Raw genomic sequence first — 143,875 nt, forward strand, 5'->3', positions numbered from 1 at the left:
ATATGCAAAAGTACAGAAGCATACTGTTTGCGACGAGTGCTCATAAATACAAGCACGATCCTCGCGAGCGAGTAAAGGGTAACAGGGATACAAGTATCTATGGGTAATCTCACCGTTGATATCGATCGATCCAAGAAGAAAAAATCCGGAAAGGGATTATCCATGCCTCGCGCGATGACGCTAACCGACAATAAGATCGACTACGTGCACTGGGACGATCCCACGAGCTGGTGGATCGTCTACGATTGCTCGACGCTTCGCGTCAAGCTGGCAACAATGCCCACGACACGAGATCATGTCGATCATCGAGGAACTTCGCGAAGCCGGGCTTATTATAAATTAAACGGCGCGACAGCGATCCGTTCAATCAGCGTCGAAATTCCGATCAACAAATTTTGATTGTTCGAGCACAGCGGAGACGCGACAAACTCCATTTCGTACCATCGGGGAGCGGATTAATGAGAAATTTCGTGCGCAATAACGCTCTGTGTCGCAGTGCCACGGACTTTGACGCAAGGTCGCGCAAGATTCGTCGCGTAGCGCAACCTGAGACTGACGGTGACGCGGTTAACAAACTATACGTGATCGGTGCGTTAAAAGTTTGACAGATCAACGAAAAGAGTCAGACGAGAAGCTTACCTCGTTCGAGAAGGACGTGCGAGCGTTACAGACTGCGGTAAACGCGCTTCGGCGTACGAACATCGTTATTGGAAACGACTAATGAACGATGAAGAAACGGTTCAGCAGAAACGACTATCGAAAGGCGACGAGTGAAGAGAAGCAACGGTTAATTGACGACGGCGACAAACAGCAACGAACGATTCGAGAACGGTTGTCGGACGGCTGTCTAACGGTTCAAGAACGGTTTCGGACGGTTATGGAACATTCAAAAACAACTCAGAAACGATTACGAGCGATTCAAAAACAGCTGCGAACTACTCGGTGACAGGAAAGGCTACAAACGGCTAAAGAACGTCGACGACGACGACGACGACGACGATGATTGACAAACCGGTGTTAACTGACGACAACGACGAACAACAACGACGATTCACGAATGGCTCAGAAGCGGTTACGAACTGTTGAGAAGCGTTACGAACTGTTCAGAAACTGCTACGAACGATGCACTAGAAGCAGAAACGGCGACAACGAAACATGAGACAGTTAAAATCGATCGATGTGCGTAAAGTATCGAGAAGCAACGACTCGTCGAAGAACTGCACGCTCCGGCGAGAAGAAATTTTCCCCCGCAGACGCGTCATAGTACGAGGGTACGATGACCTGTGGCAGGCTGACATCGTTGAGATGCGTCCGTACTCACGTTTCAACGGAGGCTACCACTACATACTCACCGTCATCGAGTGTTGAGCAAGTACGCGTGGGCCGTGCCGCTCAAGGGAAAGGCGGCAGCGAAAACAGCCGACGCTATCGCCGATATAATTCGACACAGCGGGAGGTGCCCCAGTAACCTACAAAACCGATATGGGAAGGAATTTTACAACACCGACGTGCAACGTCTCGTGAGAAAACACGACATCAATCATTATTCCACGTATTCGGTGTTGAAGGCGTCGGTCGTCGAGCGATTCAATCGTACGTTAAAGAACGACATGTGGAAGATGTTTACGCTCAACGGAAATTACAAGTGGGTCGACGCCTTGCCGCGACTCGTGTCGGATTACAACGCGCGCAAGCATCGAACCATCGGCATGCGGCCCGTCGACGTTACCCCCCCTGCGATCGCCAAAAGACTCTTGGCTACCGTATACAGCGCGATAAAGATCGCGGGGTCCGGCAAAATTCAAAGCGGGTGACTCGGTGCGCGTTAGCAAATACAAAACAATTTTCGAAAAGGGTTACACGCCGAATTGGACCACCGAGGTGTTTTAAGATCGTTAAAGTGCAGCGTACCAATCCCGTAACCTATCTACTCGAGGACTATCGTGGAAAATCCGTCGCTGGAGCGTTCTACGAGCACGAGTTGCATCGCGCGACTTAGTCCGGACGTGTATCTCGTGGAGAAAGTACTGCGCAAGAGGGGCGACGAGGTTTACGTTAAATGGCTGGGATTCGATGGATCGCACAATTCATGGATACACAAGGACAATGTTATTTAATTCGTGCAAACTGTATTTTATTCTTAACATAAAAAATATGTATATGTAATACATGTAAAGTGTTTGAAATATGAAATATAAAATACGTAAAATATGAAATATACACATGTGCAATATCTTTATTAATATTCTTTCCAATACTGTAATATAATACTCACAATACGTTATACTACATTCATACATTCATACGTTATATGACATACTACTACTACTACTACATTATATATTACGTTACATACATATACTACTGCATACGTTATACTACTGCATACGTTATACTATTACATACATATACTACTGCATACGTTATACTATTACATTACGTTATACTATTACATACATGGATACATACGTTACAAAGGTATTTTATAATGTCCCCACGGTAACGTATCGGTCGAATCGGGTATAATGTATCGCTTATCGTCGTATGGACTCAGAGCGATTTTTGTTTCGGACACGGTGTACACTTCGTGCTTTTTCGATCGTATACAGGACTGCGATCGGGTCATTTCAATTTCGTCTCGCAGACACCTCGTGTAATCGTCGAACGTTATAGTACGCGCTACGACGTTGTTCTTGACACCTTTCGCTTTTTTACAATCTTTTTTACCATCCACCCTCAACGCGTACATCTTCGCCCTGAGTCCGACGAATTCGGTCATGATCGCGCCGTTATTCTCGTCCTTCATCAAGCCCGGAACTTTTTTATTGGCGAGTGGGATACCGTACGCGTTATCTACCGCGTAATCGCTAGTGTCGAACCTGACTATATCATCTTTCATGTTCTCATACACATCGTCGCATTCGATGTGATAAATCAGACTGTCAGTATCGGTGTACGTGACTTTACACTTGTCGCCATACAGGGGAGACATGTACTCGTGATGAAATTCGTACAAGCAGATTTTCGATACGTCGAGAATGCACATGCCGACGTAAATAGGTTTATCGAATTTAACTTCAAGTTTTCGCAGTTCAACGGCTATCAGATTTTCCGAAAAGATGCTTCGACTATGAAAATTTGGTCGCGCGATCATTGCCTCCGCGCCGTATCTACCCTCCCACTTTGTTAATAATTTTACATCGACGTGATTGCGAACGTTCTCCATCGTTTTCCCGAAAACCGCGTTATTCATCAATTTATATAAATTTTTCTCGAACTCATTTTTGGCCAGTGTTCTAAATTTTGTATTGAGTTCGATGTAAGTGCGGAGCCACGCAGATTGAGCGAATTGCAATACGCGATGTATTTTTGTGACGCGAAGGCCGTGGTGCGTGCACTGCTGTAGGTTGCGGTAGTGTATGACGTAACGCTTCTTATCGTACAGCGTGGCGAGAAGTTTTTCCTGCTGTTTGCCGGGCGGTTTATCGCGCGTCGGACAGAACGGTAGGTCGGCGTGCGCGTCGTGTTTATTCTCCGGATACTCGAGATCGACTTCGAGAATATAACCCGTGGGCGAATCCAAAGCGATCGCGCTAAAGTTGAAATTCGAAACGTCTTCGACCCATTGAAAATCTGCGTAGGGCAGTGGCTGACACATCGCCCAACCGTACAAGTTGTTTACATCGAAGTACATCAAGTACGAAGACGGTTTCGATGAATCGTAATATTGCATGTACTTGTTGTTGGCCCGCGCGTATCTGTTTGAACATTGACTCAGACCACCGCGTATACCGCGTTCGATGAACAAGACCATGTCAATGTCGGTGAGCAGTTCGAAATTGATACACGTATGTTTCAACATGGCGTCCCACGTGAAACCTGGCAAAGTGTAGTAGTACGCTGGATCGAGTCCATAACTCGCGATACAGCTGTCGCGTAAATTTTCAAACACGTCGGCCAACAGCAAGACATCGGTTTTGAGGTATAGATCGCTGTATTCGCCCAGAGTTCGAACGGAGAATCGCTGCCATACGTTCGCGGCGTGCGCGTAATCGCTCTCGGATACGGTGTCACCGGTCAAGGAACTGTAAAATGAATCGCGCGGCGGTAAACACGTGTCCTCCAACTTTTCGATGCTGTCCACGTATTCGTATGGAAAGACACCTTTTCGCGTCAAAAGATCAAAGTCCTCGGTCGATAATTGTGAAAATTGAGAACGTACAGTTTTTAACTTATCTTTGCATAGAAAAGATGCTAATTTATCGAGGCTGCTACTCAAAATTTATACGAATCGATGAATCTTAATTTTATGTCGCTTCGCGAATCTGATCTGTCGGCTGTATCTTTCACGTGCTTCGTGAATGAGATGTACTTTTCTTTTGTTATCGGTAGTACATCGACCGAGCCTTCGAACGCGGCAGCTATCTCCGTGATAATGAAATGCGCGTCGTAGCCCGATAAATTGTGGAAAATTACGGGGATGTAATGCGAATCTTTATAATTCAGATTGCAGTTCGAATGTGCGGGACCTCTATATCGACCGGTCAAGTGGCAATGATCGCGTACTCGCACGTCGTCTGGCGCGAACGGTTTTTCGCAAATGTGACATTGCGCCGCGCTGCGAAATATCTCCCACTCGTCTCGCGTTAGATCTACCATGCGAACATTCTCGGACAAGATAGCCTTTACGCGATGCGCCAATCCTTTCAGTTCCTCGGCGAACCACGCGACGCAATCCTTATCGCGGCGAAATCGATACGCAGATAACGAGTCGTCGTACGAGCACCGCACGTAGTATCTTATACTACATACCCGATGATGTTGAAACCTGAACGTGGGCGTTGTCGGATCCGCTTCCGTCTTCTCAAGGGTACATTCCAGGTCGGCGTACACGACATATGGAAGCCGCTCTTTCCTGCTGTGATTCTTGAAACTCAGCCACTTGTCGTCCTCGCTCGGTAGTCGGATTGCGCAGTTGTTTATCTTCTGACAGTCGACGGTGTGCGCTTCCAATTTCTCGCTCGTGTAGAAATAGTGCAAACATCTGCAAAAAACAAATATTGTAAATTATTAAATAAAATATTTATAATTTTATTAAAAAGGAGTATAAGTACTCACCGATCGCAAAAGTATTTCCGACCACGGTGCGTGCTCAATTGCGAGCTCACGAGGCGGGATAGATTCTTGATCCACGCGAAATGTCCAACGTTGTCGTCTCGCGGGTCCTGCACGTACAGCAAATTTACATGCTTTTCTCTCTTCAGGTCGGTAAGTCGTATCGGGAGAACGTTCGGCGTCTTCTCCCCCTCGACAGTATATACGTTGATCGACACGTCGTTGAATCGTTCGAAGTTTTTAATTTGACTCAACGTCACTGGAAACTAATTTCTCGCTCGTGTAGAAATAGTGCAAACATCTGCAAAAAACAAATATTGTAAATTATTAAATAAAATATTTTATAATTTTATTAAAAAGGAGTATAAGTACTCACCGATCGCAAAAGTATTTCCGACCACGGTGCGTGCTCAATTGCGAGCTCACGAGGCGGGATAGATTCTTGATCCACGCGAAATGTCCAACGTTGTCGTCTCGCGGGTCCTGCACGTACAGCAAATTTACATGCTTTTCTCTCTTCAGGTCGGTAAGTCGTATCGGGAGAACGTTCGGCGTCTTCTCCCCCTCGACAGTATATACGTGATCGACACGTCGTTGAATCGTTCGAAGTTTTTAATTTGACTCAACGTCACTGGAAACTCAATGTCTCGTAAATTCAGCACTGTTGTATAATGAGGATACGAAGATTCCCGTTCCGAATGTCTTTCGGCTGGATGTAGAGCAGCCACCACCGACCACGCGAAGCATGCATTGTCCATAGATTGCACGTTGATCACCGCTCCCTTCAATTTAATTTGTTGCGGTAATTTGATGTAACATCCCGCGCGCAAAGGATTGTACTTGTTCACGTTCACTGTCAAATTGAGTATACGCGATAACGCCCACCCGCTGTCGCGTTCCTGAAACTCTTCGAGTTTCGCTAATGTGGGCTCGATAACGTGTAGCTTGTACCACTCGCGCAGATCGGACCGATCGGACGAACGAAAGAGTTCGCAGTTTCTCGTGCTGATACTTTTGTTCGCACGTTTGTCACCCGTCACAAACTCACCGTTGAACACAGTGTTTATCTTTACACTTGCGTGTCTTTGCATGACGTTCCGCACATGATCGAGCACGATGACTTCAGCATCTTCGAGAAATTTTTGCGGTTCGATGTAATTTGTATTTATCACTGCACCGGTCAATACACGGCTTTCGAACGCGGCATCGATCTCTCGCCAGACGAGTCTTTCCACGTTTTCGTTACCGCTACTACTGCCCGCCGCGTACTCACCACCGATATGTACGAACCGTCTCTGTAATAGAGTCTTCGCACCTTCGAGTCGCGCGATTCTTGCCACTAAAGATTGTCTGTGTCCCGGATTGTTTGTTTCGCGGATTGAGAGCCGCGGACGTTTGGAACGACAGTCTTCTTCGAGCTGCTCGATAAACTCCTCGCATCGCTGTGCCCATGCAAAATATTCGCCCAAGGTAGCGATTTGGTCGGATCGTTCCAACAGGTCGCGTTCCGTTTCATCGGGATGTTCCATGTTTTTTTTTAGATCACGTCACATTCTTCGATGGAGCACTTGCACGTGACTCGATCACACGCTGGACAACGTCGACAGAAATATAGAATGGAATAATGTTTAAGCATAAGATTATAAAGACTGAAGAAGGGGACATCAAAGTGCCAATCATTAAAATCATTAAGTTCACGGTCAAGAGCTCTTTGAATCGATGTATGATTAGGACCTATTATCTTATTAAAGATACGTAAAATTGATCTCTGTATGTTCATGTTTTTCATCACCGCCAATTCGACGCACTTCCCAATGTCTGTGCGAATTTGAATGAGCATAGTATCAGTGAGCATGAGCATATCAGTAATAACTTTATTCGCCCAATAGCGATACTCCTGATACTCCGAATCAAAGTCAGGTTTAGAGTAAAAATCATAAAAATAAGAATTATCACGAGCTTCACGAGCTTCACGTTCTTTTGCCTCGTCCCGCAGCCGCCGATACAATTTCCGTCTCACGTTATCCGAATCCCATTCATAAGGATAATTAATATAGTCGATAGCGACTCTTTGTTTAACGCTGCGTCGATCAGTTCCGCGTATACCTAGTTCGCGATCGCGAAGAAACTGCACCGGTGATGTCACATCCGTCAATTTCACTCCTCGATCTTCTTCACGCAGAACATTGGCGACATCGTTTATTAAATCATCGTCAGATTTCTCTTCTTCACTTGACCATTCCATGTTGCGCACGTTATATATAATGTTTCACACGCGATAATGTTTTTTTTATCACTTCGTGCAAGTTGGGCACATGTCGCATGGATATATTTGGAACAATAGAGTATTACGACAATCTGTGCATAATTGAACGTTCATTATCTCGTACGGTTCGGTTACATGCTCTCGACGTTTACTTATGTGCTCACCTGTGTCTGGTGAAGCAAGCATACACGTATAACACAGTTTATCCGAACCGTATATATAATAAAAATAAATTGCGCAACACTTCGTACGTCCATCTAACGCTAGAAATTCGGGACGTGGCACTAATTTATTGACGACTTCTCTCCGGTTATCGTCTTCATCGCTGTTGTAAGTGCTGTCCGGTGACAATGGACGATCCTCTTCGGATGAATCCGCATCCATTATTGCCTCGAAATTATTGTCCATCTCCATTTTTGTTCACAGTTTTTGAAAAAATGTTTTTTTTATAACGCCCACTTGACACAAAAAAAACTTCAGCCCCCGAGTATGAACTTTTAAGAGCCGCGATAATGTTTTCTTTTCTTATCGTGTGCAAATCGGGCACATATTACATGGGAATAATATATACAATGCTGCACGACATCTTGAACAATACCGGCCATGCATCGTTCCGCGTAACGCAACGAAGTGTCTTAGGCGAGCGTACATACCCTCCCTAAGGTCCCATAGAGCAATCATGCACGAAAAACATAGTGCAAGTGCACCACCCGTTGAAAAATAAAAATATATTACACAATGTCTTGTACGTAAATTTAGCGCAGCGATTTCCCAATGCAGCACTATTCTATCGATTACTTCATTATGATCGTTGTCTTCATCACTGAAATAATCACTGTCGTCCGCGCGATCTTCGTCTGCATTCATATCGAAATTATTGTCCATCTACATTTTTTTTGTTCATTGTTACAAAAAAATGTTTTCTTTATACCGCCCACTTGACACAAAAAAACCTTCACCCTCGAACATGAACGTTCGCGTTGCGAAAGATAGCTGAAGACTGATCCGCAAGATGTGGATCCATAATCATCCTGGCGACAATGGATGCTATGCGTTTGTATAATTGTCGTTAGACATATTTTGTTTATACATTCCAGCAGCCGGACATCGGCGCTCGCTTTTTGTAATATGCCGCGCCATAACCGAATACCGCCCGCGACGGTTAAATCGTAATCGGCAGCGGCTCTTCCTAGAAAAACATGAAAAGGACTCCGCAACGGTTAAATCGTCGCCGGTGGCAAATTTTATCAATTGTTTACCTCGGCTATTTTATCTTTAAACCGTCGTCGGACCATCGACGCTCGCTTTTGTAGTGTGAGACACCGTAACCGAATGGCGACTCGCATGTTCTACAAGGGTGAGATCATTGCAGAGACAAGTGTCTAACTCGCTATTTTGTTTATATTCGCCGATAAAATTCCAGCAGCCGAACGGCGCCCGTTAGTAATACCCCGCGCCGAAAACGCGAATCCCCTCCCCCGCGGACCCCCTCGCCCTAGAACGCGGACACCTACCCCCCCCCCCTCGGCGGTACCCCTCGCCCTAGAACGCTGACACCTCCCCCCCCCCGGCCTAGAACGCAGACACCCCCCCCCCCCACCCCGCAGACCCCCTCGGTCAAGAACGTGGACACCTAACCCCCCCCCCCCGGCGGTACCCCTTGTCAACGATATGTTTATAAATATTTGATAAACAACATGTCCCGACGCGCTCACCACGCGCTCACCGCCCTCGAGTCCCTCCCCCGCCCCGCTCCCCCCTCGGAGCTCTCGGGGCCGTAGGCACATAGTACTCCTACTGAAGGACTATAAATACGGCTATAATTTTAATGAGATTTGTTAATTATTTTGGCTAAAATTTGGGAAAAACGAATTCGTAATTCCGACCGGTCAACATGTCGAATTACGGATTCGTTTATCCTAAATTTTAGCCAAATTAATTAACGAATCTCATTAAAATTATGCTCGTTTTAATCAGTAAGATCAGCCGCAACCCGGTACAGAGCCGGATTTTTCATTTTGGCTCTTAAAAATTTATAATAAAAAAAATACAGACTCGCAGCTAACCCAACCTGACACAGGTCTCCACCGTGACTCCTGCCGATTCTTAAGGATCGACAGGAGTACGGGTGCACTTTATGCACTAAGTGCATTTTAAACTGCACTTTAACTGCAATATTCGTAATATTTATTTTTGGAAAATTTATTTTGATCTTTCTTCCAAAATCCGTCTATGTACAAGAATGCAGCTGATCTTACTGATTAAAACGAGCATGATTTTAATGAGATTCATTAATTAATTTGGATAAAATTTGGGAAAAACGATTCGTAGCCGCTATATAAATATTACAATATGTACAATATAAATATTACAAATATTGCAGTTAAAGTGCAGTTTAAAATGTACTAGTGCATAAAGTTCCGTACTCCTGTTGACCCTTAAGCAAACATCTTTTTATTAGGAAATACTACGCAAGAATTCTCAACATTTCTCGCTTATTCTCTATTGGAGAGAGTTCTTATTTCTACCGCGACGGTACGTCGCCACCTTCAACGCGAAGTTCTCGGCTCAGGGACTAGCCTTAAAATTGTTCAAAAACAAATATTAGATCAAACAACTATCCAAGTGTTGGTAATTCTTCAGTTTAGCTACCTCAGCACAGAAATCGATGAAATTAGGCTTATTCGACGCGTTTTTGCGTAAAACGAAAGAATCTGGCAGAAAAAAGTGTCGCTCTGCCCCGCGAAGCAAGATATTAACAGTTAAAGTTGACGACTATCAGGTTTTGAGACCTGTCATACCGACGAGATGTAGCGACTACAAACATGCCCTGTGGCCATATGCGCATGCTCAGTGGCCGCACGCGCATGCAAGAGGTCACGTGACAACTGTTTGGTTGGTAAGTCAGAAGTGTAACATAATTCGAAATAATATTCTTTCGGCGTATAGATTAGTGACGCGCTTTAAAAGTATTTAAGTGTTTAAAGCGCGTCACTAACCTAAGCAGGGCACACACGTGTGTGTGTGCCCTGCTTTAACAAAAATCTCAACTTCTATAAAGCAGGGTATGTATACACGTGTGTGTGTGTGTGTGTGTGTGTGTGTGTGTGTGTGTGTGTGTGTGTGTGTGTGTGTGTGTGTATGTGTGTGTGCGTGACCTGCTTTAACGAAAATCGCAACTTCTATAAAGCAGGACATACACACGTGTGTGTGTGTGTGCCCTGCTTTAACGAAAATCATTAAACAGTTAAATACTTTTAAAGCGCGTCACTAATCTATACGCCGAAAAAATATCATTTCGAATTATGTTACACTTCTGACTTACCAACCAAACAGTTGTCACGTGATCTGCTGCATGCGCGTGCGGCCACTGAGCATGCGCATATGGCTGCAGGGCATGTTCATGGTCGCTACATCTCGTCGGTATCCCTGGCAAAAATTTTTAGTGAGAGATTGTGTTTGTATTTGTTTATGAAGAGTTTTTTCAATGGTTACACTATTTATGAAGAGTTTTATTGATGTTTACACTGTTTGAAGCACGTTGCAAACACTTGGTTAACACCCTGCTGACAAAACATTTTATAAATACTTAGAAAACTATAATGGAAACGTTTGAGACTATGTTATTAAACGCCAGTTAAACATTTAATAAGAAAAACGTAGCTGTGAACATCTCATAAACAATTCCGTGTTCAAATTTACATCTCATAAACAATTTAATAAATGTTTTAAAACTCAAATGAAACATCTACTCAACATTTAAGCAAACATTTTATAAACATATTATTTTCGCCAGGGATGACAGGAATCATAACCTGAAAATCGTAAACTTTAACGCTAAATATCTCGCTTCGCATCGAAGACCGCCGCGTTTTTCTGTTAACGCGCTCAACTTCAGATTGTTATTTACAACCTCCAAATGTACTAATTTATAAAGTTGTATTCAGTCGAGCAAATAAATAATAATCCGTGGCTCGCGGTACAAGATGTTGTTGGCGATGCGGGAACGGCCCAAATTTAAGCGGGGAGCACACACTTCTGCACAACGCATAATGCGTTGAAAATATAAGAAATACTTTGAAAACTTTCAAATAAAGCGGGGAGCACACACTTCTGCACAACGCATAATGCGTAAGCATAAGAAAATTGATTGGTCCATACACATGTGCATAAGAAAATAGACTAATCAATTTTCTTATGCTTACGCATTATGCGTTGTGCAGAAGTGTGTGCTCCCCGCTTTATTTGAAAGTTTTCATAACCTGTCAAGTCGTCAAATATGTACTTTTTATATACCAACTATTCTCTGCTTTAACAAATTATTTCTGTTTTGTTAACTTCGACGCTTAATATCTGTAGCAGAAATAATTTGTTAAAGCAGAGAATAGTTGGTATATGAAAAGTACATATTTATATTTATGCATTATAAGTATAATGCATAGCGCGTGCGGCCACGGAGCATGCGCATGTGGCCACAGAGCTGACAGAGCATGCGCATGTGGCCGCGGGGCATGTTCATGGTCGCTACATCACGTTGGTATGACAGGATTTCTAGGCCGGTATTCATAATCAGATCTTGTTTCAAGACCGTCTTAAGTAATATCTTAAGCTGCTGATACGGCTCTGTGATTGGTTAATGACATCTTAAGATTATACTTAAGATGGTCTTATAGCGTTTTTCATTGGCAGAGCTGGTGCGCATTCAGTGTTTAATTTGGACGGAAATTTTTTCAAAGATTGCGACTGTCTGCATTCATCGCATTTTTGTTACGATGCCTTTACGGCTATTTACGACTGTGGTGGTTCAACAGAATTGTATAATGGCCGTAGCTGAAAGAAAACAGCTGCGCCAATAACCAGAACAAGCGGAAGAAGAAGAAGAAGAAGAAGACGCGAGATGATACGCGGCTGCGGACGTGATCTTTCCTCGATCGAGAATACGTGAAACTTGCAGCTAGAATAGAACCTCACCATGATCACGTGGAGTGTGTGGCTCGCTATCGCCTGCCTCCTCTGCTGTGGCGTTTTTTCCTGCAATGGCTCGCCTCTTCTTTTTGCTACTCACAAGGATATCAGGGTGTCTAATATGTCTCGCAACAATAAGGTCAACGTTATCATGAAGGATTTGTCAGAAGGCGCGTCATTGGATTTTTTATATAAACGCAGACTGATTTGCTGGTCTGATAGTGGTCTGGAGATGATACAATGTATACGCTATAACGTTACACACAGCGACGAGAGGATAACGGTAGTGAGCTCCAGTTTGATATCGCCAGATGGTCTTGCGATCAGTCTACGGACAAACTGTATTGGACAGATGGTGAGAAGAATCGGATCAAGATGACCAGCATCGATGGCCGTAATAATAAGGTACTCTTCTGGACAGATATCTATCAGCCGCGCGCAATTGCCCTGGCGCCGATGGAAGGATATCTCTTTTGGACCGATTGGGGCGATATACCTAAAATTGAATGCGCTTCAACGGACGGTGATCAGAGTACGCGCGAGATTATCGTGTCTGACGATATATTCTGGCCAAATGGCTTCACAGTTGACTATGAAAATAAGCTCATGTATTGGGCGGACGGTAGACTGTGGTTCATCGCCGTGATGGATTATAACGGCTGTAATAGACGGAAATTAGTTACTCGCTATCTGGACTACTCGTTTGCTATAACGTTTTTCGATAATCGGCTCTACTGGACCGACTGGAAGACCTGGTGCATTCACTCGTACGATATGAACCAGTCGCAATCACACCTACGCGAATTGTTTTACGGCAAATACATACCTGGTGACGCTTTGCGAATGCACCCATCGCAGTTTTTCAGCGTATTCACACGTAACCTTAATAAGTATTGTATACAAATAAGTATACATTTTAAGTTAAAATGTTTGATGAGAGGAAAATATCGTTTCGAGAAAATATCGGACCGTTTATTCAGAATAGCAGCTTGTGCGTCAAACAAATCCACACAAGAAGAACGAAACTTTTCATCCGTGGTAGCAATTACTAGAAGAATACTGACAGGGACGTTGAAGTTAATACTGTAAAAAACGGCGGCATAAAAGAAAAAGAGAAGAAAAAAGGGAGAAGCAAAAGAAGTTAGCTCAGAAAAAAGCGGTAAGAAAGATAACAATGATATAATTTATTCATTATTCACTATGTAAATGCTTTTTATGTAAAATTTTTTTCTTTAAATATGAATTTATTATTAATGTATTTCTTACATTAGTAATGATGTATTATTTAATTTTCATTACAATAGGAAACTGCGAAGGAAGGTTGCAACAAGAAAGAGGATGACGAAACTGCAGCTTCTGAAGAAAAGAAAAATGATGAAGTTACATCAGCAAAGAAGCATCAGGATAGCGTAGAAGTCGATGGTGACGTTGCTGAGACTAAAGATGGTACAAAGAAGAAAAAGAAGAAAGGTGGTGAGGAAGAAACTAAAGAAAAAGGTAATTTTAGTTACTAACATATATCGCATGGATGATTGTTTTTCGAATGTATACGAATGTATTTCTAATAACAGACTTTTGCGATAGGTAAAGGGCCTAGAAAGAAAACTATTGCCGCTATGCAGGAAGCTTTGAAAAAATTGAAAAAAGAAGACGAAAGATTGAAGCGTGAAGAAGAAGAAAGGATACGGCAGGACGAATTGTGAGAGCAGACAAGATTGGAACAATTGCGACTTAAACAGGAGCGTAAAGAAAAAAAGAAATTGAAAGAAAAACAACGAAAAGAGAGATTGAAGGCAGAAGGAAAATTCTTAACAACGAAACAAAAACGAGACAGAGCTAGGGCATAAGCGATGATTGAGGCACTTAAAGCTCAAGGTTTTGATTTGCCAGATCTAGGAGAGATAAAATCTAGACCAGGTGTTGTACATTTTTTTTATAATATTTACAGAGAATATTTACAGAGAAATTAAAGTCATAGTATTCATTATTGGAATTATTTTAGGAACACGAATTAGGTCAAATAAAATGAAGTAATAAGTTGGTGTAGAGAAGAAAGAGGAAGAAAAGATTGAGGATAATGAAACATCCGCGGCTCAAGTACAAGTAGAAATAGTAGATGAATTAGTACAGGAAGTAAGGGAAAAGAAGGAAGATGATGTTAAGGATTCGTGGGATGCTGACACTACTCATGATGAACAGGAAGAGGAAGGTATTGCTTTAGATTATAGAATTATATTCCGTCCAGACATTACATTGTATAATGATACATTGAAGTACTCGAATCTTAATTAATTTCAGATAAATCAGACTATATTCTCAAGACACCTGAAAAAGTGAAGAAATTTGGTTAAAAAGTTCCAGCCTTGGCTGAATCAGAAAATAAAGAATCATTCAAAAGTGATACAGAGAGCAAAAGCGGAAGTCAATTTGAATCCGAAGATGAGAGCGACGAAGATAGTGAAGTAAGGATAAAATGCCAGATGCCGCATGTAAAAAGGAATGTGCAGGGGAACGAATTCAGAATCGCCTTATAGAGGCAAAGAAGAAAAAATCTTTGGATAATTTGTGGGCTACCGTTGTCTATGTTTTGGGACACGTCGATACTGGCAAAACGAAAATTCTTGACAAATTGAGAAGAACGAATGTACAAGACGGAGAAGCTGGTGGTATAATTCAACAAATTGGTGCTACTAATGTGCCGATTGAAGCTATCCAAGAATCAACGAAGCATGTAAAGGGCGGGCGTAAGTGTTCACCTGAGATCTGAATCTTCTAATATTGGATTTCTGATTATATTGCACTGTACTTAATGTACTTAATGTACTGTTGCGCCCGTGTTGCACCCGTGCCGAGACACCCGTATTGCGGGATGACTTGACTCCGTTCCGCAGAAGCTTCAAGCCGCAGCGCGTCCCTTGACAACGGGACGCATATGATATATTGATTAATTATCGCCTGTCAGATTTCCTTCTGACTGAAACTCGAGCGGACGTTTCGGTTCGCGTTCCTTAATTGTTGACGTTCACAATAAACCATCCTTTCGTTGCTAAACCTGTGTACGCTTATTTCGTGGGACGCAAGTGAACCTGCGGGAGTGCGGGAGAGTGTGTGCGAAAGCCGACGGAGCGCAACATTTTGGGGGCTCGTCCGGGATCGGACGAACGTTCCTTGAGACGAGCAGAGAGACGAGCGTGATGGCTTCGTCAGCGGCCCCCTCGAGAAAGAGAACGCGGGACGAGACCCTGCCACAGGCCACGACGCAAGCAGAGACCTTACAGGAGGTTCTGCAGGAGATGCGGGCGATGCGTGAGGAGCAGGCGCAGAGAGAGGCAGTATTTACGGCGGAGCTACAACGTCGGGACGAGGAGCTACTACTCCTCCGCCAACAGCTAAGTCCCTCTAATAATAGAGCGTCCGGAGATTCGGGGACGCGTTTCGCGCTTCCGGGGGCAAGCGACGTGCGCGCGGAGCTCGGGTTTAAACTTAAGCCCGACGTTTTTGACGGATCGGTCCCGTTGCGGGAGTATTTCTCCCAATTCGAGATCATCACTCGCGCAAATCAATGGAGCGACGCATCGAGGACCATCGCGTTGGCCTCTTGTTTAAGGGGAAAGGCGCGCTCGATTTTGGACTCGGTCGAAGACATTGAAAACCTAGTATACGCAGAGCTAAAATCGAAGCTTGAATTGCGTTTCGGAGAAGGGCACCTCTCTCAAAATTATTACTCCCTCTTCACGAACCGTAGACAGAAATTTGGGGAGGACTTTGCGTCTCTCGGTTCCGAATTGGAGAGGCTTGCCCGGTTGGCGTACTCCGAGTGTCCCTTCGCTGTTCGCGATAAGATTGCGTGATCGCAATTTATTTCTGCCTTAACGGACGGCTTTGTGAAGAGAACTCTCCAGTTGGAGGGAGTTACTTCCCTGAAATTAGCGGTAGAGAGGGCGAAGGCCGTTAAGGCCATACAGGGGAAAAATTTCGGAGGATTCGGGAAAAGGAGGGAGAATTTTAATAAATCTTTTGAGAAAGCGGAAAAGGAAGCCTCTCTTCAAAACGAAGGCGGCGAAAAGTCCGAGGGAAAGAAAGAGGGTAACGTCCGTAAAGATTTTTCACGCTATAATCGGAACCGCGTCTCCGCAAAGGAATGCTGGCTTTGTGGCAAGGTTGGGCATTTTCGGGCCGAATGTCCCGCGAATTTGGAGAAGGGAAACGCGGAATAGTTACTCTCGGCGGGGGGAGAGTGACCCGCGTAGATAGAACCCCGAGAGTTATAATTCGTTCGATTAGTAATAAGTGTGATTTTGGTAATTTTTGTTATAAGGGGAAATTAAACGGGAAGGATTGTTCTTTTAAAATCGATACGGGTTCCGATGTTTCCATTTTGAGTAAAAAATTTCTTGGAGAAATTAAAGGGAAAATTCGGGTCGAGAATTGTTCTCTTCGTTATCCCACGGGAGAGAAGGTCCCTGTGGAGTTTAAAATTGAGGTAGAAGTTCGAATAGGAAAATTTTCTGAGAAAGTTTCAATGTACGTAGCGGATATTAACAATCAGTGTTTGTTGGGAAAAGATTTCTTAAAAATCATAAATCTAGGAGGTTTTTTTGATTCGGTTTTTGGGAAAACGGAGTCTGAAATCGAAAAAGTTTTGAACTGTTCTCGGGTAGAAAATTCTTCTGAAAAAGTTCCTCCTTTCTTAGAGAAATTGTTTAAAGAAAATTCTGAAAATTTGGACGCAGGGCAGAGGGAGACTTTTGCTGGACTTCTGAATGAATTTCAGGATGTCTTTTCTGAAGATGTCGTTGCGGGGAATTGTAAAGTCGTTAGTCATGAGATTAATTTGAAGAATTCCACCCCAATTAAACAAACTCCTCGACGTGTTCCTTTCCGAATGCGAGAGGAAGTCGACCAAATCATTGAAGAAATGAGGAAACAGGGCGTGATTGAGGAGTCGCATAGCCCTTGGGTTTTTCCGGTCGTTCTTGTCAAAAAGAAAGATGGATCAATCCGTTTCTGTATCGATTTTCGGAAAGTTAACGAGGTTACTGAAAAGGATTCTTTCCCCTTGTCCAGGATTGACGACATCCTGGACCAATTATCGGGTAATAGTTGGTTCTCTACTTTGGATTTAAAAAGCGGTTACTGGCAAATTAAGATTCGCCCGGAGGATCGCGAGAAAACGGCTTTTTCTATCGGGAATGGATTATGGCAGTTTGTCGTAATGCTTTTTGGCCTCTGTAATGCCCCTGCCACATTTGAACGATTGAGAAAAAAAGTTCTACGAGAATTACTAACAAAGATTTGTTTGTCCTATCTGGACGATCATTTTTGGAAAAAGTTTCAAAGAAATGTTGGAAAATTTGAAAGAAGTATTTTCTTGATTGCGTTTAGCTAATTTAAAAATTAACCCTAAGAAATGTGTACTTTTCGAAAGGAAGGTTAAATACTTGGACCATGTAGTTTCGGCAGGGGGCATTAGTACAGATCCCGATAAGATTTCCGCTGTAAAGGAATGGCCGATTCCTCATTCCAAAAGACAATTACGCAGTTTTCTCGGTTTTTGTTCTTATTACCGGAAATTCATTAAGGGTTTCTCTTCTTTAGCAAAGCCCCTCTTTGTGCTTACCGGAAATCAAGTGAAATTTATTTGGGGAGAGGAGTGTCAGAACTCTTTTGAAAACTTAAGGTGATTAGGCCATCAGAGCATGTCAAAGAAAAAAATCTGATTAAAAAATATGTTATAAAGAAAACCTAAATACACTTAAATTTGCAATTTTGAGAAGATCTGACGTCTAGTTTTTGAGATATTAAATCTCAAAGTTGGCATTTTTAACATAGGTTTTACGGGAAATTGTACCGGAAACACACATTTTTCGAGGATTTCACTCACTATCTGTAAAGAAACAAGTTCAAAAAACTGAAAATAACATTATTTGATTCTTCTAGCACTTGTTAAGTATAAGGCAAAACGACGTTGACGTGTAATAAGGCCAAAAATTCAATCAAAAGTTGATGAATCGTCGCGTTTCTTGTCGGCCTTTCGATCAGCTGTACGCGACGTGAACATGTGGCAACGCCGCGCCGTGTAGTGTTTTCTTTCCACAGCACTATTCTTTTGCAAACAAATCTCCCGTTATCGCAATTGTTTGTTATCTTCCATTATTTTTCAACATAAACACAATACATAACCTCACTCAAACACATGGCACTGGCATGATAGCTGCCTACAGCGAAGAGATGCAATGTCGCGACATTGCCGACATTTCTCTTGTATGAATGTCAACTGAAGTCAAATCTTGAACTGTTTACATTTATCAGTAGATGAATTGATACATGATCGAATGAAAAGTTACATTATAAAACTAGTAATTATACAAGTGTTTAGAATATATGCATAAAAAGGGTTTTTCTTTAAAAAAAAATTTAGACCTTATATCGACTCATACGGTACTTAGCCCAATCACCTTAAGGACGTTCTCCGGTCCTTATACTAGATAAAATCGATTTTCTTTAGATTTTCTTGAAACTGTGAATATACGTTAATTTAGGTGTGCTTTATGCGTGGTATAAATTTCAGTACCTCTTCCGGTATAAAAAATAAAGATACTGAGCCTCAAAGTTTCAACTTTTACTAATGAAAAGGTTTTCCAGGCCAAACGGTAAGAGATACGAGGTTGGTCAAAAGGACCAAAGTTGCTCCTCTCGTCGAGTTCTATAAGGAAAAAATGCCAAAATTAAAAAAAAATTAAATTAAAAAATTTTTTTTGGTAAAAATTGAAACTTTGAGGCTCAGTATCTTGATTTTTTATACCAGAAGAGGTACTGAAATTTATACCACGCATAAAGCACACCTAAATTAACGTATATTCACAGTTTCAAGAAAATCTAAAGAAAATCGATTTTCTCTAGTATAAGGACCGGAGAACGTCCTTAAAGCGGGTATTAACATCCTCTCCCGTACTTTCTTTCCCGAGTGGGGAGGGAGAGTTTGTATTGGACACAGACGCTTCTAACATTGGGATTGGTGCGGTGTTATCCCAGAGGCAAAAAGGGTTAGAAAAGGTTATTGCATACTTCAGCCGTGTGCTGAATAAAACGGAAAAAAATTATTGTGTTACTCGTCGTGAATTATTAGCGATAGTCGACTCGGTGAAATCTTTTCGACATTACCTTTTGGGGCGCAAGTTTATCATCCGCTCAGATCACGCTTCCCTCAGATGGCTCATGTCCTTCAAGGATTTGGAGGGACAATTAGCTTGCTGGTTGGAGAGACTCCAACAATATGACTTCGAGATTGTCTATCGTAGAGGTCTTTCGCATGGAAACGCCGATGGATTATCCAGGCGTCAGTGCGAAATTGACGGCTGTACGTTTTGTACTAGAGTAGAAGACAAAAATTCAGTCAAATCGGAGAAGATAGTCGCGCGAATAATTTTATTGGGGGAAACCTTAGATAAATGGAAAAAAGGCCAGCTAGAGGATCAAAGCATCACGACAATTTACCAAGGCAAAGAGACGGGAGTACGGCCGTCACGATCTGAGATTTCGGCGGGAGACGTTTCCACTCAAATTTACCTTTCCTATTGGGACGCAATTGTCTTAAAGAATGGAATTCTTTATAAGATATGGGAAGCTCCTAGTCTAAAATCCAGGATTTATCAACTTATTGTTCCACGGAAACGAATTAAACAAATTTTAGAGGAGGCACATGATTCTTCATCGGGGGGACATTTTGGAGTTAACAAAACTCTTGAAAAAATTCGTAAGCGATTTTATTGGGCCACTTGCAAGAGAGACGTTGAAGAATGGTGTAGATCTTGTGAGATCTGTATTTCGAAAAAAGGACCATCGGGGAAAGGAAAGTCCCCATTACAGGTCTATAATGTCGGGATCCCTTTTGAAAGGGTCCAGATGGACATACTCGGTCCTCTTCCATTAACTAAATCTGGAAGTAAATACCTGTTAGTCATTGTAGATTGCTTTACCAAGTGGGTGGAAGCTTTTCCTTTGAGAAATATGAGAGCTAGGATAGTGGCTGAAACTTTCGTTAATCAGTTTGTTTCTAGATATGGAGTTCCCTCAGAAGTTCATACGGACCAAGGAAGGAATTTTGAATCGAAACTTTTTACAGAAGTAATGGGACTTCTTGGAATTAAAAAGACCAGGACTACCGCGTTGCATCCGCAGTCTGATGGACAGGTTGAAAGACAACATCAGACGATTACAAATTACTTAGCCATATTTATCTCCAAAAATCAGAGAGATTGGGATAGGTGGATCCCCTTATTCCTTTTGGCTTACAGATCTTCTAAACATGAAGCCACAGGCGTAACTCCTGCGGAGATGTATTGTGCCCAGAATCTCAGGTTGCCCTTGGATTTATTACGATGTAGTCTTCCGAGACTTCAGGAGGAGGGCCTTAAGTCGGAGGGCGATTTTGTTAAAAGATTGAGGGAAAGGTTGGAGGGGATTCATTCCGTAGTAAGAGATAGGTAAAAAATCAAATCTTCTAGAGTGAAAGCCTGGTATGATCGTAGAGCCAGGAAAGACCTTTTTCGAGAAAATCAGAAAGTGTGGTTTTATAATCCTCGAAAAGAAAAGTGGAAGGCCCCGAAGTTGCAAAGTAGTTGGGAGGGCCCTTTTCTTATTGTAAAAAAGATGAGTGATGTCGTATTCTGCATTCAAAAATCCCCCAGACATAGGAAAAAGATAGTACATGCAGATAGGTTAGCCCCTTTTTATGAGAGAACAGTGGGAAGTAGTTAGGGAAATCGGAACCCGATTTATCGTTGGGAAAGTTTTTCTTTAAAATTGTTAAATGTTACTGCGTGTATTGTTCTTTTTATGTTTAAGGGAGATGCTTCGTTTCTTCGTCTGAAGAGCTTTTTGAAGGACACGAAGTGGAGTCTTCATACCGTAAGACCATCGGTTAAAAGAAGACTGTCTCTCCCTCGATTTTTTTGACTGAGGTTTTTCCGAGGGACTAGGGCGAATGCCGAGACAGGGGAGTCCTAATACGAACAGTATTTCGGTTAGAGACGATGGGTCCTCAGGAAGTATTCCCCCCCTTGTCCGAAGACTTCCGTTAGGCGGCGTTTGCGATAAGAAGAAAGGGCGGCAGCGAAGAAGACCGCAAAGGGAAGAAATTATAATGGAGTTCCTGTTCAAAAGCCGGAGAAGGAGAGTAACGGCGAGGAACGAGGAGAGGACGGGAAGTCCTTGAAAGCGGATTGGGTCCAAGGAGGCAAAGCCCGATATTCCGTAGCAACAGCTCGGAATAGGGCGAGGTACGCTTCAGAGCCCTGGAATCTGCAGAAGTGATGGAACCTCCTAGAAGACTGCTCTTCCGGATTGTCGGGACGACAATCAAGAACGGGGGGAGCAGTGTTGCGCCCGTGTTGCACCCGTGCCGAGACACCCGTATTGCGGGATGAACTTGACTCCGTTCCGCAGAAGCTTCCCTTGACAACGGGACGCATATGATATATTGATTAATTATCGCCTGTCAGATTTCCTTCTGACTGAAACTCGAGCGGACGTTTCGGTTCGCATTCCTTAATTGTTGACGTTCACAATAGACCATCCTTTCGTTGCTAAACCTGTGTACGCTTATTTCGTGGGACGCAAGTGAATCTGCGGGAGTGCGGGAGAGTGTGTGCGAAAGCCGACGGAGCGCAACAATACTTTAACAATTATCTTTTTGTTTTTAGTTTGCTGACAAGAAATTTAAAAATCTTGGTCTTTTGATCATAGACACACCTGGTCACGAATCATTTAATAATCTCAGGAGCAGAGGGTCTTCTCTTTGTGATATAGCAATTTTAGTTGTAGACATTATACATGGGTTGGAACCGCAAACCATAGAGAGTATGAATTTATTGAAAACAAAAAAATGTTTTTTTGTTGTCGCTCTCCATAAAGTCGACAGGTAATTTCGCATTATGTATAATAATTAATAACTCGGAGATATTTGCGATTGATTAATTTGCATTCTACGTCATGAGATTAGCTGCATTATAAAGTTGCATTATAAAAGTCATGACAATCTAATTTTCTCAGATTGTACGATTCACAGACCATGAATTGTAAGGATGATGTTCAAGATATAGTGAAGAATCAAGAATCTAATACTCAGCGAGAATTTGAAAGGCGATCGAAGGATATTAATGTATAGTTTGCTGAGCAAAGTCTAAATGCAGCAGTTTATTATGAAAATCCAGATCCAAGAGAATACGTGTCGTTAGTTCTTACCAATGCTATAACAGGTAATAACAACATACAAATGTGCAGATCTAATAGATAGAAACATAGCATTTGGGAATATCAGAATTTTTTTTACACCTCACTGTATCATACAGGCGAAAGTTGGCACTAATAGTTTATGCCTGTCAAAGTCTTCTGACTAAAAGATTGATGTATAGCGAAGAGCTACAGGCTACCGTCTTAGAAGTCAAAGCGTTGCCTGGACTTGGTACCATGATAAACTGTATTCTAGTCAATAGCATGTTAAGAGAAGGTGATACAGTCATCATCGCTGGTACGGACGGATCTATTGTAACACAAATTCGCTCGCTTCTTATACCGCAGCCGTTAATGGAATTGCGAGTTAAGGTAATCTTTCAGTATTTTGCACTCTAGATGATGAAATATCATCACAATTATTATATTATTCCTTGCATAGCATCAATTAATAAATCAATCAACATTGTGTTTACAATTCTGGGTGGGTCTTGGCCAGTTCTAAAAATTCGATCTTCCTCTTTACAAACATTTACAACAATGTTTTATATGATGTGGTTGTCAGCTATGCGCACAATCTTTAACTGGAGAAAAGCAAGGAAAGATTTCCGTCAGGTTTTCCTAAATGTCGTTGAAGCTAGCAGCGGGAACTAGCAGCGGAACGTCTCGCGGACAAGGCCGAATATCATGTGGGTTCCTCAGGGGGTCCGAACGTATTGTAGGTTAATTATTATCGGCCGCTGGGCTTTTCTTCGATGATATTCGGCCCTGTCCGCGAGACGTTCCGCTGCTAGCTTCCGCTGCTTGCTTCAGCGACATTTTTCTTAAACCCTATAAGCTTACGAAGACTACGAATCAAAAATCGATGTAGGATAAAGGATCTCGAGACTCGGCAATTATGAGTCCGCCATTCCTACACAAAGCCACGCGATATCCCACTTCATGCATACTTGATTTTAGAATATAATATTTATGGCATCATATATTTTTTATTCCAGAATGTATATATCGAATATCGTGAAGTTAAGGCAGCTGAAGGAGTGAAAGTTGCTGCTAAAGATTTGGAAAAGGCCATTGCTGGTATGTAATCTACTTGTAAATAATTAATAAGAATAATTCTTTTGCTTTGTAATGCATAGTATACATATATATATATATAATTTTTTTATATTTGTTCTTAAGAATAAAACGAATAACACAAGTTGATATTTGCATGTAGGATTAAAGCAAGTTGCACAAAAACCAGATGAAATAGACGTTATGAAAGAAGAAATAGCAAAAGAATTATCGAGCTCTAAGAAACATTTGACTAGCTGAACAAGTTTACGTTAAGCGCGTCAACCTCTTGGAGCTCTTGAAGCGTTGTTGGACTTCCTGAAAAGCAGCAAGATACCGGTAAGTACTTGTCTATAGAGCAGTTTTTTATTTTGCGTACATGCGGCATTATACATATACCTATGTCACATTCGTGTATATCGCAATATTAGTACAGTGATATAATATATTTTCTTTATTCTTGACTACTGCCAGTATGCGTTTCATGGACACCGAATATATTGCATGATTATTATCATATATTAGATAGTTGAGTCGTTTAATTGACGTTATAATTTTAATATTTCTATGGAGATCCAAGCTAAAGAAATGAATAGTAATAATCGTTGTCACATTATACATGAAGTGTCCTGAAGTGATCTCAAGTGTTATTTTGTTCAAATATCTTTTTATTTAGAAGTACCACGCAAGAATTTTCAACGTGTCGTTTTCTCGCTTCTGACGTCACGATTCAACATGGCCGCGACAGGTACCCAGGAGCCTTAAGAATGTGCGGCTTTAAGTTGGGAAGAGTAGAAAAATCGAACAAAATTGCCTATTTCGGAGACATTCAAAATGGGACTGATTTAGAAAATCAATTATTACAAAGCAAAATTATTGTATTGCCTTTAAACGACTTTCCAGATGATTTGCTTATTATTGAAGATCTGGATCTTTGTTTCTCAAACATTAAGAAATAGTTCTACATAGCCTTTAATTCATCAAAGAGATAGTGATTCTGATAGTATTGATTACAAGTTTCGTCAAATGTACTTGAAATTAAACAGATTAAATGAACTAGACAAGTTTGTAATAATTGATTGTATTTTGCGGCATATGTTGATTTTTAACAAATCAAATTCCTGTAAAGTTATCAAGAATTACATTAATGTTAATTGCAAATTGTGAAGAACATATGGAGTCCGACATCTTACTGCAAAAACTATTGCGCAACGTAAATCCATACTTGCAAAAAATTTTGAAAAAAGCTCAGAAAAATTTTTTGTCTCTAACGGAAACAGATAATGAGGTCTTACATAATTTTTTTCAAGCTCATCGGTTTTTGGCAAAACCAAATTTCGATATGTTGTCAGACCAATTAAATATAATTGCTACAGAAATTTTAGTGGAAAAACACAAAAGACTGATTGCAAAAATTCGGCATGGTGTATAGTGGAAAAACATGCTGATTTCTGGAATAATTGTGATTCAAATGTTCTTCTAGATATGCAAAAACCTACTGCTACAAAAGTCGTCAATTGTTTAGTGACTGATCCGTACTTAGTAAATGAAGGAAATGATGTATTGGGTTTAAGCCAAAGACCAATATTTACTACATGTACTGTTACACTATTACTTTACCGAAAACGTATGTACATTATAATGACTTGAAAAATGATTGATGCGTGTATAAATACAGAGGAAAATAACATTTGAGTATCTCAAAAGAGTACACTAACTTTTGAGATACTCAAATATTATTTACTTACTTAGATTTAAATCAGAATAGCATGTTATCTAACTTGTATCGTATTCGCGTAAATTTGCCAAAAAATATCGTCTCCCCCGCTCGGACGACCGTGTCCCTGACTCAGATTGGCTAAAATTTATTTCAAACTGGATCATGAATTGAAATAAGTTTTACCTCATATCCTCTATGATTAAAGTGCGAGTAAGGTAATGTTGTGCCGTAACCGGGAGTTGTTCTCAGGGCCGGCACAGGATTCGGGAATTCCGGGTCGGAGAGTAAAGCACGTCGCAATGTGTACAATAATTGAGCCAAATATATTTTCCTTTTGCACTTTACATTAGTTCCCTTTATTCTAGTTCCGATACTCGCGAAGTTGAAACGCTTTTATATTCTAGACGCACGTTACCGTTTCGTTGTTAACTGACGACTGCCCGCCGATCGTCGGATTCGGCGGTATTTGTCCGCGTCTGTCGCTAACTCGGGGGCTCCAGCGTTAGCGCTAACCCTACGCGGTCAGCGTTTCTGGTCGTGTCGAGTTGCATCGGATGATCGGTCGCCCGATGCAATCGTCAGTCTTTTCGGCGGATGTGGATTTTATGTCCGTCGCTAGGGTCGGATTTCGTATCGGAGGCACTTGGTGTTGCCAAGTGCATTAATTAGTATTAACTACGTTGTGCGCTTACAACAGTAATCTGACAAATTTCGCGTACACGCGAAATATCTGCGAAACGCTCGAGACAACGATAAATAATATAATCGGCGATTTGACGCGTCTAACTGGTCTCCCGGATCAACAAATAATTTCTAACGTTAGAGAATCGATAAATGGAGACGAGCTCTATCTTACAAAGATTTTATCCAGCATCCACGAATCATAATAATATGAGGAAGTGACGACCATTTGTTCCCAAGTTTCGGTGTATTTAAAAAGAATCTAAAGTAAAGATCTGACGGTTTTACTTGTTGAATCGCGGTGGTCTCCTCAACCATGTTATCAGCTCCGTCCTGACAGTCCTACCATATATGATACATAATTTTGTTAGTTGCAATTTTTGTGATTGTATCCAATAAGTTTCACGTGATAAATTAACATAAATTGTTAAAATACTATTGATTTTAATTTGATATTACGATTTGAGCATACAAGTAATTAATAAGATTTTCGGTTCTTTATTGTAATTTTTGTGCAACTAATTTTTTGTTTGTGTTATGGCATAATATCAATATAACCGATATAGCATTAATTTTACACTAAAGAATTTAAGAAACTGCAGTTTATTCTTTATGTATAATTAATCTTTTTTATCGGAGCGTTTAAATCACATAGTTTTAATAATTATAGTAACTTTATGTACATGAAAATTGAACATGTATTTCATGTAAAACAAAGATATATATTGTACTTGAGGTTAAGTATATTACTAAATATTAACTTTATATGTGGACAATAATAAGAAAGTATAATCGGCTGATTATATTAAACTCAATAAAGAGGATAAAATGTCATTTTTCGGCCAAGTAAGATCTAGGTAGCTTAAGATTAATTTCACATTGGAAAAAATTCACATGCCTCGGTGATCAAAATGGCGAGACGCCTTCACGAAATGAAGGGAGGTCCAGTGGTCGAGGTAATATTTTTCGCATTAAAATCTTTAAATTAATTACAATTTAAATATTAGAATAATTAAATCTCACTGTGTTTTAAGACCGACAAATTTGTCGGCGTACAGTATGAATTATTTTAAATGTGAAATTAATCTTAAGCTACCTAGATCTTGCTTAGCCGAAAAATGGTATTTTATCATGTTTATTGTTTATATAAGGAATTGGATTAGGTATTTAATTGAAAAGTGCGCTTGTGAAACTGCCCAATTAAAAGCTTGGTTCACTTTGAAAACACCGGACAGACCTTATACGTTTTTAATGTTATTCAAAATTATAATTTTGACATTATACATGGTGAGCTAAAACTCATACCTCTCGCTTCTCTTATGCTGCAAAAAAAGAAAAATTATAACAATTATACGTACTAATTGAGACTCAAAGATTGGTGTATAATGTTCTATTTTTTATAATAATAATAATTTTTCATAATAAATTTTACAAATAATGAGTAACAGTTACAACTTTTTAAACATATTTCGTGGTTACATCGATCTTTTTAAGGGTCGCTTGAAACATGTCCGCTGTTACGTCCTAGAGTTTGCGTAAAATCACATTATTCAAATATATATATTAATCTTTTATGGACGCGTGTCAGGGTCATATTCTTTACACATTTGCAATTTGTTTCGAATATTATTTATAATTTTATAAATAATAATAGTAAAATAAATTGTTTATTTATATTAATATTTGTTTATTTATTTATGTCAAATTACATATAGTACTTATTGTTAGTTATTTAAGGCTTCCGGAGAATGCAGAAGACATGATAATTCATGTAAACAGGCATAAATTCATGATCTGATGAATTTTCACATGGATGAGAATGTAATTGATAAAAAAATGTGCGTTAGTTTTCTCGGAGAGATAGGTATTGATGGAGGCGGTGTTACAAAAGAAATGTTTCATCTCATGGTGTCAGTGGACCGCTCGACGTTTTCGCGGTGCGCGCCGTGGAAAGTACAAATGAGTACACGAATTAAAGTGGGTTACACTGGACTTCGCACTCGCGATTTCGCACTCGCTACATTCCTCCGTTTTCTCGACGTCGATCAATGTATCGCGTGCGAGTTATGATGGCTCACTGCCGTCCCGGACGGAGCAGGCGAGGGATCGCGGCCGGAGCTTCGCGTCGAGGAATTCGGTGACGTGAGAAACGCTCGTTGGCTCCAAATCGTCTATTGGTCGCGGTGCTTGCGATCACGCGAGAAGCACCTGTGCCGTTTGCTCGAAAACACACAAAAAAAGGGGGGGAGGAAACCGTCGCGATTTGGAGCCTTTCAAGCGTTCTCGAATAATGCTTGCTGTCTCGTCGAAGTTCGAGAATTTTCAGCTCGCATTTATCCAATTCTCAACATGCCGCCCGCCTCGCATTCGACGGAATGCGAAACAAACGGGGGTTGACAAGGTCGCATAGAGGAGCGTGGGAACGTCTTGGTTCAAAGCGTTATATACAATATATACATTTGAGAACTTAACCTATTTTTACAATGTCCTTAAATCTAATGAAAAACGAACGAGCTTAATTCTAACGGGACTCCGCGGTTCCCGGCGGACTGATAGACGCGGGCAACCGACAGATCTGGGTTATTGGTCGTTTTAGCTCGGAATTGGCGGTGCGTAATGTGACGACGCGAACGCGACCGTCAAGTCCGGGATGGACCTGCTGAATCCTTGCGAGTTCCCACTTTGAAGGAGGGAGTAGGTTACTCTTAAGTAAAACTAACTCGTCAACCTTCGGATTATCGTGAGATTCGGTCCATTTCACGCGCTGTTGCAATGAATGTAAATAGTCCGACGACCAAGAACGCCAGATCTGTTCGAGCATTAATTGTACGTGTTGCCATCGCGACAACCGATTCGCATTGATTTCGAGGACGGATTCCTCCGGTATGCTCGTGAGCGGTCGGCCGATAAGAAAATGACCAGGTGTCAAAGCGGTATAATCGGACGGATCGTCACTAAGTGGAGAGATCGGTCGCGAGTTCAAGCAAGCCTCTATCTTACATAAAAGCGTAACGAATTCGGAGCGAGACAGAGTGCGAGCACCAGTCACTCGCCTGAGATGGTGCTTAAAGCTCTTCACTCCAGCCTCCCAAAGCCCGCCGAAATGTGGTGCCGCAGGGGGCACGAAATGCCACCGTACGCCGTCGTTAGCGAGAATTTCCTTAAGGGAGGGGTTGTTCACAAGCGCGCGGAAGCTGCGTTGGAGCTCGCGGTCAGCACCCACAAAATTCGTGCCATTATCGCTGTACATGTCCGATGGCAGTCCGCGGCGACTGACAAACCGTTGAAATGCCGCGAGGAATCCATCGGTGGAGTAATCCTCCACTTTTCGAGGTGGATCGCCTTAGTGGCGAGACAAACGAACACCGCGACGTAGTGTTTGCTCCCCTTTTGGCCGCGACCGACAACGGGGGTAATGTTCATAGGTCCGGCGTAATCTATGCCCGTGTGAGAGAACGGAGGAGCAGGATTTACTCGGGGACTCGGGAGATCACCCATTAATTGCGTAGGAGTTTTCGCGGAATGTCGAACGCATGTAACACATTTATGAATGTGAGATTTGATCATGCTTCGCGCGGAAATTAACCAATAATTTTGACGGAGACATCTAAGCGTGAGTTTAGTCCCTCCATGGAGAGAGCGTCGGTGTGCTTGATCGATCAAAAGTTCGGCAATATGATGTCTAGCAAGTATGACGGGGTGTCGCTCATTGTAACTCAGCGCGGAGTTTTCGAGCCGCCCGCCAAGCCGGATTAATTTATCTTTCCCGATAAAGGGGTGGAGAGAGCGTAAGGAACTTGATCGCGATACAGCGGCGTGAGCGTTCAAAGCCTTCAAGACGGAGGCTTCGTGAATCTCCTCTGCGGTCAAGGGAGACTTGACGATCACCGAAGAGGCGACTTTATTTTTTAAGTTCCGAACGAAACGCCGAATGTACGCGGTAATACGAAGAAGTCGGATCCAGCTCGAGCAGGAGGTGGGCAGATCCCACTCAGGAGCTGAATCGACGAGATGAACGGTAGCTTTACGCGCTTCGGAAGATACCGTTTGAAAAATGTCCTTTTCAGTCGGAGTCGGGGGGATCGGCCACGAGGCCGTGGTCGAGCTAAGCCACCGGGGCCCCGACCACCATAATTCATGATTGACGAGATCGGCGGCAGTAAAGCCGCGCGACGCGCAGTCGGCAGGATTTTCCTGGGAGCGAACGTGTTGCCAACGTACGGTCGGAAGGCGCGTCTGCACCTCGGAGACGCGGTTCGCGACATAGGAATTCCAGCGGGATGGATGTTGTAGAAGCCAAGCTAATACGATTTGGGAATCAGTCCATCCAAATAAGAGAGCTCGCATCAAGCCCGTGGTGTTTCTTACCCATTCTATCAATCGAATTAATAGAACGACGGCGTTAAGTTCCAAGCGTGGAACGCTAACGGTTTTCAATGGCGCGACTTTCGTTTTGGCCGCGAGGAGGATGACTTGAATGTTAGAGGGAGAATGCACGATTCGGAGGAAAACTACCGCGGCGTAAGCGCGAGTGGAGGCGTCCGCGAAGCCGTGCAATTCAACATCGATTTTATCTTGACGCATCCCTGTCCATCGAGGAATGCGTATTTTGCTAATATTAGGCAAGTCTGAAACGTAATTGATCCACTGATGCAGAAGATCATCGGGGATGGGAGCATCCCAATCAATTTTACGGAGCCAGAGCTCCTGCATCAACATCTTGGCCGCGATGACTATCGGTGACGCCCAGCCGAGGGGGTCATACAGCTTTGCAATAAACGATAAAACGGAGCGCTTAGTATGAACTGTCACGGCGTATGGCGAAATTACGAAACGAAACGAGTCATCGCGCGGAGACCAAGACAGGCCGAGGACCTTGAGCGTGTCATCGTGGTTGATCGGATAGTCCGAGGATTCCCGTTGGTCCTCTGGAATATCCGTCAAAAGTTCGGCTGAATTCGCGGCCCATTTTCGCAGGGGGAAACATCCGCGATTCACTATGCCCACGAGTTGCTTGCGCTTCTCGAGCAGAGACAGAAGGTCGTCTGCTCCGAAAAGAACATCATCGACGTAGGTCGACTCTTCGATTATATTGACCGCGTCGGGGAAGTCTTTACCTTCGTCGCGAGCTAATTGGATAAGGGAGCGCTGTGCGAGAAAAGGCGAAGGTTTTTGCCCGTAGGTCACGGTGAGTAAGCGGTAAAGCCGAATCAACAGACTGTCGGGGGGGCGCCAAAGAATTCGTTGATAGTCCGCGTCATCCCGATGCACGAGTATTTGTCGGAACATTTTAGCAATGTCAGCCATGTACACGTACCGAAAGAGTCGCCAGCGCAGGATTATCGCGGCGATGTCTTGTTGAAGTTTAGGTCCCGCCATTAGAAAATCATTGAGCGAGGTTTTGTCGGTCGATTCGCTAGAGGCATTAAACACGACGCGTAACTTGGTCGTTGTACTCGATTCGCGTAAAACAAAATGATGCGGGATGTATATCGGGGGGTAAGGGGGGCGCTCGTCCGCCCGCACCGACTCCATGTGCCCCATCGATTCGTATTCTCTTAAAAAATCGTGATACTGCGCGGCGATTTCTGGTTTCCGCGCGAGTCGGCGCTCCATATTGGAGTACAGGAAGGAAGCCTTTCGGAATGTGTCGCCGACGCGAGGGGGGCCGTTTTTGAACGGCAAACGCACAATGTAGCGTCCTTGTGAATCGCGAGAATGAGTCGTCGCAAAATGCTTCTCGCAACGTTCGTCCTCTTCGGTGAGAGGAGTTCGAGAGGGGATACGTTCGTCCTCCCAAAACTTTGAATTAAGGAATTCGTATCCTCGCAGGATACGCAACTCAGGACAGAAGCGGACTCTCCGGCCGGGCGCGCAGGGCCGGCGGGACCGGAGAGGATCCATCCGAAAATTGTAAGCTGGCCCGTCGGAGTGCCGACCGGGCCCTGACGTAGACCGTCGAGTAGCAGAGACCCGTATAAATCCGCGCCGATTAATACATGAATCGGGTGATTACATGAGGGATCAGGATCTGCTAAAGGTAAATCGCGTAGATGTGGCCACATTGCGGCCGGCTTCTGTTGAGAGGCTGTATAAGAAGTGATTCTTTGATATACGTAACCCGAGAAGGGAAATATCGGTCCCTGTTTGTCGCAGGGCGCGAGAGCAAGATTAACTTGTGACCGCGCGACTCCATTAAATTTTTCTCCAAAACAATGTATCTTCAACGCGGCACGATGACGCCTGGTTCGCATCGTCTGACAAAGAGATTCTGATATGAAACTGTATGTCGAGCCTTGATCTAGTAGTGCACGTACTTTAAATGTGCGGCCCTCGATTGTACTTAAACTAACATACGCAGTGGCGAGAAGTACATGAGGCGGTTGTTTCACAAAATCTCGAGTAGCATGCACGTTTTGAACGAACGCTGAGGGCGCGGCCGGTGACTCGGAGGCAGCGGCGACTGACACAGCTGACGGAGCTGAGGACGGCGAATTAATCGCGGAAAGCGTACTTTTAGTACCAGTTTCCGTACCCTCGCGGTGAAGCAGCGAATGGTGAGCTTGGTGGCATTGATTGCACCGTCCTTTACTCGGACAATTGTTTGAAAAATGCTTGGTTCTCAAACAATTAAAGCAACATTTATGCTGTCGCGCGGCGAGTCGACGCTGCTCGACCGACAGACTTAGAAATTTATTACACTTTGCAAGACCGTGGTTTCCGGAACAACGGACGCATTTGACGGGCGAAACCGTATTCACCGAAGCACGAGCTCTATTACCGCGCGCACTATTTGACGCAGATTCGGATTGCGAAGGGTAATCCGCGAGACCGCGAATGCGAAGAGTCATGAAGTCATGAATCTCTTTATACGTAGGGTACGCATCCGTGTTGCCTCGTTTAAGATTCCATTCATTGCGCGTTCGCGGACTGAACTTTTGCGAGATAATATAAACTAGGAGGTCGTCCCACATATCGACCGGACGATCGAGATTCGTTAACGCGGCGAGAGATGCGGACACACTATCGCGAAGTTTTTTCAACTCGGTCACGTTCTCGTTTTTCATTTTCGGTAAGTCGGCGAACGAATGGATATGCGCGTGAATAATCGCGTTGCGGTTGTCGTATTCGTCGGTAAGAAGTAGCCACGCTGCCTCGTAGTTCGCGTCAGAAATTTGAATGTTATTAATCAACGACGCGGCCTCGCCGGAGAGGCTCGCTTTCAGATAATGTAACTTTTGCGTTCTTGTCAACGATTCACTGTTTGCTACGAGAGACTCGAAGATTCCGCGAAAATTCTCCCATTCAGCGAAAGCACCAGAAAAGTTCGGAAGCGAGATACGAGGCAGATGCAATGACACTCCGGAGTGCGCGTCGCGATAAGAAAACTCGTTACCTCGATACGGCGCGCTCGGGGCGTCGCTACTTAATTTACCGATGACCTCGTGGAGGTGGTCCGTCGCGTCGAGGTAGGCGTCCTCGGCGGCAAGAAATTCCTCGTCCTTGAAGTAGTGGGTCGACTTCTTCTCCTCCGCCGTAGCCGTCTGCAGCAGCTGGACATGGAGGGCTTGCACCTTTTCCCAGAGACCCTCCAAATTCGTCAGTCTCCCCTTCGTCTTAGGGAGAGTGACCTGAGCCTTGGGAAGCTTTTTGAAGTTAATCAGCGACCGTCGTAGCTGGTCAATCGCATTGCCTTGAGCAATGAGTAGATTTTCGAGATCCGAAGACATGTTGAGCAGATGTCTGGATCGTGTAGAAATCTTTCAGACACTTGCGTGTCAATCTTCTTGTCGAGCGAAGACGCTCGTGTGCGACTCCGCGGCGAGTAGCAGGGCGATCCTCGCGGGAGGCAGGGACGTCTGGCACGTCTCGGTGCGACTCCGCGGCGAGTAGCAGGGCGATACTCGCGGGAGGCAAGGACGTCTGGCACGTCTCGGTGTGCGACTCCGCGGCGAGTAGCAGGGCGATACTCGCGGGAGGCAGGGACGTCTGGCACGTCTCGGTGCGACTCCGCGGCGAGTAGCAGGGCGATACTCGCGGGAGGCAAGGACGTCTGGCACGTCTCGGTGTGCGACTCCGCGGCGAGTAGCAGGTACTCGCGGGAGGCAGGGACGTCTGGCACGTCTCGGTGTGCGACTCCGCGGCGAGTAGCAGGTACTCGCGGGAGGCAGGGACGTATAGCACGTCGCAAAGCAGGGCGCCGTCGGGCGGCGTATGCGTATCGCAAGGAGCACGATACGTTTGCTGGAGGTCCCGCAGGAGCCTCCGAAGCACTTCACAAAATCACAAGGCACCTATCTTTAGGAGAGCGGGTGTGGTGCGCTCAATGTTCGGAGTGAGCCACGGAGTCGAGAACGCGTAGGCGGCGAACTCCGTTTTCGAGCGAGTCGAGCGGGCGCGCCGATTCGTCAATCTCGGCGTAGCACAACGCGAGCACTTTTGAGGCGGTCGAACTGTCTATGCCGGTCTTTTATGTCGATCCGGCTCGAAGGACCATTAAATGTCAGTGGACCGCTCGACGTTTTCGCGGTGCGCGCCGTGGAAAGTACAAATGAGTACACGAATTAAAGTGGGTTACACTGGACTTCGCACTCGCGATTTCGCACTCGCTACATTCCTCCGTTTTCTCGACGTCGATCAATGTATCGCGTGCGAGTTATGATGGCTCACTGCCGTCCCGGACGGAGCAGGCGAGGGATCGCGGCCGGAGCTTCGCGTCGAGGAATTCGGTGACGTGAGAAACGCTCGTTGGCTCCAAATCGTCTATTGGTCGCGGTGCTTGCGATCACGCGAGAAGCACCTGTGCCGTTTGCTCGAAAACACACAAAAAAAGGGGGGGAGGAAACCGTCGCGATTTGGAGCCTTTCAAGCGTTCTCGAATAATGCTTGCTGTCTCGTCGAAGTTCGAGAATTTTCAGCTCGCATTTATCCAATTCTCAACACATGGAATTAAACAGATTAAATGAACGGAGTAAAGAAATGTTCAGTTTTACTTCCGGGATGATGCGTCCTTCGTGAATTTGCTTCTGATGTTTTGTTCACATTTCAGATAGCTTCTTCAGGGAAAGAAACAACCTGAACCAGAAACTGAAACGTTGAAAATAAATGTACGAAGGATACAAACACCAATTGGAAAGCAAACCGAACAGTTGCGTCTTATAGCTGTTTGTATATAGTTAATATGTTAAGAACTTAATAAATTTATACACAATACATATTTTTCTATGTTAGACTTTTCTACAGTATTAATAATATTTTCCAAATGTAACTTCTGTTTATCATTTATGACGACGACGACGATGTCCCTTCGGTCTCGCCGGCCGTAAAGGAGCGCGCCGTCGCTTTGCCTTGTCTCAGGCTTAATCATAAGTTTCCCGAAATCTCTATAGCAAGATGGTAGCTCGACCAGACAATTTTCTCCAATACGATAATGGGCGCCAGGTGCGATTACGCGCACCACGTTACTCTAAATCTAAATCCCACGCGAAAGCCTAACGTATCTCAGGCGTGCAGTCCATAAGCGAGACCGCTGGTGGATCTCGGATGAAGGGAGGAGAGGGAGCGCAGCGCAATCGACACACAAAGAAATAAAGCAAATTAAATAACAAGGGTAACGAGTATATTTAATAAGAAAAGAGAAGAAGACAGGATAGAGTATGATCTTCCGCAAAGGACCGACGACGGTCACAGCGCGTCCCGCCACGCTTCGCGAGGTCGGCGAAGTATCTCGTTGCCCCTCAATAACTCTAGTGCGGAACAATATTCTAACGCGAGGTGTGCCTTACGCAACGATACTTTAACGCGACACAATACTCTACGCCAACTGATAGTTTAACGCGACACGAACGGTATCACGAATACTTTACGCGAGACGACACATTGACACGAGAATGATACGCTCCAGTGAGCGATACATTTTACGCAAGCGATACATTAACATTACGCGGACCGAGACATTAACGCGAGCGATACCTTACGCCGAACGATACATGATTACGCCGGATTTCGCGGCATCGACGCACACTTACTTACAACGAACGCAACGACACACGACACGAGAATCTCCCAAAAATGACCGCAAATCCCTTCGGATTACGCGAGTCCCAGATTGACCCCGCGATTGACTTCGGCCTTCACGCCCGAAGCCTCGCGAGGTCCGCAATACGACACAACGATGCCCCGTACGCCGCGACGCGATCACGCGGAGGCCACGCTACGGCCCCGCGATGATACGGTGTCCGGTCGTGCGAAGAGCACCCCGCCCCAGAACGGCTCGATTACACCCAGCGCATCTTCCCGTCCACGGCACTCTACCGAATTCTTATTACGATATCACGAAAGTCACACGGAAACTCACGCATCAAACGCTCCAATTCTCACGGACGATACCACGAGAATCACACGGAAACGCATCACACAGAAATCACACGAAAATCGGACGAATCACGAAACGCTGACTGTCGGCGGCCACGCATCCGAATCCCCGAGACGGGCAGTATCACTTTTCGTTTTCTCGGCCGGGTCCCCCCCGCGGTATTTCTCTCGATACTCTAACACGGATCACACATTCTCGCGGCACAACGCGACTCCCGGGAGGGCCTCGGTATCGCGGCTATCTTACTTTTAGGTGCGTGAGCAGTGGCCTTACAATAGCTTCCTTCTTCCTTCGCCGGCAGCCTGATCCCGAAATCGCTCGCAGGGGCAGGATGGTACCGTTCGCTATGGCGGCTCGCACGACAGTAATTCTCTCCGGTCCGGCGGGACCACGCTGGGCCCGCGCGCCTGCGCGCCGGGGTTGCACCACTGCCGCCTCGCGCGATTGCCGCGCCTCGCGCGCCCGCCGCGCCCGACTCCTGCTGCGCCCTATGCGCCTGCTGCGCCCGCCCGGGCGCCTCTCGCATGCGCCTCCAACTACCGGCGGGTGTTTCAAATCCACATCGAGTCCGGCTGTCCAGGCCGCGACTCGAAGACCGATCCGTCGACGACCAGGCTGGACAGACCGTGGCCTGTCGACCGGTGGCGGAACTCCGGTAGTGGTTTTATCGCGGGACGGGGACCTTTGTCGGGGCGTCCCCCTTCTCGGTCCCTCCGTGCCCCGGGCCTTCATTCTGGTTGCGGGCGACGCGGCCTCCTGTTAGGTGCCCGTGGTCCCGGCTATGGGCCCCAGCGTGACCCGACCGTCGGCCGTCCCTCTCCTCGGTAAGCTTCCGGCTGTCCACCTGCAATAATCTCGCGGTGCGACCTTACGCCGTTACAGAGATCCCTGGCCAGCTGCTCCGCACCCTCGCTCATAACCTGTAAGTCTTAGATGGTATAATTTAGCTTAACGGTAACGCTAACGCCTCGCCCGCTCGGGTGGAGGCACCACCCTTGACGCCCACCTCGGCCGAGCTACCATCCGGGCCGGGGACGTGACTATGTCACGTCACAACTCCCCGCTCCCAGACGAGCGCCGAGGGGGACGTCGGCCCCGGCATGCCGGCGACCACCGCTCAAGCTCCTTCACTCTACTTCCTTGCCAACCCTCTCCACGACTGTCTCTACCAGCCCTTACGTCTCGGGGACTCTTTAGCCCCGCTCGCTCGAACCACAGTCAACGCGAATCCTTGTCTCCGAATTCCACCCACCAAACCAATACCACCCCGTAGGACCGACGCAACGCCCCCCCTCCCCCGACGACCGTTTGTCCACGCTGTTATTTGTTAGTGGACGCTTAGGAGAAGACGAGGAAAAGGATCTTACACACAAGTACAAAATAATCCTTTATTCGGAATCACCCACAAGGTAGGGTCTCAACCGCGGTATGCTCGACAGGAGTCCTTGCCCGGGTTTGTCGGACGCAGTTTCTTATGGCCTCCTTGGCCGGCTGCGGCTGTGGTGGCGGTCTCGGGGTCCCCGCTGAGCGCCAAACGGCCCCTGTTCCCAGTACCCCGGTCCGCAGCGGCTACATCTGTCGACCTTCACCCCCTCGGCTCCGCACCCGAAACAGAATCTTCGCCGGGGATGGGGGCAGTTGCTGTATGCGTGCCCCATCTTGCGGAAGTTCCAGCAGCCCCTTGGGAATCTTTCTGGCGGCGGTGACGGGGCCCGGGTTTGCGCGCCGGCCTGACGCGAGACGGCCGTGTTCGTCTGGGTGCAGCGCTCCATCACGGTCGGCGCACTTGGGTTCTCCAGGCGCGGGAAATCCCGCCCACTCAGCCACGTTTGCACCGCGCGCTCCGTCCGGGGCAGGGGCCCGGGTACCCCCTGGGCCACAGGGTCCGTCTGGGACCGTTTAGGACACCTGCGTTATTCTTTGACAGATGTACCGCCCCAGTCAAACTCCCCGCCTGGCAGTGTCCTCGAATCGGATCACGCGGGAATATTAACGGCGATCGGCCGCGAGGCCTCACGCCACTCTGTCACGGCCCGCCCTCTCTGTTTGGGCGGCTTGGTCCCTCTGGCGCGGAACCTCACACATCTCCACGCCCCCCTGGGCCCTCAGGGCCTCCCTCATCAATTCCAGGGTTTGGCCCAAGTCGTCCCAAAACAGCGGGTCGGTCTGGTCGACGGCGATCCACGCGTCCAAGTGGTCCACCCAAAAAGTGAACCACACCCTACGCATGAATCGTTGAGTCATGCTTAGCTCGCCGCGGTACTGCTCCTCGCGGAAATCCCTACGGGTCAGGGACAGGAGGGTAATATGGCTTCACGTCCTTCACATGCACTTTACCCACGGTTGATCCGTTCAGCTGTGCTAACTCATACACAACCGGAGAGATCACCCGTTTCACCCGCAACGGCCCCTGGTGTGACCGTACGGCACGGTTTGGGCCCGATTCACGCGGCTATCTGTCCGTCTAACGGTCGCCACTCGGTTTGACCTCTGTTCACCGAGAAGGTATGTATACGTGATTTCTAGCTATGCTTTACGAATGTGTCATCGAACTAATTAATCCTTCCTTATTTTTAGGTTCCCGCCACGGATGGACGACCTCCAGCATCAATCCTCGGATCATCGACCTCAATCGCCGCTCTATATCAACGCAGGATAAAGATAGCGGACCACCGCCTCATCAGGTAAGTATCAGTACGTTTGTTAACTAACTTCTAAAATTTATTAAATTTTCAGGTTCCCGCAACGGATGGCGCGTCTGTGCCGTCTCCCCATGGATCATAGGTACTAATCACCGACCAGGATCAACGCGCGGCCAAGATGTCTGACCATCGGCTGCCACGGGTAAGTATGCGTATCTTGGTAAATTAACTTGGTTAATTTATTTAATTTTCAGGTTCTCGCTACGGATGCCTCGTCTGTGCCGCCGCCCCATGGATCATAGGTATTAATCAATGTCCGGGACCAACGCCCGACTAAGATGGCTGACCGCCCCGCGCCTGAGGTAAGCATACGCAACTTGGTAAATTAACTTAATAACGACTGCACTTTTCTGAATTCTCGTCACGGATGGACGTTCTCCGCCCCTCACTGATGAATCACCGACGATAATCTCCGATCCGGATCAACGACTGTCCAAGATGGCTGACATCCGCTTGATCAGGTAAGTGGGATGTAATTAATCGATAATTCCACATTTAATGTTGCAAATAATTATTTTCTTTATTCGCAGGCTTTGGTTTACACACACTTGGTTGTTCACAAAATGATTTCGCACAAGATGGCGTCGCACAATTCGCCAAACGCACGCAAGTTCTTTATGGTATCTCGGTACCATTCGCCTTTTGTATCGGCTACGAATAACGCGTTTCGCGGGCGTTCCCGATTGTTTATGGATGACGGCTAACAATTGTTTAAACACTCGACTTATACTCGCGGGACTTAGCGCGATCGCGGGTGCTTCTATTAGAATGTAGTTACCGTGCCGACGATCCTCGAGAGACTGCCTCGAGTCTCGCTGCTCTCAGTGGCTCCCCACTTTCGGCCGCTATCCCCACCACGACTTCACGGCCGCTTTCACATTCCCGAACGTTCGCCGCGGCGCAATAACAACTTTCTCTTTCCCCCGCCGAACGTTCCAGATGTTGTTGGTGGAAATTTCCAGTGGCCATGCCCTCAGGTTGACCCCCTCTTTTCGCTCCAGGGTAGCGGTTTTCCACCTCGCTGAATTTACGAGTTTTCTTGGCGCCGACCTGTGCGCACGTCCTACCCCGCGCCCCAATACATGCATCCGGACCGACTTCTCGCAGAAGACGTCCGGGCATACCTAGTGTCGACGCCGACCCCCGATGACGCATTTATGCGACATTCCTAACCGGTATCCGCTCTCTGTTCTCGACGATGACGCTCGGGTAACGAGATCACGGACGGTCACGCAACTTGACCTTCGCGTGGCCGGACTTTGACGCCGACCCGGTTTTCGTGTGTACCAGGTGCCGTACATCGGTCACCGGCTATCTATTCCCGCGGATTTCGTCTGTCCGCGGTTTTCTTACTGGGGCGTCCGATCGGGACGCCGATTGGCCCTGATCGATCAGTCTGTCTCGCGGGTGAATCATTCGTCGCTCCCCCTCGCGTGAGACCCTTGGTTCGCTATCTCGCGAACGCGCCTCCGGATCTGACCCGCGGTCACTCGTGACCCCTCGGTGGGTCGCGTTGGTGAGCCATCGGTGACTCTGCTTAGTGTGCGCCCGGTGGTTCGCGATTTCGCGGCCCCACCGGCCGTTGGAAGATTGCGTGTGGCCTAAACCTTGGGTCGCGCTGTGTGCGTCGGTTCGCGCAACAAACTAAAATAATCTGGCGTTCTACGCGCTTAGGCCGAAAACAAAATTCATCTGACTTGAACCGACGGAAACTTATGTCCTAAAATCCGGGCTCGGAAGCCGAAGCTCGCCCTCTTATGTGGTAACCTTACAAGCTAATTGCGCCGGATGGGCTTATTTTTTGTCACCCGCCGCGTATCGGTACTTCAAACTGAACTTATAATCTAATTCTCCGATCTTACGCGCGCCCATCCTCGGAACGCTATCTGGTTATCTACTTGCCCCCGCTAGGGCCTTTCTCCCCGGCATCGCGCTCGGGGTCCTCCCCGCTCGTCGGGCTCTGGAAGCTGCCCGACGCTGCTGGGCTTCCGTCCTCCACGCTCGTGTCCAGCGCCAAGTCCTCCGCCAGCTGGTCTAACGCGCTATTAATGGCCGCCAGGCCCCTGGGTGGTTCTGCCTGCGTCGCGGCCTCGCTCGCGACTGCCCCCACGGGCGCGGGCCCGTCGCCGGTCCCCTCGGACCCCGCCTGCATCACGAGGTCCGGCATGTCTCGGACCACGGGGAAGTCAGGCGTCCCTGTCGCTGTTGCTACCTCTGACTCCTTCGTCGGCGATGTCAGCCGACAGATTGTACGGACCGCTTTGTCCGACAATCGGCGCAAGACCACTTGTGGTGATCCCACGTGTACGCGTCGCGACGCGGATGAGCACGGTCTCACTGGAACTTAGGTGCCAACTTTCCTGCGATATTCTGCGCGGCTGACGACAGCACGTGCTGCCGCCTTAATACCAAATCCCCGACTCGGAACCTTCGCGGCCGTCTCCGCAAATTGTAATTCGCGGCCTGCTTCTGGTTCGCGAGGTCCATATTTTCCGCCACCCATTCTCGGATGGCCCGCAACTCGGTCATGCGCCGTGACCACGCCGCAGGGTCTCGCGGTTCAACCTGATCCACCTCTTCCCCACGGTCACGCAACGAGTTCGGCGGTATCAATTCGCGCCCGAGATTCACGAACGCTTGGGAGGTTCCCAGGGACGAATGCGACGCGGTATTGTAAGCGAAACGAAAACTCGGGAGGTGTTTATCCCACTCCCGGTGGTCCCTCTCGATGAACGACACGATCATGGTCTTTACCGTCCGATTAACTCTCTCCACGGGGTTGGCCTGCGGATGGTACGGCGGTACGGTGGTGTGTGTGATATCGTTTTCCTCAGCAAAGCTCTTGATCACGCGATTAACAAATTCCGTCCCGTTATCGGTGAGCAGGATCTTAGGTGTCCCCCATCGCGACACGACAAGGTCTTCTAGGGCCTCCCGGATCTTCGGGCCCGTGGCCGCTCGTAGTGGCTTTAACTCTATCCACTTAGTAAACAAATCCTGGATCATTAGGAGATAACTGTATCCGGCCTTACTGCACGGTAATGGTCCCACTATGTCTGCGGCAATCGCGGTCCACGGCCCCTCAATTACACGCCGACCCATCCAACCCGCGGGACCAGCCTGCTCGACCTTAGTCCTCTGACACGTGTCGCACGTTCGAATATACCGGGTAACCTCGCGGAACATGTTCGGCCAATAATAAGACACAGCGAGACGCTGATATGTCTTCTCGACTCCCAAATGGCCGGCCTGAGGAGCGTCGTGGGATTCGCGAAGTGCCTCTGCACGTAATTTTTTCGGCAACACTAACTTCCACCGGTCCAAATCCTCCACTATATCCGAGATAACCGGTCGCGGTCGCAAAAAATACAGCTGTTTATCAACAATCTTCCAGTGGGCATACCGTTTCGGATCCGTCGCTACCTCCCTATACCGTTTTCTGTACCACTCATCGCTCGTACCCTCACATTCCTCGATCTCAACCGCGGCATTCACGAGACCCTCCACGCTCTCATACATTCTCGATAAAGCATCCGGCACGTGGTGTAGGGCCCCTTTTCGGTACTCTACGGTGTAATCGTACTCCAACAATTCCAACGCCCAGCGGGCCAAACGACCCGTGGGATTTTTTAGATTGTGGAGCCACCGCAAGCTACTGTAATCCGTAATCACTGTGAATTTATAGCCTTCTAAGTAAGGCCTAAACTTCTGGATGGCCCACACCACGGCCAAGCACTCTAGCTCCGTCACCGAGTACCGCTTTTCGGGGTCCGATAACACACGACTGGCATATGCTATTACGCGCTCCTCGCCTCCCAGCTTTTGTGTTAGGACTGCCCCCAACCCGACCGAACTCGCGTCGGTCTGTAACACAAACGGCTCCTCAAAATCTGGGCACGCTAGGACGGGGGCCGCCATCAAACTGTCCCTAATACTGTTGAAGGCATGAACCTGTTCATCCCCCCACTCCCAGCGCCTGCCTTTCCTCAAAAGGCGGGTCAAGGGCTCACTCAACGTCGCGAAGCGCGGTATAAACTTCCTATACTAGGAAGACATCCCGAGGAATCTACGTAATTGCTTAAGAGTTCGCGGTGCCGGGTACTCCATTATGGGGCGCGTTTTCTCCGGATCGACCGCTAGCCCCCCCCCCCCCTCCACGACGAAGCCCAAATATCGGACTTGCGACCGACAAAATTCACACTTTTCCATGTTTATCGTCAACTTCGCCGCGGAAATTTTTTCCATCACTCGCTTCAGCCATTCGAGGTGTTCCTCAAAGGTCTCTGTCGCGATAATAATGTCGTCCAAATATGCAAAAACAAAAGGCTCCATTTCTGGGCCTATCAAGCTGTCCAACAGGCGTTGGAACGTAGCGGGGGCACCCGTCAACCCATATGGCATTCGGACGAAATGGTACAAGCCCTTCCCCGGAACGCTGAACGCGGTAACCTCCCTACTGTCTTTACTTAGCGGGATTTGAAAATAAGCCTGGCTGAGATCGATCGTGGATATATATTTTGCCGAACGTAACTTATTTAGTATCCCCTCCATCGGTGGTATCGGATACGCGTCTTTCTTAGATATTTTGTTCACTCCGCGGAAGTCCAGGCAGAATCGGTATTTGCCATTCGATTTCTTTACCATTACGATTGGGTTCGACCATTGGCTGGCGGACGGTTCAATTATACCGGCGGCTAACATTTTATCTACCTCTACGCGGATCGCTTCCTGAACCTTTGGTGAGACTAAGTAACAACGCTGTTTCAATGGAGGATTGTCCCCCACCTCAATTTTGTGTTCCGTTAGGTCGGTTAAGCCGGGATTTTCCGATGGCTCGATTGTATTCCGTAAAAAATTTTTGAGGTGTTTTTTCTGGTTTTTTGTTAACTCCGCCAGTCCGCAACAAACGCGAGAATCCGTCTCCGTGGAATCCGTTTTCTTGGAATTAAACTGGTAACGGGCGCGAGGTCTATCCGCGAAATACCACTCCTCCTTTCCGAAGTCCAACGCAATACCAAACTTTGTCAGGAAGTCCATCCCCACTATACACGGCACGGCCAAGTCTGGCAATATCCTTACTGAAATTTTCCGACTCCTGTCCCTCAGATGGATTGGGAGCGAAGCTTCTCTATGAATCGGGGCTATCTGTCCGTTTGCCATTCGGATCTTAGCACCCCCTCCGCGTGTGGTTTGAATTCCCAAGCTATCGACTATTTGCATCCCCTCGCGGCCAAAAAGCGTCAAGCTCGATCCCGAGTCTACCAGTGCTACGATGGAGCGGCTGCCCACCCGGATTTTGAAGTATTTCAGCGGCGGGAACTCGGCGGGGTCGAGTGTCACGTACGAATGTGAGAGCTTCTTATCACGGGTATTCGCGGTTCGGGCCTCGTCCTCGACAGTTGGGGGCGTAGGGACCCGTCCTACTGACCCCCTTTCTCGTTTCCCGAGCATCTAGGGCACGTTCGCGTGGTATACCCCGGGTTGCCGCACCGATAACAATGTTGTCGCTGAACCTCTTTGCAAGCACGCGCGCGGTGTCCCGACTTGTCACAATTCCAACATTTTAAGTCGGTATCATCGGGGACAGATCCCGACGCGGCGACTGTAGTAGGCACGCTCGCGGTAGCGGCAACCGTGGTGGCGACGGTTTTCGAGGCTCTTTGTCTGGTTCCAGTTTTCCGATCGACTACTTCCCCCGCGGCAACCGTACCCGGAATTCGCGCTTTCCCCTTTGGAGCGTGATACGCTAAGTCCGGAAAAATGGACTGCTCCGGCGGTAAAAGGGCTCGATACGTCCTATCGGCGAGGAAGCTGCGTTCCATTCGTGTGGCTAGATCCTCTAGGGTGTGAAAATCGGAGAAGTCGAAACGACGTATGGCAATCTGCAATCGCGGTAGTAGATTGCGATGAGCCAGCGTGAGTTGCTCCGCGAGAGACCACGGAGGGCTCATCCTTGCGAATAATGCCCGCAAACATGTTAAATAATCAACCGCCGACTCGTGTTCCCCCTGCGTTCTCCGCAATATCTCCTCCCGGAGGGTAATTAAGTAATCCGGATCACCGAATCTAGATCGCCACGCGTGCTCAAAATCCCGCCAATCCCGCCAATTCTGGCTTTCTAACCTAACCCAATATAACGCGGTACCCGATAAAAATAAGGGCAAGCATTTAAATAGGTCGGCGTCATCTACCGGAAAGATCGCCCGAGCCTCCTGAATGCGTAACAGAAATGCCTCCGCATCACTGCCGCGCTGTCCCGAGAAATGTAGATTCTATTTCCTCATTAAATTATAGGCCTCGGCCGCGGATCCGCGCGTATCTCGCCGATCGTTGACGTGCGACGGGTATTCTGTTCGCGGGGGTGGCATCCGATAACCTTTCCCTCCCCCGGTCTCGGCTGTGAGGGCGGGTGGCAAGCCATACGCTCCCAGAATCGCGAAAGGGTCCTCTCTTCCCGTAGCCGGGTCTCGCGGGATCGTCCCGTTGGCCCCATGGGGACTGGCGTTCTGTATCTCTATGGTGGGTGGAGGTGGGGGCGGTTGCTGATTGTTCATTTCGCTCGAGGCCGCTTCCTCGAAACTTCTCAAAAGCGAACGCAAAGTGAGCAATATACCGCCCGTACCCAACCCCCGATCCGCTAAGTGCTGACGCGCCTCTTCCAACGTCAATCGGTTAATCCACCGATGAGGCGAATCTCCCTCCCGCATTCCGCGGGGTCCCACCGTTTTTCCCCAGCCCCCGCGAATGGGTCCTATGTTTACTTAACTACCGAGCGCAAAACCGAAAATCTTATGTCCTTTCCCGATACGCTGAAATTAAGGTCCTATCCGAGAATTCGCAAACCCAACGAAATGTATGCCAGCCGCAATATTATCGGACGCTATTCACTTTTGCAAAATTCACTCGTCACGGCTCCCGAAACCGTAAACACGCAGGAATCCGGTACAAGAAACGACGGAAAAACTCAAGTTCCCGAACATCGGCCGTACGCAAACCAAAACAAAGCCCGAGTGAAAGCGGCCTTCACTCGATATCACGCACAACGAACATGGCACCAAAATTCCAGGGCCACGAAATTTCACTTAACTCAATATAATACATTCATACAGGGGAACACATAAACATAATAGCAACACAAAATAAATTTAATTGCGCACGCTCTCTCCCGATTTTTCCTCCAATTTTATTTGAAATTTTCGGGCGAGAGGCCCCACGTTGGGCGCCAAAATTTTATGACGACGACGACGATGTCCCTTCGGTCTCGCCGGCCGAAAAGGAGCGCGCCGTCGCTTTGCCTTGTCTCAGGCTTAATCATAAGTTTCCCGAAATCTCTATAGCAAGATGGTAGCTCGACCAGACAATTTTCTCCAATACGATAATGGGCGCCAGGTGCGATTACGCGCACCACGTTACTCTAAATCTAAATCCCACGCGAAAGCCTAACGTATCTCAGGCGTGCAGTCCATAAGCGAGACCGCTGGTGGATCTCGGATGAAGGGAGGAGAGGGAGCGCAGCGCAATCGACACACAAAAAAATAAAGCAAATTAAATAACAAGGGTAACGAGTATATTTAATAAGAAAAGAGAAGAAGACAGGATAGAGTATGATCTTCCGCAAAGGACCGACGACGGTCACAGCGCGTCCCGCCACGCTTCGCGAGGTCGGCGAAGTATCTCGTTGCCCCTCAATAACTCTAGTGCGGAACAATATTCTAACGCGAGGTGTGCCTTACGCAACGATACTCTAACGCGACACAATACTCTACGCCAACTGATAGTTTAACGCGACACGAACGGTATCACAAATACTTTACGCGAGACGACACATTGACACGAGAATGATACGCTCCCGTGAGCGATACATTTTACGCAAGCGATACATTAACATTACGCGGACCGAGACATTAACGCGAGCGATACCTTACGCCGAACGATACATGATTACGCCGGATTTCGCGGCATCGACGCACACTTACTTACAACGAACGCAACGACACACGACACGAGAATCTCCCAAAAATGACAGCGAATCCCTTCGGATTACGCGAGTCCCAGATTGACCCCGCGATTGACCTCGGCCTTCACGCCCGAAGCCTCGCGAGGTCCGCAATACGACACAACGATGCCCCGTACGCCGCGACGCGATCACGCGGAGGCCACGCTACGGCCCCGCGATGATACGGTGTCCGGTCGTGCGAAGAGCACCCCGCCCCAGAACGGCTCGATTACACCCAGCGCATCTTCCCGTCCACGGCACTCTACCGAATTCTTATTACGATATCACGAAAGTCACACGGAAACTCACGCATCAAACGCTCCAATTCTCACGGACGATACCACGAGAATCACACGGAAACGCATCACACAGAAATCACACGAAAATCGGACGAATCACGAAACGCTGACTGTCGGCGGCCACGCATCCGAATCCCCGAGACGGGCAGTATCACTTTTCGCTTTCTCGGCCGGGCCCCCCCGCGGTATTTCTCTCGATACTCTAACACGGATCACACATTCTCGCGGCACAACGCGACTCCCGGGAGGGCCTCGGTATCGCGGCGATCTTACTTTTAGGTGCGTGAGCAGTGGCCTTACAATAGCTTCTTTCTTCCTTCGCCGGCAGCCTGATCCCGAAATCGCTCGCAGGGGCAGGATGGTACCGTTCGCTATGGCGGCTCGCACGACAGTAATTCTCTCCGGTCCGGCGGGACCACGCTGGGCCCGCGCGCCTGCGCGCCGGGGTTGCACCACTGCCGCCTCGCGCAATCGCCGCGCCTCGCGCGCCCGCCGCGCCCGACTCCTGCTGCGCCCTATGCGCCTGCTGCGCCCTATGCGCCTGCTGCGCCCGCCCGGGCGCCTCTCGCATGCGCCTCCACCTACCGGCGGGTGTTTCAAATCCACATCGAGTCCGGCTGTCCAGGCCGCGACTCGAAGACCGATCCGTCGACGACCAGGCTGGACAGGCCGTGGCCTGTCGACCGGTGGCGGAACTCCGGTAGTGGTTTTATCGCGGGACGGAAACCTTCGTCGGGGCGTCCCCCTTTTCGGTCCCTCCGTGCCCCGGGCCTTCATTCTGGTTGCGGGCAACGCGGCCTTTTGTTAGGTGCCCGTGGTCCCGGCTATGGGCCCCAGCGTGACCCGACCGTCGGCCGTCCCTCTCCTCGGTAAGCTTCCGGCTGTCCACCTGCAATAATCCCGCGGTGCGACCTTACGCCGTTACAGAGATCCCTGGCCAGCTGCTCCGCACCCTCGCTCATAACCTGTAAGTCTTAAATGGTATAATTTAGCCTAACGGTAACGCTAACGCCTCGCCCGCTCGGGTGGAGGCACCACCCTTGACGCCCACCTCGGCCGAGCTACCATCCGGGCCGGGGACGTGACTATGTCACGTCACACATTCAAATCTAATAACGCAGTAAAGGATGAAGGAACAAAATTCACATCATTGCTATCTATAATAGGAACTGAAAGGTCGACTCCTAATGCTCGTAAGGATTCAGAAAGTCGTTCATGTAAACTCATATTAGTGTCAAAAATATCACTCACTGCTGTGTAAGTTGTATTGTAATTTGCCAATATAACTTCTAACCACAGTTGCCGTGGGGTCTTATTATTTTCTATTCTGAGACTATGAACGTTCCATGCAGACGAAAATGACAATAACTTTTTATTAATAACAGGTTTGTAAACATATTGCACGCAAAACTTGTGTTTGATATTTTCAACGTCTAATAAGCCTTGGTTTTCTAAAGAATATAATTCAGTATAAACAGAATCGCATACTTCTTTGAAGACATCCACCCACAATTTTTTTATCCTTTGATTATGAACAGATTTGCCAGTTATATGACTTCCCCTGTGTACGCCACGAACTGTATTTATTAAAATAGCTACAAGAAAGTTTTCGTATCCATGATCTGATCGTACTCGTGAGGGTAAACCATAACTGTTTACTGCATCAATAAAGAAGTTGACGACGAGTTCTGCTTGAATAGATGTCTCACACGTCAAATATATTATCAGTCTAGAATATCCATCGATGCAACCATGTACTACAAAACCCCATCTATAAATTCAAATATAATTTAATGGAACAATATATTTATGTATTATAAGAAAAATTTAATATTATGTTTACCTCGACAATTTTAAATGTGCATCCATGTGCCATAAAGAGTTTGGTGTTGCCACCTGGTAAGTCCGTCTTTTAATTGATCGACTCCATCTGCTTGCAGTTCCAACTGGATCTACTGCCCTTAAATTTTCTCTCACTCGATATCTTGGTACAATGATTTCTGCTGCCTTTAAATATGACTGCATCATCTGTAAGTTTTTTTTTATTATAATTATTTATTATAATTATTTTATTAAGTATATCCTCAAAAAATTTACAGCAATACCATATATCCAGCATTTGAATGTTCTTCATGTATTTGCATAATTTTTGTTTTCAATTCAGTATCAGATAATTGTGAATATCGTGCACGCATAGGCATGTTTAATTCGTATAACTTTTTGTAAATAGTGCTTCTTGAACAACCTAAGTGGTTTGGCATTTTAGTAGCAGTAAATCCTTCATTATAAAATAATGCCAATTGTCCTTCGCTTATTTGAATGGCAGGACGACCTTTTCCTGTTATAAAATCCAATAATGAAATGACAAACAATTTACTTAAATTTGGTCTATAACCTACTATAAAATAATAATACACTTTTATAAATATTGGCAATAAAAAATACCGACCGTTTGAATTTCTTCTGGATGCAACATAGCCTGTTTGCTGACATTCTTCATTTTTAATTAGGAGTAAAGCATCTATTGCTTCTAAAAGTTTATTATACGTATCTTGTGAAATTTCATTTGATATTCTCCTCAAATTCGCTTTAGCCGTGTGTAAAGGACCATGTACTATCTTCTTGGAACACTCATATGATCTTACTGTATCCAAAATTATTTGCCGAATTCTTCTAAGAGTTCTTGCGACATTTACACCACGCCTCAAATTGGTGGCCAGTTGTGAATTTCTCGATAAATCGTAAGATATTATCCTTTCGTCGGACATTTTAACGTGAATTAAGTATTTATTAGGATATTAATATATTTACACAGGCCTCGGTATACAACTTCTTTTTCTTCAAAATTGTCACGTGGATAATGTGATAACGTAGACATCACAACCTGCGGTAGCTAAAATATAAAGAGAAGCGCGATCGACTTATTATGTCGGTATCACAATGGTCTAGTTCCTAGTTCATACCAATCGTTCATATGCATATCAAACGATCGGTGTAAACTAGGCCATTGCGATACCGACATAATAAGTCGATCGCGCTTCTCTTTATATTTTAGCTACCGCAGGTTGTGATGTCTACGTTATCACATTATCCACGTGACAATTTTGAAGAAAAAGAAGCTGTATACCGAGGCCTGTGTAAATATATTAATATCCTAATAAATACTTAATTCACGTTAAAATGTCCGACGAAAGGATAATATCTTACGATTTATCGAGAAATCCACAACTGGCCACCAATTTGAGGCGTGGTGTAAATGTCGCAAGAACTCTTAGAAGAATTCGGCAAATAATTTTGGATACAGTAAGATCATATGAGTGTTCCAAGAAGATAGTACATGGTCCTTTACACACGGCTAAAGCGAATTTGAGGAGAATATCAAATGAAATTTCACAAGATACGTATAATAAACTTTTAGAAGCAATAGATGCTTTACTCCTAATTAAAAATGAAGAATGTCAGCAAACAGGCTATGTTGCATCCAGAAGAAATTCAAACGGTCGGTATTTTTTATTGCCAATATTTATAAAAGTGTATTATTGTTTTATAGTAGGTTATAGACCAAATTTAAGTAAATTGTTTGTCATTTCATTATTGGATTTTATAACCAGGAAAAGGTCGTCCTGCCATTCAAATAAGCGAAGGACAATTGGCATTATTTTATAATGAAGGATTTACTGCTACTAAGGTAAACGTCCCAATAACGGACCATTTAAGACGCCTGGAAAATTGAAATTGAATTTTTATATATATTAACAAATCTTATTTATAAGCGGATACGACGAAACGAAAGCTTGGATTCTCTAGTTTCTGGAAACCATCCAATAATTAGTTCCATCGGTAATAGTTGATTAAATTTTTTCGGAAAATGCGAGAAAAGGAAATGTCCCAGTACCCGGCCATCAGTTTTTGGTTATGTCCTGACATCCGGCCACTCGATGTCCCTATTACCAACCAGTCGCAGATGAAAGCAGAGACAACTTTTTTTATTTCGCGATTTGAGAGGTTACGTTCAAGACTTTTCCAATGTAAACAATCTGCTGACTACATAATAGCAATAACGAACTCGTTCGACGAAGCCAAATTTGTAAAATGTTAGATATCATACTTACTGCGAATAATCGCCTCAGTTTAGCGTAATTTTAAACACACTTTAAGCACACTAGTAAACAATGCCGCACGTCAATGCTGATCGTTCGTGTTAATTTCCATCAAGGTTATGGCCGCTGAGTTTGTTGCGTCCAGCAATTGGGACATCACCCGATCGCCTGGTTGTACTAGTATCCAGCCACTTGGTTTGCTACTGATACACCATACGGTTGAAACGTCCGAGTATCCGACCATGCAAATTAACAATTTATCGGCAATTCTAACTAAATTTCGACCCTAGATTTGCATTCTCTACATCTTCCTTAATATAAAAAGCTATAACTTGTTCAATATATATAAAAAATGAAGGCGACATAGTTACAATTGAACTTCGTCAATTCTTAATGTTGTGCCGTAACCGGAAGTTGTTCTCAGGGCCGGCACAGGATTCGGGAATTCTGGGTCGGAGAGTAAAGCACGTCGCAATGTGTACAATAATTGAGCCAAATATATTTTCCTTTTACACTTTACATCAGTTCCCTTTATTCTAGTTCCGATACTCGCGAAGTTGAAACGCTTTTATATTTTAGACGCACGTTACCGTTTCGTTGTTAACTGACGACTGCCCGCCGATCGTCGGATTCGGCGGTATTTCTCCGCGTCTGTCGCTAACTCGGGGGCTCCAGCGTTAGCGCTAACCCTACGCGATCAGCGTTTCTGGTCGTGTCGAGTTGCATCGGATGATCGGTCGCCCGATGCAATTGTCAGTCTTTTCGGCGGATGTGGATTTTATGTCCGTCGCTAGGGTCGGATTTCGTATCGGAGGCACTTGGTGTTGCCAAGTGCATTAATTAGTCTTAACTACGTTGTGCGCTCACAACATCCCTTCCCCCGCGGAAAAAGAAAAACTGAGGTATTCGAAGTTTTTCGTTATTTATTTATTTGTGTTTTTCTTTTTCCTGAGAGGTTACACTCTAATTTTCTTATATGCTAATATGTATGCTGTGATTTCTCCTTTTAAATTCTTAATGATTCCCTTTTTTCTTTATTACATAAATAATTACAAGTATAATGCTTACTACTACTACTATTATGGTCGCGGAACCTACAGGATATACAATATTCTTATTCGAAAAAACGCTGGGTTGGTTATTTTCCACTTCTTTTTTAATTTCATCTAGACTTAAACTTAATTTTATTAATTCCGACGGATCTTTGATTACTGGTTCTAACTTTATTTCTTTTTCGGAATCTAATTTGTTGTCTAAGGTTATACTTTTTTCTATGGTATTAGTTACATTCAATTCTGGTAAATACATTTGTACATGTTTAGTATAAATTCGGTTTTTTGTTTCTAAAATTATATCTGGTGTAGTTATTTTACAATTATCGCGTAATGTTATTTTTCCGGTTTTTTCAATTTTAATTTTATTTTCTGGCATCTCATTACACTGAATTATTATTTCCGATATTTTTGGAGTGGAATATAACCATGTTTGGGGTTCGGTTAATGTTATCCAAAATGTTACGTTGAGCGTTGTCCACGGTTTTCTATGTATCTAGGCGCTTTTACATAAAGCTGCACCTCGCTTGGTGCATTCGCAGTTACAAAATACACGGGAAAATTTTGATCGCATATAAATTTAGTAGTTTCTCGCGTACATTTATTTAATTCGCTTTCCTTTAATATTATATAATTATGATTTTCTCGGTTTATTCCTAATAGCGTGTGTGAGGGTTCTAGTAATGTGAATACATTATGGTCGTTGTGTATTGGTACGGGTGTAATTTTTATAATTTCGTATATCGAGTATGCTACTATTGGAAACGCGAGGATAGTGTATACGTTCGCACTGTCGTAGTACGCGCTTACGACTACGTATTTTTGGATAGTGTTCCAGTTTTCTGTCTGGATTTAAAATGGAAAGTTTAGTCCTCTGGTTAAGTGTGAGGTTGCCTCCTTTAATTCTACGACTATATTCTCTAATGGAAGTACGCGTGTAAGTAGAATGTCATTTTGTGCATATGTTAGATAGTCTGTAATATCGTTTATGTCTGTCGTGAGGTCAGCTAGGATAGCGGTTATCAATAGTATTTGTTCGTCTATTTCCTCTCGGTGTATGAATTGGTCGTGCAGTTTCCTTGTAACGTTTGCTAGTAAATTTTCGTTGTGTGATAGCGTTTGCTCTAATTTTTCCATGTGGCCCAATGTGGCGTTGATGATCTTCAGCTGGTTCTTTGCTGCGTGCTGTAGCGTTTGTTGCTGGTTATCAAGCATTTGTATTTGTTCGTTGATTATTTTTGCATCTTCAGCATCCATGGTACCAAATAAAGTTTTACTTATCTGGCCGATGGCATCGATTAAGCCTCGTTTAGTTACGGGTGCTTTGTAAATTGTTTGTAGATGTTCTAGGGCGCGTGTCGTTCTATCGTTTTCTCTTTTTGTGGTTCGGAGAGCAATTTGACATGTATTTTTGATGTCTCCCGTGGCATAATTGCAAAGTTCTTCGGTGTGCCCTAGGTATCTTTGAAGCTGCTGATGTCTGGTTTTTAATGCGGTTACGTTTATGCGTATCGCTAATTTCCATGTTGCTTTCGTTTGCTGCAGGTGTCCGATTTTCTCGAAATAGATACCTGGCTCGTTGATAAATTGCGTCACTTCGTACGGTGATACGGGCGACGCCGACACTCCTGTTGTGAGGTGCTGATAGAGGATGAGAAAATTTATAACGATGCGTAATTTTATTTCTCTTGAAACAACTCTTCTAAATCTAAACTCTTTTCAGATTTTTTATTTTCTTTTTCTTTATGCTTCTCGGGTAGGCGGACGTTCGCCGGTGCGCTATTAGCTCGCGTCGTGATCTCATGTTTCACCGCCGTGGTGTGTGTTAGCTTATCGTTTTCCAAATGAAATATATCGCAAAAATCGCCGCATCTCTGCTCTAACGCCTTCTCCTTTTTATTATTTAATTTAATTTTCATGCGTTTTTTACGTAATTTCTCGCGTTGTTCTTGAATTGAGTTGCGCTCTTCAGTCGCGGGTAATGTGAGTCCGTCAACCGTGTCATTCACCGGCATCTCTTCTCGAGTTACATGCGGTGTGAGCATCTGTACTGTGTTCCCGGTGACGTTTAATTTGCTTCTCAAACAATTGGAATCTATTGTTTTTATCATGCAACTTCCGATAAAAACTCCAGAAATAGGTTTTACACGTTTTACCTCTTATATTTCGATCTGCACCTGTCGTCTGTATGATTGTTTTACTGCGGGGGAGTTGAATTAGCTTCTTATACGGTCGGAGCTTAAGATTTACTCCGCCGATTCTCAATACGTTTTTCCCATGGAGACAGTCAGCTCTGTGCTTTTTGATGAAATTGATTCCTAGTATTCCTTCATAATCCATCGGGAAGTCGTCGTTTACCACGTATATTGTGTGGCGTATGACTTGTTTTCCCAATTTTATTGTGGCTTTTATTTTTCCAAGGGTGTACAGTTGGTGTCCTGTTATCCCTGTCAGTGCTAGTTCCTTTTCACGCATTTGTGTATTGCCTTTCAAATTTCCTATTTTGATAAAGGTTAGTGCTGCTCCGGAATCTAGCAAAAAATTCATTTTTCCCGTTTTGGTTTCCTGCATCGGGAGTGTCACGAGATCTAGATTATAATTTTTACTAGTCTTGCTTGTCACTTGAGTAACTTGATACTCGCTCACGGCTCGCGCCTTATGCTTTCTCGGTCTCTTTTCTTTTTCACTGCTACTGCTGCTGCCGCTGCTGCTGCTATTCGATATTTCATCGTCCTTGTCTGACGTATGCTTAAACGCTTTCGCTGTGGTATATACCTGTGGTTTTTTATTTTCATCAGTTTTAGATTGGCGTGTTCTTTCCTTTTCGGGTCGGCCGTTCAGCTGCCAACAATCTTCCCGTTTGTGCCCCTCTTTCTTGCAGTGGAAGCAATATTTCTCAACGGTATTTATTCCGCTGGGTTTTTCTGCTCTCGGGAGAGAATATCTATTGGCGTATCGGCTAGTGCGGCATTCTTGTTCGCTATGGCCTAGCTTTCCGCATTTATCGCATTCAACTCCAACGCTTCGAGCTTGTCGGGTTTGCTCCTGACCGTCTTTGTTTCGGTCGGTATTATATGTCGAGCGCTGAGGAGGTCCTTTCAATTTCTCCTCGGACGTGGCGCCTAAAATGGCTGCTGTGAGATTAGCGTAATTTCGTGATCGCACGATAGTTTGAATGTCATCTCGGAGTCCTAGCTGGAAATTTTCTAGTGCTAGTTCTTGTATCGTATCTAATATCGCTTTTCTTTGTTCTGAAGACTGTTCGCGGCCTTCGATCATTGATTGATATAGCTCCATTGATAATTTATCTACACGGAGTCCGTATTCTCTCGCGCTTTCGCCTGGCTTTTGCCGGAGCATATTAAATTCTTTCTGAATGTGCGTGGTGCTTCGCTTTGCCAAATAGCACATTTCTATCTCCTGCTTCAATTGAGCGAAAGAGTGTATGCCTCGCGTTTGGAAATTGTACATTGCCTTTCCTGTTAATTTCGTGCAAAGTATTGCTTTTAATAATGATTTTTCCTCTGTGGGATTAATTTCGTTCATCGCATAGGTGCTTGCGTTTAAGAATTTCTGTACTTGACTGCGCGAAGTTCCGTCGATTTCCGGAATCATATCGCGAGCTTCCTTTAATTTAAGGTACGTATTTACGGGATCGTGTTGGTTTCTGACGTCTTCCACCGTTCGTCCGTAAGTTATGTCGAGAGGACCTTGGCTGCGTACGCGGCGACCTATTTCGTCGGGGCGATTGTAATTTGCGGCTTCTAGCCTGCTTACGCGATCCTGCATATCGCGCATTGCGCGAAGGAGTTCTACAGAACGATCGAATTCCGCGGCCTCCGCACGGTTCATGCGATCCTGCATGTCGCGCATCATGTTCAGGATGTCGTCTAGCACGGAGTCCTGTGCTCCTGGTCCTGCTCGCGCCGGCTCAGGGGCTCGGCGTTGGTCAATTTCGGACGGTCGCCCGTTTACCGAGAGTCGCGTTATTTCCGCGTCGATCTGCTCGGGTATCACCGGCATGTCTCGAGTTTCGTCGCGGAGCGTATTAACCGGAACCGCTCTTCCTTGCTGGCTCATAGTGTTGGCCCGGGGGGTATAATCCTCTTCCGTCGGATCGAATATTTCGCTGTCGTACGAGGTCAGGGAGAATTCTCCTCGTTGAGAGATTCTGCTAATCGTACTGCTTGCAACGTCGGAGTGTGCGTCTGCTTGTGTCGGGGTCAGTCTATCGTCGCCGTTACCGCAATTATTATTGTTATTTTCACGCGCTAAACTTGCGTCTATTTCGTCGAACGGAAATTCTCTATAATGACGTTCGGGTGCAGTTCTAGCACCGGTGTGCTATCGTCCGAAAATTGCGAGTCTAAATTCCGTCGCACGCGGTCTAATGTTTCGCTATCGGTATGTCTATTGACGCGCAGGGGACTTCGCGAGCTAAATTCTATCGCGCGCAGTGCTGGTTCACTGTGGAGGAACGACGCGTTTCGAACGGGGCGGAACGGGGTGATTTCGCCTTCTGGCCTTTATCGCTTTATCACGCTCTACACCTAAACGAGTTACAATTGTTTTCTCGACTTACATTAGTAGTCGCATGTTGCTCGTTACTGCGCTGGTTGTTGACCGTCGCTGCGTGGCTCGGCTGCTGGACCGACGAGTCACCGTTGTGGTAGGTCGGCGCCTTCTCCGGTGTCGTTGCTAGCCGCTACTGGGTGTTTCCTTCTTCTGGAACGGGCCGCTACCGGGTGCTTCCTTTCTCTCGAGCGGGCTGCTACCGGGTGCTTCCGTCAGGGTTGATTTCACCACTTTCACTGTTTCGCTCTTTTCTTTCAGGCGAATACTCGTGGCGGAAACACACGCGACGGGGATGTTCTCCGATTGCCAGAATCCCACCGCTGCCACCAATTGTTGTGCCGTAACCGGGAGTTGTTCTCAGGGCCGGCACAGGATTCGGGAATTCCGGGTCGGAGAGTAAAGCACGTCGCAATGTGTACAATAATTGAGCCAAATATATTTCCCTTTTACACTTTACATCAGTTCCCTTTATTCTAGTTCCGATACTCGCGAAGTTGAAACGCTTTTATATTTTAGACGCACGTTACCGTTTCGTTGTTAACTGACGACTGCCCGCCGATCGTCGGATTCGGCGGTATTTCTCCGCGTCTGTCGCTAACTCGGCCGCTCCCGCGTTAGCGCTAACCCTACGCGGTCAGCGTTTCTGGTCGTGTCGAGTTGCATCAGATGATCGGTCGCCCGATGCAATCGTCAGTCTTTTCGGCGGATGTGGATTTTATGTCCGTCGCTAGGGTCGGATTTCGTATCGGATGCACTTGGTGTTGCCAAGTGCATTAATTAGTCTTAACTACGTTGTGCGCTCACAACATTAAAAAACTGGCTTACAGATGCGCTTCGTTTCCCGGGGCAGCGCTCTAAAAAAACTCGAAAAAATTACTACAAAGAACGCAAGGATTATTTTAACCGTTGTCCTATGCATAGATTATAAATCGTAGAACTCAATTAAGTGGTTATTTATTTATTTTTATCGAAAAATCTCTTAATTATGTGGAATATTCCCCTTAGTGGTTGGGAACTGGGACATGGTTGGCTATTAGGACGTATACCTTAAAATGGCAAACCACTTAGGTTGTTCAAGAAGCACTATTTACAAAAAGTTATACGAATTAAACATGCCTATGCGTGCACGATATTCACAATTATCTGATACTGAATTGAAAACAAAAATTATGCAAATACATGAAGAACATCCAAATGCTGGATATATGGTATTGCTGTAAATTTTTGGAGGATATACTTAATAAAATAATTATAATAAATAATTATAATAAAAAAAAACTTACAGATGATGCAGTCATATTTAAAGGCAGCAGAAATCATTGTACCAAGATATCGAGTGAGAGAAAATTTAAGTGCAGTAGATCCAGTTGCAACTGCAAGCAGATGGAGTCGATCAATTAAAAGACGGACTTACCAGGTGGCAACACCAAACTCTTTATGGCACATGGATGCACATTTAAAATTGTCGAGGTAAACATAATATTAAATTTTTTTTATAATACATAAATATATTGTTCCATTAAATTATATTTGAATTTATAGATGGGGTTTTGTAGTACATGGTTGCATCGATGGATATTCTAGACTGATAATATATTTGACGTGTGAGACATCTATTCAAGCAGAACCCGTCGTCAACTTCTTTATTGATGCAGTAAACAGTTATGGTTTACCCTCACGAGTACGATCAGATCATGGATACGAAAACCTTCTTGTAGTTATTTTAATAAATACAGTTCGTGGCGTACACAGGGGAAGTCATATAACTAGCAAATCTGTTCATAATCAAAGGATAGAAAGATTGTGGGTGGATGTCTTCAAAGAAGTATGCGATTCTGTTTATACTGAATTATATTCTTTAGAAAACCAAGGCTTATTAGACGTTGAAAATATCAAACACAAGTTTTGCGTGCAATATGTTTACAAACCTGTTATTAATAAAAAGTTATTGTCATTTTCGTCTGCATGGAACGTTCATAGTCTCAGAACAGAAAATAATAAGACCCCACGGCAACTGTGGTTAGAAGGGATATTGGCAAATTACAATACAACTTACACAGCAGTGAGTGATATTTTTGACACTAATATGAGTTTACATGAACGACTTTCTGAATCCTTACGAACATTAGGAGTCGACCTTTCAGTTCCTATTATAGATAGCAATGATGTGAATTTTGTTCCTTCATCCTTTACTGCGTTATTAGATTTGAATGATGAACAGAAGTTACATTTGGAAAATATTATTAATACTGTAGAAAAGTCTAACACAGAAAAATATGTATTGTGTATAAATTTATTAAGTTCTTAACATATTAACTATATACAAACAGCTATAAGACGCAACTGTTCGGTTTGCTTTCCAATTGGTGTTTGTATCCTTCGTACATTTATTTTCAACGTTTCAGTTTCTGATAGTTCAGGTTGTTTCTTTCCCTGAAGAAGCTATCTGAAATGTTAACAAAACATCAGAAGCAAATTCACGAAGGACGCATCATCCCGGAAGTAAAACTGAACATTTCTTTACTCCGTTCATTTAATCTGTTTAATTCCATGAGATAAAACATTTCTTTTGTAACACCGCCTCCATCAATACCTATTTCTCCGAGAAAACTAACGCACATTTTTTTTATCAATTACATTCTCATCCATGTGAAAATTCATCAGATCCATGAATTTATGCCTGTTTACATGAATTATCATGTCTTCTGCATCCTCCGGAAGCCTTAAATAACTAACAATAAGTACTATATGTAATTTGACATAAATAAATAAACAAATATTGATATAAATAAACAATTTATTTTACTATTATTATTTATAAAATTATAAATAATATTCGAAACAAATTGCAAATGTGTAAAGAATATGACCCTGACACGCGTCCATAAAAGATTAATATATATATTTGAATAATATGATTTTACGCAAACTCTAGGACGTAACAGCGGACATGTTTCAAGCGACCCTTAAAAAGATCGATGTAACCACGAAATATGTTTAAAAAGTTGTAACTGTTACTCATTATTTGTAAAATTTATTATGAAAAATTATTATTATTATGAAAAATAGAACATTATACACCAATCTTTGAGTCTCAATTAGTACGTATAATTGTTATAATTTTTCTTTTTTTGCAGCATAAGAGAAGCGAGAGGTATGAGTTTTAGCTCACCATGTATATTGTCAAAATTATAATTTTGAATAACATTAAAAACGAATAAGGTCTGTCCGGTGTTTTCAAAGTGAACCAAGCTTTTAATTGGGCAGTTTCGCAAGCGCACTTTTCAATTAAATACCTAATCCAATTCCATATATAAACAATAAACAGGATAAAATACCATTTTTCGGCTAAGCAAGATCTAGGTAGTTTAAGATTAATTTCACATTTAAAATAATTCATACTGTACGCCGACAAATTTGTCGGTCTTAAAACACAGTGAGATTTAATTATTCTAATATTTAAATCGTAATTAATTTAAAGATTTTAATGCGAAAAATATTACCTCGACCACTGGACCTCCCTTCATTTCGTGAAGGCGTCTCGCCATTTTGATCACCGAGGCATGTAAATTTTTTCCAATGTGAAATTAATCTTAAGCTACCTAGATCTTGCTTGGCCGAAAAATGACATTTTATCCTCTTTATTGATTTTAATAATCAGCCGATTATACTTTCTTATTATTGTCCACATATAAAGTTAACTAAATTTTTCGCCCGCGCTTCGCGCGGGCTCAAAATCTATTTCCCTCTCCCCAAACTTACTCATTAATTAGGAGCACCAATAGAACCCCATAAAACCTTCAATTTTCAACCCCATAGTAGCCATTCCCTTAAAATTAGTAATCTTTTGGTACCAGTTTTATCAAGATCATCAACAAAAAATTAAAAAAATTTTGGCACTGGTTTCAAAAAAATTGATCCATTAATAAAAAATTATCCATTATAATAAAAAATAAAACTTATCCTTCAAAAATTAAAAGACTTTTGGCACTGTTTTCAAGAAAATCGGTCAATTAATACTTTGTTGTGAGCGCACAACGAATAATAGATTAAGTATTGCACTTGGCAACTCCGAGTTGCCTCCTATCGGTAACTTGACCCTAGCGACGAGGAACGCTGACGCGAAGACCTGCCCAAGTTTCGGGAATGACCAAATATGGTCATCCCGGACATTTGACCACAGTGCCAAAAACGCTGACAACGAAGTCAGCAACACCGAGCGGATAAAGAGCCCGCCTTTCCGACGAGTGGCGGGCAGTCGGTCGTCAGCTAGTAACGATACGAGAAACGTGCGTCTTATACGAAAGTATTTTCTGTTACGCGAGTACCGGGATTAGCAAAGAGGAAACCGCATTAAACTTGTAAAAGGGAAATATATTTCACTCATTTATACATAGTGATTTATTTGTTCTCCGACCCGAAATCCTAAAAGAACCTTGTGCCGGCACATCCCATCCTTGAGGCACAACAACTCATTATTTCTCGAAATTTGAATAATTTCCAAACCGGTTTCCAAAAAATCGGTAACAAAACATTATCCATAAAAATTATCCATAAAAAAAAAATTCAGCTTAATATCTCAAAGTTTGCGGAAATTGGAGCAATCACGTACATTTTTTTTTTTACAGAAATTGGAAACCCCTTTATTATTAGCAATTTTTCTAATTTTATTACATTCTTTAATTCTTTCTACCCCTATTTCATATATGATTCTTTAAGATTCGGTCAATTATTGAAAAATTAAAAAAATTTCGGAACCGGTTTCCAAAAAATCGGTAACGAAAAATTATACACTTTGTGGCAGTCCCCGGATTGCCTAAATTATACCATCCCCGAATCACTAAATGGGTGGACGCTTTTATTCGCGGCGATGAAAAGTGCTTCTTCTTTTTCCTTCTCCCCGCACTCCCCGGAAAATTCTACCTCTACTTCATATACAATTATTTGAGATTCGGTCACTTATTTCCGGAAAAATCCAAAAAGATCGGTAACGAAAAATTATATACTTTATAGCACTCCCCAGGAAATTCTACCCCTACTTCAAGTACAATTCTTTGAGATTCGGTCATTCGGAACCGGTTTCCAAAAAGATCGGTAACGAAAAATTATATACTTTATAGCACTCCCCGGGAAATTCTACCCCTACTTCATATATAATTCTTTGAGATTCAATCAATTATTTCCCGAAAAATTGGAAAAATTAGAAAAACCGGTTTCCAGAAAATCGGTAACCAAAAACTGTACACATCATGGCGCTCCCCGGACCAAATCTTAAAGAATTATATATGAAATAGGGGTAGAGAAGACTGAAGAATATAATAAAATTAGAAATAGCCCAATATTTCAAAATTTGCAAAAGTTAGAGCAACCACGGGCATTTCTAAAAAAATTCAAATCTTTTTTTAAAATAGAATCCCTTTACCGATTATCGCCAAATTCAATACCAACCTTCTTTGAATGATACTCTGTCGATTAAAAAAAACAGCTTGATATATCAATGCAGTTAGAGCGACCACGGACATCAAATCCGCACACACACACACACACACACACACACACACACACACACACACACACACACACACACACACACACGCACGCGCGCGCGCGCGCACGCACACGCACACGCACACGCACACGCACACGCACACGCACACGCACACGCACACGCACACGCACACGCACACGCGCGCACACACGCACACGCGCGCACACACGCACACGCGCGCACACACGCACACGCCCGCGCACACACACACACACACACACACACACACACACACACACACACACATACGGACATTTTTTTAATGCAATATTTTGACGTTTTAGAACACTCTGAACATATTAGCATCAAAAACTCAAAACCATTCTATTCTTTGGTTTCTTCTACCCCTATTTCATATATAATTCATTTAAATTTGGTTGATTAGACCCAACTTTATACGCAATCAAAGATTTATATGCGAAATTTATGAAAACAAAGCTTCCTCTATGAGGAAGCAAAACCGGTTTCCAGAAAAGCGATAACAAAAAACTATACACATCATGGCACTCCCCGGAAAAGTCTACCCCTATTTCATACACTTTTGGTAAAAATTCGGTCCACTAACAAATAAGTAGTTCGCGATCAGACAGACAGACAGACAGGCAGACAAACAGAAGACGGTACTTATATATATAGATCCGAACTTTTTTTTTTTTTTTACGTTAGGAAAACCCTCATGGGTACCCCCACCCCGGCGGTGGGGCGGGCGGTTATGCCGGACTCTTACCGGCTAAAAACCTAACGTGTGACCTACGCTTGGTGTCTCGAAGGAGACCTCCGGGAACTATTACTAATACATCCGGAGGGCCCCTCACCAGCCCGACTAGGGGCTGCCTACTCGCCCGAAGGGACCCAAGGAAGCGGGCAGATACCCCGACCTCCCCCAAGCCCCCCCGGGCTCCCAATTATTGGGACTCTAAAGCGGCGGCGGGTACCACGATCCCCGCCGCCGCGCCCCCTAATAGGGGCAGGGTCGAGGCTCAAGTGTCCGCCCTTGAACCCCGACCCCCCTTGGGCCGCGAGCGGTCAGACCACAAGTAGCCCCCCCACGCGCGGCCTCCCCGCTCAGTGGGCCAGAGTCAGGAGCCCTAAAGCTCCGGGCTCGGACCCCCCCGGCGACCCAGGGGAGCACCAGTGGCGGAATCCCCGTAGGGAGACCGCCCAAGCCCCCCCCGGGCCCCCGTCTTTCTCATCCGGAGACAGGCGAGGGGGGGCGGTCCCTAGAGGCCGGCCCCACCTCGTCCGTCTCCATCTCCGAACAGGCCGTGGCCTGTCCGGGGGGTGGGGGAGGAGGAACCACCGTCCGACACCCCGTTGGATTCGCCGGTGGCCCTCGTCCCCCTTTTCCTCCCTGGTGGGCACAGCCCATCCCCCCCCAGCAGGTGCCCAGCCGGCAACCCCGAGTCCGCGCACAGCGGACATCTCGGGGCCGCCGCAGGGCAGCCGCCGGCCCGGTGGCCGCTACCTCCGCAGCGGTAACAAAGACCACTGCGGTCCACCGGTGAGGCGCACAGGGCCCAGACGTGACCCACGTCCAGGCACCTGTAACACCTCAGGGGGCGGGCCCGGAGCAGCACTAACTTCGGGCTGCTCCACCCCACCCTGAGTCCTTCTCTAATGATCTTGTTCGCGGCGCCGATAGGGCACCGCGCCCATGTCACTCCCATTCCCCGAGGGCGACGGACGATCTCCCCGACCGTCACATCGCCCTCTCTACAGCCGCCACCTGCGGCAATAGCGGCCTGTATCTCTTTTGGTGTGACCGAGTCATCCAGGCCCACCAAGCGCAAACCCACGCTTTTGGTAGGCCTGGAGACCCGCACCCCCGAACCCTCCATCGCGGCACCGACGCACCGCGCTAGACGGTCCGCCTTCTCCCCAGGGCTGTCTCCAGGGACCTCAATCACGATGCCCCCAGTGACAGTCCTTCTGCACGATATGCGGTCAATTCCCAGGTCCGCGAGAGAGACCTTCTTTCTCGCGGTCCTGAGAACCTCAGCGTACGTCTCCGGTGTTCCCCCCGGGACAGTGACTGTCACCGCCGCCGTTTTTGGGGGAACCGGCAACGCAGCCTTGGCCCTCCTTTTCTTCTTGGTGGACGGCGGCGCCCGCGACGCCCCCACAGCCCCACCCCCCGGGAATCTCCTCCCGCAGGCAGGGGGGCCGGGGGCGCTGCGCCGCCCCCGACCATTGCTCCCCCCTCCCCCTCCCCGGCCTAGCCGCTAGGGAGGGAAAAGGCATGGTAGGAGCCTTCCCACCTTGAGGAATACCCCCTCCCCCCGCCATCTACGACAGGGATGGCCCCCCTCATTCCCCTGGCTAGGGAGCGAATCTCCCTAGCCAGGGCCTCCACCTTTCAATCAAGGGTCTCGAAGCGAGAGTCCGCCTCTCCTCCGAGCCCCCGATCGCCAAACGTCCCATTTCCGGGGGCATCATTTCCCTTATTCTTCTTCCGGGGGGCCACTTGTATTGCGGCCTCCCGGCGCTCCCTACATGGGGGAAAGAGAGGAGGTGTCTGTGTTGACACCTCCGCCCTCCCCACCCTGGACTCCTGATCGACCTCCATTTGAGTCCCTACTTGAGCATTTCTCTTTTCCAGCTCGTCAATACGAGCGGCCATGGCCTTCATTTCTCCCGTCATCGCCAAGATGCGTTCCTCCAGTCTTTCCCTACTCTCCCTCTCATCTTTCGCCTCCTTTCTAGCCGCCACCAATTTCTTGGAGGCGCCTAGCAGTCTGTCATTAAAGGCATGCACCAGCTCATCCATGCAGTCAGCGTACCCCTCCATTACAGGATCCACCATCAATTCTTTCTCGCCATCCTCGTTTGTTTCCACCTCAGGTGGTACCAAACAATCATAAAGGATGTATTTGGATCTATCCACCATCTCCCTTCCAGAAATCTCCTTCACTCTTTCATCCAACTTTCCAGGGAATTTGATGAGGCCTTCACGGGAGCATTTCTCCAGGTCTACTTGCCTGTTCACCCTCTTTTTTGCTTCCCGCGCCCCACCACTCCCCAGTCTAACCAATCTAAGCTGGCACCCTGTGAGAGAGGTAGAGGCACCATCCCCTTCCCCTACCCTTCTTCCTCCATGCGTGGCAGCGATAGCCAATGCCCCCGACGGACTCGCTGCCAATCCGCCGGGTAGCCCATCTCTCGTTGACGACGGGGGGAAGGCTGGGACGGTACCCTCCCCTCGCCGGCCCCTGGGATCCGAACCCAGGGAGTTCTTTCGCGTTCTTTTACTCATCATGACTGTTAAAAGGTTGGTTTTATTTCGGAGTTGCCGTCTTCTATGCTGGTTGGCTTCCACGCCTTACGAGCCCAGCCTGCCCGAGCTCGGGTACCCCGGGCTCGCCACACCCGTGTCGGGGGCGGCCGCCGGATGTCCTTTGGGGCGTCTGGGAGGACGGTTGAGAGCCTGCAGCTACTTCCTCACGGCCCCGTCCGGACCGGGCGAACTTATTATAGAGGTCGCCTACCTCGCGAGTCCCAAAGGACTCCCCGGTCTCCGCCAGCCCGAAGACTGACGGAGATTACGGTGCTGATGTGCTCGGGACCCCGGGTGCGCAAATACCCGTAGTGGGGAAGGCTCCTAGGGACTCCTAAGAGTCCCCGGTGGCCTCCCCCACCCCCTGGGAAGATATAGATCCGAACTGGTTTCCAGTGGCAATTAAACACATCTTCGAAAAATTAATAAAAATTTTTAACCAAAAAATTGGAAAAATTTCTGAACCGGTTTCCAAAAAAATCGGTAACGAAAAATTATACACTTTATAGCATTTCCCGAGAAATTCTACCCCTACTTCATATACAATTCTTTGAGATTCGGTCAATTAATTCCCGAAAAATTGAAAAAATTTCAGTACCGGCTTCCAAAAAGATCGGTAACAAAAAATTATACACTTTATAGCACTCCCCGGAAAATTCTACCCCTGTTTGATCTATAATTCTTTGAGATTCGGTCAATTATTTCCCGAAAAATTAGAAAAATTAGAAAAACCGGTTTTCAGAAAATCGGTAACAAAAAACTATACACATCATGGCACTCCCCGGAAAATTCTACCCCTATTTTATATACTTTTGGTAAAAATTCGGTCCACTAACGAATAAAATTCGGTCAATTATTTCCCGAAAAATTAGAAAAATTAGAAAAACCGGTTTCCAGAAAATCGGTAACGAAAAACTATACACTTTATGGCACTCCCCGGAAAATTCTACCCCTATTTCATATACTTTTGGTAAAAATTCGGTCCACTAACGAATGAGTAGTTCGCGGTCAGACAGACAGACAGACAGAGACAGAGAGAGAGAGAGAGAGAGGGAGAGGGAGAGGGAGAGGGAGAGGGAGAGAGGAGAGAGGGAGAGAGGGAGAGAGGAATTGAGAGACGAGAGAGGAGGAGAGAGGGAGAAGGTAGAGAGGAAGAGAGGGAGAGAGGGAGAGAGGGAGACGAGGGAGAGAGGGATGAGAGGGAGAGAGGTGAAGAAGAGAGGGAGAGAGGGAGAGAGGGAGAAGAGAGGGAGAGAGGGAGAGAGGGAAGAGGGAGAGAGGGAGAGAGGGAGAGAGGGAGAGAGGAGACGAGGGCGGAGAGGAGAGAGGGAGAGAGGGAGAGAGGGAGAGAGGCGAGAGGGATGAGTCGGGAGAGAGGGAGGAGAGAGGGAGAGAGGGAGAGAGGGAGAGAGGGAGAGAGGGAGAGAGGGAGAGAGGAGAGAGGAGAGAGGGAGAGAGGGAGAGAGGGAGAGAGGGAGAGAGGGAGAGAGGGAGAGAGGGAGAGAGGAGAGAGAGAGAGAGAGAGAGAGAGAGAGAGAGAGAGAGAGAGAGAGAGAGAGAGAGAGAGAGAGAGAGAGAGAGAGAGAGAGAGAGAGAGAGAGAGAGACGTCCTGTACTTATGTATATAGATATTTAGTAATATACTTAACGTCAAGTACAATATATATCTTTGTTTTACATGAAATACATGTTCAATTTTCATGTACATAAAGTTACTATAATTATTAAAACTATGTGATTTAAACGCTCCGATAGAAAAGATTAGTTATACATAAAGAATAAACTGCAGTTTCTTAAATTCTTTAGTGTAAAATTAATGCTATATCGGTTATATTGATATTATGCCATAACACAAACAAAAAATTAGTTGCACAAAAATTACAATAAAGAACCGAAAATCTTATTAATTACCTGTATGCTCAAATCGTAATATCAAATTAAAATCAATAGTATTTTAACAATTTATGTTAATTTATCACGTGAAACTTATTGGATACAATCACAAAAATTGCAACAAAATTATAGATAACATGCTATTCTGATTTAAATCTAAGTAAGTAAATAATATTTGAGTATCTCAAAAGTTAGTGTACTCTTTGGCTTCCTCTGTATTTAAACACGCATTCAAATCATTTTTCAAGTCATTAAAATGTGCATACGTTTTCGGTAAAGTAATAGTGTGTATCAGTACATGTAGTAAATATTGGTCTTTGGCTTAAACCCATTGTCTCATTAAATTTTACATTAATACTAGCGGGCATGAGAAAAGATCCAGTAATTAAAAATAGTAAATTCGCCAACTTATCTCTGTCAAGACATTGAATATACATAGTAAAATAATGCAATACATCATTTTCTTCATTTGTTAAGTACGGATCAGTCACTAAACAATTAACGACTTTTGTAGCAGTAGGCGTTTGCATATCCAGAAGAACATCAAAATCACAATTATTCCAGAAATCAGCATGTTTTTCCGGTGATACACCATGCCAAATTTTTGCAATTAGTCTTTTGGGTTTTTCCACTAAAATTTCTGTAGCAATGATATTTAATTGGTCGGACAACATATCGGAATTTGGTTTTGCAAAAAACCGATGAGCTTGAAAAAAATCCTGTAAAACCTCATTTTCTGTATCCGTTAGAGACAAAAAATTTTTCAGAGCTTTTTTCAAAATTTTTCGCAAGTATGGATTTACGTAGCGCAATAGTTCTTGCAGTAAGATGTCGGATTCAATATGTATTTCAAGATTTGCAATTAACATTAATGTAATTCTTGATAACTTTACAGGAATTTGATTTGTTAAAATCAACATATGCCGCAAAATACGACCAATGATAACAAACTTGTCTAGTTCATTTAATCTGTTTAATTCCATGTACGGAACTAGGCAATCCTCACCTTAAAAAAATATTTTTTCACATTTAAGGAAAAAAAGATAAAACATTTCTTTTGTAAGACCGCCTCCATCAATACCTATCTCTCCGAGAAAACTAACGACCAATTTTTTATTAATTACATTTTCATCCATGTAAAAATTCATCAGATCGTGAAGGCAGTTACTCCTGCATACATGAATTATCATGTCTTCTGCATTCTCCGGAAGGGATGGAAATATTAGACATTTTTCCGCAATACTTTCTGCTCTGATATCTGAAATTTGATTAATCAATTATCATTTAAAACAAAATTACAAATTTAAAATAAATGTCAATAATTTTTCTTAGTCTTTTACGACCACCTTTTTCTCTGTATTAAACATGCCATTAAAGTCCGTAGATGCGACGACATCCGAAGTAAGGTCTTCCAACCAGTCCACCTTTTTAGAGCCAGTGGGTATGTGTGCGTCATCTATAGGTATACTGTCTGTGCGTGACTTACATTGCAAGCAGTATGTATGTGTTGTCGCGTATGTATATGTCGTCGCCATTTTTCGACTCAAATAGCTTGAAGTGAGTTGGAAGACCTTACTTGAGGTCGCTGTCGTCTATCTACGGAGTAATCCTTGAGTAATATAATACTAATATATTAATACACACCCAACTGATCATCTTCACTGTCATGAAATTCTTCTTTTTCATCATTGTCAGGTATTTGGTGTATTATTCTTGACGATCTTCTTGATAGGCCACTTGTTCCTGGTCGTGACACAGGTGACGAATTATTTGACGAAACTTGTAATCTAATACTATCAGAATCACTATCTCTTTGATGAATTAAAGGCTGTGTAGAACTATTTCTTAACGTTCGAGAAACAGAAAGATCCAGATCTTCAATAATAGGCAAATCTTCTGGAAAGTCGTTTAAAGGCAATACAATAATTTTGCTTTGTAATAACTGATTTTCTAAATCAGTCCCATTTTGAATGTCTCCTAAATGGACGATTTTTTTCGATTTTTCTACTCTTCCCAACTTAAAACCGCACATTCTTAATAAATGTTGAATATGAGGACGGAAAATTAAAATAATATCTTCTTTTATTTCATCAAACGAACTATCTCGTTCTATTTCAAGCGCTTCATCAGATAAACCTAAAATAAATATAAAATTTATCAATAACATGTTAACCACGGTTAACTGTTTCTGTGTATTAGGCTGCATTCGGAAACGTCACACGGGTATACTCCCTTCTCTTTCTATCTCAGCGAGTTAGAAGGAGAAATGAGTATACCCGTGTGTACCCGGGTGACGTTTCCGAACGCAGTCTTAATATATGAATTTGTGAAAATCATAGGGGCGCAAGTCACCTTTTTCAACCTATCGATTTGAGTTTATAGCTGCAGTCTACACAGGCAAATACGTTGAAAAAATAATAAATTGAATAAAGTGATTTGCACCACTGTGACTTTTATCCCTCCATGGCTGCATTCGGGGAGCGCGCTACTAGCGCTATTGCATCATTCTATCTTTATCACGCATCAGGTGTAAAACAAGGATGGAATAAGCAAATAGCGCTAATAGCGCGCTCCCCGAACGCAGCCCATATATTTCTACATTAAATAAACTTTATACACTGAGAAAAAAATACTGTTGCTTCAATTAATGTTTGTGGATTCACAAACATTAAGTAATTGAAGCAACAGTATTTCTTCTCAGGGTGTATACCTAATCCTCTCTGTTTTAGGAACTTTAACTCCACGACGGATGGAAAAAAATCAGCGTGTGCCAATTTCATCAGCACTATTTGTCTCTTGAAATTCGTCTTTCTCTTTCGCCCTTTACGTGGACTAGGTGTAGTAACATTTCTTCTGAAATTTCTCCTAGTAATTGCTACCAAGGATGAAAAGTTTTGTTCTTCTTGTGTGGATTCGGTCAACGCACTAGCTGCTATTCTTAATAAACGGTCCGATATTTCCCTCTCATCAGACATTTTTACTTGTATGCTTATATAGGCTCACTTGAAGGGTATACGAAATAGCGCTTCCTTCCCTTTTCCCGATCGGCCCTCTCGCGCTTCGATATTTTTTGCGCGCTAAGGCAGCACGCTGCCAAACAAGGGACGGCGATCTAACAAAGAACGGTCTCCAACTTCACGGCGGACGGGCACTGTGCTATCTCCACGACGCGCATCGCAGCTCTTCCTGGGTCGAACATTGCGAACACGTTTGGATCTTGTGCGTCCTGACGACGTCTTTACGAGAGTCACTCAAAAATGGAATGCACAATACATTCCAACATTCCGGTCATTCAAACCAACTCAAATTGTGTATTTTCTTTCGGGAAATCCCAGAATGGACAAATGGGTTCGAGGAACCATCGTAGCTCGTTTAGGAGAACTCCACTATGAAATTGAATATGGAGACAAGCGGTTCAAGCGCCATGTGGACCAGATTCGGGGATATTCAGAAAACCCGACGGCAAAACAATCTGATCTTCCATTACCTGTGGTGAACAACGAAGAGAAAAGCCGTCACGTGCGATTCTACCCGGATCCCCCAAAAGCTCGCACACCCGTGAAACCGAGGAATGTGGAAGCATTTGCTTCCCCATTGTCACGCCAAGGGACTCCGACTCCGTCTACGGCTCCAGGAACTCCTCCACGGGCAGCAGCAACACCTGAAGGCAACGCAGTGCAGAATAGAACCGTCGCACCCCCGGTTCTTCCTCGGAGATCAACGCGGAAACATCGCTCTCCTGATAGATATTCTCCGAGTAAATGTTAACGAGGTTTTCATTATGAAGGGGAGGAAATATTGTATTTTTGAACCGTCCGCCATACACAAACACAGACACACACAGTAACGTTTACAGCCAATCAGAGTCTTTCTTGTTTCTCCTACTATGTTTTTTCCACTAGCCGACTAGCGGCGGTAGCAGTTCTCCATGAACCTCAGTTCTGTAACACACGCTCTTGAATAAAAGGATCTCGAATAATCACGCCTCACAGTGAACCCACTTTACCCTATCCGTATCATACATAACACACATACATAGCATTAGTATTTCAAGCGTGCAAGTAGCATACATTTTTTTCTACCTCGTTGACTCATTACCTGTTGACTCATTGCCTGTTAAATGTTGTCTTGTATGTCTTTCCTTAGCATGTCAACCAGTCAGTTATACACTTCTTGATTCCTTGTAGCGTTGCATCGTTATGCATCTGCATTATAGTTGCTGAAAAATTAAAATATATATATATAATCACTGTTTTATAAGTATTTAAGTGAGCAGTGGATAATATTTGTTTTCTAATTATATGTCATACTTTGCAGAACTGTGTGAAACCGTGACTTGGAAAATTTCTCTTTATTTTGTTTTGCTCCGGTCCAACTATATCGCATAGCTACATTGTCCGACATCAAAGTTCCCATAAGAGTATATGTTGTGTTTTTTACATTAGTGCCTTTACATTTTGCAAATAGTCGTAACTGCAATAAAAAATGACATTATTAATAAACTTACTTAAAGATGACAGATATGAGCAAGTGTCTTTTTTATGTTTAGAATAAATAAGTTCGCCAAAATACTTAAAATCTTCACACAATAGTAATGTAGCTTTTATTCAACACTAATTTTATATAGCTAAAATGTACGTAACAATATAAAAAAATTAAATATTACACTCACCACATTTTCTCTGTACTCTTTGTCCATTTTCCATTTATCTTCGGCTGCATGAAAATCTTCAACCGTCTGTGCAGGAAGGTACTCGGGATGGAAATCAGTATCACTATTTATAAGGTCAGATATTGACGTTGTACAATTCCGATTTGTTATTTTTTCCACTACGTTCTGTAGCATTTTTTCGCATTTTTTTCCTCTTAAATTAATTTCAACAACAAGTTTTAATATGTCTTGTTGAAAGCGCAGCATAACTGCAACAGTTATTGGTATAACATAAAATATTAAATAATATAATGTGGTGAGTTTAATGATGTACAATATTAATATGTAAATATTCTAAATTAATTCTTTTACCTTTGAACGAGTTGCAATCGTTTTCAGCGATCATGTCCGATTTATATCGCGTCAGATATAAATTAGCGTCAGATTTGATATTTCTTTGGTCATTTCGTGCATCAATATCTGGCTGTGTCACACGTGTCTTTGAAGAGGATGCAATATTTGAAGCAGATCTTTTGCCATATCTTACTTGTGGTGGCATGGAAAGAGGAGATAATTGTTTATTAGAGTCAGAAGATCCGTCGATATTTTCCTGGTCATCAATGTCTGGTTGTGTCGTACGTGTCTTTGAAGAGGAACCAATATTTAAAGCAGATCTTTTGCCATATCTTGCTTGTGGTGGCATGGAAAGAGAAGATAATTGCTTATTAGAGTCAAAAGATTCGTCGATATTTTCCTGGTCATCAATGTCTGGTTGTGTCGTACGTGTCTTTGAAGAGGAGCTAATATTTGATGCAGATTTTTTGCCACATCTTGCTTGGGGCGGCATGGGAAGAGATAAATGTTTATTCGTAGAAAATTTCCCATCACTTTCACTATTTTCTCCTTCATTACTAAATTCTTTTCGGGCATGTCTGCGACGTTTTATCTTTGCTACGTCGCTATCACTATCCGTAGAAATATCTGATGTTTTCTCTGCCATTGATAATTTATCCATAGCTCTAGCAAATGTACCTGCAACATTTGTAAGTGTCATAATCTGCCTAATTAGAAATGACATTATTTAATTATATAGTTCCAAGTTACATTAAAATGTTACAAACAATATATGCTGATCGCAACTAAAACACAAGTTTCATATTACAATATATATTATAATAAGTATGTCTTACTTGCAGAACCAATTATTTTTTCAATAGTAAATGTTTTCCAATCATTAGAGGGGCTCTTGCATCTTTTTCACAGAATTATAATAGGTTTTCCAATCAATAAATGGAGGCCAGAATGCTTTTTTGTTGTCAATCAACCAATTGTGTGGAATGACTTGCAAACCATCTTCAAATTCCACGATGTAGTAATTACGTTCCTGAATTGTGAGATAACATCGATAAAATAAATTATATATACAACACGATATCTGTTTGACATGTACACAGCTAATATATTATTTATGATTATAAATAATATATAAATTATTTTTATATAAGAATGTTGAAAAATATTAATGTATAGTAGGGGAGACCGGGGCCTAACCGTCGCCGGGGTTGAACCGTCAAATCAAATATCTCGGAACCTGTATATTGTGCGAACTCGCTATTAACATTGTAAACGCTGCTTATGGTACCCATGTGACCAACGGAGTTTCGGCAGGTTATCTGCCGTGTTATGATTTTTACGAGGGCAAACGTGTTTTCGGAAGGTGAAAGTGAAATTTTCTGCGCGTGGAAATTTTGTAATATCTGCAATAATATTTGCTCTCCAAATCTCAAAGTACGTGATTATAAAGAGTAATGCATGCTGAACACGAATCCAGTGTAGTTTTTTCATTATCGTTGATGTCTAATATTTCGTGGGCGATCAAACCTGAAACTTGTGCTTGGGGCTTATCCGTCAGTAAGCACCCGGGGTTTATCCGTCAGTCTCGTCACTGTGGCGCGCCGGGCGCACGACTTCGGCTCACGGCGATTTCAGGTTAGGTTTCCCTCGAGCGTGATTCTGTCTTCCCTTGCACGTGCGTCAGTTTGTATAGGAGAGAAATGGTACGCACGTATCGTCGCAAAACGGGTGTTTTGGCCGACCGAAAAGATGGCGGACCGTTGTTTTCGAGATCGCTCGCGCTCACAGCACGTCGCGGCGTCGGCGAGGTACGGCGAGGCACGGCACGGCTCTGAGATCCCGCGATTTCCGCGCGAGAGTTGACATGCCGCGCGCGCGGTAAATCGTCCCGACTCCCGGCCGCGGTAAATCGTCGTTGTTGGTCGTTGTGTCAGTGACAGTCGCGCGTGCGACCGCATCGTCCAGCGTTCGCCGCATCGTCTCGGCGTCATTGTCGCCGCCGTTGTAGTGGTGGTGGTGTCGGTGGTGGTCATCGTCGTCGTCGTCGTCGTCGTCGTGGTGGTGGTGGTGGTGGTGGTGGTGGTGGTGGTCGTCGGTCGTGGCCGTCGTCGTCGTCGTCGTCGTCGTTGCTCCGTACAAAGCGACGTAAATCACAGAATCCCTGGGTCCTGACGGAGCGATTCCGACGACGTGTCGTCGTCGGCGCGTCGAGGAATCGGCGCGAGGACGCCGTCGATTCCCGTCGACAAGGAGCAACTCAAGAAGGCAGTTCTTGCGGTGAGAAAAGATAAAATAAAAAAAATGCCACACAAACAGAACCGCAGCCTTCGACGAGCAGTGGGCGTAAATCGAAATCAAGGAAGCAGCAGCGGTCGGATTTTGACGAAGACTTGGATAATACGTGCTGCGTGTGCTCAAAGAAGTTGACAATAAACAGAGCATATGGGAAACAGTGCATTGCGTGCGAGCGTAGGGCACACAACACATGCGTGCGCTTGTCAGGATCTGTATTCACGTGCCTAAAATGTTTTATGGAATAGGTAAAACAATTATTTTTTAATAAATTTTTATATTTTTCTCTTAAAAAACAATTATTAAAATGTATCCTATCATTTTTCAGGATTAGATGTATGTATATGTATTGAAAATGCAGTGTGACGGATAAACCCCGGGGGGGGTGACGGTTAAACCCCGGCATTTTTGAGATTTCAATTTTTCCACCGTTGTCGTTTTTGCTCTATACCGGTTAAACAAAGCGACGTAGATAAAAATTTCCTATATAAATTTTGTAGCTAAAGGTTCACTCTTTACAGTGGTATACCACATTTAACTAAAATTATTTAATTTCTTGTTAAAAATCGGCACCGAAAAAAAACTGACGGTTAGGCCCCGGTCTCCCCTATATAATATTTCATGTATGTACGTGTCAAGAAATATGATTTCAAAATAACACGAGTATTTCGACTTATTCACGCTGACAAAAGAAATAAGTTGCTTTCATTTTTGCCTGACATTCAAATAATTTTATATGAAGGCTGCGTTCTCTTTGGACGCTTTCGTGCTGAAAGCATATTCTATCTTTCTTTAACATATAATGTGCAATAAAGATAGAATACGCTTTCAGCACGAAAGGGTTCAAAGGGAATACAGCCTAAATATAATGCACTTTCATAAAATAAATTATTTTTATTTTATACAATTAGATTTTATATCAATTTTATTATATTTCTAATGTAGTTGATTTTATTAATAAATAAAATAAATATTTGAATAAGGTTTATAGTTCACTGGTATTTACAAAGATAAAGTATTACCTGTGCGTTATACTTATTGACTTTGCTTGAACATGTTGAGTCCTGCTTCTTCATGTTGTTATATATTTAATATTAACGGCTGCAACAAAAAATATTAGGTGTACAAACGTACTCGCAATCTCCAGTAATACCAGTCACAGGAGTTTTATAACAAATGACAGGATATTTCAACATATGCGTAGTAGCACTGTCATAGATATTTCCAAACATGATAAATAAAAAATTGCTAATTAATATCTATATTGTAATTAAAATTTTTTGGTATGGTACATAATTTTTTTATGTTTTCACAGATCTGACAAGACCATCTCATTATTTGTGGTCGTTATTAATTTGCTTTTGATTAATGTTGGTATTAATACAAAAAACTTGTACATTGCTTCCTCATAGTTTTTAAGTGTGCAGATAGAAACCTACACATTGCTTCCTCTATGAGGAAGCCTGTTTTTTATGCATAATTATTAGTAGATATTTATTAATTTGGCTTCCTCATAGAGGAAGCAATGTGCAGGTTTCTACTTGCACATTTAAAAACTATAAGGAAGCAATGTGCAAGTTTCTACTTGCTCACTTAAACAAGTTTCTACTTGCACACTTTTTTTATGGATAGAGTATCATTAAAGATAGATTGGTGTTGAATTTGGCAATGATCGGTGAAGGGGTTACCAATTTTTGCCTAAAAAGTGTACAAGTCATACATGAAATCTTATATACTATAAGGTATCATTAAAGGGAGGTTGTTTTGAATTTGGCGAAGATTAGTGAAAGGGTTACCGATTTCTGCCTAAAAAATGTATAGGGTAGACCGAGGCAAATCGGATTATTAATTAGCACGATAAAATAGCTCTTTTAAAATAAAACACTAACGAAAATTGTCTTGAAACTTATATTAATAGCCCAGTCAAATTAGATTATTTTTGGGCGTTTGAATGAAAAAATTGCCGGCAAGCTGGAAATTGGTATACAGGTTCATTTTAGTGTTCTTTTAAACATACTAAAAGTCCCCATACATAGAGCGTGAGCCGGCTGCGCCATCTTGAAAAAAAGTGTACAAAAATGGGTTTTTTGCGAATAACTCGGAAATTATTAGTTTCACGGGAAAGAACATTCAGAGCGAAAATGTAGCTGATAAAATTCCTCGCAATTTGGTTCTTTGTAGAACTTCGTACGACCATTAGTTCCCGAGATAGATTTTTTTGAAGCATTGGCCAAATGAGGAAAGAGCTGTTTCTTCGAGCGTTTTTTCAAAATATCTCAGTTCTGGCTGTCCGAAAGTAAAAAATGCATACAATGAAAGTGAAAGAGAATTAAATTACCTACAAAATGCATTATTTATGTTATACCGCGCAACTAATATTTCTGGAAATATTACGGTTTAAATGAAATTTTGACTTTCGGAAATTATGAGAATAAATATTGCCTCGCAATATAAGTCGGAAATGAGTAGTCCTACGTAAAAAATTGTTAAAATCAAATAGAAAGATTATTAAATTTTCATTATTTTGGTTTTTGACCGATTTGCATACGACTAATAGTATTTTTGATATCCGTAAAAGAAACGGTTTTTAGGTACATTTCTCAAAATGGCGGACTTCCGAGTTATCTTTTTTAAAAAAATACACATGTTTCTTGAAGTTTATTAAATTATCTTTAAAATGATTTTTTATTTGACCTTCTGTGATGAATACTTCCAGAGATATAGCCTTTTAGATATTTGTTTATGTTAAAAATTTCTTAATAATTTATAGTTTTTTTTACAAAACATGACATAAAATTACTTTAGAAAAAATAATATCGACATTTTTTCAAAAGTTTATATGCATATGTATGTGATCCTGCAGTGGAACCGGTTTTGAAATAAAAGTTTTTAAAAAATTGTCATTTCAATTATGCCTTTCTTAAGAGTTTTCGTTAAAAAATGGGGTTTGCCACACTTTTTTGTAATTAAATAATAATAATCCTAAAAAAATAATACAATAACTACACAGGCCCACAAAAAAACATGGAAACAACTGCACCTACAAAACACCTTTTTTTTTGGCTGTAGAAAAAAATTCTGACGTGTAGGGGCAAAACTGAGGTCATATTCGGTTTCAGCAGGCGAAAATACATGGGAATACCATGGTCTAGTCCATGGCGCAGACAACTTTTCTTTTTTTGTGGGCCTGTGTAGTTATTGTATTATTTTTTTAGGATTATTATTATTTATTATTATTATTATTATTATTATTGTATTTTATTATATTTACGTTTTGACATTAATATTTCTTTATGAATTTTATTTTAGGTTATGTACGCAGTTTTTTATGTTTTTATTGGTTTAATTATTAGTATATCAACAATAAATATGCATCCCTTACTTGCACTGTGTGCTCGCCTCTGCATATAAAACAGAAATTTGTTGCGGCCACTTTCGACGCTCTATATCTCGAATACTACCCGTCTTAAAAATTTAACCCAAAGACCAGCGGGAAGCTTACATCATGTATAATGAGATTTGAAACTTACGCCGACCGCAAAAATTTCCAAATAAATTTTTTCGACAATATTTAAATCATTAAAAATTACGGTAAACTGAGGAAAAAAGAGCAACATTATTCTAGCATCTGTTATTGGTATAATTGTTGGTCACATATTAATGCCGAATATACTGTTTTTCAGGAAATTTTATAAGCTTCAAATTTGGTCTGAAGCATTTTGTACGTATCTCTCATAGAAACTGAGAAAATTACAAAAAAGTGTGGCAAACCCCATTTTTTAACGAAAACTCTTAAGAAAGGCATAATTGAAATGACAATTTTTTAAAAACTTTCATTTCAAAACCGGTTCCACTGCAGGATCACATACATATGCATATAAACTTTTGAAAAAATGTCGATATTATTTTTTCTAAAGTAATTTTATGTCATGTTTTGTAAAAAAAAACTATAAATTATTAAGAAATTTTCAACATAAACGAATATCTAAAAGGCTATATCTCTGGAAGTATTCATCACAGAAGGTCAAATAAAAAATCATTTTAAAGATAATTTAATAAACTTCAAGAAACATGTGTATTTTTTAAAAAAAGATAACTCGGAAGTCCGCCATTTTGAGAAATGTACCTAAAAACCGTTTCTTTTACGGATATCAAAAATACTATTAGTCGTATGCAAATCGGTCAAAAACCAAAATAATGAAAATTTAATAACCTTTCTATTTGATTTTAACAACTTTTTACGTAGAACTACTCATTTCCGACTTATATTGCGAGGCAATATTTATTCTCATAATTTCCGAAAGTCAAAATTTCATTTAAACCGTAATATTTCCAGAAATATTAGTTGCGCGGTATAACATAAATAATGCATTTTGTAGGTAATTTAATTCTCTTTCACTTTCATTGTATGCATTTTTTACTTTCGGACAGCCAGAACTGAGATATTTTGAAAAAACGCTCGAAGAAACAGCTCTTTCCTCATTTGGCCAATGCTTCAAAAAAATCTATCTCGGGAACTAATGGTCGTACGAAGTTCTACAAAGAACCAAATTGCGAGGAATTTTATCAGCTACATTTTCGCTCTGAATGTTCTTTCCCGTGAAACTAATAATTTCCGAGTTATTCGCAAAAAACCCATTTTTGTACACTTTTTTTCAAGATGGCGCAGCCGGCTCACGCTCTATGTATGGGGACTTTTAGTATGTTTAAAAGAACACTAAAATGAACCTGTATACCAATTTCCAGCTTGCCAGCAATTTTTTCATCCAAAAATCTTAATTTGACTGGGCTATAATCCGATTCGCCTCAATCTACCCTAAGTTATTTGATGGATAGAGTATCATTAAAGGAAGATTGTTATTTAATTTGGCGAGGATCGGTGAAGGGATTACCGATTTCTGCTTAAAAATTGTATAAGATGTACATGTAATTTTATATAAAGTATTATTAAAAAAAAGGTTGTTTTGAATTTTGCGAGGTGAAAGGGTTACCGATTTCTGCTTAAAAAATGTGTAAGTTATTTGATGGATAAAGTATCATTTAAGAAAGGTATTGAATTTGGCGAGGATCGGTGAAGGAGTTACCGATTTTTGCTTAAAAAGTTACATGTATTAGTTATACATGTAATTTTATATAGAGTATTATTTAAAAAAGGTTGGTATTGAATTTGGCGATAATCGGTAAAAAGGTTCATTCTTTATATTAAATTTTTTAAAATTTTAAATGCCTTTAACTCAAAAACTGATCAACCAATTCTTAAAGAATTATATATGAAAGAAGGGTAAAAAAGACTGAAGAATATAATAAAATTAGAAATAGTCCAATATTTCAAAATTTACAAAAGTTAGAGCAACAACGGGCATTTCTAAAAAAATTCAAAATTTTATAAAGAAAGACCCTTTTTACTGATTATCGCCAAATTCAATACCAACCTTCTTTTAATGATACTCTATATGAAATTACATATACAACTTATACATATAACTTTTTGAGCAGAAATCGGTAACTCCTTCACTGATCATCGCCAAATTCAATACCTTTTTTAAATAATATTCTATCCATCAAATAACTTACACATTTTTTAAGCAAAAATCGATAACCCTTTCACCGACACTCGCAAAATTCAAAACAACTTTATTTTAATGATACTCTATATAAAATTACATGTACATCTTATACACTTTAAGCAAAAATCGGTAATCCTTTCACCGATCCTCGCCAAACTCAGAACAACCTTCCTTTAATGATACTTTATATATATAGAGATTACATGTATAACTTGTCCACTTTTTAGGCAAAAATTGGTAACTCCTTCATCGATCTTCAAACAATTCAAAATTTTATAAAGAAAGAACCCTTTTACCGATTATCACCAAATTCAAAATACCAACCTTTTTTTAATGATACTCTATATAAAATTACATATACAACTTATACATGTAACTTTTTGAGCAGGAATCGGTAACTCCTTCATCGATCTTTGCCAAATCTTAAAGAATTATATGTAAAATAGGGGTAGAAAAGACTGAAGAATATAATAAAATTAGAAATAGCCCAATATTTCAAAATTTACAAAAGTTAGAGCAACTACGGGCATTTCTAAAATATCAACGTCTATAGATTGAACATATCATATTCTTTTTAAATTTTATATTTATTTAACTATACACATCAGGGCACTTCCCTACTAATTGCGGATATATCTTATTTCCATTTTGTTCAATACCAACCTTCTTTTAATGATACTCTATATAAAATTACATGTATAACTTATACATGTAACTTTTAAAGCAGAAATCGGTAACTCCTTCACCGATTGTCGCAAAATTCAAAACAACCTTCCTTTAATAATACTCTATATAAAATTACATGTACATCTTATACACTTTTTAAGCAGGAATCGGTAATCCCTTCACCGATCCTCAAAAAAATTCAAAATTTTATAAAGAAAGAACCCTTTTACCACGAGCAGCTACTTGATCCTGCGATTCAAGAATCGTCACCAAATTTTTATTTTAAAAGTACACGTCAAGTTAAATATATAAGTTTGTCTTAAATTATTGAGTATTTTCTATTTCATTCGCTGCCGAGAATAAAGTAAAGGCCCAAAATACAAAAAAAAAGATTGAAGAATTGAAGGGACAAATGAAACTCATCACATTGATTGTGCAACGGACTCAAAATCAGTTTGATGCCACCATACATAAAGAAAAGTCAACTCTACGCAGGAATCCTGTCAAAAAATCTACACAAAGTGCCTACTACTGCTCTGATTATCTGTTTTATAACTTTACTGGCAAACTGAAAATTGAATAAAACAGTTTGCCAGTGAAGTTATAAAACAGATAATAGATAACTCTCCATTAGACATCTCGTTAAATCCATGAAAACAGAGGCAAGTTTTTGACTCCAACGACTAGGCAGTTTTTTCAATATTATATATTAGTAATAAATAATATTATAAATAAGGCGCGAGACCCGGAGATCACGTGCACCGGCATATAATAGCACACAAACAAACGTAAGCATTAAAAGACCATACCTTGGATATATTCGATGTATATCTTCTTATATCTACACAAGAGAGAGGCTGTATGCACTAAACGGTATTAATACGTGAAGCAACGTGATGTATATCAATGTTATACACCATTGATTCTTTGTGCAATAGGTCTTGCCTGAAGGGGGTAGCCTGGAGTAGAACGCCAAAAACAAGCGCTTTTTCTGGATTTTTTTTTTAAGAAACTATTTAATATATATTTTTGAAACTAACACCATTTATTGTGTACATATTGAAGTGTTCAAATTAATTTTTTTGAATAAATATATGTAAGTACACAAAAGTTATGCAATTAAATACGAAGGTGGTTTCGAAAATTCTTCCTCAACTGCGTACACTCTAGCATCCCGTAGAACGATCTGAAATTAAAAAACCAAAGATTTTTGTAAAGTTTATGAGTGTAGTTTCTAGTTATACCTAAAAAAAGATTTTTTTTATCATAAAGAACTTTAAAAATGGTGGTTTGAAAAAAAAATTTTGTTTTTTGCATGAATTTTGCACTTTTTTTGTTTATAACTTTTTTTAAACAACATTTTTAGTACATATTATAGGTATAAGTTCAAGGCAATTCAATTACCTTTAATTTAAAAAAAAAAGGACTCGATCCATCAAGAATATTTTGAGTTATCGTGTACGCAAATTTCAAAAACATGGTTTTGAGAAAAACGCGTTTAAAGTTTTCGAACAAGAAAGAACGTTGATAAAAGCTTATTATTGTTGATTTACCTATACTTTTTGGTCAATCTGCTATTCCTGCTCCATATAGTATCCCCTCAACTTCTTCATGCATCTCGTTTTGCTCCAACAGCCGTTGTTTATTTATATTTTTTAGTGCGCGAGTAATGCTGGTGCTTCGACGATTCTGCGAGGTCGTACGGCTATTATTAATTTTGTCGGCATAATCTCTGCATGTTGTCCCAATAACTATTTCCAAGTTTGACATTATGTTTAGCACGGACAGATAGCCTTCGTTAAATATTCCAGCTGCTATGTAAGCAGCAATCTCTATAATCTTCCGGCCGCAGTGGAGGTGTTTTGGAGCAAACCGCCAAACAGTAGAGTTAAAACTCTCGTTCGCATTTTGGGTATGCCCACCCAAACACCTTTCGAGCAGCTCTTTCTTCGACAAATCTTGGTATCTTGGGCCCTTTCAAAGACCGTTGAGAGCTCCCTCCCCAGCATCTGCTCCTCGGAGCGCTCGAGCATGCGCAGCGATTGAGCTCATTTCAGCCCGCTAAAATCTAAATTCATGCTTAGGGCTTAGGGAGCGTATTCTAGAGATAGAATACTATCGATTTAAGCAAAAAAAAATCGAATTTTTGAAGCCGCTACTCCAGGCTACCCCCTGAACAGGTTAGATCAGTGCGCAAGTTAGCTTTCGTTTCTTTTCCCTTCAACGCTAATATACTTATTGCACTGTAAAAGTTAAATCATTGCAGGCAATTCAGTAATATAAAAAATAAACTATAGATATAATAAGTACGTAATACCAAACGTAAGGCGCGAGACCCGGAGATCACGTGCACCGGCATATAATAGCATACAAACAAACGTAAGCATTAAAAGACCATACCTTGGATATATTCGATGTATATCTTCTTATATCTACACAAAAGAGAGGCTGTATGCACTAAACGGTATTAATACGTGAAGCAACGTGATGTATATCAATGTTATACATGGACACAATATTAAATGATGATTTGAAAAGACACAGATGTAAATTGCAAGGTGTACAAATAGCTGTAGGTATTGACGGTCTTCCCCTTTGCAAATCATCATCTAGTACATTTTGGCCAATTTTAGGTTCTGTACTTCCTAATGGATCTGTCTTTATCATTGGAGCTTATCATGGAAATTTTAAACCTAAAAGTAGCAATCTCTTTTTAAGAAATTTTGTAAATGAGGCATTATTTTTGTATGAAAACGGAATTGAAATAGATGACATAAAAGTTCCATTTTCTATCAAATACTTTGTCATAGATGCACCAGCAAAATCATTTGTTCTGAATGTGAATAAAGGGCACACAGGTTACAATAGTTGTACGAAATGTCATGTTAAGGGTCTCAGTGACCATGGACGTGTATATTTTATAGAAAACAATGCACAGAAAAGAACTAATGAAGAATTTAGATTGCACACGGATTTTTATTATCATTTGGGTAGGAGTGAATTAGAAATACTATTAAACATTGATCTGATTAAATGTATCCCTCTCGATTATATGCATTTGATCTGTTTAGGTGTGATGCGTAAATTAATGTATTTGTGGGTGCTCAATAATGGTAAAAAAAAAATGGCAACTTAGCGCAAATAAAATTCAACATATGTCAAATGTTCTACCCCTTACGAAAAAGTAGTACTAGCAATCAGTACTCAGTACTGAGTGATCAGTACTCGTAGTATTGAGAGTATTAGTATGTTAATACTCATGAATACTGCAGAATGGTCAGTACTGTGTCTGTCAGTGCTTACAGTACTGGCAGTACTACAAGCAATAATACTCATTAGTACTTCAAAGTATTGAAGTGGTCAGTACTTTATCAGATTAATATTCAGAGTACTATCATGTTAGTACTGCCAGTACTGTAAGAAACTAATAGGCACAGTACTGACCATTCTGCAATATTCATGAGTATTAACATACTAATACTGTCAATACTACGAGTACTGATCACTCAGTACTGAGTACTGATTGTTAGTACTACTTTTTCGTAACGTATCTTGGAAATACTAAATTAATAAAATACTAAATTAACACACTAAACTATCAATATGACGTTATTTTGATATCATCTTGATTTTTTGTTCTACTTGGATAGTACTGCGTAAGTAGGGGAGAGTGGGCTCCCTTGAGCCACGGGGTCCAATGTGACAGTGCGAGTTTTCTGTATTAACGTTCTGCAAAATAGTGACGGTGGGTATGAAAACTTTCGTTTTCAAAACATATAACTTCCATCAAAAAATTATGCCGAAATAGGCATATATACTTTAGTTAAAGGCAGATATGTAATTGGAGCCTTGCAAAGTAAATTTTTACTTGTCATAACTTTTTGATATGTGGGTGTTTCTACGTAAATAGCGTTTTTTACTGCCCAAGCTTGTTATATGTTCATGATTGAGAGGAGGGTAAGCAAGCGTTGTGAAAGTTCACTACTGCATCGTATTTGAAGTATCGCACAATAATCTGTTAATTGGGGAGTGGCTTATCCAATGGAAACATGCAGAAACTCCTAAAAATGTCAGTTACCTGGCCTGTCCATTGTCGAAAATTCTCTATTCCAGTTACACTTACTCCCTCCAATTGCAAACTCAATTGAAAATTCCCCATGTACATTCAATCATAATATAGAACTAAGATTTTAACATCATTATTAAACATAAATCTCCCTTTGGAACCGAAAAAACCGGCTTCAAACTTGGTCCGGACATATGGAGTAAAATTGCACATTTTGAATTTTACCGCGGTTCCGCCATGTTGCATCGATTCAATGGGAGTCTGGTGTGGAGATTTCAAGAATTGGACATCAGGTGTGTTGTTTACATTGTTGGTGGTTGGTTGTTTTGAGCGTGATACAATCGTAATCGTGTATTTCACTTGAGAAAAGGTATGTCATAAAATTACGCGTCATTTGCCTGGCACATCTTTTTTTTATTATATCGCAGTAAATTTTTCCTTCTAGTGGTAAAATTCTGATGATATTCGGTAGGCTAAACTTGATTTTTAATGGAAATTGGTTTACGTCAATTCAGGAGAAAGTGAGATTAATTCAACCATGAAATGTCAGTCTACTGGCATGTCATTCACCTGGCCATTCATGGGTTTGACGTTGAAATAAAATCAAACACGGTAAAAAACGTTGAAATAAAATCAAACACGGTAAAATACGGCGAAATAAAATCAAATACGGTAAAATACGGCGAAATAAAATCAAATACGGTAAAATACGGCGAAATAAAATGAAATACGGTAAAATACGGTGAAATAAAATCAAATACGGTAAAAAAGTAAAGTAATTTTAGGAATTTTTTTGACATTTCCTCTCAAAATCACTCATTGTTGAGGTAATTCAATATTTTACTAGACATACAAAGTCGACTCATTACCGCACTTTACCAGATCACTGATGAATAAGCCATTACTTTCAGGTTTTTGATGTTGTAGTACGCTGGCTTTCAGGGTAGTTTCTGCTTCTATATTCACTCAAAAACAGGAAAAAAAAAATTTTTTTAGGTATGTTTGAAATTGAGAGATTTGCAATCTGAAAAAACGCTATTTACGTAGAAACACCCATGTATGGATTTCTAGGAATTCTACAGTTAAAAAAAAATTCATAAGACGTTTGTCGCGCTAGGTTCAATACCAACGTGCGCACAAAAATGTTTAATTGTTTTGTATCTAAAATATTTACGATAAATAATATCGATGTTCAGTGGGGTCCAATGTAACGTAGAGTTGGTCAAGGAAGAGTTAAGACAATGGTGTTCCTTTCGCTGATTGGCTCCGCCATTTCCCGATCAGCGCTTCCGGTTCTTTAGTGGAAGTGAGACAAAGCTATAAGTGGGAGTGAGACAAAGCTATATTGGTCCGCCATTTATCGACAAGACGTTAGTGGGAGTGAGACAAAGCTACGGTATTGACTCAACTCTACTTACAGGAACTCTATGTGACGCTAGAGGCTGCATTCCGATATTCACTGTCAGCAACTTTCAGTACTGAAAATCTATAGTATATGTGACGTAAAATATAGATTTGCGTACTGACAGTGAATATCGGAATGCAGCCAGAGTTGGTCAAGGAAGAGTTAAGCCAACTAGTGTTCCTTTCGCTGATTGGCTCCGCCATTTCCCGATTAGCGCTTCCGGTTTTTCAAAACATTTGACAGGTTGTTGTCATATCAATTAATAATATATTAAGTATTCAGCAATTATAAAATATTCTAACTTGAAATAAATACTACTAATATGTTTTAAATCTTAATAATACTATTTAAAATAAAGTGCAAGTAGGGGAGACCGGGGCTAAACAGTCTGGTTTTTTTCGGTGCCGATTTTTAACAACAAAATAAATAATTTTAGTTAAATGTGGTATACCACTGTAAAGAGTGAACCTTTAGCTACAAAATTTATTAAGGAAATTTTTATCTACGTCGCTTTGTTTAACCGGTATAGAGCAAAAACGACAACGATGAAAAAATTGAAATCTCAAAAATGCCGGGGCTAATCGGTCCCCCCCCCCCCGGGGCTAATCGGTCACACTGCATTTTTAATACATATACGTACATCTAATCCTGAAAAATGATAGGATACATTTTAATAATTGTTTTTTAAGAAAAAAATATAAAAATTTATTTAAAATTTTTATGCGAAACATTATTAAAAAATAATTGTTTTATCTATTCCATAAAACAATTTAGGCACGTGAATACAGAGGTTAACCAAAATCGTAAACTCCCCAACGGCACGTCACATTGTCAACGCGGGCAACCACGGGGAATACGCGTGACGGCGTTCCGGTGCCATAGGATCAGCGCGGACCCTCGAGCAACCTAACCAAGCCGCGTTTCTCGCGCGGGAGCGATAAATAGCGACAGGGGGGTTAGAAAAGCTCGCGGTGGAGCGCGACCATTTTACCGACTCGACGGCGTCCTCGACGCGCCGACGACGACGACGACGACGGCCACGACCACGACGACGACGACGACGACGACGATGACCACCACCGACACCACCACCACTACAACGGCGGCGACAATGACGCCGAGACGATACGGCGAACGCTGGACGATGCGGTCGCACGCGCGACTGTCACTGACACAACGACCAACAACGACGATTTACCGCGGCCGGGAGTCGGGACGATCTACCGCGCGCGCGGCATGTCAACTGTCAACTCTCGCGCGGAAATCGCGGGATCTCAGAGCCGTGCCGTGCCTCGCCGTACCTCGCCGACGTGCCGTGAGCGCGAGCGATCTCGAAAACAACGGTCCGCCATTTTTTCGGTCGGCCAAAACACCCGTTTTGCGACGATACGTGCGTACCATTTCCCTCCTACACAAACTGACGCACGTGCAAGGGAAGACAGAATCTGACAGAATCACGCTCGAGGGAAATTTAACCTGAAATCGCCGTGAGCTGAAGTCGTGCGCCCGGCGCGCCACAGTGACGAGATTAGCCCGATTAGCCCCGGGTGCTTGTAGACTGATTAGCCCCAAACACAAGTTTCAGGTTTGATCGCCCATGAAATATTAGACATCAACGATAATGAAAAAACTACACTGTATTCGTGTTCAGCATGCATTACTATTTATAATCACGTACCTCGAGATTTGGAGAGCAAATATTATTGCAGATATTACAAAATTTCCACGCGCAGAAAATTTCACTTTCACCTTCCGAAAACACGTTTGCCCTCGTAAAAATCATAACACGGCAGGTAACCTGCCAAAACTCCGTTGGTCACATGGGTACCATAAGCAGCGTTTACAATGTTAATAGCGAGTTCGCACAATATACAGGTTCCGAGATATTTTATTAGACGTATTTACCCCGTAGACTTTTTAGCCCCGGTCTCCCCTACTGAAAATCTGTAGTTTACGTAACTAACCTATAGATTTTCGGTATTGACAGTGAATATCGAAACGCAGCCTTAATATACAAACTGAAGTTTCAGCAATTTGAAAATTCCGCGTATCAAGTTGGTCACGTGGTTTGATCGGGAAATGGCGTCTTCGAAACTTCCGGCCGATATTGGCTTAAAGGCCGTCACACACAAAATGCATAACGTCGCATAAGCATAGCATAAGACCGCTGGACCAATGAGCATCTTACGTAAATTAATATGGCGGCTATGCTGGATGCTCATTGGTCCAGCGGTCTTGTGCTATGCTTATGCTACGCTATGCATTTTGTGTATTATAGCCTTGAAGGTAGAAGCACATAAAATTGCAGGAGCCATGGGCAGAATCCAGAAGCCATATGCGCATGCGCTATGGTATTTGTAGAGCTCTACAGATACCATAGCGCATGCGCATATGGCTTCTGCATTCTGCCCATGGCTCCTGCAATTTTATGTGCTTCCACCTTAACTCTACCTTGACCAACTCTATGTGACGCAGGTTGATGGGGTCCTCTGTGCCACGCTTACAGAACTATCTAACCTACCTACGTGACAGCGCGAGTTTTTGTAGTGTGTTTCGATCGCGGAATAGTAAATGTTAGTGCCTAAATTTTCCTATAAAATGAAATAATTTCCATCGATAATCATATCCACACTTTCATTTTCTCTTTTTTTCACCCTTTAGTTACAGATCACATGTAATCGAGTCGCTGTGAGGCAATATTCGTTAATCTCTGCTAGGTTACGACAAAAAGTGAGGTTATAGGACTTTGTTTTTAGTTTTCAATTTCTTAGGTCATCTGATGAAACAAATATGACACGATTATTGATAAATTGGTTCTCTAGCACAGTCTTGGTTTTTCAATTGACCAAAGATTTGTAATAAACAGGATTTAAACAGATCTCTTCTACGTGTCACAGGGTACCCTACCTTTCACATTACATGTCACAGTGTACCCTACGCTATGGCTCAATCGACCTCACGCGTGGGGTCCACTGTGACAAACGCAGCATTTCGAAATATCATTATTTTTGCAAAATATTTCTGAAAATTTACTTCTTAAATCATTTACAAACAAAGTTTATTATATTAAACATCGAATAGTCTCATTTATATTATAATGAAGTTATTAAAAATCATTTTTAATGTGATTTGAAAAAACGTCGTTCAAGGGTGCCCACTCTCCCCTACTGCGCCTGTACCACACGTTAGTATCCCACGATTATTCGATAAGTACTAAAAGAGTACTGGAGAGAGTACTGGTGGGAGTACTGGTGGGAGTACTGGAAGGAGTACTGGGGGGAATACTGGAGAAAGTACTGGAGGGAGTACTATTGAGGAAGTACTGAAGGGAGTACTGAATGAGTATTGGATGAGTACTGGGAAGGAGTACTGACGAAGTCAGTACCCACACAGCACACTTTATCTGAGGGACGTCCTACAGACATCATTTTGGGATATCACAATAACCGTAGGACATCCCAAAATGGTCTCAGATATCCGGTGGATATCCAGTGGATGCACAAGTGTCCGGCTATTTAGATCTTGCAGACATCTTAGATGACGGTCCACAGGATATCCAAGGCAGATCGAAAAATATCGCAAGATATTAATTATACACTCGCGATATCGCATGGATATTTTATATACAATGAAATTATGGTTTAACCAGAAAGGGGATAATCGTACAATCGTGGACAGAAATATTGTTTCTCTTTTGTGATAAATTTTGGAATGTGCATTCGTCTTGTTTAATAAAATAATTCTTCCATTGGAAAATAAATTGTAAAATTAAATGAACACATTCCGAAATTTATCACAAAAGAGAAACAATATTTCTGTCCACGATGTACATGAAAAAATAAGTATATTGTACATTGCATATTAAATCTTTATTTATTAAAAGAATATAGTTTTTAAACAAAGTACCTCTAATTTAAAAAAAATACAATCAGTAAAAATAAAAATACATATTACACGAGTCTGAAAAAGCTTTCGACCCGAGATGCACACGATATTTTTCACAACACCTTTACGAAAATGTTCGACTTCCTGCCTGTAGAAAGGAGCGAGAGTGGCCAATTTCACGCCAGGGCTTACTTTCCTCCCTAGGGAAGAAAATTTATACTTTTCACTCGGTATAGCGGGCGGAAAGTAAGCCCTGGCGTGAAATTGGCCACTTTCGCCTCTCTCTACAGGGATGGAAGTCGAACATTTTTCCGTGGAGATGTTGTGAAAAACATTTTGTACACTGTACAAAAATAGAGGTACATATATAAAGTACTTTTAAACTTTAACCCTTTTTGTAAAAAAATAACAGCAATAAATGTAATGTTGCTGATTACCACAGGAAACATACGGTCTCGGCTTTTTCACAAGTGACTAAGTCCTTTTTTTTACGTTACACAGATATGTCGAAACAAAGTATACTTTTACGTGGGGAAAATATTTAATTATGCAACAAGGATGGTCTTGTTCAAGAAGGAAAAAAAGAACGTTAGAAAAGGCGCTATTAGAATTTTTACGAAGGGACACTTGGTTTTTCCCTCCTCCGCCCGAGACCGTATGTTTTCTATCGCGCTACAATTAAAAATGTATTAATATACCGGTTATAACAATAGCGGCATCGGGGGGAAGCCTAGTGGTTTCTTATTGTCGGCGCTTAATTGCGGGTTGAAACATATTTGTAGAATGATGAGCTCGCCCACGTGTACGCTCGCACATACATAATATTCGCCTTTTTTGTGCGCTTGATGTTACCGGAAGCAGCGACGGTAAAAATAAACGCGGCGAAAAGGGTTACAAAGTGAGCACACCTTTCTTTTTCTCCCGTTCATAAAAGGGAAATAATGATATAGAACGCACGTCGGTCATTCGTTTCCACGAAAACAGTCAGTTTTCCCGCACTATTATGCGATAAACGTTGCGCTGACGCCGAGCACGATAATAAAAAATAAAAAAAATAAAAATAAAAGGACATTGCGATAACACATACATAGCATTGGATAACGCCCAGTTTAATGCTTGTTACTTCGAGTGTCATACGTGATAGAGAGAATTGCTATAGAATAATAGATTACTGCCTGTTTTATGTCACATACGATTTCCTTATAGAATATTGCAGTGTTCTCGAACTTTAAATCACATAGTGATTTGAGTACATATGAAGTACATATTTAAAACTAGCGAAAATAATCGTTTTCTTAAAAAGGATTGCACATAAGTAAACAAAAAAGAAATAGGAAAGTATGCATTTTTTACATGTCGTGTATCTAATGACGCTTATTTAGAACAAAAGGATAGGAAAATGTATTATAGTCACACGACTTGTTGGAAAGATTTAAGAATCTGAGTCCTCACTCGTAAGTTATCGTTTGCACAGAAAAATGTACTTACAAATTAAGCGTGATTTAAAATTCGAGAACACTGCAATCGTTCAAACATCTCGTAAATACATTTTCAATTGAATAATACATTAAGACAAACAATTTTTACAGTGCGAACATGCAATTATCTTGTAAGTTATGTCAGACAGTAATCTCGATATTTCGGATAGAAGATAATTAAAATAGACTTTATAAATTTTGTTAGAATGCATCTCGCGTTTAGAAAAGTAAACAAATAAGCTGCTCCTCCAGACACAACGTTTTAAATGCTCCGATAATCTAAATGTGAGTAATTCTAAATGTAAGTATATCAGCTCGTTGTGCATTAGCTAAAAAACGTAAGACAAAAGAAAAATAGGCGTTCAACGGTCACTGTAAAATTGATTGCGTGTGACATACACTTAACTAAAGGTTCTTATTTCCTAATATGAAACTTTCCTTACGAGAATAATACCTATCCGAAATAATACTTAATATTTTGCTAACGCGATTATCTACATATAACACTAAAATTAAAGATTTTTGGTTTCTTTTTGCATTACGCTAAACCATATTTCAAAATGTAAAATTTAAATACTAAAACTTTCTCTAATTTTATTTGATCAGCTATATTATTTCGTTTTGGCGGCGTTTTCGTAGGAAAACTATTCCAATCCTTGGAAGAGTCAGATGTAACTTGTGAACTTTCGGGAGATGCATGTGTGCTTAATGCATCATTTAAGTCAGATATCAGACTGTCCACAGTAATATTTTTGTAAGTTTTCATACATTCTTCCGTTCTAGGATCTACAATCACCAAATAAGGATATGCCATTACTTTGTAAAAATCTATATAACGTTTCCCGTCCAAAGTGTTAGACAAGATCTAAAATTAAAAGCAACAAATGTAACTCGATGAATCAGAACGTCAACTATAGAAAGTGACATGATATTCAGGTGACATGACATACTTGCCACAAGATAAAGTGATCCTTCACAATTTCTTGGATATGCTCGTTGGACCACACGTCTCTATTAAGAATCTGACAACAAAATTCCTGTGGATCCTGAACATTGACGAGCAGCCAACGATTTAAAGTTTTTGCGTGGTCCCGTGCTTCCATGAAGGAGCCTAAGAAGAAAATATCGCATGGTGGTCTAAATAGATCTTCCAGTCGCTTCGTTTTCTTTTGAGATATGTGCTTTGTACCAGTTACTCTGCGAGTCATCTCTTCCTCTTGTCGTCCTACATTAATTACCAGCATTTAATAATAATAATAATAACTCATTAACTTCAACTTACATGCCAAGAAGTAGATTTGAAGAAACTTGGTTTAAAAACTTAACATCCTCATACCATCCATGCAACCATCCCACTTAATACACCTATTCTTAATTGTCCAGTACGTATACATATTCTAATTGATATAAGTTCTAGGACAAAATGCGTACGGGTTTCTGCCGCAAAATCACGGAATCTGTCATACACGTTGTTCGACAATTGTGGCAATGAACAATATAGGCTCCGGAGGCACTGGCGTCTCACGCGTGGGTAATATAGGAGCCCTCACGGGCGGCTCGGGATCCGCGTTCTCGGTCTCCGGCGGTCTGGCACCCTCGAACATTAGGCTAATTGCCATCTCCACGTTTCCATCGGCCAACGTCAGGTACTGCTGGGCCGTCGCCTCACTCTCGCCTAAACCAGAGGACACAAACATGAAAAACGCTCGGGTACGTCGGAACAGCATAATGTGCCTAACATTTACTCCCTCGGCATTGTCGCGATTCACACACGGACTCGAAGAAAAGCACTGTGGCACTCGTATTCGCGATGCTGTCTGAGTCGCGCTATTTAACCTGAACGATAATTCTCGCGCTGACGCACGGACGATGTAACACTTACCCGTCACCTCGATCACTTGGATGATTGGGCGGCGATACCGCGCAAGATGAATGCCGATCGTTGACTTTGAACACTAAAGGAAAATAACTCGTGTCGCGATTACTCGTTGTTAACGTGCACATTGACAAGATGTCCGACCGCCGACGTCCGACTTCGTGTTCGTAGCTTCGTGCGCTTCGTGCCCGATCGACTCTCATCGGGGCGACTTCGGCTCGCCTATGCGCGCGCATCAACACGCCGCCTTCGGACTTAGCCGATTCGGCGTCGTCGGTGAAAGCAACACGCCGCGAGCGGACTTTATCTTCTGATCCGTATTAATTTATATATTCTGAGTAGTATATACGAGAATTTACGAAAAATAATATACTACTGTGAGATATTACAAGTACATCCTGAGAATTTACAAAAAATAATGTATACATATATCCTAAAGGATATATATCCTTCAGAAGATCTCGTAAGATATCTTATGCAAAGCCAACGGATATGGCAGAATATTTAGATATCGTGAGATCATAATAGGATATCTCACGATATCCTATTGGAATATCCCGGGATCACCTGCTGTGATATCTGTGGGATAGTATTTGGAAATCTGGACCAATTTGGGATATCCTCAGGATACAGTGTGCTGTGTGGGCCTTAAGCCAATGTGGTGACGATTTTTGATTGGTCCCGCCATATGTTTCAGCCAAGTTAGTGAGAGTGAGACAAGCTGTAAGTGGGAGTGAGACAAAGCTATCATGGTCGCCATATGCTTCAGCCAAGAAGTTAGTGGAAGTGATACAAAGCTATAACGGTGTCCTAGGCCGGTATTCATAGTTGGTTCTTATTTTAAGATCGTCTTAAGTAATGTCTTAAGATGCTAATACGGCTTTGTGATTGGTTAATGGCATCTTAAGATCGTACTTAAGACGGACTTAAAATATAAGATTCGACTATGAATACCGGCCCTAAAGGCCATTGCACGTAACCAGAGAGAAACCTGAGAGAGGCCATCCCGGCCTTTTTCGTGGGGACGCATTTTCCGACGAAACACGCGGTCGCGAACGCGAAGGTCGCGAGAAATGGCGAATTCGCGATCTCGGAATCCGTCATTGACGCATCTATCGTGATCTCCAGGAGCTCGCAATTGTTGGTCACGATCCCGTGGCCACGAGACCATTCCGGTGCCCCTCGCTTTCGCTGTCGATCGCTAAATCACGCCTTGTCGGCGAACACGCTAATTACCGAAATTATTCCCGAGCGAGAGCGCGACCCGGAGAGCGGTGTCGTGGCTTTACATGTACGCGAAATTACCCGAGGCAACCTCAGCTTTCTCTCGAAAGCTCCTCGCCGCCAAAGATCGGGTCGGACGTCGTCGTCAGAAACGGCTTGAAAGCTGGGCGTACTGCGCCACGTTACGTTACGTATCTCGCCAGAGGACGATCCGAGAGTGTCGCCGAAAATTCGCTCGATTGTGGAATTGATAGCGCGCCCTACCCCGGGCGTACGCGGCCTCTCGACGCTATAGCGCGGACTAATTAGGGGTGAGCTCGCAGGCTCGCGACGTGTCCTTGCGCAGGGCCGTCAATCACGGCTCCCGCAGGGCGCTTAAGGGTTCCTCGCTCGCGCGGCGATTTCGCCGGGATCTTTCCCGGCAGCGGACGGGACGCTAATGTCTCCGTGCTCCTCCGTTTCGGTCCGGGAATGGCGACCGTCCATCCCGGAGTCCGGTCTGCAGGTGAGGAGGGCAGGTGAAGTTCAATCTGCCCCGGCGTCCCGTGGCCCTGCTTCTACGGGTCCGCCCGCCGCTGTGTCACGCGCCGCGCGCGTGTCCTCCTGCGCTCCCTTGTGCTCGTTGGCCCGCGAGCCTCGCCACGGTCCGCTTTCGTCGATCGATCTCTCGGCTCGATTCTCCCGGCTTGTTCCATTTCTCGTGGTCCCTCGTATTCCCTCGGAGAAATCCGTGTCTCGTCTCGGTGAGGCGCCGCGCAGTATACAAAATAAAATAACAAAAGGATCAGAACATGCAAACGCGCTTAATTATGCCACTGGAGATCTCGCATCGACTCTTTGGACCGTCCTCGGGCGCGAAACCCGTGCCTTGTGACGGCGGCGGGGCGCTGCCACGATGCAGCGAAACTGCAACGTCACAATATATATATATGCGTCATGTTGTTATTAATAAACATAAAAATTAAAATTTGTAAGGATAATGTATAAATAGCAATCCCTGTTTTGCCAATACGCTTTTTTATCTGAAAAAAGTCCTACATTAAAAACATTAACTTTAGCATAGCATGATATTTAAATTTAATATTTAAATGCATAATAATAATAATTAAATAAATATTAACTATCAAGAAAAATATTGTAGTTTATAGTATTCTTTTTAGTCTTATTAAGTTTATAATTTTAGCTATGCATATTTAAACGGCCAAATCACGAGCGCCAAAAGAGAGATATTGGATTAAAATAGAAACAATTTATTAAACAAACAATACACACGGTTAAAGTTTCGACTGTACTTATAGTCTTCTTCGGAACGGATTGCTATGAAAGAAGAAAATAAATATCAAAAAACATAATAACGTGTTTAAGTTAGCATACTAAAACATTAAAAGATCTCTTAATAATATAAATAAAATAAACAATCTAATTGAATCACAAATATAAAAACGACGGAATAATCGAATAAAACCATGACAACATACCTAAAGGCCGTAGCCGGATAAGAAGGATCAATGTGCCCCCACACGGATCATGCTCATTTTTTTTCCTTTGATTGCTATCAGTGTCACTTACAATTTAGTCAAATATTAGCCCTTAATATTAAACCGTTTTAGTGTAAAAAATAAAAATAAAAATTTCGAAAATAATTCATATCTTTTGATCGGCTTAACCGATTTTGATGAAATTTTAATATGTTGTAAATGTCATTGAGACACATTTGTGAAAAATTCGGGAAAGGTTTCTGATCGGCGGCAAGGGCAGTCGGTGGTGGACCTGACGTGGGCCACCCCTCCTGTCGCCCGAGAAATGCGCAACTGGAGGATGGCCACGGACCTAGAGACACTCTCTGATCATCAATATATAGAGATGATGGTCCGTGCCACCCCCCCGGAGGTACTCGCCCGCCGCCAGGAAGCCAATAGGCACAGGCGGAGATGGGCCTTCAGAAAAATGGACGGCGACCGATTCATAGCGGCCATTATCGTCCTAACTTGGGACGGAGAGAGGGAGCAAGTCGAAGAAGGGGATGCGGACGTGGATGAGCTGGCCGGGGATTTGTCGCGGGTGATGACGAAGGCCTGTGACGTGGCGATGCCCCGGGTTCGTCCCCAGTCCCCTCGAAGATGCGCGTATTGGTGGATGGAGGAGCTGGCCGAACTCAGGCGCTTCTCCGTCCGCGCAAAGAGGAAATAACAGAGGGCACGAGCAGGTAGACGTGGCCCTCTGGCAGTGGAGGAAGCGGGAGAGGCCTGGCGTACCGCCCGCCAGGTCCTCTCCACAGCGATACGCGCGACCAAGGAGCGCTCCTGGAAGGAGCTCCTCGACAGCGTGGAAGAGGACCCGTGGGGGCGCCCGTACAAACTGGTGCTGGACAAGCTCAGATCTCGGGTGCCCCCAACCACGGAGACGCTGGACCCCCAATTCGTCGGCGAAGTAGTCGACCAGCTCTTCCCCAGGAAGGACGGGGGAGAGGTCCGGTTCCCGGCGACAGCGGGACCGGAATGGAGAGAGGAATGGGGGGTCAGCGAGGAGGAGCTGTCAAGGGCTCTCCGCAGGGTCAGGAGATAAGGCTCCTGGCCCTGACGGCATACCGGGGAGACCGTGGACCTTGGCCGCGGGGGGACTGGCCCGCAGAATGCGGAGGGTATTCACCGAATGTCTAAAGGCCGGCCGGTTCCCCACCAAGTGGAAGGAAGCCAGCCTGGTGCTCCTGCCGAAGGCGGGCAAACCTGCGGGTTCGCCGTCCGCCTACCGGCCCGTGTGCCTGCTGGACGAGGTTGGTAAGATCTTCGAAAGAATCATTGCCGAACACCTCGTCCAGCACCTGTCCCAAAGGGATGGAGGAGGGATCTCGGATGACCAATTCGGCTTCTGTGCCGGGAGATCGACCGTCGACGCGATTAAACGCGTCCTCTCCCGGACGGAGGCCGAGATAGAGGGGGGAGAGTTGTCATGGGCGTCTCCTTTGATGTCAGGAACGCCTTTAACTCTCTCCCCTAGCCGGTGATCGGGGAGGCCCTGGCTAGGTTCGGGGTCCCCGATTACCTAATAGAGGTCATTCAAGACTATTTCAGGGACAGTTGTACACGGACCGGGATGGGATCCTGCGGGTCAAGCTCGTGGAATGCGGCGTCCCGCAGGGGTCAGTGTTAGGGCCCCTGCTGTGGATCGTTGGCTACGACCTGGTCCTCAGGACCCCCCTCCCCGAGGGATGCTGGCTCTCAGGATACGCGGATGACGTATACCTGGGAGTCAGCGGGAAGGAATGGCAGGAGCTATTCGGGCTGGCCAATATGGCAGCCGAATGCGTGGTGCGCTCCATAAGGAGACTGGGCCTGGAGGTGGCCCCACAGAAAACACAAGCGACAGTGTTTTACAACCGCCGTTGGTGAGACCCGCCTCCGGAGGGGCTCAGTCTCAGAATGAAGGGAGTGAGAGTCCCGACCACTCCTCACTTCAAGTACCTGGGAGTGTGGCTGGACAAAAGGATGAGCTTCGACGAGCACGTAGCCCGTGTGGCCCCAAAGGCCAAGAAGATGGCCAACAGCCTGGCGAGGATTCTGCCAAACATCGGCGGGGCCGGCGGGCACGTGCGTCGCCTCTACGTGGCGACGGTCCATTCGGTGCTGCTTTATGCAGCACCGATATGGTGGATGAAGGTGGGCGGAAACGCCCGTTTCAATAGGCAAATGGCGGCCGCGCAGAAAGTGATTGCGATCAGGGCCGCCAGGGCCTATCGGACCGTCTCCCACGTGGGGGCGACCATCCTCGCGGAAGTTCCCCCTATTGAACTGCTGGCCAAATCGTATGCCGAGACGTACGAGGCGGTCGGCAGGATAAGAGCGGAGCAGGGGGAGGTCCCGCCGAAGGCCAGGAGGGAGCTGAAGCTCAGAGCCAAGGAGACCCTCTTCCGTGAGTGGAAGCAATGGCTCGCGGACCCCCAACGTATATGGGGGAGGAGGGTCATCGAGGCCGTCCAGCCGGTACTGGAGGAGTGGGTGGAGGGCAACAAAAGAAGATATGTTGCCTTCCACGCGTGCAGGTGTTGACGGGCCACGGGTGTTTTGGCAAATACCTGCACCGCATCGGGAAGGAGCTCACAGCGCGCTGCCACCACTGCCCTGAGACCGTGGACACGGCGCAGCACACGCTGGAGGATTGTCCACGAAAGAGCGCCGTGTTCTCAGGGCAGGGATAGGACAGGACCTCTCCCTCCCCGCCGTCGTTGCTGCGGCGGTACGGGTGGGGGAGACTGGTAGGGAAAACTGGAGGAAGTTCGCCTCCTTCTGCGAAACAGTAATGTCGCGGAAGGAGACGGACGAGAGAGTGAGGAGAGGAGGGCTCCTCCTCCTCCTCCTCCCTCACAATCAGAAAGTGAGGGAGATTAGGATACAACTGGACGGGGGGGGAGGCGTCGTTCTTCCGACGGGGGCGGCACTTTATCCCCTAACGAACGTCCGGGCACCTCTCCGAGTAGGGGAGGTAGTGTTGAGCGGTAGCTGAGAAGGGGGTGGCACGGGGGCGGACCAAATCCTTTCCTCCCTTGGGGGAAGGGGGGTCCGCCCTCTTGCCGCCATTATTGGTGCCGAGCAGGTCGGCGGAGGAGGAGGGCGCGGGCCGGCGGGAGCTCGGGCGGGGTCCCCTCAAGGGGTTCCCGCCACAAGCGCTCCTCCCGGTCCGCAGGGCAGGGGGCCGTGGATCTCCGGGGGGGCTTAGGCCTTGCCTCGGGGCTGCGGACCCCGCCTGCCCCTAAGAGGGCGCGGGAGGAGGAGAAACCGGGTCCTCTCTCAGAAAGGGACCGCACGGTACCACCTTTTATTCTCCTCTTCCCCCGCCCGGAGGGCGGGCGAGCGGTCGGGGTGTGCCGCTCGCCCGCTGCGCAACCAACTCCGGAGGGAGGGGTGGCGGATGAGGGTGGTGGCACTTATCCGTCACGAATTAGGTAGCAATCGCCCATAAGGGCGAGGTGCGGGGGGCCCACGGAAGAATCAGTGCGTTTCCCGGGACCTCCCAGCACCGTACAGTGTTAGGGTCACTCATGGGTGTTTTAGCCGGCAGGCCACGCGCGCGTGGCGACACGTGCGCGTGGAATCCGGCACTCCCCCGCCCCACCCGGGGGTGGGGGGTCTTCCCCCCGATTATGGGGGGCTATTGGTCAAACCCCGGAGGGGGGCGGCGCACCCCGATCGGGGTCCACGACTGGTTGCCCGGGACCAAGTCCCGGGCGCTCCCCGATTGGACCTCGAGACTGGTTGCCGCTTCAACTCCGTGGGGATTCCAGTAGTCGAAGATTTCACCCATGTAAAAAAAATAAAAAAAGGTTACTGATAGAAACATTGATAAGAAAAAATAAATAAATGTTCTTGCTTTTTTTAATCCCGATATCTTTCTGGCACAATTACGAAAAATTTTTTGTAGAATTTTGGAGTAGTTTCCTATCAGACATAATTTTTGGAAGCAATAAGATGGGTAGGCGGTACTTTAAAAAAATTAAGTATTCTTTTTCATTTTTTAAAAATATGATATGCTTTTGTTACGATCGCCGTATATTTTATGTAGAATTTTGGGATAGTATTCTACAACAAGTAATTTTTTCGAACCAATAAAATAGGTAGGCGGAAGTTTAAAAAAATAAAATATTGTTTTTTATTTTTTAAAATTATGATATGCTCTTTGTACCATTGCCATATTTTTTTGTAGACTTTTGAGACGGTATTCTACAACAAGTAATTTTTTCGAACCAATAAAATGGGTAGAAAGGTACTTTAAAAAACAAATTTTTTTTTTCAAAATTATCGTAGTTTTTTGGTACCATCGCCATATTTTTGTTTAGAATCTTGGAATGGAATCCTACAACAAGTAATTTTCCGGAATCGATTAAACATAAATAGGTGCAGGTACTAAAAAAATAATAAAATAAAGTAAATTGAAATAATTATAAAAGAATAAACTATAATCGTATTAAATCAAATATTTATTAATGAAGTACACATAGACATACACGTACACGTACACTCAAAATAATGAATTACACATATACATTCATTCACATAATTATTCTTATACTCTTATACCTCTATTATTTACAGTTATATTCATATGGATGGACAAATTTTCATCACTATATTTTCATTGATAATAGGCGTGATGCCGTCTGTTTTAAATATATTTAAATATGTATAAAAAAATATTTAAATATATTTAAAACAAACGGCATCACGCCTATTATCAATGAAGATAGTGATGAAGATTAGACCATTCATATGAATATTACTATAAATAGTGTAAATAATAGTATGAGAGTGATTATGTGAACAAATGTGTATGTGTACTTCATTATTTTGAGTGTATGTGTATGTGTATGTGTACGTGTATGTGTAGGTACTTCATTAATAAACATTGATTTAATACGATTATAGTTTAACCTTTTATAATTATTTCAATTGTAGGAATATGGTTAAATGAAAGAGTAATATATTTTAAGTGAAATGGTATACAGTAACGGATATCTTAATTCTTCGGCAAGAGTCTCTCGTCTTTTTTGGATCACACCCTTGCTTGTGCTTGCTTGCTGCTGCATCCATCTATCGGGGTCCCACAGTTCGGCCGTCCTGAAGCATCATCCGCCTCGGATGACATCTGCTCGTCCTGCTCCGGTCTAGCCCATCGCTTCAAGTATTCGGCACAAGTTGTAGTCTTCGCTGGTCCTTCACCGTCTCCTACTCTTTCCACCTCGTACGTATCACCGGATTTTGTTTTGGTGACACGATACGGCCCTAAGTACTTGGGTTTCAGCTTCAATCCTGGCCCTGCTTGGGTGCGTTTTATGGCCACCAGATCATTGAGATGGTATTTATTAGGATTCCTGCGTCTTAAGTTGTAGTGTCTCCGATTTTCTAACTGGACCGCTTCGATTTGTTGTCTGGCATCATCTCTAGACTGCTTGCGTGTGGCGTCATAATGGTGAACCATCTCCTGCTCAACTGCTTTCTTCATCCTGAGATCCTCTTTAGTCCTCATCCTGGTACCTATTAGCAGCTCAAATGGAGTTGTATCAATACTGCGTTGGTAGGTAGAATTCAAAACTTGTTGTAGTTTGGCAACGTGCTTGTACCACTTCGTGGGTTCATCGATTGACATCTTGGCAAGTACTGGAATGATTGTCCTATTGATACGCTCCACCTGCCCGTTTGCCCTGGGCAAACCCGCTGTAACTTTGAAGTGTTCGATGTCCTCTTTCTGGCAATAGTCTTCGAATTCAGCCGATGTAAACGCGGTGCCCCTGTCCGAGATGATCCTACTCGGATTACCAAAAATACTCTTCTGTACTTCCAGCTTGTCGATAACTTCCTTGGAAGTGACTGTCCTGGTGGGGTACAGCCACACGAACTTAGTAAAGGCATCTATGACAGCTAAAATATGCTTGTACTTCTTGTGCGTCGTCTCGAGTGGCCCCAAATGATCCAGATAATACGTGTGCAACGGGATATCTCCTTTACTTAACGGATGTAGATACCCCTCTTGCTTTCCCGACTTTCTATTAACCAGGATGCATTTTACGCAGTTTGCGATGCACTTTTCGACTTTAGCGTGGAGTTCAGGGATGAAAAACTCTCGTTTCACCTCATCTTCGGTCCTCTTAGCAGCAAAATGGCCCCTCTCGTACGCATTTTTTATAATCTCATATTGCATCGTTTTAGGGACTACGATCAACTCGCAACCATGCAACTGCTTGTAAACCAATCCATGTAACAAATAGTCCTGGTATGATCCTCTTGTCAAGTGCTCCTTAATTCCTTTAATGATGTCATCGTCATCCTGTGCTTTTTTCATCTTCGAAACAATATTGCTAACAGATCCCACTGTCATCACTGGGTAGCGACGGAGCGCATCAACATGCTTCAATCGTGATCCAGATCGGTGCTCAATAGTATAATTATAATCCTCCAGGAACAGAGCCCATCGTGCTATACGCGGCGTGAGATCCTTTTTCCACATCGTCTGCTGAAATGCAGCGCAATTTGTAATGATCTTGAATGACTTGCCTAACAAGTAGACGCGGAACTTCTTCAAGGCTTCTACTACGGCCAACGCCTCAAGCTCGTAGCTAGAATACTTTCTTTCAGCATCTGACGTCTTCTTACTCATAAAGTACACGGGATGCAGTTTACAATCTTCAGGGGATTTCTGCAACATCACGGCACCATAACCATCCTGACTGGCATCGGTATGAACCTCAGTCTCGTACTCTTGATTGAAAATGCTTAGAACCGGTTCCTCGGTTAAGCATTGTTTTAGTGTTCTAAAAGCATTAACTTCTTCTTCTTTAAATCGGAACGATTGTTTTTTATTCAATAGATCGCTCAACGGCTTTGCGATACGGGAGTACTGTGGGATGAATTTCCGGAAGTAACCGGTTAGGCCTAAGAAACTCTGTATTTGCTTAAGAGTTTTCGGTTCTGGGAATTTTATTACTGCTTTCGTTTTCTCCGATGACGGGTACAGCTTCCCATCCTCGATGACATGTCCCAAGAATTCAATACGTCGTTGCAGCAACTGGCACTTCCTTTTATTAATCTCTAGTCCATACTCTTCCGCCCGTTTCAACACCAACTTCAGCTTCTGAACTGCGTCTTCCATATCCTTTGCTGGTATTATCAAATCATCGATGTACGGCAGCGCGATTCCTTTTATCGTCATGTCTTAAAATATTCTGTTAATGAAACGCTGGAACACTGCCGGTGAGTTGCACAGTCCAAACGGTACCTTGCGGAATTGATACTGCCCATCGTGCGTCACAAATGCAGTATATTTTTGACTACTCTTGTTAACAGCCACATGGAAAAATCCATTTCTTAGATCCAGACTGCTGAAAACACGGGAATCTTGCAACTTATCTAAAATGTCTTCTATAAGAGGCAAAGGATAGCGATCTTTCACCATAGCTCTATTAATTGCTCTATAATCAATACAGATTCGTGGTGTTCCATCCTTCTTCTTAGTTACCACAACTTGGCTAGCGTACTGCGATGAGCACGGCTCGATTATTCCTTCTTTAATCCATTGATCCACTTGTTCTGATACGATTTTTCTTTCTGGAAGTGGTAAACGTCGTGGTCGCGCAAAGATCTTCTGATCATCGTCCAACGTAATTGTCATTTCGATATTAGTCTCATGCCTAAGAAGACTAAGTAGGCATGTAATTATCTAAAAGCGTCTGTACTTCCTTTCTCTTTTCTTCATCGACGGTGTGTCCAATAGCAGGTGTATTTGTTTCAATGCTGTAACTCGCTGAGAGAATGCTTTCTATCTCATTTATCTTGTTAATGGTAAGCCTTCTTGATTTATTTTAATTTCTGCTTGAGATAAAAGTTCATTCCCGACGACTGCTTCCATTGTCATGACGTTATCGGCAACCACGTAGATTGTCACATGAAAACGTTCGCCGTTGATTAAGATATCGCCTTTAAAACATCCTAGTGGCTTAACTTTACTTCCACCAAATCCGGAAAAGCATAAAGCGGAATCCAACAGCGCCGGTGCTCCGACTTCTTTGTACACGCTCTGACTAACAATATTATGCTGACTGCCGGTATCAAATAGCGCCTTGAACTTCTTGCCTGCAATTTCTATTTCCTTATACATGTTTGTAGGAGCGTCAAGGCTATTCACGGATTCGCTTCTCTTAGTTCCTTCTTTGTCTTCTTTTGTTCTCTTCGGTTTCTCCTTTTTGCAATCATTTGACTTATGTCCGAATTCGTCGCATCTAAAACATTTAACACACCCTTACTCTTGTTCTCGCACGTCGTTGATTTATGGCCTATTTCGCCGCAATTGAAGCAACGAATCTCTTCCTTCTGTTTTGTCTTCTTATTCATCGTAGAATTCGGCAATTTACTATTACTAGTACTCTTCGTTCTCATCTTCTCGTACGCTTTTAATTTTTCTTTAAACTCCTTTACATTTTTGGCGCCATACAAAATACTTTTATTCGACGGCTGGTCATCTATACCATCGATGACATACTGGAATAGCGCTTCTTCCTCTATTTCTCCTCTGGCTGCTATCTCTCTCATGGTGAGAAAATACGCCTGCACCGATTCGTCCTTTTTTATTTTCCTCTTGTCCATCTGTCTGTGTAATTCAGCACTATTTATCTTATCTTTAAATTCGTCTTGGAGTGCCTTCTTTAATTTCCTCCACGTGCTCAATCCTCTTTCCCCTTGAATAAACAGCTTGGCTAATCCTCGTAACAATTTCTTGGCGAATATCATTTTCTGTATGTCTGTCCATTCATAAATCTCAGCTGCTTCTTCGAAGTCCGTAATCCATTGTGCCACTGGATATTTCTCGTCCCCGCTGAAAGGTCTAATCGAATCCTTCACATCCCTGAACGTCATTGCGAATTTATTTTTAACCATCGTATTTCTAGTCCTACCTGGTCGTCTGTCGTTTTCATCTTCATTATTTTCTTCGTTCTCGTCTTCGCTAGCTTCCGCTCGGTCTTCATTGGTGTCGTCGTCACCATCGTCGTTAGCATCCTCTTCTTCGTCGTCGTCGTTATCGTCGTTATCATCTTTTCCAGCTTCGTGGGCATCGATAAGCGTGTCGAGATCCAGCAAATAACCACAGATCCTCTACGTCAGCTCTTTCTTTGTGCCTGCATAATCGATCGCCAAAATGTTACAAATTGAGACTAAATCTCCCCATCCGAGATGTGTATCCGCATATGTTATTTTCTTTTTATACTCCTCTGAATCGCTATATAGCAAATGCGAAACCGCCGAATTTGCGAAGCCGCTTCCGATTACCGCGATCTCCTTCCTGCTCGAACACTAGCCTGTGCAGCGCCTTTATAGCCTTCGTAGAACTCGTCTTAATATTATTGGCTACTACCTTTATTTGCTTGAGCCTCTCCATCGTCTTAGCGGTCTTCGTTCTTTCTCGCAACGTCGTGCGTAGCTTTTCGCCGAGGTTAACCTAACCTTGAAAATCTTCCGCTGCTTATGTACCAGCTTGACGGCTTTTTCCACTTTGGCCAAATCCCGGACGAGCCCCCAATATTTGTAGGAATATGGTTAAATGAAAGAGTAATATATTTTAAGTGAAATGGTATACAGTATATAAGTAACGGATATCTTAATTCTTCGGCAAAAGTCTCTCGTCTTTTTTGGATCACATGCTTGCTTGCTGCTGCCTCCATCTATCGGGGTCCCACACAATTTACTTTATTTTATTATTTTTTTAGTACCTGCACCTATTTGTTTAATCGATTCCGGAAAATTACTTGTTGTAGGATTCCATTACAAGATTCTAAACAAAAATATGGCGATGGTACCAAAAAACTATGATAATTTTGAAAAAAAATTTGTTTTTTAAAGTACCTTTCTACCCATTTTATTGGTTCGAAAAAATTACTTGTTGTAGAATACCGTCTCAAAAGTCTACAAAAAAATATGGCAATGGTACAAAGAGCATATCATAATTTTAAAAAATAAAAAACAATATTTTATTTTTTTAAACTTCCGCCTACCTATTTTATTGATTCGAAAATATTACTTGTTGTTGAATACTATCCCAAAATTCTACATAAAATATATAGCGATCGTACCAAAAGCATATCATATTTTTAAAAAATAAAAAAGAATACTTTATTTTTTTAAAGTACCGCCTACCTATTTTATTGCTTCCAAAAAATTATGTCTGATAGGAAACTACTCCAAGATTCTACAAAATTTTTTTCGTAATTGTGCCAGAAAGATATCGGAACTAAAAAAAAGCAAGAACACTTATTTATTTTTTTTATCAATGTTTCTGTCATCAGAAACCTTTCCAGAATTTTCCACAAATGTGTCTTAATGATATCTACAAGCCGATCAAAAAATATGAATTATTTTCGAAATTTTCATTTTTATTTTTTACACCAAAACGGTTCAATATTAAGGACTAATATTCGACTAAATTGTAAGTGACACTGATAGCAATCAAAGCAAAATAAATGAGCATGATCCGTGTGGGAGCACATTGATCCTTCTTATCCGGCTACGGCCTTTATTTATATTGAGAAGTAAAGAATGATTAATCTTTTGATCCGTCAGGAAAAAAATGAAAAAAATTATTAAGGAGATATTCTGGTTTGAAAAGTCATAAAGAAAGATATTTTTCAGGAATTTTTTGCAGGAAAACGAAAAGAGCGAATAACGCTAAACTGTACATGTTTATTTAGCCTTATTTTGAAAATATATTTTTAGTTTTAAGTAATAAAAATGCTCTTCTTTTCCATGTTATATCCTGTCATTAGAAGGTGTAAATGACAGACGGTGTAAATGATTCTAGCTGTTCTAGATATCTGAAACGCAAAAACCAAAAATTTTTTATTTAGGAGAAGTGTGGCTATCGTCTGAACTAGAACTAAACTAATATTTCCATTCTGGCGGCCTTTTTATTAAAAATATTATAACTTTTTTCAAAATTTTGGAAGTATTTTATTAAAAGAAAAAAAAATAATAAACGTATAATGTTTATTCTAGTTCAGACGATAGTCACATTGCACTTCTTCTGAATAAGACAATTTTTGGTTTTTGCGTTTCTGATACCTAGAAAAGTCAGAATCAAAGTCAGAACAGTTAGAATCATTTACATCGTCTGTCATTTATACCTTATTCTAGTGACCAGGATATAACATAGAAAAAAGAGCATTTTTGTTACTTAAAAAATAAAAATATATTCTCAAAATAAAGTTAAAAGAACATGAAAAGTTTAACATTATTCGCTTTCTCTGTTTTCCTACAAAAAATTCATAAAAAATACCTATTTTCACGACCTTTCAAATCAGAATACTCCCTTAATTTATTATTTGTTATTAATATATTGTTGGTAATTACATATAAGTAATTAGAAAGCATATAGTACAAAATAGTTTCAATATTTAAATTATTGTTGTTGAGAAATGAGTAAATTTAGCTTAGTCACATAAGTACGTGTATATGTATGACTGAGCAACACTGAAGGGGGGCGCAACGAGCACGCAAGCTAGGTGTGTTAAGAGTATAGCGTCCGCAAGAAGAACACCGCACGAGCGACGCGCGGCGCGAGCATGCTCAGTCTGATATGAGACTCTCTCGTGGCCGACACGCAACGAGCACTCTGGCGTTTCACATATATTTATAGTGTATTGAATATAAACTCATTAATCCTTATACACCGTAACATCTCATTATTGACTTTACCCGAACTTACCACTCCACGCATCATTATTCTCAACAATTGTAATTGATAAGGATAGAAAAAACAAAAATCTCTTATTAGGGAGACAAACTTTTATTACAAGCGAACGAGCGATACAAACTCAACGCGACACAGAGAGTATCTGCCGGACGGTTAGACGCAAGTCACGCACGATTCCTTCGAGTATATATATGACATAGAAGGCCCAGTGGCGGATTTACCGAACTTGACGCTCTACGCATTCGAAATTTTGCCGCCCCTCAAACGAAATTTTAGATTAATTTTAATTATCAATTTATACTTTGTTTACGTTACTCCAGTCTCGAAAACCTTCTGTCGACAGTTGAGAAGTTCCACTAAATAATCGGCACGCGTACGATACACAAAACAAAGTCTTTTTTATAGGAGAATAAATCAAGTATTTTCGTAGCTGATTTTCTCCATTCGGAAATCGTCGATAAAACGCGCTTTTTGCCTTTTTGAAAGAAATCGATCTTGGTTACTAATTTCTTTAACTGTTTCATTATTAAACAATATTATTTTCATCACCCTGAGTGATTGGACGGAAAAACGTATGTAGCGTTTTCGTCTTTTCCAACAGCTCGTCTTCTTTCTTTCTTTCTTTCCCCTTTCCAATCTTCTTATATTGATATATCCTCTTAGTCTTTTTCGACCGTCGCTTATTTTAATGCTGAACCCGTACCGACTCGGTCTGTAAATAAAACTAGAAATTAGACTGTCGATTGTCGATGATCGGGCATTGTTTTTGTCAGTCGTGAACTCTCAGGAAGAGCGGAGTGCGTTATTTTACTGCATTTAGGTAAAATAACAGTTATTCTAGTTTTATTTACAGACCGAGTCAGTACGGCATTAAAATGAGTGATGGTCGAAAAAGACTAAGTGGATATCAATACAAGAAGATTGCAAAAGAGAAAAGAAAGAAAGAAGACGAGTTGTTGGAAAAGACGAAGAGGCTAAATACGTTTTTCCGTCCAATCACTCCAATCACTCAGGATGATGAAAATAATATTAACAAGCCCATTCTCGAGGGCCACGTACAAAATACAACCGAAAATGAAATTTGTAGTACTTCAAGCCAAGGTTCGAGCACTACATCAGAACAAGCACTATATCAGTCACAAAAACAAGAGATTGCACTGTCATTGACTACAGAAGACGTAAGTGGCTTAGGTTTAGGCTCGGTGAGTGACGATCCCGCGGAATGGAGAATTATTAACGACAATTTAATTGACCACTTACTTTCGAAGGAAATTAATCAAAACTTGCATGCCGATTTCTCGTTGTCGAAGACTCGTTTCGGTAACCAAGATCGATTTCTTTCAAAAAGCGCATTTTATCGACGATTGCCAAATGGAGAAAATCAGCTGCGAAAATATTTAATTTATTCTCCTATGAAAAAAACTTTGTTTTGTGTATCATGCCGATTGTTTGGTGGAATTTCTCAGCTGGCGACAGAAGGTTTTCGCGACTGGAGTAACGTGAACAAAGTATTGAGCGGGCATGAAAATTCAAAAGAGCATCTCCAGTGTCAAATTGCACTAATAAAGCGCAGTCGCGCGAAAGAAAGAGTTGACTCCGGTCTTTGTACACAAGTAAAGAACGAAATCGAATATTGGAGAAATGTCCTAAAAAGAGTGATTGTTGCCGTAAAAGCCCTTGCTAGTCGTGGCCTTCCATTCCGAGGATCATCTGAACGTTTTGGTTCTTTGAGAAACGGCAATTTTATGATGACTTTGGAAACGATCGCCGAGTTTGACCCGTTCCTGTCGACGCACATAGCGCAGTGTGGAAATCCTGGTAGTGGAAAAACTTCATACCTCTCCTCAACGACTTGCAATGAGTTTATTAATCTAATTGCATCAAAAGTAAAAAATACTATTGTGAGAGAAATACAAGCAGCCAAGTACTTCTCGATCGTAGTCGACTCAACGCCAGACATAGCTCACATCGACCAGCTCTCTTTCATTATTAGATATGTAAAAGAAGATGGTAGCCCGATCGAACGCTTTCTTGGTTTTCTACCAAACGTTGGACACAAATCTGAAGAACTCGAAACAGCTGTAACTTCTATGCTCGCATCGTTGAAAATTGACATAAGCAACTGCAGAGGACAATCGTACGATAATGCTAGCAACATGTCTGGTATCTACACTGGATTACAAGCACGATTAAAACGATTGAATCCTCTTGCCGATTATGTACCTTGTGCGGCTCATTCGTTGAATTTGGTTGGAGCCTGTGCCGCGGAATGTGTCACAGAAGCTGCATCGTTTTTCAGTACTCTTCAAAGTTTGTACACTTTCTTCGCTGCATCTACTCGACGTTGGGACCTCTTATCATCAAACGGCAAAAGTAGTACGAAAGTTTTAAAACGAGTCGATGGAACTCGATGGTCATCTCGCCATGACGCTTGCGATAGTTTGTGTAAGAACTGGGATGGTGTATTGCAATCTTTGATGATAATGATCGAAGATGTTCATGAAAAAGCGGTAACTCGATCCGAAGCTGCTGTATTAAAAAAACAGCTTGGCCGATTCGAAACAATGTTTATGGCCATATTCTGGAACTCGCTATTGGATCGATTTAATGCAACGAGTAAAGTGCTGCAAAGTGTAGATATCGACGTAGGAGTTGCTGTAGAGCTTTATCGTTCGCTAATCGATTTCATGGAAAGCTTGAGAAGTGATGAGATGTTTGAAGTGTACGTAGAGAAAGCCAAATGCATAATTCCTGAAGAGTACGAATTCGATAACAAACGAAGCTGCAAACGAAAGCTTCAATTCGGTGAATCGAAAGAGAACGAAGTCATCATAACCGGAAAAAATAAATTCAGGGTGGAAACTTTCTACGCGATATTAGATCGCATCAGATCTGAATTAGAGAAACGACATTCAGCGTATGAAAATGTCTTCAAACGCTTCGATTTTATTAGAAACCTTGTTCACTTGTCAGACAGCACGATACACGAAGAAGCTACGAAACTTTACAATTATTACGCCAAAGATTTAGAAGACTCATTTGCCATTGAATGTGTGCACTTTCGTCAGTTTCTTAACAAAACTGGCTCAAAGGATAAATTAAAACTGATCGACCTTTGTACGCTTATACGCGATCAAAATTTATTATCAGTATTCCCTAACATCGATATAGCTTTGCGAATATCTTTGTGTATGGCCGCCACAAATTGCTCAGCAGAACGATCTTTTTCCGCTTTAAAACGAATAAAAACGTATTTACGATCATCGTTGGAGGAGGAACGTTTAAATTCATTGGCAATATTGGTCATTGAAGCCGAGCTTATGATGAGCCTAAAATACGACGACATTATCGATGATTTTGCAAGCCTAAAATCTCGCCGTAAACCACTTGATTATTAGGTAAATGTCAACATTGTTTATTACAAAACTTTCTAAAGCTGTATCTACTTGTTTTTCATTATTTATAAAATATGTTACAGACCCCTACCACTTCCACGTGCTCACCAAATTTGGAAAGAAAAATTATAATCTCGCCCAAAAATTTGCCGCTTCCAAAAATCTGCCGCCCTACGCTTCAGCGTAGTTAGCGTATGGGTAAATCCGTCACTGAGAAGGCCGCTCATATTATTTCTAGAGACAATTATATCACGCAACGCTACCGCTAGGATGTGCGTATTGCTATATCTGAGAATCATTTCCAACACGCCCTCTCAAGACGCACGTCATTCGCATGAGTCTTCCCTTACACCAAAACCGAGTCCCTCCAAACACTTTTCGTGGCTGGCTCGAGCTAACGGTTTTGTCAACACATCCGCGATTATGTACTCCGTCGACACATGCTCCAACGCAAACATTCTAGCATTAATCGATTCGCGGACAAAATGATGTTTAATATCAATGTGTTTTGTACGAGCATGAAACACGGGATAGTTCGCCAGACACTGAGCCCCCCAATTATCCACGAAAATCGTAATTTCGGCCCAATCATGCAATCCGAGCTCGCGTAACATGTTGTACAAGTATATGGCTTCCTTTGCTGCCTCCGCCAGGCTGACGTATTCGGCCTCCGTTGATGATAATGCCACAGTCCGTTGCTTTCCACGTAATCGCCGCGCCGCTGAGCAAAAACGCATACCCCGTATAATACAAACGACGGTCCACGGTACAGCCACCCCAGTCGGCATCCGCGTATCCAACTAACGGCTCATCAGTCTTTGTATATACCAGTCCAATCTCAGCAGTACCAGCGAGATATCTCAAGACTCTTTTTGCAGCAAGCCAATGGTATTTACGGGGTTTGTTTGTAAACTGCGCTAATCGCGATACGGAATTCGCAATGTCCAAACGCGTGGCCACCGACAAATACATGAGGGCACCAACCGATATGGACAATTTTCTTGCGGACCATCCTCATTCGCGTCGTTAAAGCGCGCACTCACCTCCGAGGGTGTCACAACCGGGTTACACTGGTCCATCCCGTACTGCTTGAGCAATCCCAGGATATAACCTGTCTGGGAAAGCACAATTTGACCTTCACCTTGATCAATTTCTAGACCAAGACAATAATTTGCAAGTCCGAGATCCACGATCTCAAAGTCTTTCAACAGTTCACGTTTTATGTCCATGATGCACTCTATATCTTGTGACGCCACTAGTATATCGTCCACATACACTATCACGAGTATCACATTGTTATTGTTAATACGATAAAATAGACACGGCTCATTTTTCGCAGCCTCCAGGCCTAAACTCCGAAGTTTCTCTCTGAGTTTCGAGTACCACTGATGACCTGCCTGTCGCAAACCATACAGAGCCTTCCTTAGCCTGCACGCGTTGCCTCCATCACGCAGATCTTTCAGCATCTTCTTCACTCGAGCTCCAATTTCCGAAGTCTCCCCTTGTTTGGACAAAATTCTTTCTAGCATCTCGTTCAACATCTCGGGCACCGTCATAATCACTTCTTCTTCCAATGATCCATTCAGATACGCCGTCACCACGTCGAACTGCCATATCTTAAGTCCAAACTGAACCGCTAGAGCCAACAATAACCGTAATGTTTCCAGTCTTGCCACTGGAGCGAAAGTTTGATGGTAATCCACGCCATACATTTGACTGTACCCTTTGGCTACCAGTCGAGCCTTGCGTCTTTCTAATTCACCATCTGGACCGTGCTTATTTGTAAGCACCAAACGACATCCAACGATATTCCTTCTATCATCCTTCTTGATGATCTCCCACGTGTCGTTCCTCACGAGACTCGTTATTTCAGACTCTATCGTGTCCTTTCATTCATCGCACGCCTCGCTGCTTAAGGCATCCCTGGCGAAAATGAGAAGTTTCATAAACGTTTGTTTGATGTTTACGTGAGCGTTTGCGGAAGTTCGTTGAGAGTTTAGAAACGGTCAGTAGAGAGTTCGTAGAGCGGAAATTGCAACGCTGCAGCGTTTGAAAGGCGTTTGTATATAGCGTTTTTGAGAGTTTGCACAGCGTTTACATGACGTATGACGTTTGCTGAGTGTTCTTTAAAACATTTAGAGATCCTCTGTTAAGCGTTTAGGCTGCGTTTGGAAACGTCACCCGGGTACACACGGGTATACTCCCTTCTCCTAACTCGCTGAGATAGAAAGAGAAGGGAGTATACTCGTGTGCACTCGGGTGACGTTTTCGAACGCAGCCCTGATAAGTCGAAAGCGTTTGCTTTCATCATTGAAAACTGCGTGCAGCCTCTATTGAGCTTAACGGGCGTTTACTCTTGTCGTTAGAAGAAACGGCGTAAAGAGCGTTAAATGTTAAAATCTGCTTTTCGCCTCGCAGGGGGTCTGCTTATATACGCGGCTGGATGTATTTTAAATGCGAGAAAGATACGCCGCCTAGCGGCATTGTTAGAAGAACGTTTGCTGAACGGAAGGAAAACGCTTGTGTTACGGAGTCAGGAAAAGCGTTTCTTGGACGTCTCCAAGCCGTTTGCGTTAACGCCTTACAAATCGTTCACTGCGCCTCTACAATTTGCCATCGGAAGAGCGTTTGCTGAACAGATTGAAAACGCTTGTCTTACGGCATTGGGAAAAGCGTTTGCTAAACGTTTGAAAAATCTGACAGCAAACTCTCTGCACGCAGCGTTTACTGAGCGTTCTCTGAAAAGCATTGCCTCAGCATTTCAGAACTTTCATGAAACGTTATATACAGCGTTTTATAAGCGTTCTGAAAGCGTTCAAAATCCAACGGCGTTGTGTAAGCGTTCTTATAAAGTTTGAAAGCGTATAAACTCTCAAAAAACCCTCATTGAACGGTTGTCAACGCTTTATAAAGCTTCTTAATTTTCGCCAGGGATCCTGCACCCTAATTTCCGCTATACCAGCAAACACATCATCCTCCATCAAATCAGAGTCAGCCTCATCAACCCGAGCCTCCTCCTCGTCCTGTGTCGTCGCACGTGTCGACCGATATAATTTTCTCGGTCGCCCTCTGCTTCCCGTGCGCAACAACCGTGGTCTGGCAGGAGCTCTTCTTGATTCTTCTACAGGCCGTACTCTTGTCTCCGGTGTAACTGGCAGCTCCGTAGGAGCTTCATTAACCCTTAATGGCTGAGGTGAAAATTCAACGGTTTTTGGGCTATCATTATCATCTTCTTCTGCCTTTTCAACTGACGTCAGCAATTCATCTAGCACACGAGCATGGTGTGGGATTGTTTGAGTCTCTTCTAAGAATTTTACGTCACGGGCATGGATAATCTGCCTCATACTCGGCATCCAAACCCGAAATCCCTTTCTATCTCGAGGATATCCTACGAACACGCCTTCCTCAGATCTTTGCGCTAGCTTGTCCTTGCTGTGACTCTTATCTAGCACGAGCACCCTCGATCCGAATGCTCTAAGGTAATGAACCTTCGCTCCATTCCCAGTCCACTTCTCGTAAGGAATCTTTCCATCTAAACTGCTAGTCGGGCACCGGTTGCGAATGTGACAGGCTGTGGCAACAGCTTCAGACCAAAATGACGCACTTAAGCCGGACTGTAACAACAAGCATCTAGCCATGTCCAACAAGGTTCGGTTCATTCGCTCCGCTACTCCGTTCTGTTGAGGAGTGTGAGGAATCGTCAACCTCCGCTGGATCCCTTGATCCGTCAGATACTTATCGAACTCACGACTCGCGACCGTTGTCAGATTGTAAGCTTTTTATCTTCTTCCCGGTTTGCTTCTCTACGAGCCTCTGATAAAGCTTGAAAGCGTCAAACACACCACACTTCTGCCTCAAAAAATACACCTCGCACCATCTTGTGCTATCGTCAATAAAAGTCAAAATATTTAGCACGACCCGCAGATTCCGTTCTAAATGGACCAACTACGTCGGAGCGCACGATCTTCAGTGTCTCTGCACACGGCACTCGACCTTTAGGGAAAGGTAATGCGGTCATTTCTCCTTTCAGACACACTACGCACCGCGATAACTGCTCAATGTCTTTCACATCAATCGCGGGTACTACCCCGTCGCGAACTAGCTTCACTAAATCCTTGCTGTTCAAATGACCCAACTTGTCGTGCCACTTCAACAGTTCGGAGCACGCAGGCTGAACGACCGCTTTCGCGCACTCGAGATTCTCACGAACAAAATAGAGATCACCTCTGCGCTCCGCGATCACAAATACATTTCCGCGCTCATCGCGAACGTATCATGCCCCTTATTCGTAATCTTGGCAACCGAAATCAGGTTTGTTCTCAAATCAGGCACATACAGAGTGTCCTTAAATTCTATCAGCCGATGACCACTGTCACTCGCTACTGACACACGAACAACACCTTTTCCTTTGACCTCGGCGGACGCTTGACTCGCAAGATTTAATTTAGCCTTAGAGGACTCATCTATGGACTCGAAAAGTTCCTCATCTCCACACAAGTGCGCGGTACAGCCACTGTCCAAAAGCCACGCCCGATTCGTCGCTCTTGTCTTCGCACAAAATGCTCCGTTCACACTTGTAACTGTATGGCTCACTGCATAAGACTCATCGACGTTATTTGCCGACTGCTTCGACTTTCCTCGGTTGTCTTCGGACTTTTTCGTAGGGCACGCATTTGCCCTGTGGCCTTGTGTACCACACTTGTAGCACGTGATGTCGCTTTCTTTTGAAGTCCCTCTTCCTTTTCCTCTTTTCGGACGATTTCAATGCGTATTTCTACCGTTGCGAGCGGCCAAGGCCGTGACGACACTTCCGGATGCTTGCTTCCGCGCTTCACTTTCTTCGATGATTTTTACTTTTAGTACCTCTGCGCTGGACAGCTCATCCCGAGATTCGATTGCACATCGAAAATTCTCGTATGAAGAAGGAAGACTGTACAGCAGCATAATAGCCAACAGATCTCCATTTATCGGTACCTTCATATTTTCGAGCTTATCAACAGCATCGAAAAACTTTGCTATGTGGTCTCTCACGTCACCGCCATCTTTCAACCGTTGAAGCATGAGTTGCTTCAATAACGTCGCTTTCCTTGCCGGACCTTTAGATGCGTAGATCGACTCCAACTTGAGCCACACATCCCGCGATGTCTCGCATCCGCGAATTTGCTTTAACTCAGACGGTTGAATCGACAAAATTAAATCGGCCTTGGCCTTTCTGTCCTGCCTCAGCCACGCGTCTCTCAAAGCATTCGCGGCAGCCGCACGATCACCGATGCCTTCAGCTGGCATCACATTTGCCCCGCTGACGTACTCCCACAGATCGTTTTTCGTGAGAAGAGCTTCCACGTGCATGCTCCACGTATCATAGTTTTCCTTCGACAGCAACTCGATGCGCGAGGAACTAGACGACGAGCACGCAGCCATCTCGAACGAACTCACACGATCAACACAGACTTTCCGTTCACAACTGACCATGCAGTAAATTAACGACGACGCGTGTATTACCGAGTTATACTGGGCTATCCTGGGCCCATAACCTGATAAGGATAGAAGGAACGAAAATCTCTTATTAGGGAGACGAACTTTTATTACAAGCGAACGAGCGATACAAACTCAACGCGACACAGAGAGTATCTGCCGGACGGATAGACGCAAGTCACGCACGATTCTTTCGAGTATATATATGACATAGAAGGCCGCTCATATTATTCCTAGAGACAATTATATCACGCAACGCTACCGCTAGGATGTGCGTATTGCTATATGTGATAATCATTTCCAACAGTAATAATAAATCAGTTATTTACAATATTCTTCCTCTATGAAGAAGCCAAATTAATAAATTCCTATAGGAATTTGCACATTGCTTCCTCACCATTGTTAAGTGTGGAAATTAAGAATTTGCACGTTGCTTCATCAACATTTGATTTCGCTCACTCATAAAGCTTCCTATGAGGAAGCTTGTATTTTATTTGATGCATAATTATTAGTATTTATTAATTTGGCTTCCTCATAGAGGAAGAATAGAACTCCGGTTAATACTTCCGAATTCAAATTCGATTAAAACCGTAAATTGACCGGCCTATGAGGCTACATGCTGCGGATGATATTGTTGGTCCCTCGTTTGTAGAAAAATGTCGAAAATGTTGAACGTTTGATTATGAAAATCTTGCATTTGACATTACGCTTATAACAGATAAGCGTGCAAAAATCTTGTCTGTATTTGACATATCACACTTGTGAAAGATAAGCTTGTAAAAAATCTGCAAAAGAAATGTAAACGTGCAAAGAAACTTGTCTGCAATAATACATACGATACAGACACAGAAGAAAATGTAAATATATTGTAAATAATTGATTTCTTTATTATTACAATAATTTAAATATTGAAACTATTTTGTACTATATCCTTTCTAAGGGACAAGATAAGGATAAGGACGGCCAAGCTGGCGGTGAATTTTGAAGAAAAGGCAAGACAAGGACATGGACGGAGAAGATGGGTGGTGGAATGTATTAAGGAGAGGGAGGGAAGAGGAACGTTGACAAGAGGGAGGTCGGAGAGAGAGGAATACTTAAGCAGGTGTGGAGTACAAGAGGCGGATCTGGAACAATGGAGAGAACGGGGAAGGTGTGTGGCAGAAGAGCTAAGTAGTAAAGATAGAAGGCGTCAAATGGAAGAGCAAGAGATACTAATTGAGGGGGCCAGATATAACAAACGATACAGGAGGATCAAGGTGGCTGGGCTCCCAGAATACTTGAAGAGGAAAGGGGAGAGTGGTAGTCACAAAAGGAGGGCGAGGGCTAGATGCGGGAATGAAGAATTAGGAAATAGGTACTGGTTGCGAGAGGAGGAAAGGAATTGTAACATATGTGGTAGGGAAGAGGGTACTTTGGAACATCTGATGGAACGGTGCGTATGGAAAAGTACTAGCAGAGTGGTGATGGATGATATAATAGACGAGAAGGAGACAGAAGGAGGTTACAGATGGCTCAGGGAGTGGGAGGATAAAAGGAAAGAGGAGAGTAGAAACAGAAGGGTTGCTCAGAGTCACGTAAGACAGGGGGTTAGGTTGTGACCGAACGGTACCACAGGGGGCCACGGATCGCGTTGGATGTCCTTCAATTCAACGGTCGCCACTCGGTTTGACCTTGAGTAACCGAGAAGGTAAGTATCTATGATTCCGCGGATTATCAATCTAACTAATTTTTTCCTTTTTTCAGGTTCCCGCCACGGATCGATCATCGCCGTCGCCGACACTAGGATCACCGCTATTCTCGACGCCCTGGATCAACGAGGGACTTCGCTGGATCACCGCCGATGGATCAGGTAAGTAAAAGGTAAGTAAATCGAATGATTCCGGGAATTATTTGTACTATGATTGAATAATTTATTAAATATTCTTTGTTCACACAGATGGTTGTTCACAATTTGCCGATTTGCGCAAGATGGTGTTCGCACGCTTCGCCAAGTCGCACACAAGTCACTGTTGGTATTACAATACCGTTCGCCTTTTGTATTGACGAATATTAACGCGTTTTGCGGGCGTTCCCGATTGTTTAGGATGTCGGGGTACAATAAACAATACACTCGAATTACATTCGCGGGACTTAGCGCGACCACGGGTGCTGTTAGTGAAAGCAAGTTACCGCTACGACGATCCTCGAGAGACTGCCGCGAGTGGTCCCTCTCTCCGTGGCTCCCCACTATTGCGATCGGCCCCCACTCTTCCGCCGCGGCAACTTTCTCTTTCTGGAACGTTCGTAACTGCGCATATGATTACGCGATCCCCCCGTGCGGGCGTTCTCGAATGTTCCCGTGAAAATTTCCGACGGTTTCGCGTTCCGGGCGCTTCCCGTCCTTGGTGCCGCTGCACCAGGTTTTCACCGTTGACGGTTTGCGTCCGCCGTTGACACCGACCTGTGCGCACGCCTTGAAATACGATGTCGTTGACGTTCCCGGGCAACCTTCCCGCGGAAGATGTCCGGGTGACTCGCACCGGTGCGTCCGCCGTTGGCGCCGACCTTATATGATCGCTCCTAGGGAGCGAGTAAGCTCGATTCCGCGCCCTGTTCCAGGCGATGATGTTCGGGTAGCGAGATCGTGGACGGTCCCGCTATTCCGCCTCCACGTTGCCGGGCTTTATCGCCGACCTGATTTTCGGGTGTACCAGGTGTGGTACTTCGGTCAGGGACCGTCTGTCCCTGCAGATGATGTACCGTCCGCGATTTCCTCACCCAGCCGTCTAGCTCCGACGCCGACCTCCCCTGACTACGCAGTCGGTCTCGTGGGTAAGTCATGGGTGACTCTGCTTCGCGGGAAACGCACGGTTTTCGAATTCGCGGACGCTTTGCCGGACTTCGACGCCGACCTCCCCTGACTACGCAGTAGGTCTCGCGGGTGAGTCATGGGTGACTCTGCTCCGCGGGAAACGCATGGTCTCCGAATTCGCGGACGCTTTGTCGGAGCGTGGCGCCGTGTCGCTCCTTGCTCCTCTCATCTCTCGGGATTGCGTCACGCGCGCCCTCTCTCGGAAGATTGCGTGTGGCTGCTGCCTGATTTCTACGTTTTACGCTTCGATTCCGGCATATAAACTAACATTTGTTGGCCCGAGCCATTGCAATCAAAAGAGCACAAAACGGGAACTAAAACTAATTGAGCCTCCGCTCGACGAATCTCGTCAAGGGTTTTATAGCTACGCATATCTCGGCCTAATGCGCCATCGGTATCGGCTTTCTGCCCTCGGGGCCCCGCTAACAAATCTTCCTTGGTGCCCCCCTTTCGCCTCTGCTACCGCGCTCTGGTGTGCTGGTGGTCCGGTCGTTACCTCCGGGCTCCTTGGTAGCCGGCGCGACGCATACGGCTGCAAGGTTAGGCCGGAGGAGTGCTAGTGTGTGTGTAGGGATTCCCCGTGGGAAAGGCCAACCAAGTCCTTGCGAAGGGGAGGGAGGGTCTAGTATGTGAAAGGTCGCCTATGGCCAGGTCGGGTAGAGTAAGAGAAGTTTTGTAAAGGGTTGGGTACGTCCCTACAAAACGCCATTTCTATAATTCTCTGGAATTGGAAATAAACTATACTACTACTATATCCTTTCTAATTACTTATATGTAATTACCAACAATATATTAATAACAAATAATAAATTAAGGGAGTATTCTGATTTGAAAGGTCTTGAAAATAGGTATTTTTTATGAATTTTTTGTAGGAAAACAGAGAAAGCGAATAATGTTAAATTTTTCATGTTTTTTTAACTTTATTTTGAGAATATAAATTTATTTTTTAAGTAACAAAAATGCTCTTTTTTCTATGTTATATCCTGGTCATTAGAATAAGGTATAAATGACAGACGATGTAAATGATTCTAACTGTTCTAGGTATCAGAAACGAAAAAACCAAAAATTTTCTTATTCAGAAGAAGTGCAATGTGACTATCGTCTGAACTAGAATAAACATTATACGTTTATTAGTTTTTTTTCTTTTAATAAAATACTTTAAATTTTTGAAAAAAATTATATTTTTAATAAAAAGGCCGCCAGAATGGAAATATTAGTTTAGTTCTAGTTTAGACGATAGCCACACTTCTCCTGAATAAAAAAATTTTTGGTTTTTGCGTTTCAGATATCTAGAACAGCTAGAATCATTTACACCATCTGTCATTTACACCTTCTAATGACAGGATATAACATGGAAAAGAAGAGCATTTTTATTACTTAAAACTAAAAATATATTTTCAAAATAAGGCTAAATAAACATGTACAGTTTAGCGTTATTCGCTCTTTTCGTTTCCCTGCAAAAAATTCCTGAAAAATATATTTCTTTACGACTTTTCAAACCAGAATATCTCCTTAATAATTTTTTTCCTGACGGAAGAGATTAATTATTCTTTACTTCTCAATATAAATAAAGGCCGTAGCCGGATAAGAAGGATCAATGTGCTCCCACACGGATCATGCTCATTTATTTTGCTTTCATTGCTATCAGTGTCACTTACAATTTAGTCGAATATTAGTCCTTAATATTGAACCGTTTTGGTGTAAAAAATAAAAATGAAAATTTCGAAAATAATTCATATTTTTTGATCGGCTTGTAGATATCATTGAGACACATTTGTGGAAAATTCTGGAAAGGTTTCTGATGACAGAAACATTGATAAAAAAAATAAATAAGTGTTCTTGCTTTTTTTTAGTCCCGATATCTTTCTGGCACAATTACGAAAAAAATTTTGCAGAATCTTGGAGTAGTTTCCTATCAGACATAATTTTTTGGAAGCAATAAAATGGGTAGGCGGTACTTTAAAAAAAAAGTATTCTTTTTCATTTTTTTTTAATATGATATGCTTTTGGTACGATCGCTATATATTTTATGTAGAATTTTGGGATAGTATTCTACAACAAGTAATATTTTCGAATCAATAAAATAGGTAGGCGGAAGTTTAAAAAAATAAAATATTGTTTTTTATTTTTTAAAATTATGATATGCTCTTTGTACCATTGCCATATTTTTTTGTAGACTTTTGTGGCGGTATTCTACAACAAGTAATTTTTTCGAACCAATAAAATGGGTAGAAAGGTACTTTAAAAAACAAATTTTTTTTCAAAATTATCATAGTTTTTTGGTACCATCGCCATATTTTTGTTTAGAATCTTGTAATGAAATCCTACAACAAGTAATTTTCCGGAATTGATTAAACAAATAGGTGCAGGTACTAAAAAAATAATAAAATAAAGTACCTAAATTGAAATAATTATAAAAGAATAAACTATAATCGTATTAAATCAAATGTTTATTAATGAAGTACACATACACATACACGTACACATACATTCAAAATAATGAATTACACATATACATTCGTTCACATAATTGACCGATCAAACGGGCCCGCCGAAGGCGGGCGAAGTTTGATCGTAATTATATGAAACGTCTCGTTCGAAGATGATGAAGAAATGTAGTAATGCTTGCCATGACTAACTTCACAATGTTTAGAGTATAAAATACTTTTTAAACTGGCGCCAACGGGCCCGTGGCGGCGCCAACGGCTCTGTGGCGGCGCCCCCTGCTCTCGCTCTCGCTCTCTCTCTCCCGTCATATTGTTTAGAGATCTTGGATAGAGTGACGTTATCTTGGTCGACCTGATGATGATAATGGGAACAAACAAACAAAAAGTTTTTTTTTTTTTGTGATAAGATAAAGGTGGGAAATTATCATTTTCGAACGAGACGTTTCATATAATTATATTACACGTCTCGTTCTCGATGATGAAGAAATGTAGACTTTCAGAGTTGAAAGATAACTCACTCTTTTTTTTTTTATTTAGCTTTTTAATATTGAGCGTGCAAACTTATCGTTTGGAAGGAGAATAGGTTTGTTATAAAATTTTGCGAACATTTGTGATCGCGCAGACCAACCTGCTGTACGTCTAACCGTGTCTATATTTACTTTATTTCTAAAAGCTGCAGACACAGCCGCATGTCTTGTACTGTACTGTGAATATTTTCGTGTCTATACCCGCTTTATTTAGCAAGGACTTAATCCAGTGACATATCGTCTGAGCTGATGCACCTTTATATGGTTTAATCGTTGAGATTAACAATTTTTTATTTTCCCCTGTTCTGAAATCTTTTGTAATCTTTAAGTAATCGAAAATAGCCGAAGCTACACAAAGGCTCGGTTTTTCTTTAAAGAAGGGTAAAATCAGCTCAGGTTGAGAGGCACCTGGTTTCGATGTTTTTATTAAGTCGGGTATCTTAATGGTCATTCCTGATTCCGAAAATACGATATTATCTACATTTATTAAAGATAATGTCTGCAATCTATGAGCTGTGGTTAGAGCTAGAAGTGTGGCGACTTTTTCCGTTGCTTCCTTGAGTTTGAATTGACTTAAGGGATGCAGATTCTCCATATACGTAAGGACAGGCGATGTGTCCCAAGTAGTATTATACTTTGGTTTAGTGGATCTCTTTTTGAATGTACCTTTCAAAAATCGTGAAATGAGGCCATCCTTATGAATGTCTCGGAAAGAAACAAGAGCAATAGCTGATCGGGCACGAGAGGAACCGCAGGTTCGGACATTTGGTTCACGCACTCGGTCGAGCGGCCGGTGGTGCGAAACTACCATCCGTGGAATTATGCCTGAACGCCTCTAAGGCCGTATCCTCTCTAGTCAAAGGTGGCAATGATATCTCTAGGAGTCTCGTGAATCGAAAGGCTCAAAACAATGTGACACACTACTAGGCGGCCGGTCCTCGCGGGCCGGTCGTCGCACGAGCCCGGTTTGCCGTACGGCGCCTCTGCCCGTCGTCGGGATCTCACCGCTTACGACGGCACGGCGTCTAACGTTCGAACATGAGTTTCGCGAGTTCGATGTCGAGACTCCTAGAGATATCATTGCCACCTTTGACTAGAGAGGATACGGCCTTAGAGGCGTTCAGGCATAATCCCACGGATGGTAGCTTCGCACCACCGGCCGCTCGACCGAGTGCGTGAACCAAATGTCCGAACCTGCGGTTCCTCTCGTACTGAGCAGGATTACTATTTAAGGTGCTATAACTAACCCCACTGTTAAATCTCGTTGTTAGAAATTTTATAATGTCAGGTGTTTTTGCGTTGTACACGTTCACCTGATTTTGTACTGCAAAATTCCACCATAGTTTCAACCTTGGTATTGTTTAAGAGTAGATTCGGCGATAGAATTAATCATAATCTCAGCCGAGTCCTCGTCAATTCCCTTTCTTACAAACGCTGTCCTAATAAGCTCCCTGCTATCAGTGAAAGTTTGGACGCAAGTGGGTGTTTTATCTCCCTGCAAGGAGACAATAAGAGATTCTCGTCTGGATTGAAAATCAAAGGTGGAGCCACTAGCAGCGACATAAATAGAGGGTACCAATGTTGAGCTGGCCGTCTGGGTACAACTACAACACCTTTTGCTTTGTCTGAATTTATCTTTCGTAACGTTCTTGAAATGACTGCGAAGGGAGGAAAGGCATAGAATCTTTCATTTGCCCATGACATTGTAAAAGCATCTACTACTGTAACCTCTGGGTTAGGGAATCTTGAGCAGAATCTTTTGCATTTTTTATTTAGTCTTAAGGCAAATAAATCAATTGAGAATGGACCAAATTGTTTAAGAATTTTCTTAAATACCTTATCATTCAACTCCCATTCCGTGTCAACGTTAACAATACGTGATGCATAATCCGCTTCAATATTTTCTTTTGAAGGGATGTAAGAAGCAAAAATCCATAGATTCCTATCTTCGCACCATTTCCAAATCTTTCGCGATAATTCGCTTAAATGTGGAAATTGGATTCCACCCGCTCTATTTATGTATGCTATTGCAGATGTGTTGTCCATTCTTAATAAAATTTCGCAATTAGAGTAATCTGCTACGAAACACTTCAATGCCAGAAAAGCTGCTAGTAACTCTAGGTAATTAATACTAAATTTTCTTTCCTCGTTAGACCAGAGGCCATGACTGTGTTTACATGACACCGTTAATCGGGTTTTATAACATCGGTAGTTGTCAGGAAGACCAATCGTAATCATTCTTCAGAAGAATGGAATAGCTGTGATTGACCGGCCTAAGAACTACCGATGTTATAAAACCCGATTAACGGTGCCGTGTAAACGGAGTCCATGAGCGCTTATGCCTCGACAATGAGCTCCCCACCCAGTCAAAGACGCATCTGATGATAATTCAACTTGAAATTGATTTAATCTAATAGGATTCTTTCCTATCACGGTTTTATTTTGCCACCAGTCTAAATCTTCCCTCATCTTTTTATTAAAAAATATTTTTCCCTCGTAGCTGTTATTATTGATAATTAAAGCTAGGAATTTTTGTCGCTCTAATCTTTTACAGTGAATTGATCCATAAGCTACTGCAGGAACTGCTGCTGTTAGAACACCTAATAGTTTAGCAAACTCCCTGATTTTAGAGTATTTTCCTTCTTCGAAAGATTTACATAACTTGATTATTTGTGACTTTTTCTTATCTGTTAATTCTAGGGTGTAGTCTACAGAATTTATTATAAAGCCTAAATACTTGCGTTTTTGAATGGGTATTAGAGAGCTCTTTTTGTAATTTACCACAAAGCCTAAATGTCCCAACAGCTTTATTGCTACCTGTACATCCTTTGAGCACAGGGCAGAAGAGTTTTTAATAAAAAGTAAATCGTCAATGTAAATTACACAGAGCATTCCTAATGATCTTAATTTATTCATCACCGGTTTCATAATTTTTGTGTAAACATAAGGACTAGTGCATAACCCAAAGAGTAGGCATGTAAATTGAAATAATTTGTTCTGGAATCTAAAACGTAAGTATTTGCGAAACTCTTCGTACACTGGCAACAAATAATACGCATCTTTCAAATCTAATGAAGCCATGTAGTCTCCTTGACTTAATAAAGCTTTTGCAGAGCGTATATCTTCCATTTTAAAGTGAGGTGGAGTAATAAATTTATTTAAATTTTTTAAATTGATAATAAATCTGCTGGACCCATCAGGCTTTGGAACTAGAAAATATGATGAGATGAATTGTCCATCACAATCTTTACACTCTTCGACTGCTTGCATGGATAACAATTTTTCAAGCTCAGTCTTAATTTTAAGAGACTCTTCTGTCGACCAATTAGGTTCTTTTGGAGGATTATCTTGTTTGGGAAGCTCTTTGAAGGGAATTTTATACCCTTGCAACCATCGAATTATGCGTTCATCAGTAGTTACTTCATCCCAATTATTTATAAATAATTTAAGACGACCTGCGACTGGCTTTACCTCAGCTATTTCTTCGTCGACGTCTGACTCTTCGAGCGACTCGAAGTCTTCGACGTCCTTTGATTGGATCGTACATTCCTCGATTTGAATCTTATTGTTGGACGTCTCTGATATTGTATCTTGCAGGTGGGGTCTTGAAGTTTTCCTAATTCTTCGGTTTTTTACCGAAGATTTTTGAAGACTTGTCGGGGGCTTTGATGTTAGCGCACGTTTTTTCAATAGTTTTCGCCTCCTTAACCTGTTCAGCGAATATAGAGCCATTCGTCTGGTTTTGTAGCGTCAACTATTGGCTTTACTGATTTACTTAGTAAAGGTATAATAAAGGATTTTCTGGCTACAGAGTATTCATGGAAAACATCGGTCATTTTTCCCAGCATCACAGAGATAAGTTGTCAGAGTTTCCGAGTCAATTCCGTCCTCTGGCTCGTTCAGGATCATTGAGATTGCAGCCCCTAGGGCTGACAATGCCGAGCCCACTGCATTTTGAGTGTCAGCGAAATGTCCGTCTCGTTTCTTAGCAATATCTGTCATTACTGAAACAATCTCTAGATTGACCTTGGGAGCTTCTACAAACAAATCTCCTTTACGAGGATATTTTTTTAGAATAGTTTTCTTATCATCGTCTGGAAAACCCTCTCGTAGCCATTTTTCCCATCTGACTTTTAATTCAGGATGGAAATCAACTGCTATTTCCTTTGTGCTGCTAGGATCGTCTCCTAAGATGTCCAACATCTCTTTGGGAACAGTTGATATGTCACTCGGTGCTGGTGTGTCAGCACCGAGTTCGATCGCTTTGCTAGGTTAGGCAAGTTCTCTTTGTTACTTTCTTTTTCCTCACCTGAAAAAAGGACAAAAACGAGGGAAAGGAGATTACTTACTTATTCGTGAGAAAGATAAAAAGGCGCCGCTTATTGTGCGTAGTGCAAAAATATTTTATTCTTATTGAATTTATTCGCAATTATTCGCCTTGCCAGAATCGTATAGATATTTGTGAGAAAGTAAAGAGGGGCGCCACTTATTGTGGATAGTGCGAAATTATTTTATTCTTATTGAATTTATTCGCAACTATTCGCCCTGTCAGGGTCATGTGGACCTTACAGTTTTGACTTTCGTGTGGAAAGTTCAAAACAAGGTTATGAGCACAAAGAGGGGGGTTATGAATTTCGTGTGGAAATTTTCATAACATCCAATGTACCCCTGATTTCCTGAGGTGTTGGTATTTGTGTGTTCTTTGCCTGAACTATGATTTGCAACTGGCCTGTGAGGTTATCCAGTTGATTTTGCATTTTCTGCAACCTCTCATCCGATCTGTCACGGTTCCTGTGACGATCTCTTGATCTGGATCGCGAGTGCTTTCTCTTCTTTCCACTTCCCATCGTGGATCAAAAGCAAAACTCTTTTTGTTGTTAATATAATTAGCGAGAGTTATACTCTTAGATGTGCGAAGTTCTGCACAACAAAACAATATGACGGGAGAGAGAGAGAGAGAGAGAGAGAGAGAGAGAGAGAGAGAGAGAGCGAGAGCGAGAGAGCGAGAGAGCGAGAGAGCGAGAGAGCGAGAGAGAGCGAGAGCGAGAGCGAGAGCGAGAGAGAGAGCGAGAGCGAGAGCGAGAGCGAGAGAGCGAGCGAGAGAGCGAGAGAGAGCGAGAGCGAGAGAGCGAGAGAGAGAGACGGAGAGCGAGAGAGCGAGCGAGAGAGCGAGAGAGAGAGGGAGGAGAGCGAGGAGAGCGAGGAGAGCGAGAGAGCGAGAGAGCGAGAGAGCGAGAGAGCGGAGAGAGCGAGGAGCGCGAGCGAGAGAGCGAGGAGAGCGAGCGAGAGCGAGAGAGCGGAGAGGAGAGAGAGCGAGAGAGAGCGCGAGAGAGCGAGAGAGCGAGAGAGAGCAGAGAGAGAGAGCGAGAGAGCGAGAGAGCGAGAGAGCGAGCGAGAGCGAGAGAGGAGAGAGCGAGAGAGGCGAGAGAGCGAGAGAGCGAGAGAGAGAGCGAGCGAGAGCGAGAGAGGAGCGAGAGAGCGAGAGAGAGAGCGAGAGCGAGAGAGAGCGAGAGAGCGAGAGAGCGAGAGAGAGACGAGAGCGAGAGAGCGAGAGAGCGAGAGAGCGAGAGAGCGAGAGAGCGAGAGAGCGAGAGAGCGAGAGAGCGAGAGAGCGAGAGAGCGAGAGAGCGAGAGAGCGAGAGAGCGAGAGAGCGAGAGAGCGAGAGAGCGAGAGAGCGAGAGAGCGAGAGAGCGAGAGAGCGAGAGAGCGAGAGAGCGAGAGAGCGAGAGAGCGAGAGAGCGAGAGAGCGAGAGAGCGAGAGAGCGAGAGAGCGAGAGAGCGAGAGAGCGAGAGAGCGAGAGAGCGAGAGAGCGAGAGAGCGAGAGAGCGAGAGAGCGAGAGAGCGAGAGAGCGAGAGAGCGAGAGAGCGAGAGAGCGAGAGAGCGAGAGAGCGAGAGAGCGAGAGAGCGAGAGAGCGAGAGAGCGAGAGAGCGAGAGAGCGAGAGAGCGAGAGAGCGAGAGAGCGAGAGAGCGAGAGAGCGAGAGAGCGAGAGAGCGAGAGAGCGAGAGAGCGAGAGAGAGAGAGAGAGCGAGAGCGAGAGCAGGGGGCGCCGCCACAGAGCCGTTGGCGCCGCCACGGGCCCGTTGGCGCCAGTTTAAAAAGTCTTTTATACTCTAAACATTGTGAAGTTAGTTATGGCAAGCATTACTACATTTCTTCATCATCGAGAACGAGACGTGTAATATAATTACTCTTATACTACCTATTATTTACAGTTATATTCATATGGATGGACTAATCTTCATCACTATATTTTCATTGATAATAATAGGCGTGATGCCGTCTGTTTTAAATATATTTAAATATATTTAAATATATTTAAATATGTATAAAAAATATTTAAATATATTTAAAACAGACGGCATCACGCCTATTAGCAATGAAAATATAGTAATGAAGATTAGTCCATCCATATGAACATAACTATAAATAGTGTAAATAATAGTATGAGAGTGATTATGTGAACGAATGTGTATGTGTACTTCATTATTTTGAGTGTATGTGTGTGTGTATGTGTATGTGTACGTGTATGTGTACTTCATTAATAAACATTTGATTTAATACGATTATAGTTTAGCCTTTTATAATTATTTCAATTTACTTTATTTTATTATTTTTTTAGTACCTGCACCTATTTATTCAATATCGGGATTTAAAAAAACAAGAACATTTTTTATTTTTTTTTTTATCAATGTTTCTGTTATCAGAAACCTTTCCCGAATTTTCCACAAATGTGTCTCAATGATATCTACAACATATTAAAATTTCATCAAAATCGGTTAAGCCGATCAAAAGATATGAATTATTTTTGAAATTTTTATTTTTATTTTTTACACCAAAACGGTTTAATATTATGGGCTAATATTTGACTAAATTGTAAGTGACACTGATAGCAATCAAAGGAAAAAAAATGAGCATGATCCGTGTGGGGGCACATTGATCCTTCTTATCCGGCTACGGCCTTTAGGTATGTTGTCATGGTTTTATTCGATTATTCCGGCGTTTTTATATTTGTGATTCGAGGGGTAGTGGGGAGACGTAGTGGACGAGTTGGCCCGGAGTGGAGAGGAGTAAGAAAAGGGTTTTGAGAGAAGGTAAAGAGTAAGGGAAGATGAAGTAGGGTGCGGAGCTTGTTAAGGAGGTTCGGAGGAAGCCGTGAAAGTGGAGGAGAAGTCGAGGATAGCGTGGTTGAAGAGTAGTGATGAGAGAAAGTAAGGGAACGCTTGAGAGGTTAGGATGAGAAGCAGGAAGATAAAGGGGCCAGGTTACACGATGAGGAAGCTGAGCGAGTTGGCAGCATGGAGTTTTGATCGAGCGATCGGTCGACCTGTCGCGAGACAGGGATTGTCGATGGTGGCGCGGCAGGTGCGAAACGGAGCAGGGAGTCATCGAGACGGGTCGATGGATCGAACGATCGAAGGGGCCGGCCATATAGACAGGTGATAGAAGGAGAAGGAGAGAAAGCGACGAGGAAGGGAGTAGATTAAGGGTGAAGATGGACGAGGATAAATTGGTGGATACGAGGAGGGTAAGAGAGAGAGAGGAGAAAGAAAGGAGAAAGGAGAGGAGAGAGGAGAAATGTAGGAGTTTGAAGGGGACGGAGGAGAGTCTGCTCGGAAGGGTTAAAGGTAAAGGCGGAGGTGAAAGAGGTAAGCGAGGAGAGAGGAGAAATGGAGGAGTTAGAAGGGGACGGAGGACGAGATTACGGAAAGGATGGAGGAGAGTCTGTTTGGAAGGGTTAAAGGTAAAGGCGGAGGTGAAAAAGAGTGAAGGTGGAATAAGGAGGGAAGGCGGCGAGCGAGAGGATGGAAAGAGACGGAAGGAAAAGGGAAGAGCAGTGGCAGAAAGGAAGGAAGTAAAGAGGTGGCTGAAGCAAGGGAGGCGGAAGGAGACGGCCGGATGGAAGACGAAGGAAGGGGAAATGAAATATAAGGTCGCAAGGGAAGATGATGTTATAACACAGTTTATTTTCAGAGAGAAGGTGGAATAAGGAGTGAAGGCGGCGAGCGAGAGGAGGGAGAGAGACGGAAGGAAAGGGGAAGAGCATTGGCAGAAAGAAGAGTAGCAAAGAGGTGGTTGAAGTAAGGGAGGCGGAAGGAGATGGACGGATGGAAGACGAAGGGAGGTGAAATGAAATGTAAGGTCGCAAAGGAGGGGAAAGGAATTGTAAGGTCGTGTGGAGAAGGAGATCACGAGAAGGATGGAGGAGAAACAGACGAGGACGAAGTTCAGGGGAAGAAAGGAGGAGAGAAGGTAGAATAAAATAGAGAGGTGTGGTGAGCGTGAGGAGGGTGAGAGACGGAGGGAAAGGAGAGCAGTGGTGGATAGAAGGGAAGCGGAGAGGTGGCTGAGGGAAACGGACGAGGACAGGGAACAGTTGAGACAGGAAGGAGGAAGGCGAAGGTACGCGGAACCGGAGGAAGCAGAAGAAGATAAACAGAAGGATGAAGGAAGAGGGGGGAGGGAGAGGGAAATAGAATGAATTGTAAGGTCGCATATGGCCAGGGCGTGTAAGGGAGTGATTTGTAAGAGGTTTGGGTACGTTCCTCATAAAAAAAACGCCTTGTAAACCCTACGGGGATACACAATAAATCTACATACATATTTGTGATTCAATTAGATTGTTTATTTTATTTATATTATTAAGAGATCTTTTAATGTTTTAGTATGCTAACTTAAACACGTTATTATGTTTTTTGATATTTATTTTCTTCTTTCATAGCAATCCGTTCCGAAGAAGACTATAAGTACAGTCGAAACTTTAACCGTGTGTATTGTTTGTTTAATAAATTGTTTTTATTTTAATCCAATATCTCTCTTTTGGCGCTCGTGATTTGACCGTTTAAACATGCATAGCTAAAATTATAAACTTAATAAGAGTAAAAAGAATACTATAAACAACAATTTTTTTCTTGATAGTTAATATTTATTTAATTATTATTATGCATTTAAATATTAAATTTAAATATGCTATGCTAAAGTTAATGTTTTTAAGGTAGGACTTTTTTCAGATAAAAAAGCGTATTGGCAAAAACAGGGATTGCTATTTATACATTATCCTTACAAATTTTAATTTTTATGTTTATTAATATTTATTTAATTATATTTGCAATTTTTATATTTATAAATTTCATATATATATATATATATATATTGTAAATGTAATTAAATAAATATTTATAAATGTAACGTAGCGCATCGTCGATTTGCCAACTCGAGACTTGGCAGTCGGCGAGGCACGAGACGCGATACCCGAAATGCGTGGCATCGTGGCAACGTCGCATAGCCGGCGCGTGCCAAAGCAGCTACGTCATAGCTCAAGAGAGAAGGAAACAGCCGAGACAGCAGATCGTATGTCTGTCCTTCTCTCCTCGCTCGAAGCTTGCCGAGCCGGCGGCCGGCCGAGCGCGGCCGCCGCGGCCAACATAAGGTTCCTATAAGGGAGTTGGGCAGATACCGTTGCCCGATTGTGATTGGCTCCGCCATTTTCCGGGTAACTTCCGATAGTTCCGGCAACACCGGCACAGCTTGGCAATATTGGCATAGCTATCATCGATGATCGACGCAATAACGTGATAAGTGCTGTATTATTCACATACGAAGAAAACTGTTTATATTGAAGGTAAATATTGTGTAATTGTAATATATAATTAAAGTGAAAGTGATGGAGTGCCCCGTATATAAAATACCTTGTGATTAATGTGAAAAATAGAAAATGCCGCATTGTGTAGCTTCTGGATGCTACAATTCGTCCAAAAAAGGCGCAGTAATGCATATCTTTCCACGAGATTTGCAACGTAAAGAAAAATGGATAGAAAATGCTGGTGGACCTTCAGGATTCAAATACTGCAGAATTCCAAACGAAAATTCATATTTATGTGAGGTACGTTTTCTATTTATGAGGAGTTGATTTATTAGCGATTTATTATTGTCCACAAGCATGAGGATTCTGACGACGTACAACGTAATATATTTCATTTTTAATATACTGTTCCATTTTATAGTTCCATTTCACGGTTGACATGTATGAGAAGGAACGTGTTGATGGCTGGAAAAAATTGAAATCATCTGCTGTTCCAACGGTTTTTGGAGAACTTGTAATTCAACAAAATAAAAAAAATGTTGCAGATAAATAATATATCAATAATATTTGTTTTTAATTAATTCGTCACATTCAATAATATTAACATTCATGGCTTATTTTTTTTTACATCAGTATATCATATACGACAGAAAGTAAGTCATATTTGCATAGTTTACGTTGTTTGTTTTGCTAAATATTGGTATTTATATTTTAGCGTTTATACCTGATACTACATCAGCTACAGAAATCATAGTAGCTTCTGAATTAACAGCTCAGGGAGATGAAGGATATGTTCCCAATATCGAAGCTGCTGCAGAAATTGAGATATCTAATCTAGTTCAGAGAGAGAAAGAATTTCTCTCCGATACTAAACCCACTAAAGAAATTGAAATCTAATCCGGTTGAGAGAGGGGAAGAATTTCTCTCCGATACTGAACCCACTAAAGAAATTAAGATATCTAATCCGATTCAGAGAGAAGAAGAATTTCTCTCCGATTTTGAACCCACTAAAGAAATTGTGGTATCTCATCCAGTTCAAGGAGACGAAGATTTTGTATCGGAATCTGCTTCAGAAATATCTCACCATATAGTCTCAGCTCCAGTGTGCTTGCAAGATTCTGATGTCTGTCGCAATAAAGATTTTTGTAATTCGGAATCCCTTGAATACTACAAACAACAAGCTCATAGATTTGGACAACTGTTTGAAAGAAGTGAACGAAGGAGAAGAATTATGAAGAAAAAGCATAAGCAAGCACAAATTCTATTCAAGAAGAAACGGAAGAGAAGTGCGATAGAATTGTATGTACAAGGCGTTGTTTCCGATATGGGCTCTTCAAATCAAGCCATGTGGCGAGCCTTTAGTATAAACGTTTCTAAACATTCTACAGTACAAAATAAGTGCGCGCATCCGGTTGATCCTAATAGACATCTTTTTTTCTTTCATGACGTGTCATGCTTTAAAAAATTTTAAAGAAGGCATGTTAAATCATGTTACTATCATAATTCCTTCAAAATTCGTTGAAAAATATAATTTGCCCACGAACATTGCAAGTTCAAAACATTTTGAAGAAATACTACATGCACAAAGTAATTTTGACTTGAAGCTTGCACCAAAGTTACGCAAAGAATATTTAGAAACTTCGAACCATTTCTTAAAAATGAGGGTACCAAATGCATACGGCGTTTTCAATCTAGACACAAGTTCTGCTCTAAAATGTTTAGTTCCTATATTTAAAAAACCTGAATTAAAAACAACAGCTTACTTAGTCGAACAAGTTGCTAAATGGTTTCAAATAGTAAGTTCTAGAAGCCTTGCCTATGCAATCAATACACATAATGAAGAAAAATATATTGAAACGATTAATTTCCTATACGAGTTTTGTGAATTAATATCTTCATTGCAGTTTGGTAAAAAAGATGACTGGAAACCTTTTTAAAAAGGTATTATTATATCAACTATATCGTATATTGAAATAGCAACTTATTTAATTAATGAACGAGAATATAAATTTGTTTTTGGTGGTAGATTCACCCAAGATTGTATCAAAAACTTGTTTTCGACACTTCGAATAAAACATTCGACTTTAAATGCTCTCCAATTTAAAAACGATTTAAAATTAGTAACAACATCACAATACATGGCTAAGATAACGAGCAGTAATTACGATGAAGATGATCGTGAGTTTTTGCCAGATTTCTTTGACGTTATTCAAAATTTGCCAAAAAAGAACACTGAAAAAATAGTTGAAAATAATTGGCCTGTTTCTAATTCAATACAGGATATATAATTGAGTCATGTCGATTTAAATATACTACATAATATTTCCGGATATATCATTACAAGTATTGCAAACTGTCAACAGTTGTGTGAACTATGTTTGGAAAGTACGGGTAACTTTCAAACAAAACCAACTTATTACAACCACTTAACGTCTTTAAAAGCCTTTAAACAAGATACATTGTTCTTTGTAAACGAAAGAACGTTTTATTTCTTCGTTGAAATGGAAAAAATATTTAGATCATACGATAAGTCAGTTTTTGGAAGTTATACTAACTTGCGAGAATTTTTTACTAACAAATTTAAGGAAATACCATACACTATACCTGAATGTCATGATTTACGGAATAAAATTATAATTCGATATTTTCACGAATTAAAATTATGTCGAGACATAAAAATTGTATGAATTAAAATTATGTCGAGACATCATAAAAATTGTATGAATTAAAATTATGTCGAGACATTATAAAAATTTGATGAATTAAAATTATGTCAAGACATCATAAAAATTGGATAAATTAAAATTATGTCAAGACATCATAAAAATTCGGATTTATTTTTACGTATCGACATAATTTTAATTCCAATTATTATTATGTCGCAACATAATTTTAATTCATCCAATTTTTATGATGTCTTGACATAATTTTAATTTATCCAATTTTTATAATGTCTCGACATAATTTTAATTCATACAATTTTTATGATGTCTCGACATAATTTTAATTCATACAATTTTTATGTCTCAACATAATTTTAATTCATACAATTTTTATGATGTCTCGACATAATTTTACTTCATCCAATTTTTATGTCTCGACATAATTTTAATTCATACAATTTTTATGATGTCGCAACATAATTTTAATTCCGGAGCTGGTGATTTTCATCCTACAATATTGGCAGTATAATTAGGGAAGGGAGGGGAAGGAGGAGGAGGAGGAAGAGAAGGAGGAGGAGCAGGAGGAGCAGGAGGAGGAGGAGAAGGAGGAGGAGGAGGAGGAGGAGGAGGAGCAGGAGAAAGAGGAGGCGGAGGAAAAGGAGGAGGAGGAGGAGGAGGAAGAGAAGGAGGAGGAAGAGAAGGAGGAGGGGGAGGAGGAGGAGGAGAAGGAGGAGAAGGAGAAGGAGGAAGAAGAAAAAAAAGGAGGAGGAGGAGGAGAAGGAGGAGGAAGAAGAGGAGGAGGAAGAGAAGGAGGAAGAGGAGGAGTGTATAGTATAGTACATGTGTATAGTAGGGGAGACCGGGGCCTAACCGTCGCCGGGGTTGAACCGTCAAATCAAATATCTCGGAACCTGTATATTGTGCGAACTCGCTATTAACATTGTAAACGCTGCTTATGGTACCCATGTGACCAACGGAGTTTCGGCAGGTTACCTGCCGTGTTATGATTTTTACGAGGGCAAACGTGTTTTCGGAAGGTGAAAGTAAAATTTTCTGCGCGTGGAAATTTTGTAATATCTGCAATAATATTTGCTCTCCAAATCTCAAGGTACGTGATTATAAAGAGTAATGCATGCTGAACACGAATCCAGTGTAGTTTTTTCATTATCGTTGATGTCTAATATTTCGTGGGCGATCAAACCTGAAACTTGTGTTTGGGGCTAATCCGTCAGTAAGCACCCGGGGCTTATCCGGCAGTCTCGTCACTGTGGCGCGCCGGGCGCACGACTTCGGCTCACGGCGATTTCAGGTTAGGTTTCCCTCGAGCGTGATTCTGTCTTCCCTTGCACGTGCGTCAGTTTGTATAGGAGGGAAATGGTACGCACGTATTGTCGCAAAACGGGTGTTTTGGCCGACCGAAAAGCTGGCGGACCGTTGTTTTCGAGATCGCTCGCGCTCACGGCACGTCGGCGAGGTACGGCGAGGCACGGCACGGCTCTGAGATCCCGCGATTTCCGCGCGAGAGTTGACATGCCGCGCGCGCGGTAGATCGTCCCGACTCCCGGCCGCGGTAAATCGTCGTTGTTGGTCGTTGTGTCAGTGACAGTCGCGCGTGCGACCACATCGTCCAACGTTCGCCGCATCGTCTCGGCGTCATTGTCGCCGCCGTTGTAGTGGTGGTGGTGCCGGTGGTGGTCATCGTCGTTGTCGTCGTCGTCGTCGTCGTCGTGGTGGTGGTCGTGGCCGTCGTCGTCGTCGTCGTCGTTGCTCCGTACAAAGCGACGTAAATCACAGAATCCCTGGGTCCTGACGGAGCGATTCCGACGACGTGTCGTCGTCGGCGCGTCGAGGAATCGGCGCGAGGACGCCGTCGATTCCCGTCGACAAGGAGCAACTCAATAAGGCAGTTCTTGCGGTGAGAAACTATAAAATAAAAAAAATGCCACACAAACAGAACCGCAGCCTTCGACGAGCAGTGGGCGTAAATCGAAATCAAGGAAGCAGCAGCGGTCGGATTCTGACGAAGACTTGGATAATACGTGCTGCGTGTGCTCAAAGAAGTTGACAATAAACAGAGCATATGGGAAACAGTGCATTGCGTGCGAGCGTAGGGCACACAACACATGCGTGCGCTTGTCAGGATCTGTATTCACGTGCCTAAAATGTTTTATGGAATAGGTAAAACAATTATTTTTTAATAAATTTTTATATTTTTCTCTTAAAAAACAATTATTAAAATGTATCCTATCATTTTTCAGGATTAGATGTATGTATATGTATTGAAAATGCAGTGTGACGGATAAACCCCGGGGGGTGACGGTTAAACCCCGGCATTTTTGAGATTTCAATTTTTCCACCGTTGTCGTTTTTGCTCTATACCGGTTAAACAAAGCGACGTAGATAAAAATTTCCTATATAAATTTTGTAGCTAAAGGTTCACTCTTTACAGTGGTATACCATAACTAAAATTATTTATTTTCTTGTTAAAAATCGGCACCGAAAAAAAACTGACGGTTAAGCCCCGGTCTCCCCTACATGTGTATAAACAGTACACAAATAGGCGGGTGAGGGGCTCCGCCGCAAACATCACGCGCATGCAAAAGTGTGCCAATTTAAAATATGATGACTGGTCAATCGTGCGGAATAACCAAGCGTCTTAATTCAAGCAGTTAGGTATAACGCTGGGAGTTTGTTTAGTTTTATTATGCGGGGGATGCCTTCCCCGCTAATTTGTGTACTGTTTATACACATGTACTATACTATACACTCCTCCTTCTCCTCCTTCTCTTTCTCCTCCTCCTTCTCCTGCTCCTTCTCCTCCTCCTCCTCCTGCTCCTTCTCCTCCTCCTCCTCCTTCTCCTCCCCTCCCCCTAATTATACTGCCAATATTGTGGGATAAAAATCACCAGCTGCGGAATTAAAATTATGTCGCGACATCATAAAAATTGTATGAATTAAAATTATATCGAGACATCATAAAAATTGTATAAATTAAAATTATGTCGAGACATCATAAAAATTGTGTGAATTAAAATTATGTCGAGACATCATAAAAATTGGATGAATTAAAATTATGTCGAGACATCATAAAAATTGCATGAATAAAAATTATGTTGAGACATCATAAAAATTGGATGAATTAAAATTATGTCGAGACTTCATAAAAATTGGATGAATTAAAATTATGTCGCGACATAATAATAATTGGAATTAAAATTATGTCGATACGTAAAAATAATTCCAAATTTTTATGATGTTTTGACATAATTTTAATTCATCCAATTTTTATGATGTCTTGACATAATTTTAATTCATACAATTTTTATAATGTCTCGACATAATTTTAATTCATACAATTTTTATGATGTCTCGACATAATTTTAATTCGTGAAATTAAAATTATGTCGGGACATAAAAATAATTCTGAATTTTTATTATGTCCTGACATAATTTTAATTTATCCAATTTTTATTATGTTTGACATAAATTTAATTCATTAGTAAGAATCACCATTTTTCTCAAGACAATTATTTTTTAAAACTTTTATATTGTGTAGAATATTATTTATGCTATTGAAAAGTAAAACGGTGTGCCATCTAATTTTTATCATGTACAGTCGTTCACGGAAAGGTTGCAACACTTTTTTTTATGATTTTTGGAACGCGCAGAAATTTGAGATCGCGATCCACCATCTCTGTATACACGTAGTGAACGGTTATGATAGCTGTCAAAGTGAACTATACAAGGTGGAGATTCACGAAATATATCTTGTGCGCCGCGCCGCGGAAAATCTTAAGATATCAACTGGATACTGTAATATCGGGGTTAGTATAAAAGAATAAGCTAAATAGACAATTTTATTTTATAAATCAATTTTTATTTTCAAGACATGTGTAACATTAAAAATTAATGTAATATAACATATTAGTATAATTATTTATAATAATTATATTAATTATTATAATAATTATAGATATTAATTATATTAATTATTTATAATAATTATATTAATATATTGTGTTTAATTTTTAATTACATAATTAATCACATAATTAATTACATAATTAATAACATATTAATTTTAATACATAATATTAATACATAATTAATATAACAGTAAAATTAACCGGTGTCTGGATTAATGTTCGGCAAGCAGAGGACATCAGTCGATCGAAGACGCTGCCGTGGAAGACGTGGATGCTGAGACCGCGAAGCCACCTCACCGCTTCAAAGCCAATCCTTCTCGTCAAATAATAACGATGAATTAATCTTTCTAAAAAATTACAATTATAAAAATTAATTACTTGCAAATATTCAGTTTTAGTACAAAATCATCATTTTATTATAATTATATTAAGTTGAGAAGATAGATTTACTTACATAAAATTGCCAGATCGCTGATTACTATTGACTGTTCAGTAAGAACAGATCAATCGCAATCTGTTGTCCGCTGCAATCCAAAGCGAATCTCTTGTAGAAATTCGTTGTGGGATTAAGATGTGCACGTCTTTGTTCACTCTATTACTGGGATCTTCTCTCGGCTGCAGGGCTCCTGGACCGATATTAGGCAGGCATGTTTGGAAAACGGCGATACGTCCTCGGGTGCTGGAGAGGAGTTTCTGAGCAGTTTGAAGACCGGCACCAAGGGCGTTGTTATTATCAAAAGTGCCACAGAACTTGATGGGCAGCTAGGCGAGAAGGTCACGGAATCGGCAGGCCCAAAGATATTTCGGATGACTTTTGTCTTGTGCCATGTTCATTCAAGATTTTCATTCCTTCATTCGTTCATTCATTAACGAGAGTTCACGTTACAATCATTCAATGTCAAACATATTATTCATTTATTCATACATCATCTTGGTGAAAAAACTTCTCATATTTTCTCAGAAATTTTACAAGAATTGGGACTCATGAAAAATTCTGAAGAAGTATATGATATTTCTCAGATACTTTCAGAAATAATTGAAGATTTTTAGATATTTCAATATCCGTATATATGAAAATTCTGATAAATTGCACAGATTTTCTCATATTTATTCAGATTTCTGCAAGGATATATTAGCGAAAAATATTTTATTCTTATTTTGTCTGAGTTGTTTAATTCGTATAAAAAATCCGAAAATTTCTGAGTATTCTAAAAAAATCTGAAATTTTTATAGAAATTCTGATTAATAATGTGAAAAATTCTGATATTTTTTTACCAGGGCATCCATGGAAGGTTACATAGTATTAATACGGTATTAAAAAAATATCAGAATTTTTATATATACGGATATTGAAATATTCTAAAAATCTTCAATTATTTCTGAAAGTATCTGAGAAATATCACATACTTCTTCAGAATTTTTCATGAGTCCCAATTCTTGTAAAATTTTTGAGAAAATATGAGAAGTTTTTTCACCAGATGATGTATGAATAAATGAATAATATGTTTGACATTGAATGATTGTAACGTGAACAACTCTCGTTAATGAATGAACGAATGAAGGAATGAAAATCTTGAATGAACATGGCACAAGACAAAAGTCATCCGAAATATCTTTGGGCCTGCCGATTCCGTGACCTTCTCGCCTAGCTGCCCATCAAGTTCTGTGGCACTTTTGATAATAACAACGCCCTTGGTGCCGGTCTTCAAACTGCTCAGAAACTCCTCTCCAGCACCGAGGACGTATCGCCGTTTTCCAAACATGCCTGCCTAATATCGGTCCAGGAGCCCTGCAGCCGAGAGAAGATCCCAGTAATAGAGTGAACAAAGACGTGCACATCTTAATCCCACAACGAATTTCTACAAGAGATTCGCTTTGGATTGCAGCGGACAACAGATTGCGATTGATCTGTTCTTACTGAACAGTCAATAGTAATCAGCGATCTGGCAATTTTATGTAAGTAAATCTATCTTCTCAACTTAATATAATTATAATAAAATGATGATTTTGTACTAAAACTGAATATTTGCAAGTAATTAATTTTTATAATTGTAATTTTTTAGAAAGATTAATTCATCGTTATTATTGACGAGAAGGATTGGCTTTGAAGCGGTGAGGTGGCTTCGCGGTCTCAGCATCCACGTCTTCCACGGCAGCGTCTTCGATCGACTGATGTCCTCTGCTTGCCGAACATTAATCCAGACACCGGTTAATTTTACTGTTATATTAATTATGTATTAATATTATGTATTAAAATTAATATGTTATTAATTATGTAATTAATTATGTGATTAAAATTAATATAACATATAACACAATATATTAATATAATTATTATAAATAATTAATATAATTAATATAGGAGGGGAAAGAAAAAGCTTGAAAAAGAAAGTAGAAGAATTTGTGAAAGAACGGCTGGGAGTAGAGGCGAAGGTGGAAAGAGCAAGATTAGTAGGAGGAGGAAAAATAATACAGGCAAAAATAAAGGATCAAGAAAATAAAAGGAAAATAATGGAAAATAAAAGCCGACTGGGAAGAGAAAAAGTCTACATTGAAAATTGTTGAGACTTTTCTTATCACAAAGAACAAATATCGTTTATTTGAAACGGAAGTCTATACATTAACGTCATTAGTCAGCGACTGCTCGTGTACGACTGAGTTCTGACTGTGTCGAGCTTATAATAATATTGTTCACGCATAGGACACGCTCACCTCGTGACAATACATACTGAGTGATGCTTCGAACTAGCCTATAGAAATTTGCTTTTCCTATTAGACTTACATTTAAATTCTTAACACTCTCCCTAAAAGCTAATTTTCTATGCAAACATTATCTTTGCTTATAATCCCTAACTTGCTGCGCAAAAACTCAAATCTTTTAACATTTAAAACTTTTGTGAAAATATCAGCTAACTGTTCTTCAGTTCTTACATAACATACATTTATCTCACCTCTTTCATAGAGATCTCGCACAAAATGATATTTCACATCAATATGTTTACTTCTTTGGTGAAACTCTGGATTCTTCACCAGTTTCAACGCACTTTGATTATCTATATATAATATATTCTCACTCACACTTACATCAAGTTCTCTTAATAATCTCATGACCCACACATTCTCTCTCGCTGCTGCTGCTGCACTTACGTATTCGGCTTCTGTTGTAGAAACAGCTACACATTGTTGTTTCTTACTTTGCCAGCTAATCGCAGCTCCGCCATATATACATACTACACCTGTTGTGGATTTTCGTGTTTCTTTATCACCTGCATAGTCGGCATCAGAAAAGTTTTAAATTGATTATTTGCGCCATATACAATTCCGTAATTCGCAGTACCCTTAACATAACGAATTATTCGTTTAACTAAATTCCAATGTGCTTTTGTCGGATTATCTAACGCTCTTGATGCTACATTCAACGCAAACGCAATATCTGGTCTACTTACAACTTGCAAAAACATTAGATTGCCTACTGCTTCTCCGGTAAGGCACACTGCTATCAGTGTCTTTGGATCATATGCATCCCACTCATGCTCAATCGGGATTTTTACTTCTTTTGCATCACTCATATTGAATCGCTCTACAATTTTTCTCGCATATGTTTCTTGACTTACAAAGATCATATCATCACTTAATCTATAAATTTCCATTCCTACAAACATTCTTACATTTTCAAAAATTGTTACTTCAAATTTGTTGCTTAATTTACAAAGGAACTCATCAATCTCTTTTTCGCATGATCCTAACACTAAGCCATCATCTACCCATAAAGCTATTATCAAAATTTTACCGCGTTTCTTTCTATAGTACAAAATGGATCGGCTTTACTCTCCCTTAAATTGCAATCTTTTAGGAATTTCTCAAAAGTTCGCCCCAGCATCTGGGTGCTTGTTTCAACCCATATATACTTTTTATTAACTTGCACACCTTACTTGTACCATTTCCAAAGCCTTCTGGCTGACTCATAAATATCTCTTCCTTTAAAGGACTGTACAAGAAAGCTGTCTTTACATCAAATTGTCGCATTTTTAGCTTGCTACTTGCCGCTACACTTAATATTGTTCGCAGTGTATCATATCGTACAACTGGACTAAAAGTTTCGATATAATCTATACCCTCGCGTTGTGAACACCCCTTTATACTAATCTGGCTTTATATTTCACGTTTTCATCGCATTCTTTCTTTCTAAATACCAACGATTTCCTAAAACTTCGCATTCTTCGGTTTATCTACTAATTGCCAAGTATTATTATTTTTTAATGAGTTTAAATCGTCATCATTGCCAATAATCCAATTTTTAGACTATTTTGAATAATGGCTTCATTGTAATTTCTCGGAACTACTTCCGCAATATTGGCGCACGGACTGCCATACCAGCTTGGTTTTTCTTACTTTCGTTCTCTCACGTAGTGTTCGCGTTTTTTCATTGTTATCTTCTGTGCGACCTGTAAATATTCCGCGTCGTCAT

The 143,875-nt window shown here is 42.6% G+C and overlaps 8 protein-coding genes, 1 long non-coding RNA gene and 4 pseudogenes across 9 annotated transcripts; 5 read left to right on the forward strand and 8 right to left on the reverse strand.

Annotated features, from left to right (window-relative positions):
- Nucleotides 1–2,470: 2,470 nt before the first annotated feature.
- LOC139783068 (uncharacterized) lies at nucleotides 2,471–3,940 on the reverse strand. Its single transcript, XM_071722188.1, has one exon. The coding sequence runs from the start codon at nucleotides 3,860–3,862 to the stop codon at nucleotides 2,471–2,473; it is 1,392 nt and encodes a 463-aa protein (XP_071578289.1). The 5' UTR covers nucleotides 3,863–3,940.
- A 1,174-nt stretch (nucleotides 3,941–5,114) lies between these two features.
- On the reverse strand, nucleotides 5,115–6,644 carry LOC139783069 (uncharacterized). Its single transcript, XM_071722189.1, has 2 exons — nucleotides 5,738–6,644; nucleotides 5,115–5,374 (listed from the first exon to the last, which is right to left on the reverse strand). Exons 1-2 carry the CDS (start codon nucleotides 6,642–6,644, stop codon nucleotides 5,115–5,117), a joined length of 1,167 nt encoding a protein of 388 aa, XP_071578290.1.
- On the forward strand, nucleotides 6,477–6,880 carry LOC139783070 (uncharacterized). The gene is made up of 2 exons (XR_011721105.1): nucleotides 6,477–6,585; nucleotides 6,657–6,880. It is a non-coding gene; the product is annotated as an uncharacterized lncRNA (long non-coding RNA).
- Nucleotides 6,881–12,721: 5,841 nt separating this feature from the next.
- Nucleotides 12,722–71,829, forward strand: LOC139783071 (eukaryotic translation initiation factor 5B-like; annotated as a pseudogene).
- Nucleotides 48,504–50,176, reverse strand: LOC139783058 (uncharacterized). The gene is made up of 4 exons (XM_071722180.1): nucleotides 49,858–50,176; nucleotides 49,514–49,746; nucleotides 49,252–49,436; nucleotides 48,504–49,179 (listed from the first exon to the last, which is right to left on the reverse strand). Exons 1-4 carry the CDS (start codon nucleotides 50,174–50,176, stop codon nucleotides 48,504–48,506), a joined length of 1,413 nt encoding a protein of 470 aa, XP_071578281.1.
- On the forward strand, nucleotides 50,589–59,443 carry LOC139783060 (uncharacterized). Its single transcript, XM_071722181.1, has 5 exons — nucleotides 50,589–50,907; nucleotides 51,020–51,096; nucleotides 58,173–58,343; nucleotides 58,421–58,605; nucleotides 58,678–59,443. Exons 1-5 carry the CDS (start codon nucleotides 50,589–50,591, stop codon nucleotides 59,441–59,443), a joined length of 1,518 nt encoding a protein of 505 aa, XP_071578282.1.
- On the reverse strand, nucleotides 68,035–70,002 carry LOC139783061 (uncharacterized; annotated as a pseudogene).
- Nucleotides 71,830–93,112: 21,283 nt separating the features above from the next.
- LOC139783062 (UBX domain-containing protein 7-like) lies at nucleotides 93,113–93,941 on the reverse strand. The gene is given in 3 exon segments (XM_071722182.1): nucleotides 93,113–93,439; nucleotides 93,646–93,709; nucleotides 93,711–93,941. Coding segments are annotated over 3 exon segments (588 nt in total). The 3' UTR covers nucleotides 93,113–93,146.
- Nucleotides 93,942–98,733: 4,792 nt separating this feature from the next.
- Nucleotides 98,734–99,360, forward strand: LOC139783063 (uncharacterized). The gene has a single exon (XM_071722184.1). It carries the CDS (start codon nucleotides 98,734–98,736, stop codon nucleotides 99,358–99,360), a length of 627 nt encoding a protein of 208 aa, XP_071578285.1.
- A 10,053-nt stretch (nucleotides 99,361–109,413) lies between these two features.
- On the forward strand, nucleotides 109,414–111,434 carry LOC139783064 (zinc finger MYM-type protein 1-like). Its single transcript, XM_071722185.1, has 3 exons — nucleotides 109,414–109,740; nucleotides 110,005–111,296; nucleotides 111,419–111,434. The coding sequence occupies exons 1-3, from the start codon at nucleotides 109,414–109,416 to the stop codon at nucleotides 111,432–111,434; spliced, it is 1,635 nt and encodes a 544-aa protein (XP_071578286.1).
- A 4,243-nt stretch (nucleotides 111,435–115,677) lies between these two features.
- LOC139783065 (uncharacterized) lies at nucleotides 115,678–117,354 on the reverse strand. Its single transcript, XM_071722186.1, has 4 exons — nucleotides 116,712–117,354; nucleotides 116,270–116,525; nucleotides 115,977–116,159; nucleotides 115,678–115,816 (listed from the first exon to the last, which is right to left on the reverse strand). The coding sequence occupies exons 1-4, from the start codon at nucleotides 117,352–117,354 to the stop codon at nucleotides 115,678–115,680; spliced, it is 1,221 nt and encodes a 406-aa protein (XP_071578287.1).
- A 5,724-nt stretch (nucleotides 117,355–123,078) lies between these two features.
- Nucleotides 123,079–124,626, reverse strand: LOC139783066 (uncharacterized; annotated as a pseudogene).
- Nucleotides 124,627–126,709: 2,083 nt separating this feature from the next.
- On the reverse strand, nucleotides 126,710–128,080 carry LOC139783067 (uncharacterized; annotated as a pseudogene).
- Between the last annotated feature and the right edge of the window lie 15,795 nt (nucleotides 128,081–143,875).

The sequence above is a fragment of the Temnothorax nylanderi genome, unplaced genomic scaffold (genome assembly GCF_030848795.1).
Source record: "Temnothorax nylanderi isolate EJ_2023f unplaced genomic scaffold, tnyl_v1.0 TNYL_tig0466_pilon, whole genome shotgun sequence".
In the NCBI taxonomy this organism is placed as follows: domain Eukaryota; kingdom Metazoa; phylum Arthropoda; class Insecta; order Hymenoptera; family Formicidae; genus Temnothorax; species Temnothorax nylanderi.

Bases quoted from the DNA above. Each gene is read 5' to 3' on its own strand.
- LOC139783063 (XM_071722184.1), top strand. From the start codon at position 98,734: ATGAAGGGAGTGAGAGTCCCGACCACTCCTCACTTCAAGTACCTGGGA.
- LOC139783060 (XM_071722181.1), top strand. From the start codon at position 50,589: ATGTCCGACGAAAGGATAATATCTTACGATTTATCGAGAAATCCACAA. The intron at 51,097-58,172 runs GTAAACGTCCCA...GTTGGCTATTAG, and splicing joins AAGGATTTACTGCTACTAAG to GACGTATACCTTAAAATGGC. The intron at 58,606-58,677 runs GTAAACATAATA...TTGAATTTATAG, and splicing joins GCACATTTAAAATTGTCGAG to ATGGGGTTTTGTAGTACATG.
- LOC139783068 (XM_071722188.1), bottom strand. From the start codon at position 3,862: ATGTTGAAACATACGTGTATCAATTTCGAACTGCTCACCGACATTGAC.
- LOC139783058 (XM_071722180.1), bottom strand. From the start codon at position 50,176: ATGTCCGACGAAAGGATAATATCTTACGATTTATCGAGAAATTCACAA. The intron at 49,747-49,857 runs GTCGGTATTTTT...ATTTTATAACAG, and splicing joins ATCCAGAAGAAATTCAAACG to GAAAAGGTCGTCCTGCCATT. The intron at 49,437-49,513 runs GTATTGCTGTAA...AAAAACTTACAG, and splicing joins ATTCAAATGCTGGATATATG to ATGATGCAGTCATATTTAAA.
- LOC139783069 (XM_071722189.1), bottom strand. From the start codon at position 6,644: ATGGAACATCCCGATGAAACGGAACGCGACCTGTTGGAACGATCCGAC. The intron at 5,375-5,737 runs GTCAAATTAAAA...ATTAGTTTCCAG, and splicing joins TGAGTTTCCAGTGACGTTGA to TGACGTTGAGTCAAATTAAA.
- LOC139783065 (XM_071722186.1), bottom strand. From the start codon at position 117,354: ATGGCTGCGTGCTCGTCGTCTAGTTCCTCGCGCATCGAGTTGCTGTCG. The intron at 116,160-116,269 runs GTATGTGCCTGA...CGCGGAGCGCAG, and splicing joins ATAGAATTTAAGGACACTCT to AGGTGATCTCTATTTTGTTC. The intron at 115,817-115,976 runs GTGCGTAGTGTG...TATTGACGATAG, and splicing joins GACATTGAGCAGTTATCGCG to CACAAGATGGTGCGAGGTGT.
- LOC139783064 (XM_071722185.1), top strand. From the start codon at position 109,414: ATGAGTGATGGTCGAAAAAGACTAAGTGGATATCAATACAAGAAGATT. The intron at 109,741-110,004 runs GTGAGTGACGAT...GGAATTTCTCAG, and splicing joins GTGGCTTAGGTTTAGGCTCG to CTGGCGACAGAAGGTTTTCG.